This window comes from Dromaius novaehollandiae, chromosome 22 (genome assembly GCF_036370855.1).
Source record: "Dromaius novaehollandiae isolate bDroNov1 chromosome 22, bDroNov1.hap1, whole genome shotgun sequence".
In the NCBI taxonomy this organism is placed as follows: domain Eukaryota; kingdom Metazoa; phylum Chordata; class Aves; order Casuariiformes; family Dromaiidae; genus Dromaius; species Dromaius novaehollandiae.
This window is the reverse complement of record NC_088119.1, coordinates 1,302,003-1,438,420: the sequence shown is the minus strand read 5'-3', so window position 1 is coordinate 1,438,420 and position 136,418 is coordinate 1,302,003.

The window sequence follows — 136,418 nt, the reverse complement described above, 5'->3', positions numbered from 1 at the left end:
CCTCCTAGGCCAGTATCAGGCTCATTGTTGCTACCTGTGCTTCTGAGGTCACAGCAGCCTCAGTGCCTCATAGTATAGTGTCCAGCGTCCCCTGCTGGCTGTGCTTGTGAGGTCACAGCAGACTCAGTGCCTCATAGGTTAGTGTCCAGCGCCCCCTGCTGGCTGTGCTTGTGAGGTCACAGCAGCCTCAGTGCCTCTGAGGCCAGTATCAGGCTCATGGCTGCTGGCTGTGCTTGTGACGTCACAGCAGACTCAGTGCCTCCTCTGTCAGTGCCATGCTCATGGCTGCTGGCTGTGCTTCTGAGGTCACAGCAGCCTCAGTGCCTCTGAGGCCAGTGGCAGGCTCATGGCTGCTGGCTGTGATTGTGAGGTCACAGCAGACTCAGTGCTTCATAGTTTAGTGTGCAGCGCCCCCTGCTGGCTGTGCTTGTGAGGTCACAGCAGACTCTGTGCCTCAAAAGTTGGTGTCCAGCGCCCCCTGCTGGCTCTGCTTGTGAGGTCACAGCAGCCTCAGTGCCTCCGTGGATAGTGCCATGCTCATGGCTGCTGGCTGTGCTTGTGAGGTCACAGCAGCCTCAGTGCCTCATCACTTAGTGTCCAGCGTCCCCTGCTGTCTCTGCTTGTGAGGTCACAGCAGCCTCAGTGTCTCTCAGGCCAGTATCAGGCTCATGGCTGCTGGCTGTGCTTGTGACGTCACAGCAGACTCAGTGCCTCCTCTGCCAGTGCCATGCTCATGGCTGCTGGCTGTGCTTCTGAGGTCACAGCAGACTCAGTGCCTCCTAGGCCAGTGGCAGGCTCATGGCTGCTGGCTGTGATTGTGAGGTCACAGCAGCCTCAGTGCCTCATAGTTTAGTGTGCATCGTCCCCTGCTGGCTGTGATTGTGAGGTCACAGCAGCCTCAGTGCCTCAAAAGTTGGTGTCCAGCGCCCCCTGCTGGCTCTTTTTGTGAGGTCACAGCAGACTCAGTGCCTCTCAGGCCAGTGGTAGTCTCATGGATGCTGGCTGTGCTTGTGAGGTCTCAGCAGACTCAGTGCCTCATTGGTTAGTGTCCAGCGCCCCCTGCTGGCTCTGCTTGTGAGGTCACAGCAGACTCAGTGCCTCCCAGGCCAATATCAGGTTTCTGGCTGCTAGCTGTGCTTGTGAGGTCACAGCAGCCTGAATGCCTCCTAGGCCCGTGCCATGCTCATGGCTGCTGGCTGTGCTTCTGAGGTCACAGCAGCCTGAATGCCTCCTAGGCCCGTGCAGGCTCATGGCTGCTAGCTGTGATTGTGAGGTCACAGCAGTCTCAGTGCCTCATAGTTTAGTGTCCAGCATCCCCTGCTGGCTGTGCTTGTGAGGTCACAGCAGACTCAGTGCCTCATAGGTTAGTGTCCAGCGCCCCCTGGTGGCTCTGCTATTGAGGTCACAGCAGCCTCAGTGCCTCCCAGGCCAATATCAGGCTCCTGGCTGCTGGCTGTGCTTGTGACGTCACAGCAGCCTCAGTGCCTCCTCTGCCACTGCCATGCTCATGGCTGCTGGCTGTGCTTGTGAGGTCACAGCAGCCTGAATGCCTCCTAGACCAGTATCAGGCTCATGGCTGCTGGCTGCACTTCTGAGGTCACAGAAACCTTAATGCCTCCTAGGCCAGTGGCAGGCTCATTGTTGCTGGCTGTGCTTGTGAGGTCACAGCAGCCTCAGTGCCTCATCATTTAGTGTCCAGCGTCCCCTGCTGTCTCTGCTTGTGAGGTCCCAGCAGACTCAGTGCCTCATAGGTTAGTGTCCATCGCCCCCTGCTGGCTGTGCTTGTGAGGTCACAGCAGCCTCAGTGCCTCTGAGGCCAGTATCAGGCTCATGGCTGCTGGCTGTGCTTGTGACGTCACAGCAGCCTCAGTGCCTCCTCTGTCAGTGCCATGCTCATGGCTGCTGGCTGTGCTTCTGAGGTCACAGCAGCCTCAGTGCCTCCTCTGCCACTGCCATGCTCATGGCTGCTGGCTGTGATTGTCAGGTCACAGCAGCCTCAGTGCTTCATAGTTTAGTGTGCAGCGTCCCCTGCTGGCTGTGATTGTGAGGTCACAGCAGACTCAGTGCCTCCTCTGCCAGTATCAGGCTCCTGGCTGCTGCCTGTGCTTGTGACGTCACAGCAGCCTGAATGCCTACTAGGCCCGTGCCATGCTCATGGCTGCTGGCTGTGCTTCTGAGGTCACAGCAGCCTGAATCCCTCCTAGGCCAGTGGCAGGCTCATGGCTGCTGGCTGTGATTGTGAGGTCACAGCAGCCTCAGTGCCTCATAATTTAGTGTCCAGCGTCCCCTGCTGGCTGTCATTGTGAGGTCCCAGCAGCCTCAGTGCCTCATAGGTTAGTGTCCAGCGCCCCCTGCTGGCTGTGCTTGTGAGGTCACAGCAGCCTCAGTGTCTCACAGGCCAGTATCAGGCTCCTGGCTGCTGGCTGTGCTTGTGACGTCACAGCAGCCTGAATGCCTCCTAGGGCCATGGCAGTCTCATGGCTGCTGGCTGTGCGTGTGAGGTCACAGAAGCCTCAGTGCCTCCTCTGCCAGTGGCAGGCTCATGGCTGCTGGCTGTGCTTGTGACGTCACAGCAGACTCAGTGCCTCAAAAGTTAGTGTCCAGCGCCCCCTGCTGGCTGTTCTTTTGAGGTTACAGCAGCCTCAGTGCCTCTCAGGCCAGTATCATGCTCATGGCTGCTGGATGTGCTTGTGAGGTCACAGCAGCCTGAATGCCTCCTAGACCAGTGTCAGGGTGATCGCTGCTAGCTGTGCTTCTGAGGTCTCAGAAGCCTGAATGCCTCCTAGGCCAGTGGCAGGCTCATGGCTGCTGGCTGTGCTTGTGACGTCACAGCAGCCTCAGTGCCTCCTCTGCCAGTGCCATGCTCATGGCTGCTGGCTGTGATTGTGAGGTCACAGCAGCCTCAGTGCCTCATAGTTTAGTGTCCAGCGCCCCCTGCTGGCTCTGCTTGTGAGGTCACAGCAGCCTCAGTGCCTCACAGGCCAATATCAGGCTCCTGGCTGCTGGCTGTGCTTGTGACGTCACAGCAGCCTCAGTGCCTCCTCTGCCACTGCCATGTTCATGGCTGCTGGCTGTGCTTGTGAGGTCACAGCAGCCTGAATGCCTCCTAGACCAGTATCAGGCTAATGGCTGCTGGCTGCGCTTCTGAGGTCACAGAAACCTTAATGCCTCCTAGGCCAGTGGCAGGCTTATGGCTGCTGGCTGTGCTTGTGAGGTCACAGCAGACTCAGTGCCTCATAGGTTAGTGTCCAGCGCCCCCTGCTGGCTGTGCTCTTGAGGTCACAGCAGCCTCAGTGCCTCTGAGGCCAGTATCAGGCTCATGGCTGCTGGCTGTGCTTGTGACGTCACAGCAGCCTCAGTGCCTCCTCTGCCAGTGCCATGCTCATGGCTGCTGGCTGTGCTTCTGAGGTCACAGCAGACTCAGTGCCTCCTAGGCCAGTGGCAGGCTCATGGCTGCTGGCTGTGATTGTGAGGTCACAGCAGCCTCACTGCTTCATAGTGTAGTGTGCAGCGTCCCCTGCTGGCTGTGATTGTGAGGTCACAGCAGACTCAGGGCCTCAAAAGCTGGTGTCCAGCGCCCCCTGCTGGCTCTGCTTGTGAGGTCACAGCAGACTCAGTGCCTCCGTGAATAGTGCCATGCTCATGGCTCCTGGCTGTGCTTGTGAGGTCACAGCAGACTCAGCGCCTCATAGTATAGTGTCCAGCATCCCCTGCTGGCTGTGCTTGTGAGGTCACAGCAGACTCAGTGCCTCATAGGTTAGTGTCCAGCGCCCCCTGCTGGCTGTGCTTGTGAGGTCACAGCAGCCTCAGTGCCTCCCAGGCCAATATCAGGCTCCTGGCTGCTGGCTGTGCTTGTGACGTCACAGCAGCCTCAGTGCCTCTTCTGCCACTGCCATGCTCATGGCTGCTGGCTGTGCTTGTGAGGTCACAGCAGCCTGAATGCCTCCTAGACCAGTATCAGGCTCATGGCTGCTGGCTGCGCTTCTGAGGTCACAGAAACCTTAATGCCTCCTAGGCCAGTGGCAGGCTCATTGTTGCTGGCTGTGCTTGTGAGGTCACAGCAGCCTCAGTGCCTCATCGTTTAGTGTCCAGCGTCCCCTGCTGGCTCTGCTTGTGAGGTCCCAGCAGACTCAGTGCCTCATACGTTAGTGTCCATCGCCCCCTGCTGGCTGTGCTTGTGAGGTCACAGCAGCCTCAGTGCTTCTGAGGCCAGTATCAGGCTCCTGGCTCCTGGCTGTGCTTGTGACGTCACAGCAGCCTCAGTGCCTCCTCTGTCAGTGCCATGCTCATGGCTGCTGGCTGTGCTTCTGAGGTCACAGCAGACTCAGTGCCTCCTAGGCCAGTGGCAGGCTCATGGCTGCTGGCTGTGATTGTGAGGTCTCAGCAGACTCAGTGCTTCATAGTTTAGTGTGCATCGTCCGCTGCTGGCTGTGATTGTGACGTCACAGCAGCCTCAGTGCCTCCTCTGTCAGTGCCATGCTCATGGCTCCTGGCTGTGCTTGTGAGGTCACAGCAGCCTCAGTGCCTCTCAGGCCAGTGGTAGTCTCATGGCTGCTGGCTGTGCTTCTGAGGTCACAGCAGCCTGAATGACTCCTAGGCCCGTGCAGGCTCATGGCTGCTAGCTGGGATTGTAAGGTCACAGCAGTCTCTGTGCCTCATAGTTTAGTGTCCAGCGTCCCCTGCTGGCTGTGCTTGTGAGGTCACAGCAGACTCAGTTCCTCATAGGTAAGTGTGCAGCGCCCCCTGCTGGCTCTGCTTGTGAGGTCACAGCAGCCTCAGTGCCTCATCATTTAGTGTCCAGCGTCCCCTGCTGTCTCTGCTTGTGAGGTCCCAGCAGACTCAGTGCCTCATAGGTTAGTGTCCATCGCCCCCTGCTGGCTGTGCTTGTGAGGTCACAGCAGCCTCAGTGCCTCTGAGGCCAGTATCAGGCTCATGGCTGCTGGCTGTGCTTGTGACGTCACAGCAGCCTCAGTGCCTCCTCTGTCAGTGCCATGCTCATGGCTGCTGGCTGTGCTTCTGAGGTCACAGCAGCCTCAGTGCCTCCTCTGCCACTGCCATGCTCATGGCTGCTGGCTGTGATTGTCAGGTCACAGCAGCCTCAGTGCTTCATAGTTTAGTGTGCAGCGTCCCCTGCTGGCTGTGATTGTGAGGTCACAGCAGACTCAGTGCCTCCTCTGCCAGTATCAGGCTCCTGGCTGCTGCCTGTGCTTGTGACGTCACAGCAGCCTGAATGCCTACTAGGCCCGTGCCATGCTCATGGCTGCTGGCTGTGCTTCTGAGGTCACAGCAGCCTGAATCCCTCCTAGGCCAGTGGCAGGCTCATGGCTGCTGGCTGTGATTGTGAGGTCACAGCAGCCTCAGTGCCTCATAATTTAGTGTCCAGCGTCCCCTGCTGGCTGTCATTGTGAGGTCCCAGCAGCCTCAGTGCCTCATAGGTTAGTGTCCAGCGCCCCCTGCTGGCTGTGCTTGTGAGGTCACAGCAGCCTCAGTGTCTCACAGGCCAGTATCAGGCTCCTGGCTGCTGGCTGTGCTTGTGACGTCACAGCAGCCTGAATGCCTCCTAGGGCCATGGCAGTCTCATGGCTGCTGGCTGTGCGTGTGAGGTCACAGAAGCCTCAGTGCCTCCTCTGCCAGTGGCAGGCTCATGGCTGCTGGCTGTGCTTGTGACGTCACAGCAGACTCAGTGCCTCAAAAGTTAGTGTCCAGCGCCCCCTGCTGGCTGTTCTTTTGAGGTTACAGCAGCCTCAGTGCCTCTCAGGCCAGTATCATGCTCATGGCTGCTGGATGTGCTTGTGAGGTCACAGCAGCCTGAATGCCTCCTAGACCAGTGTCAGGGTGATCGCTGCTAGCTGTGCTTCTGAGGTCTCAGAAGCCTGAATGCCTCCTAGGCCAGTGGCAGGCTCATGGCTGCTGGCTGTGCTTGTGACGTCACAGCAGCCTCAGTGCCTCCTCTGCCAGTGCCATGCTCATGGCTGCTGGCTGTGATTGTGAGGTCACAGCAGCCTCAGTGCCTCATAGTTTAGTGTCCAGCGCCCCCTGCTGGCTCTGCTTGTGAGGTCACAGCAGCCTCAGTGCCTCACAGGCCAATATCAGGCTCCTGGCTGCTGGCTGTGCTTGTGACGTCACAGCAGCCTCAGTGCCTCCTCTGCCACTGCCATGCTCATGGCTGCTGGCTGTGCTTGTGAGGTCACAGCAGCCTGAATGCCTCCTAGACCAGTATCAGGCTCATGGCTGCTGGCTGCGCTTCTGAGGTCACAGAAACCTTAATGCCTCCTAGGCCAGTGGCAGGCTCATTGTTGCTGGCTGTGCTTGTGAGGTCACAGCAGCCTCAGTGCCTCATCATTTAGTGTCCAGCGTCCCCTGCTGTCTCTGCTTGTGAGGTCCCAGCAGACTCAGTGCCTCATAGGTTAGTGTCCATCGCCCCCTGCTGGCTGTGCTTGTGAGGTCACAGCAGCCTCAGTGCCTCTGAGGCCAGTATCAGGCTCATGGCTGCTGGCTGTGCTTGTGACGTCACAGCAGCCTCAGTGCCTCCTCTGTCAGTGCCATGCTCATGGCTGCTGGCTGTGCTTCTGAGGTCACAGCAGCCTCAGTGCCTCCTCTGCCACTGCCATGCTCATGGCTGCTGGCTGTGATTGTGAGGTCACAGCAGCCTCAGTGCTTCATAGTTTAGTGTGCAGCGTCCCCTGCTGGCTGTGATTGTGAGGTCTTAGCAGACTCAGTGTCTCCGTGGATAATGCCATGCTCATGGCTCATGGCTGTGCTTGTGAGGTCACAGCAGCCTCAGTGCCTCTCAGGCCAGTGGTGTTCTCATGGATGCTGGCTGTGCTTGTGAGGTCACAGCAGACTCAGTGCCTCAAAAGTTGGTGTCCAGCGCCCCCTGCTGGCTCTGCTTGTGCGGTCTTAGCAGACTCAGTGTCTCCGTGGATAATGCCATGCTCATGGCTCATGGCTGTGCTTGTGAGGTCACAGCAGCCTCAGTGCCTCTCAGGCCAGTGGTGTTCTCATGGATGCTGGCTGTGCTTGTGAGGTCACAGCAGACTCAGTGCCTCATTGGTTAGTGTCCAGCGCCCCCTGCTGGCTGTGCTTGTGAGGTCACAGCAGCCTCAGTGCCTCCTCTGCCAGTATCAGCCTCATGGCTGCTGCCTGTGCTTGTGACGTCACAGCAGCCTGAATGCCTCCTAGGCCCGTGCCATGCTCATGGCTGCTGGCTGTGCTTCTGAGGTCACAGCAGCCTGAATCCCTCCTAGGCCAGTGGCAGGCTCATGGCTGCTGGCTGTGATTGTGAGGTCACAGCAGCCTCAGTGCCTCATAGTTTAGTGTGCAGGGTCCCCTGCTGGCTGTCATTGTGAGGTCACAGCAGCCTCAGTGCCTCATAGGTTAGTGTCCAGCGCCCCCTGCTGGCTGTGCTTGTGAGGTCACAGCAGCCTCAGTCTCTCGCAGGCCAGTATCAGGCTCCTGGCTGCTGGCTGTGCTTGTGACGTCACAGCAGCCTGAATGCCTCCTAGGGCCATGGCAGTCTCATGGCTGCTGGCTGTGCGTGTGAGGTCACAGAAGCCTCAGTGCCTCCTCTGCCAGTGGCAGGCTCATGGCTGCTGTCTCTGCTTGTGAGGTCACAGCAGACTCAGTGCTTCATAGTTTAGTGTCCAGCGCCCCCTGCTGGCTGTGCTTGTGAGGTCACAGCAGCCTCAGTGCCTCTCAAGCCAGTATCATGCTCATGGCTGCTGGATGTGCTTCTGAGGTCACAGCAGCCTGAATGCCTCCTAGACCAGTGTCAGGGTCATGGCTGCTAGCTGTGCTTCTGAGGTCTCAGAAGCCTGAATGCCTCCTAGGCCAGTGGCAGGCTCATGGCTGCTGGCTGTGCTTGTGAGGTCACAGCAGCCTCAGTGCCTCCTCTGCCAGTGCCATGCTCATGGCTGCTGGCTGTGATTGTGAGGTCACAGCAGCCTCAGTGCCTCATAGTTTAGTGTCCAGCGCCCCCTGCTGGCTCTGCTTGTGAGGTCACAGCAGCCTCAGTGCCTCCCAGGCCAATATCAGGCTCCTGGCTGCTGGCTGTGCTTGTGACGTCACAGCAGCCTCAGTGCCTCCTCTGCCACTGCCATGCTCATGGCTGCTGGCTGTGCTTGTGAGGTCACAGCAGCCTGAATGCCTCCTAGACCAGTATCAGGCTCATGGCTGCTGGCTGCGCTTCTGAGGTCACAGAAGCCTGAATGCCTCCTAGGCCAGTGGCAGGCTTATGGCTGCTGGCTGTGATTGTGAGGTCACAGCAGACTCAGTGCCTCATAGGTTAGTGTCCAGCGCCCCCTGCTGGCTGTGCTTGTGAGGTCACAGCAGCCTCAGTGCCTCTGAGGCCAGTATCAGGGTCATGGCTGCTGGCTGTGCTTGTGACGTCACAGCAGCCTCAGTGCCTCTTCTGCCAGTGCCATGCTCATGGCTGCTGGCTGTGCTTCTGAGGTCACAGCAGACTCAGTGCCTCCTAGGCCAGTGGCAGGCTCATGGCTGCTGGCTGTGATTGTGAGGTCACAGCAGCCTCACTGCTTCATGGTTTAGTGTGCAGCGTCCCCTGCTGGCTGTGATTGTGAGGTCACAGCAGACTCAGGGCCTCAAAAGCTGGTGTCCAGCGCCCCCTGCTGGCTCTGCTTGTGAGGTCACAGCAGACTCAGTGCCTCCGTGAATAGTGCCATGCTCATGGCTCCTGGCTGTGCTTGTGAGGTCACAGCAGACTCAGTGCCTCATAGTTTAGTGTCCAGCATCCCCTGCTGGCTGTGCTTGTGAGGTCACAGCAGACTCAGTGCCTCATAGGTTAGTGTCCAGCGCCCCCTGCTGGCTCTGCTTGTGAGGTCACAGCAGCCTCAGTGCCTCCCAGGCCAATATCAGGCTCCTGGCTGCTGGCTGTGCTTGTGACGTCACAGCAGCCTCAGTGCCTCCTCTGCCACTGCCATGCTCATGGCTGCTGGCTGTGCTTGTGAGGTCACAGCAGCCTGAATGCCTCCTAGACCAGTATCAGGCTCATGGCTGCTGGCTGCGCTTCTGAGGTCACAGAAACCTTAGTGCCTCCTAGGCCAGTGGCAGGCTCATTGTTGCTGGCTGTGCTTGTGAGGTCACAGCAGACTCAGTGCCTCATAGGTTAGTGTCCATCGCCCCCTGCTGGCTGTGCTTGTGAGGTCACAGCAGCCTCAGTGCCTCTGAGGCCAGTATCAGGCTCATGGCTCCTGGCTGTGCGTGTGATGTCACAGCAGCCTCAGTGCCTCCTCTGTCAGTGCCATGCTCATGGCTGCTGGCTGTGCTTCTGAGGTCACAGCAGACTCAGTGCCTCCTAGGCCAGTGGCAGGCTCATGGCTGCTGGCTGTGCTTCTGAGGTCACAGCAGCCTCAGTGCCTCATAATTTAGTGTCCAGCGTCCCCTGCTGGCTGTGATTGTGACGTCACAGCAGCCTCAGTGCCTCCTCTGTCAGTGCCATGCTCATGGCTCCTGGCTGTGCTTGTGAGGTCACAGCAACCTCAGTGCCTCTCAGGCCAGTGGTAGTCTCATGGCTGCTGGCTGTGCTTGTGAGGTCACAGCAGCCTCAGTGCCTCCTAGGCCAATATCAGACTCATGGCTGCTGGCTGTGCTTCTGAGGTCACAGCAGCCTGAATGACTCCTAGGCCCGTGCAGGCTCATGGCTGCTAGCTGTGCTTGTGAGGTCACAGCAGTCTCTGTGCCTCATAGTTTAGTGTCCAGCGTTCCCTGCTGGCTGTGCTTGTGAGGTCACAGCAGACTCAGTGCCTCATAGGTAAGTGTGCAGCGCCCCCTGCTGGCTCTGCTTGTGAGGTCACAGCAGCCTCAGTGCCTCCCAGGCCAATATCAGGCTCCTGGCTGCTGGCTGTGCTTGTGATGTCACAGCAGACTCAGTGCCTCCTCTTCCACTGCCATGCTCATGGCTGCTGGCTGTGCTTGTGAGGTCACAGCAGCCTGAATGCCTCCTAGACCAGTATCAGGCTCATGGCTGCTGGCTGCGCTTCTGAGGTCACAGAAACCTTAATGCCTCCTAGGCCAGTGGCAGGCTTATGGCTGCTGGCTGTGCTTGTGAGGTCACAGCAGCCTCAGTGCCTCATCGTTTAGTGTCCAGCGCCCCCTGCTGGCTGTGCTTGTGAGGTCACAGCAGCCTCAGTGTCTCTCAGGCCAGTATCAGGCTCATGGCTGCTGGCTGTGCTTGTGACGTCACAGCAGCCTCAGTGCCTCCTCTGCCAGTGCCATGCTCATGGCTGCTGGCTGTGCTTCTGAGGTCACAGCAGACTCAGTGCCTCCTAGGCCAGTGGCAGGCTCATGGCTGCTGGCTGTGATTGTGAGGTCACAGCAGCCTCACTGCTTCATAGTTTAGTGTGCAGCGTCCCCTGCTGGCTGTGATTGTGAGGTCACAGCAGACTCAGGGCCTCAAAAGCTGGTGTCCAGCGCCCCCTGCTGGCTCTGCTTGTGAGGTCACAGCAGACTCAGTGCCTCCGTGAATAGTGCCATGCTCATGGCTCCTGGCTGTGCTTGTGAGGTCACAGCAGACTCAGTGCCTCATAGTTTAGTGTCCAGCATCCCCTGCTGGCTGTGCTTGTGAGGTCACAGCAGACTCAGTGCCTCATAGGTTAGTGTCCAGCGCCCCCTGCTGGCTCTGCTTGTGAGGTCACAGCAGCCTCAGTGCCTCCCAGGCCAATATCAGGCTCCTGGCTGCTGGCTGTGCTTGTGACGTCACAGCAGCCTCAGTGCCTCCTCTGCCACTGCCATGCTCATGGCTGCTGGCTGTGCTTGTGAGGTCACAGCAGCCTGAATGCCTCCTAGACCAGTATCAGGCTCATGGCTGCTGGCTGCGCTTCTGAGGTCACAGAAACCTTAGTGCCTCCTAGGCCAGTGGCAGGCTCATGGCTGCTGGCTGTGCTTGTGAGGTCACAGCAGCCTCAGTGCCTCATAGGTTAGTGTCCATCGCCCCCTGCTGGCTGTGCTTGTGAGGTCACAGCAGCCTCAGTGCCTGGAGGCCAGTATCAGGCTCATGGCTCCTGGCTGTGCTTGTGACGTCACAGCAGCCTCAGTGCCTCCTCTGTCAGTGCCATGCTCATGGCTGCTGGCTGTGCTTGTGAGGTCACAGCAGCCTCAGTGCCTCCTAGGCCAGTGGCAGGCTCATGGCTGCTGGCTGTGCTTCTGAGGTCACAGCAGCCTCAGTGCCTCATAATTTAGTGTCCAGCGTCCCCTGCTGGCTGTGATTGTGACGTCACAGCAGACTCAGTGCCTCCTCTGTCAGTGCCATGCTCATGGCTCCTGGCTGTGCTTGTGAGGTCACAGCAGCCTCAGTGCCTCTCAGGCCAGTGGTAGTCTCATGGCTGCTGGCTGTGCTTGTGACGTCACAGCAGCCTCAGTGCCTCCTCTGCCACTGCCATGCTCATGGCTGCTGGCTGTGCTTGTGAGGTCACAGCAGCCTGAATGCCTCCTAGACCAGTATCAGGCTCATGGCTGCTGGCTGCGCTTCTGAGGTCACAGAAGCCTGAATGCCTCCTAGGCCAGTGGCAGGCTTATGGCTGCTGGCTGTGCTTGTGAGGTCACAGCAGACTCAGTGCCTCATAGGTTAGTGTCCAGCGCCCCCTGCTGGCTGTGCTTGTGAGGTCACAGCAGCCTCAGTGCCTCTGAGGCCAGTATCAGGGTCATGGCTGCTGGCTGTGCTTGTGACGTCACAGCAGCCTCAGTGCCTCTTCTGCCAGTGCCATGCTCATGGCTGCTGGCTGTGCTTCTGAGGTCACAGCAGACTCAGTGCCTCCTAGGCCAGTGGCAGGCTCATGGCTGCTGGCTGTGATTGTGAGGTCACAGCAGCCTCACTGCTTCATAGTTTAGTGTGCAGCGTCCCCTGCTGGCTGTGATTGTGAGGTCACAGCAGACTCAGGGCCTCAAAAGCTGGTGTCCAGCGCCCCCTGCTGGCTCTGCTTGTGAGGTCACAGCAGACTCAGTGCCTCCGTGAATAGTGCCATGCTCATGGCTCCTGGCTGTGCTTGTGAGGTCACAGCAGACTCAGTGCCTCATAGTTTAGTGTCCAGCATCCCCTGCTGGCTGTGCTTGTGAGGTCACAGCAGACTCAGTGCCTCATAGGTTAGTGTCCAGCGCCCCCTGCTGGCTCTGCTTGTGAGGTCACAGCAGCCTCAGTGCCTCCTAGGCCAATATCAGACTCATGGCTGCTGGCTGTGCTTCTGAGGTCACAGCAGCCTGAATGACTCCTAGGCCCGTGCAGGCTCATGGCTGCTAGCTGTGATTGTGAGGTCACAGCAGTCTCTGTGCCTCATAGTTTAGTGTCCAGCGTTCCCTGCTGGCTGTGCTTGTGAGGTCACAGCAGACTCAGTGCCTCATAGGTAAGTGTGCAGCGCCCCCTGCTGGCTCTGCTTGTGAGGTCACAGCAGCCTCAGTGCCTCCCAGGCCAATATCAGGCTCCTGGCTGCTGGCTGTGCTTGTGATGTCACAGCAGACTCAGTGCCTCCTCTTCCACTGCCATGCTCATGGCTGCTGGCTGTGCTTGTGAGGTCACAGCAGCCTGAATGCCTCCTAGACCAGTATCAGGCTCATGGCTGCTGGCTGCGCTTCTGAGGTCACAGAAACCTTAATGCCTCCTAGGCCAGTGGCAGGCTTATGGCTGCTGGCTGTGCTTGTGAGGTCACAGCAGCCTCAGTGCCTCATCGTTTAGTGTCCAGCGCCCCCTGCTGGCTGTGCTTGTGAGGTCACAGCAGCCTCAGTGTCTCTCAGGCCAGTATCAGGCTCATGGCTGCTGGCTGTGCTTGTGACGTCACAGCAGCCTCAGTGCCTCCTCTGCCAGTGCCATGCTCATGGCTGCTGGCTGTGCTTCTGAGGTCACAGCAGACTCAGTGCCTCCTAGGCCAGTGGCAGGCTCATGGCTGCTGGCTGTGATTGTGAGGTCACAGCAGCCTCACTGCTTCATAGTTTAGTGTGCAGCGTCCCCTGCTGGCTGTGATTGTGAGGTCACAGCAGACTCAGGGCCTCAAAAGCTGGTGTCCAGCGCCCCCTGCTGGCTCTGCTTGTGAGGTCACAGCAGACTCAGTGCCTCCGTGAATAGTGCCATGCTCATGGCTCCTGGCTGTGCTTGTGAGGTCACAGCAGACTCAGTGCCTCATAGTTTAGTGTCCAGCATCCCCTGCTGGCTGTGCTTGTGAGGTCACAGCAGACTCAGTGCCTCATAGGTTAGTGTCCAGCGCCCCCTGCTGGCTCTGCTTGTGAGGTCACAGCAGCCTCAGTGCCTCCCAGGCCAATATCAGGCTCCTGGCTGCTGGCTGTGCTTGTGACGTCACAGCAGCCTCAGTGCCTCCTCTGCCACTGCCATGCTCATGGCTGCTGGCTGTGCTTGTGAGGTCACAGCAGCCTGAATGCCTCCTAGACCAGTATCAGGCTCATGGCTGCTGGCTGCGCTTCTGAGGTCACAGAAACCTTAGTGCCTCCTAGGCCAGTGGCAGGCTCATGGCTGCTGGCTGTGCTTGTGAGGTCACAGCAGCCTCAGTGCCTCATAGGTTAGTGTCCATCGCCCCCTGCTGGCTGTGCTTGTGAGGTCACAGCAGCCTCAGTGCCTGGAGGCCAGTATCAGGCTCATGGCTCCTGGCTGTGCTTGTGACGTCACAGCAGCCTCAGTGCCTCCTCTGTCAGTGCCATGCTCATGGCTGCTGGCTGTGCTTGTGAGGTCACAGCAGCCTCAGTGCCTCCTAGGCCAGTGGCAGGCTCATGGCTGCTGGCTGTGCTTCTGAGGTCACAGCAGCCTCAGTGCCTCATAATTTAGTGTCCAGCGTCCCCTGCTGGCTGTGATTGTGACGTCACAGCAGACTCAGTGCCTCCTCTGTCAGTGCCATGCTCATGGCTCCTGGCTGTGCTTGTGAGGTCACAGCAGCCTCAGTGCCTCTCAGGCCAGTGGTAGTCTCATGGCTGCTGGCTGTGCTTGTGAGGTCACAGCAGCCTCAGTGCCTCCTAGGCCAATATCAGACTCATGGCTGCTGGCTGTGCTTCTGAGGTCACAGCATCCTGAATGACTCCTAGGCCCGTGCAGGCTCATGGCTGCTAGCTGTGATTGTGAGGTCACAGCAGTCTCTGTGCCTCATAGTTTAGTGTCCAGCGCCCCCTGCTCGCTGTGCTTGTGAGGTCACAGCAGACTCAGTGCCTCATAGGTAAGTGTGCAGCGCCCCCTGCTGGCTCTGCTTGTGAGGTCACAGCAGCCTCAGTGCCTCCCAGGCCAATATCAGGCTCCTGGCTGCTGGCTGTGCTTGTGATGTCACAGCAGCCTCAGTGCCTCCTCTTCCACTGCCATGCTCATGGCTGCTGGCTGTGCTTGTGAGGTCACAGCAGCCTGAATGCCTCCTAGGCCAGTGGCAGGCTTATGGCTGCTGGCTGCGCTTCTGAGGTCACAGCAGCCTCAGTGCCTCATCGTTTAGTGTCCAGCGCCCCCTGCTGGCTGTGATTGTGAGGTCACAGCAGCCTCAGTGTCTCTCAGGCCAGTATCAGGCTCATGGCTGCTGGCTGTGCTTGTGACGTCACAGCAGCCTCAGTGCCTCCTCTGCCAGTGCCATGCTCATGGCTGCTGGCTGTGCTTCTGAGGTCACAGCAGACTCAGTGCCTCCTAGGCCAGTGGCAGGCTCATGGCTGCTGGCTGTGATTGTGAGGTCATAGCAGCCTCACTGCTTCATAGATTAGTGTGCAGCGTCCCCTGCTGGCTGTGATTGTGAGGTCACAGCAGACTCAGGGCCTCAAAAGCTGGTGTCCAGCGCCCCCTGCTGGCTCTGCTTGTGAGGTCACAGCAGACTCAGTGCCTCCGTGAATAGTGCCATGCTCATGGCTGCTGGCTGTGCTTGTGAGGTCACAGCAGCCTCAGTGCCTCATAGTTTAGTGTCCAGCGCCCCCTGCTGGCTCTGCTTGTGAGGTCACAGCAGCCTCAGTGCCTCCCAGGCCAATATCAGGCTCCTGGCTGCTGGCTGTGCTTGTGACGTCACAGCAGCCTCAGTGCCTCCTCTGCCACTGCCATGCTCATGGCTGCTGGCTGTGCTTGTGAGGTCACAGCAGCCTGAATGCCTCCTAGACCAGTATCAGGCTCATGGCTGCTGCCTGCGCTTCTGAGGTCACAGAAACCTTAATGCCTCCTAGGCCAGTGGCAGGCTTATGGCTGCTGGCTGTGATTGTGAGGTCACAGCAGACTCAGTGCCTCATAGGTTAGTGTCCAGCGCCCCCTGCTGGCTCTGCTTGTGAGGTCACAGCAGCCTCAGTGCCTCTGAGGCCAGTATCAGGCTCATGGCTGCTGGCTGTGCTTGTGACGTCACAGCAGCCTCAGTGCCTCCTCTGCCAGTGCCATGCTCATGGCTGCTGGCTGTGCTTCTGAGGTCACAGCAGACTCAGTGCCTCCTAGGCCAGTGGCAGGCTCATGGCTGCTGGCTGTGATTGTGAGGTCACAGCAGCCTCACTGCTTCATAGTTTAGTGTGCAGCGTCCCCTGCTGGCTGTGATTGTGAGGTCACAGCAGACTCAGGGCCTCAAAAGCTGGTGTCCAGCGCCCCCTGCTGGCTCTGCTTGTGAGGTCACAGCAGACTCAGTGCCTCCGTGAATAGTGCCATGCTCATGGCTCCTGGCTGTGCTTGTGAGGTCACAGCAGACTCAGTGCCTCATAGTTTAGTATCCAGCATCCCCTGCTGGCTGTGCTTGTGAGGTCACAGCAGACTCAGTGCCTCATAGGTTAGTGTCCAGCGCCCCCTGGTGGCTCTGCTATTGAGGTCACAGCAGCCTCAGTGCCTCCCAGGCCAATATCAGGCTCCTGGCTGCTGGCTGTGCTTGTGACGTCACAGCAGCCTCAGTGCCTCCTCTGCCACTGCCATGCTCATGGCTGCTGGCTGTGCTTGTGAGGTCACAGCAGCCTGAATGCCTCCTAGACCAGTATCAGGCTCATGGCTGCTGGCTGCGCTTCTGAGGTCACAGAAACCTTAGTGCCTCCTAGGCCAGTGGCAGGCTCATGGCTGCTGGCTGTGATTGTGAGGTCACAGCAGCCTCAGTGCCTCATAGGTTAGTGTCCATCGCCCCCTGCTGGCTGTGCTTGTGAGGTCACAGCAGCCTCAGTGCCTGGAGGCCAGTATCAGGCTCATGGCTCCTGGCTGTGCTTGTGATGTCACAGCAGCCTCAGTGCCTCCTCTGTCAGTGCCATGCTCATGGCTGCTGGCTGTGCTTCTGAGGTCACAGCAGACTCAGTGCCTCCTAGGCCAGTGGCAGGCTCATGGCTGCTGGCTGTGCTTCTGAGGTCACAGCAGCCTCAGTGCCTCATAATTTAGTGTCCAGCGTCCCCTGCTGGCTGTGATTGTGACGTCACAGCAGACTCAGTGCCTCCTCTGTCAGTGCCATGCTCATGGCTCCTGGCTGTGCTTGTGAGGTCACAGCAGCCTCAGTGCCTCTCAGGCCAGTGGTAGTCTCATGGCTGCTGGCTGTGCTTGTGAGGTCACAGCAGCCTCAGTGCCTCCTAGGCCAATATCAGACTCATGGCTGCTGGCTGTGCTTCTGAGGTCACAGCATCCTGAATGACTCCTAGGCCCGTGCAGGCTCATGGCTGCTAGCTGTGATTGTGAGGTCACAGCAGTCTCTGTGCCTCATAGTTTAGTGTCCAGCGCCACCTGCTCGCTGTGCTTGTGAGGTCACAGCAGACTCAGTGCCTCATAGGTTAGTGTCCATCGCCCCCTGCTGGCTGTGCTTGTGAGGTCACAGCAGCCTCAGTGCCTCTGAGGCCAGTATCAGGGTCATGGCTGCTGGCTGTGCTTGTGAGGTCACAGCAGCCTCAGTGCCTCCTCTGTCAGTGCCATGCTCATGGCTGCTGGCTGTGCTTCTGAGGTCACAGCAGCCTCAGTGCCTCCTCTGCCACTGCCATGCTCATGGCTGCTGGCTGTGATTGTGAGGTCACAGCAGCCTCAGTGCTTCATAGTTTAGTGTGCAGCGTCCCCTGCTGGCTGTGATTGTGAGGTCACAGCAGACTCAGTGCCTCAAAAGTTGGTGTCCAGCGCCCCCTGCTGGCTCTGCTTGTGCGGTCTTAGCAGACTCAGTGTCTCCGTGGATAATGCCATGCTCATGGCTCATGGCTGTGCTTGTGAGGTCACAGCAGCCTCAGTGCCTCTCAGGCCAGTGGTGGTCTCATGGATGCTGGCTGTGCTTGTGAGGTCACAGCAGACTCAGTGCCTCATTGGTTAGTGTCCAGCGCCCCCTGCTGGCTCTGCTTGTGAGGTCACAGCAGCCTCAGTGCCTCCTCTGCCAGTATCAGCCTCATGGCTGCTGCCTGTGCTTGTGACGTCACAGCAGCCTGAATGCCTCCTAGGCCAGTGCCATGCTCATGGCTGCTGGCTGTGCTTCTGAGGTCACAGCAGCCTGAATCCCTCCTAGGCCAGTGGCAGGCTCATGGCTGCTGGCTGTGATTGTGAGGTCACAGCAGCCTCAGTGCCTCATAGTTTAGTGTGCAGGGTCCCCTGCTGGCTGTCATTGTGAGGTCACAGCAGCCTCAGTGCCTCATAGGTTAGTGTCCAGCGCCCCCTGCTGGCTGTGCTTGTGAGGTCACAGCAGCCTCAGTCTCTCGCAGGCCAGTATCAGGCTCCTGGCTGCTGGCTGTGCTTGTGACGTCACAGCAGCCTGAATGCCTCCTAGGGCCATGGCAGTCTCATGGCTGCTGGCTGTGCGTGTGAGGTCACAGAAGCCTCAGTGCCTCCTCTGCCAGTGGCAGGCTCATGGCTGCTGGCTGTGCTTGTGAGGTCACAGCAGACTCAGTGCTTCATAGTTTAGTGTCCAGCGCCCCCTGCTGGCTGTGCTTGTGAGGTCACAGCAGCCTCAGTGCCTCTCAAGCCAGTATCATGCTCATGGCTGCTGGATGTGCTTCTGAGGTCACAGCAGCCTGAATGCCTCCTAGACCAGTGTCAGGGTCATGGCTGCTAGCTGTGCTTCTGAGGTCTCAGAAGCCTGAATGCCTCCTAGGCCAGTGGCAGGCTCATGGCTGCTGGCTGTGCTTGTGAGGTCACAGCAGCCTCAGTGCCTCCTCTGCCAGTGCCATGCTCATGGCTGCTGGCTGTGATTGTGAGGTCACAGCAGCCTCAGTGCCTCATAGTTTAGTGTCCAGCGCCCCCTGCTGGCTCTGCTTGTGAGGTCACAGCAGCCTCAGTGCCTCCCAGGCCAATATCAGGCTCCTGGCTGCTGGCTGTGCTTGTGACGTCACAGCAGCCTCAGTGCCTCCTCTGCCACTGCCATGCTCATGGCTGCTGGCTGTGCTTGTGAGGTCACAGCAGCCTGAATGCCTCCTAGACCAGTATCAGGCTCATGGCTGCTGCCTGCGCTTCTGAGGTCACAGAAGCCTGAATGCCTCCTAGGCCAGTGGCAGGCTTATGGCTGCTGGCTGTGCTTGTGAGGTCACAGCAGACTCAGTGCCTCATAGGTTAGTGTCCAGCGCCCCCTGCTGGCTGTGCTTGTGAGGTCACAGCAGCCTCAGTGCCTCTGAGGCCAGTATCAGGGTCATGGCTGCTGGCTGTGCTTGTGAGGTCACAGCAGCCTCAGTGCCTCTTCTGCCAGTGCCATGCTCATGGCTGCTGGCTGTGCTTCTGAGGTCACAGCAGACTCAGTGCCTCCTAGGCCAGTGGCAGGCTCATGGCTGCTGGCTGTGATTGTGAGGTCACAGCAGCCTCACTGCTTCATAGTTTAGTGTGCAGCGTCCCCTGCTGGCTGTGATTGTGAGGTCACAGCAGACTCAGGGCCTCAAAAGCTGGTGTCCAGCGCCCCCTGCTGGCTCTGCTTGTGAGGTCACAGCAGACTCAGTGCCTCCGTGAATAGTGCCATGCTCATGGCTCCTGGCTGTGCTTGTGAGGTCACAGCAGACTCAGTGCCTCATAGGTTAGTGTCCAGCGCCCCCTGGTGGCTCTGCTATTGAGGTCACAGCAGCCTCAGTGCCTCCCAGGCCAATATCAGGCTCCTGGCTGCTGGCTGTGCTTGTGACGTCACAGCAGCCTCAGTGCCTCCTCTGCCACTGCCATGCTCATGGCTGCTGGCTGTGCTTGTGAGGTCACAGCAGCCTGAATGCCTCCTAGACCAGTATCAGGCTCATGGCTGCTGGCTGCGCTTCTGAGGTCACAGAAACCTTAGTGCCTCCTAGGCCAGTGGCAGGCTCATGGCTGCTGGCTGTGATTGTGAGGTCACAGCAGCCTCAGTGCCTCATAGGTTAGTGTCCATCGCCCCCTGCTGGCTGTGCTTGTGAGGTCACAGCAGCCTCAGTGCCTGGAGGCCAGTATCAGGCTCATGGCTCCTGGCTGTGCTTGTGATGTCACAGCAGCCTCAGTGCCTCCTCTGTCAGTGCCATGCTCATGGCTGCTGGCTGTGCTTCTGAGGTCACAGCAGACTCAGTGCCTCCTAGGCCAGTGGCAGGCTCATGGCTGCTGGCTGTGCTTCTGAGGTCACAGCAGCCTCAGTGCCTCATAATTTAGTGTCCAGCGTCCCCTGCTGGCTGTGATTGTGACGTCACAGCAGACTCAGTGCCTCCTCTGTCAGTGCCATGCTCATGGCTCCTGGCTGTGCTTGTGAGGTCACAGCAGCCTCAGTGCCTCTCAGGCCAGTGGTAGTCTCATGGCTGCTGGCTGTGCTTGTGAGGTCACAGCAGCCTCAGTGCCTCCTAGGCCAATATCAGACTCATGGCTGCTGGCTGTGCTTCTGAGGTCACAGCATCCTGAATGACTCCTAGGCCCGTGCAGGCTCATGGCTGCTAGCTGTGATTGTGAGGTCACAGCAGTCTCTGTGCCTCATAGTTTAGTGTCCAGCGCCACCTGCTCGCTGTGCTTGTGAGGTCACAGCAGACTCAGTGCCTCATAGGTTAGTGTCCATCGCCCCCTGCTGGCTGTGCTTGTGAGGTCACAGCAGCCTCAGTGCCTCTGAGGCCAGTATCAGGGTCATGGCTGCTGGCTGTGCTTGTGACGTCACAGCAGCCTCAGTGCCTCCTCTGTCAGTGCCATGCTCATGGCTGCTGGCTGTGCTTCTGAGGTCACAGCAGCCTCAGTGCCTCCTCTGCCACTGCCATGCTCATGGCTGCTGGCTGTGATTGTGAGGTCACAGCAGCCTCAGTGCTTCATAGTTTAGTGTGCAGCGTCCCCTGCTGGCTGTGATTGTGAGGTCACAGCAGACTCAGTGCCTCAAAAGTTGGTGTCCAGCGCCCCCTGCTGGCTCTGCTTGTGCGGTCTTAGCAGACTCAGTGTCTCCGTGGATAATGCCATGCTCATGGCTCATGGCTGTGCTTGTGAGGTCACAGCAGCCTCAGTGCCTCTCAGGCCAGTGGTGGTCTCATGGATGCTGGCTGTGCTTGTGAGGTCACAGCAGACTCAGTGCCTCATTGGTTAGTGTCCAGCGCCCCCTGCTGGCTCTGCTTGTGAGGTCACAGCAGCCTCAGTGCCTCCTCTGCCAGTATCAGCCTCATGGCTGCTGCCTGTGCTTGTGACGTCACAGCAGCCTGAATGCCTCCTAGGCCAGTGCCATGCTCATGGCTGCTGGCTGTGCTTCTGAGGTCACAGCAGCCTGAATCCCTCCTAGGCCAGTGGCAGGCTCATGGCTGCTGGCTGTGATTGTGAGGTCACAGCAGCCTCAGTGCCTCATAGTTTAGTGTGCAGGGTCCCCTGCTGGCTGTCATTGTGAGGTCACAGCAGCCTCAGTGCCTCATAGGTTAGTGTCCAGCGCCCCCTGCTGGCTGTGCTTGTGAGGTCACAGCAGCCTCAGTCTCTCGCAGGCCAGTATCAGGCTCCTGGCTGCTGGCTGTGCTTGTGACGTCACAGCAGCCTGAATGCCTCCTAGGGCCATGGCAGTCTCATGGCTGCTGGCTGTGCGTGTGAGGTCACAGAAGCCTCAGTGCCTCCTCTGCCAGTGGCAGGCTCATGGCTGCTGGCTGTGCTTGTGAGGTCACAGCAGACTCAGTGCTTCATAGTTTAGTTTCCAGCGCCCCCTGCTGGCTGTGCTTGTGAGGTCACAGCAGCCTCAGTGCCTCTCAAGCCAGTATCATGCTCATGGCTGCTGGATGTGCTTCTGAGGTCACAGCAGCCTGAATGCCTCCTAGACCAGTGTCAGGGTCATGGCTGCTAGCTGTGCTTCTGAGGTCTCAGAAGCCTGAATGCCTCCTAGGCCAGTGGCAGGCTCATGGCTGCTGGCTGTGCTTGTGAGGTCACAGCAGCCTCAGTGCCTCCTCTGCCAGTGCCATGCTCATGGCTGCTGGCTGTGATTGTGAGGTCACAGCAGCCTCAGTGCCTCATAGTTTAGTGTCCAGCGCCCCCTGCTGGCTCTGCTTGTGAGGTCACAGCAGCCTCAGTGCCTCCCAGGCCAATATCAGGCTCCTGGCTGCTGGCTGTGCTTGTGACGTCACAGCAGCCTCAGTGCCTCCTCTGCCACTGCCATGCTCATGGCTGCTGGCTGTGCTTGTGAGGTCACAGCAGCCTGAATGCCTCCTAGACCAGTATCAGGCTCATGGCTGCTGCCTGCGCTTCTGAGGTCACAGAAGCCTGAATGCCTCCTAGGCCAGTGGCAGGCTTATGGCTGCTGGCTGTGCTTGTGAGGTCACAGCAGACTCAGTGCCTCATAGGTTAGTGTCCAGCGCCCCCTGCTGGCTGTGCTTGTGAGGTCACAGCAGCCTCAGTGCCTCTGAGGCCAGTATCAGGGTCATGGCTGCTGGCTGTGCTTGTGAGGTCACAGCAGCCTCAGTGCCTCTTCTGCCAGTGCCATGCTCATGGCTGCTGGCTGTGCTTCTGAGGTCACAGCAGACTCAGTGCCTCCTAGGCCAGTGGCAGGCTCATGGCTGCTGGCTGTGATTGTGAGGTCACAGCAGCCTCACTGCTTCATAGTTTAGTGTGCAGCGTCCCCTGCTGGCTGTGATTGTGAGGTCACAGCAGACTCAGGGCCTCAAAAGCTGGTGTCCAGCGCCCCCTGCTGGCTCTGCTTGTGAGGTCACAGCAGACTCAGTGCCTCCGTGAATAGTGCCATGCTCATGGCTCCTGGCTGTGCTTGTGAGGTCACAGCAGACTCAGTGCCTCATAGTTTAGTGTCCAGCATCCCCTGCTGGCTGTGCTTGTGAGGTCACAGCAGACTCAGTGCCTCATAGTTTAGTGTCCAGCGCCCCCTGCTGGCTCTGCTTGTGAGGTCACAGCAGCCTCAGTGCCTCCCAGGCCAATATCAGGCTCCTGGCTGCTGGCTGTGCTTGTGACGTCACAGCAGCCTCAGTGCCTCCTCTGCCACTGCCATGCTCATGGCTGCTGGCTGTGCTTGTGAGGTCACAGCAGCCTGAATGCCTCCTAGACCAGTATCAGGCTCATGGCTGCTGGCTGTGCTTGTGAGGTCACAGCAGCCTCAGTGCCTCATCGTTTAGTGTCCAGCGTCCCCTGCTGGCTCTGCTTGTGAGGTCACAGCAGACTCAGTGCCTCATAGGTTAGTGTCCATCGCCCCCTGCTGGCTGTGCTTGTGAGGTCACAGCAGCCTCAGTGCCTCTGAGGCCAGTATCAGGCTCATGGCTCCTGGCTGTGCGTGTGATGTCACAGCAGCCTCAGTGCCTCCTCTGTCAGTGCCATGCTCATGGCTGCTGGCTGTGCTTCTGAGGTCACAGCAGACTCAGTGCCTCCTAGGCCAGTGGCAGGCTCATGGCTGCTGGCTGTGCTTCTGAGGTCACAGCAGCCTCAGTGCCTCATAATTTAGTGTCCAGCGTCCCCTGCTGGCTGTGATTGTGACGTCACAGCAGCCTCAGTGCCTCCTCTGTCAGTGCCATGCTCATGGCTCCTGGCTGTGCTTGTGAGGTCACAGCAACCTCAGTGCCTCTCAGGCCAGTGGTAGTCTCATGGCTGCTGGCTGTGCTTGTGAGGTCACAGCAGCCTCAGTGCCTCCTAGGCCAATATCAGACTCATGGCTGCTGGCTGTGCTTGTGAGGTCACAGCAGCCTGAATGACTCCTAGGCCCGTGCAGGCTCATGGCTGCTGGCTGTGATTGTGAGGTCACAGCAGCCTCACTGCTTCATAGTTTAGTGTGCAGCGTCCCCTGCTGGCTGTGATTGTGAGGTCACAGCAGACTCAGGGCCTCAAAAGCTGGTGTCCAGCGCCCCCTGCTGGCTCTGCTTGTGAGGTCACAGCAGACTCAGTGCCTCCGTGAATAGTGCCATGCTCATGGCTCCTGGCTGTGCTTGTGAGGTCACAGCAGACTCAGTGCCTCATAGTTTAGTGTCCAGCATCCCCTGCTGGCTGTGCTTGTGAGGTCACAGCAGACTCAGTGCCTCATAGGTTAGTGTCCAGCGCCCCCTGCTGGCTCTGCTTGTGAGGTCACAGCAGCCTCAGTGCCTCCCAGGCCAATATCAGGCTCCTGGCTGCTGGCTGTGCTTGTGACGTCACAGCAGCCTCAGTGCCTCCTCTGCCACTGCCATGCTCATGGCTGCTGGCTGTGCTTGTGAGGTCACTGCAGCCTGAATGCCTCCTAGACCAGTATCAGGCTCATGGCTGCTGGCTGCGCTTCTGAGGTCACAGAAACCTTAGTGCCTCCTAGGCCAGTGGCAGGCTCATGGCTGCTGGCTGTGCTTGTGAGGTCACAGCAGCCTCAGTGCCTCATAGGTTAGTGTCCATCGCCCCCTGCTGGCTGTGCTTGTGAGGTCACAGCAGCCTCAGTGCCTGGAGGCCAGTATCAGGCTCATGGCTCCTGGCTGTGCTTGTGACGTCACAGCAGCCTCAGTGCCTCCTCTGTCAGTGCCATGCTCATGGCTGCTGGCTGTGCTTGTGAGGTCACAGCAGACTCAGTGCCTCCTAGGCCAGTGGCAGGCTCATGGCTGCTGGCTGTGCTTCTGAGGTCACAGCAGCCTCAGTGCCTCATAATTTAGTGTCCAGCGTCCCCTGCTGGCTGTGATTGTGACGTCACAGCAGACTCAGTGCCTCCTCTGTCAGTGCCATGCTCATGGCTCCTGGCTGTGCTTGTGAGGTCACAGCAGCCTCAGTGCCTCTCAGGCCAGTGGTAGTCTCATGGCTGCTGGCTGTGCTTGTGAGGTCACAGCAGCCTCAGTGCCTCCTAGGCCAATATCAGACTCATGGCTGCTGGCTGTGCTTCTGAGGTCACAGCAGCCTGAATGACTCCTAGGCCCGTGCAGGCTCATGGCTGCTAGCTGTGATTGTGAGGTCACAGCAGTCTCTGTGCCTCATAGTTTAGTGTCCAGCGCCCCCTGCTCGCTGTGCTTGTGAGGTCACAGCAGACTCAGTGCCTCATAGGTAAGTGTGCAGCGCCCCCTGCTGGCTCTGCTTGTGAGGTCACAGCAGCCTCAGTGCCTCCCAGGCCAATATCAGGCTCCTGGCTGCTGGCTGTGCTTGTGATGTCACAGCAGCCTCAGTGCCTCCTCTTCCACTGCCATGCTCATGGCTGCTGGCTGTGCTTGTGAGGTCACAGCAGCCTGAATGCCTCCTAGGCCAGTGGCAGGCTTATGGCTGCTGGCTGCGCTTCTGAGGTCACAGCAGCCTCAGTGCCTCATCGTTTAGTGTCCAGCGCCCCCTGCTGGCTGTGATTGTGAGGTCACAGCAGCCTCAGTGTCTCTCAGGCCAGTATCAGGCTCATGGCTGCTGGCTGTGCTTGTGACGTCACAGCAGCCTCAGTGCCTCCTCTGCCAGTGCCATGCTCATGGCTGCTGGCTGTGCTTCTGAGGTCACAGCAGACTCAGTGCCTCCTAGGCCAGTGGCAGGCTCATGGCTGCTGGCTGTGATTGTGAGGTCATAGCAGCCTCACTGCTTCATAGATTAGTGTGCAGCGTCCCCTGCTGGCTGTGATTGTGAGGTCACAGCAGACTCAGGGCCTCAAAAGCTGGTGTCCAGCGCCCCCTGCTGGCTCTGCTTGTGAGGTCACAGCAGACTCAGTGCCTCCGTGAATAGTGCCATGCTCATGGCTGCTGGCTGTGATTGTGAGGTCACAGCAGCCTCAGTGCCTCATAGTTTAGTGTCCAGCGCCCCCTGCTGGCTCTGCTTGTGAGGTCACAGCAGCCTCAGTGCCTCCCAGGCCAATATCAGGCTCCTGGCTGCTGGCTGTGCTTGTGACGTCACAGCAGCCTCAGTGCCTCCTCTGCCACTGCCATGCTCATGGCTGCTGGCTGTGCTTGTGAGGTCACAGCAGCCTGAATGCCTCCTAGACCAGTATCAGGCTCATGGCTGCTGCCTGCGCTTCTGAGGTCACAGAAACCTTAATGCCTCCTAGGCCAGTGGCAGGCTTATGGCTGCTGGCTGTGATTGTGAGGTCACAGCAGACTCAGTGCCTCATAGGTTAGTGTCCAGCGCCCCCTGCTGGCTCTGCTTGTGAGGTCACAGCAGCCTCAGTGCCTCTGAGGCCAGTATCAGGCTCATGGCTGCTGGCTGTGCTTGTGACGTCACAGCAGCCTCAGTGCCTCCTCTGCCAGTGCCATGCTCATGGCTGCTGGCTGTGCTTCTGAGGTCACAGCAGACTCAGTGCCTCCTAGGCCAGTGGCAGGCTCATGGCTGCTGGCTGTGATTGTGAGGTCACAGCAGCCTCACTGCTTCATAGTTTAGTGTGCAGCGTCCCCTGCTGGCTGTGATTGTGAGGTCACAGCAGACTCAGGGCCTCAAAAGCTGGTGTCCAGCGCCCCCTGCTGGCTCTGCTTGTGAGGTCACAGCAGACTCAGTGCCTCCGTGAATAGTGCCATGCTCATGGCTCCTGGCTGTGCTTGTGAGGTCACAGCAGACTCAGTGCCTCATAGTTTAGTATCCAGCATCCCCTGCTGGCTGTGCTTGTGAGGTCACAGCAGACTCAGTGCCTCATAGGTTAGTGTCCAGCGCCCCCTGGTGGCTCTGCTATTGAGGTCACAGCAGCCTCAGTGCCTCCCAGGCCAATATCAGGCTCCTGGCTGCTGGCTGTGCTTGTGACGTCACAGCAGCCTCAGTGCCTCCTCTGCCACTGCCATGCTCATGGCTGCTGGCTGTGCTTGTGAGGTCACAGCAGCCTGAATGCCTCCTAGACCAGTATCAGGCTCATGGCTGCTGGCTGCGCTTCTGAGGTCACAGAAACCTTAGTGCCTCCTAGGCCAGTGGCAGGCTCATGGCTGCTGGCTGTGATTGTGAGGTCACAGCAGCCTCAGTGCCTCATAGGTTAGTGTCCATCGCCCCCTGCTGGCTGTGCTTGTGAGGTCACAGCAGCCTCAGTGCCTGGAGGCCAGTATCAGGCTCATGGCTCCTGGCTGTGCTTGTGATGTTACAGCAGCCTCAGTGCCTCCTCTGTCAGTGCCATGCTCATGGCTGCTGGCTGTGCTTCTGAGGTCACAGCAGACTCAGTGCCTCCTAGGCCAGTGGCAGGCTCATGGCTGCTGGCTGTGCTTCTGAGGTCACAGCAGCCTCAGTGCCTCATAATTTAGTGTCCAGCGTCCCCTGCTGGCTGTGATTGTGACGTCACAGCAGACTCAGTGCCTCCTCTGTCAGTGCCATGCTCATGGCTCCTGGCTGTGCTTGTGAGGTCACAGCAGCCTCAGTGCCTCTCAGGCCAGTGGTAGTCTCATGGCTGCTGGCTGTGCTTGTGAGGTCACAGCAGCCTCAGTGCCTCCTAGGCCAATATCAGACTCATGGCTGCTGGCTGTGCTTCTGAGGTCACAGCATCCTGAATGACTCCTAGGCCCGTGCAGGCTCATGGCTGCTAGCTGTGATTGTGAGGTCACAGCAGTCTCTGTGCCTCATAGTTTAGTGTCCAGCGCCCCCTGCTCGCTGTGCTTGTGAGGTCACAGCAGACTCAGTGCCTCATAGGTTAGTGTCCATCGCCCCCTGCTGGCTGTGCTTGTGAGGTCACAGCAGCCTCAGTGCCTCTGAGGCCAGTATCAGGGTCATGGCTGCTGGCTGTGCTTGTGACGTCACAGCAGCCTCAGTGCCTCCTCTGTCAGTGCCATGCTCATGGCTGCTGGCTGTGCTTCTGAGGTCACAGCAGCCTCAGTGCCTCCTCTGCCACTGCCATGCTCATGGCTGCTGGCTGTGATTGTGAGGTCACAGCAGCCTCAGTGCTTCATAGTTTAGTGTGCAGCGTCCCCTGCTGGCTGTGATTGTGAGGTCACAGCAGACTCAGTGCCTCAAAAGTTGGTGTCCAGCGCCCCCTGCTGGCTCTGCTTGTGCGGTCTTAGCAGACTCAGTGTCTCCGTGGATAATGCCATGCTCATGGCTCATGGCTGTGCTTGTGAGGTCACAGCAGCCTCAGTGCCTCTCAGGCCAGTGGTGGTCTCATGGATGCTGGCTGTGCTTGTGAGGTCACAGCAGACTCAGTGCCTCATTGGTTAGTGTCCAGCGCCCCCTGCTGGCTGTGCTTGTGAGGTCACAGCAGCCTCAGTGCCTCCTCTGCCAGTATCAGCCTCATGGCTGCTGCCTGTGCTTGTGACGTCACAGCAGCCTGAATGCCTCCTAGGCCAGTGCCATGCTCATGGCTGCTGGCTGTGCTTCTGAGGTCACAGCAGCCTGAATCCCTCCTAGGCCAGTGGCAGGCTCATGGCTGCTGGCTGTGATTGTGAGGTCACAGCAGCCTCAGTGCCTCATAGTTTAGTGTGCAGGGTCCCCTGCTGGCTGTCATTGTGAGGTCACAGCAGCCTCAGTGCCTCATAGGTTAGTGTCCAGCGCCCCCTGCTGGCTGTGCTTGTGAGGTCACAGCAGCCTCAGTCTCTCGCAGGCCAGTATCAGGCTCCTGGCTGCTGGCTGTGCTTGTGACGTCACAGCAGCCTGAATGCCTCCTAGGGCCATGGCAGTCTCATGGCTGCTGGCTGTGCGTGTGAGGTCACAGAAGCCTCAGTGCCTCCTCTGCCAGTGGCAGGCTCATGGCTGCTGGCTGTGCTTGTGAGGTCACAGCAGACTCAGTGCTTCATAGTTTAGTGTCCAGCGCCCCCTGCTGGCTGTGCTTGTGAGGTCACAGCAGCCTCAGTGCCTCTCAAGCCAGTATCATGCTCATGGCTGCTGGATGTGCTTCTGAGGTCACAGCAGCCTGAATGCCTCCTAGACCAGTGTCAGGGTCATGGCTGCTAGCTGTGCTTCTGAGGTCTCAGAAGCCTGAATGCCTCCTAGGCCAGTGGCAGGCTCATGGCTGCTGGCTGTGCTTGTGAGGTCACAGCAGCCTCAGTGCCTCCTCTGCCAGTGCCATGCTCATGGCTGCTGGCTGTGATTGTGAGGTCACAGCAGCCTCAGTGCCTCATAGTTTAGTGTCCAGCGCCCCCTGCTGGCTCTGCTTGTGAGGTCACAGCAGCCTCAGTGCCTCCCAGGCCAATATCAGGCTCCTGGCTGCTGGCTGTGCTTGTGACGTCACAGCAGCCTCAGTGCCTCCTCTGCCACTGCCATGCTCATGGCTGCTGGCTGTGCTTGTGAGGTCACAGCAGCCTGAATGCCTCCTAGACCAGTATCAGGCTCATGGCTGCTGCCTGCGCTTCTGAGGTCACAGAAGCCTGAATGCCTCCTAGGCCAGTGGCAGGCTTATGGCTGCTGGCTGTGCTTGTGAGGTCACAGCAGACTCAGTGCCTCATAGGTTAGTGTCCAGTGCCCCCTGCTGGCTGTGCTTGTGAGGTCACAGCAGCCTCAGTGCCTCTGAGGCCAGTATCAGGGTCATGGCTGCTGGCTGTGCTTGTGACGTCACAGCAGCCTCAGTGCCTCTTCTGCCAGTGCCATGCTCATGGCTGCTGGCTGTGCTTCTGAGGTCACAGCAGACTCAGTGCCTCCTAGGCCAGTGGCAGGCTCATGGCTGCTGGCTGTGATTGTGAGGTCACAGCAGCCTCACTGCTTCATAGTTTAGTGTGCAGCGTCCCCTGCTGGCTGTGATTGTGAGGTCACAGCAGACTCAGGGCCTCAAAAGCTGGTGTCCAGCGCCCCCTGCTGGCTCTGCTTGTGAGGTCACAGCAGACTCAGTGCCTCCGTGAATAGTGCCATGCTCATGGCTCCTGGCTGTGCTTGTGAGGTCACAGCAGACTCAGTGCCTCATAGTTTAGTGTCCAGCATCCCCTGCTGGCTGTGCTTGTGAGGTCACAGCAGACTCAGTGCCTCATAGGTTAGTGTCCAGCGCCCCCTGCTGGCTCTGCTTGTGAGGTCACAGCAGCCTCAGTGCCTCCCAGGCCAATATCAGGCTCCTGGCTGCTGGCTGTGCTTGTGACGTCACAGCAGCCTCAGTGCCTCCTCTGCCACTGCCATGCTCATGGCTGCTGGCTGTGCTTGTGAGGTCACAGCAGCCTGAATGCCTCCTAGACCAGTATCAGGCTCATGGCTGCTGGCTGTGCTTGTGAGGTCACAGCAGCCTCAGTGCCTCATCGTTTAGTGTCCAGCGTCCCCTGCTGGCTCTGCTTGTGAGGTCACAGCAGACTCAGTGCCTCATAGGTTAGTGTCCATCGCCCCCTGCTGGCTGTGCTTGTGAGGTCACAGCAGCCTCAGTGCCTCTGAGGCCAGTATCAGGCTCATGGCTCCTGGCTGTGCGTGTGATGTCACAGCAGCCTCAGTGCCTCCTCTGTCAGTGCCATGCTCATGGCTGCTGGCTGTGCTTCTGAGGTCACAGCAGACTCAGTGCCTCCTAGGCCAGTGGCAGGCTCATGGCTGCTGGCTGTGCTTCTGAGGTCACAGCAGCCTCAGTGCCTCATAATTTAGTGTCCAGCGTCCCCTGCTGGCTGTGATTGTGACGTCACAGCAGCCTCAGTGCCTCCTCTGTCAGTGCCATGCTCATGGCTCCTGGCTGTGCTTGTGAGGTCACAGCAACCTCAGTGCCTCTCAGGCCAGTGGTAGTCTCATGGCTGCTGGCTGTGCTTGTGAGGTCACAGCAGCCTCAGTGCCTCCTAGGCCAATATCAGACTCATGGCTGCTGGCTGTGCTTGTGAGGTCACAGCAGCCTGAATGACTCCTAGGCCCGTGCAGGCTCATGGCTGCTAGCTGTGATTGTGAGGTCACAGCAGTCTCTGTGCCTCATAGTTTAGTGTCCAGCGTTCCCTGCTGGCTGTGCTTGTGAGGTCACAGCAGACTCAGTGCCTCAAAGGTAAGTGTGCAGCGCCCCCTGCTGGCTCTGCTTGTGAGGTCACAGCAGCCTCAGTGCCTCCCAGGCCAATATCAGGCTCCTGGCTGCTGGCTGTGCTTGTGATGTCACAGCAGACTCAGTGCCTCCTCTTCCACTGCCATGCTCATGGCTGCTGGCTGTGCTTGTGAGGTCACAGCAGCCTGAATGCCTCCTAGACCAGTATCAGGCTCATGGCTGCTGGCTGCGCTTCTGAGGTCACAGAAACCTTAATGCCTCCTAGGCCAGTGGCAGGCTTATGGCTGCTGGCTGTGCTTGTGAGGTCACAGCAGCCTCAGTGCCTCATCGTTTAGTGTCCAGCGCCCCCTGCTGGCTCTGCTTGTGAGGTCACAGCAGCCTCAGTGTCTCTCAGGCCAGTATCAGGCTCATGGCTGCTGGCTGTGCTTGTGACGTCACAGCACCCTCAGTGCCTCCTCTGCCAGTGCCATGCTCATGGCTGCTGGCTGTGCTTCTGAGGTCACAGCAGACTCAGTGCCTCCTAGGCCAGTGGCAGGCTCATGGCTGCTGGCTGTGATTGTGAGGTCACAGCAGCCTCACTGCTTCATAGTTTAGTGTCCAGCGTTCCCTGCTGGCTGTGATTGTGAGGTCACAGCAGACTCAGGGCCTCAAAAGCTGGTGTCCAGCGCCCCCTGCTGGCTCTGCTTGTGAGGTCACAGCAGACTCAGTGCCTCCGTGAATAGTGCCATGCTCATGGCTCCTGGCTGTGCTTGTGAGGTCACAGCAGACTCAGTGCCTCATAGTTTAGTGTCCAGCATCCCCTGCTGGCTGTGCTTGTGAGGTCACAGCAGACTCAGTGCCTCATAGGTTAGTGTCCAGCGCCCCCTGCTGGCTCTGCTTGTGAGGTCACAGCAGCCTCAGTGCCTCCCAGGCCAATATCAGGCTCCTGGCTGCTGGCTGTGCTTGTGACGTCACAGCAGCCTCAGTGCCTCCTCTGCCACTGCCATGCTCATGGCTGCTGGCTGTGCTTGTGAGGTCACAGCAGCCTGAATGCCTCCTAGACCAGTATCAGGCTCATGGCTGCTGGCTGCGCTTCTGAGGTCACAGAAACCTTAGTGCCTCCTAGGCCAGTGGCAGGCTCATGGCTGCTGGCTGTGATTGTGAGGTCACAGCAGCCTCAGTGCCTCATAGGTTAGTGTCCATCGCCCCCTGCTGGCTGTGCTTGTGAGGTCACAGCAGCCTCAGTGCCTGGAGGCCAGTATCAGGCTCATGGCTCCTGGCTGTGCTTGTGACGTCACAGCAGCCTCAGTGCCTCCTCTGTCAGTGCCATGCTCATGGCTGCTGGCTGTGCTTCTGAGGTCACAGCAGACTCAGTGCCTCCTAGGCCAGTGGCAGGCTCATGGCTGCTGGCTGTGCTTCTGAGGTCACAGCAGCCTCAGTGCCTCATAATTTAGTGTCCAGCGTCCCCTGCTGGCTGTGATTGTGACGTCACAGCAGACTCAGTGCCTCCTCTGTCAGTGCCATGCTCATGGCTCCTGGCTGTGCTTGTGAGGTCACAGCAGCCTCGGTGCCTCTCAGGCCAGTGGTAGTCTCATGGCTGCTGGCTGTGCTTGTGAGGTCACAGCAGCCTCAGTGCCTCCTAGGCCAATATCAGACTCATGGCTGCTGGCTGTGCTTCTGAGGTCACAGAATCCTGAATGACTCCTAGGCCCGTGCAGGCTCATGGCTGCTAGCTGTGATTGTGAGGTCACAGCAGTCTCTGTGCCTCATAGTTTAGTGTCCAGCGCCCCCTGCTCGCTGTGCTTGTGAGGTCACAGCAGACTCAGTGCCTCATAGGTAAGTGTGCAGCGCCCCCTGCTGGCTCTGCTTGTGAGGTCACAGCAGCCTCAGTGCCTCCCAGGCCAATATCAGGCTCCTGGCTGCTGGCTGTGCTTGTGATGTCACAGCAGCCTCAGTGCCTCCTCTTCCACTGCCATGCTCATGGCTGCTGGCTGTGCTTGTGAGGTCACAGCAGCCTGAATGCCTCCTAGGCCAGTGGCAGGCTTATGGCTGCTGGCTGCGCTTCTGAGGTCACAGCAGCCTCAGTGCCTCATCGTTTAGTGTCCAGCGCCCCCTGCTGGCTGTGATTGTGAGGTCACAGCAGCCTCAGTGTCTCTCAGGCCAGTATCAGGCTCATGGCTGCTGGCTGTGCTTGTGACGTCACAGCAGCCTCAGTGCCTCCTCTGCCAGTGCCATGCTCATGGCTGCTGGCTGTGCTTCTGAGGTCACAGCAGACTCAGTGCCTCCTAGGCCAGTGGCAGGCTCATGGCTGCTGGCTGTGATTGTGAGGTCATAGCAGCCTCACTGCTTCATAGTTTAGTGTGCAGCGTCCCCTGCTGGCTGTGATTGTGAGGTCACAGCAGACTCAGGGCCTCAAAAGCTGGTGTCCAGCGCCCCCTGCTGGCTCTGCTTGTGAGGTCACAGCAGACTCAGTGCCTCCGTGAATAGTGCCATGCTCATGGCTGCTGGCTGTGATTGTGAGGTCACAGCAGCCTCAGTGCCTCATAGTTTAGTGTCCAGCGCCCCCTGCTGGCTCTGCTTGTGAGGTCACAGCAGCCTCAGTGCCTCCCAGGCCAATATCAGGCTCCTGGCTGCTGGCTGTGCTTGTGACGTCACAGCAGCCTCAGTGCCTCCTCTTCCACTGCCATGCTCATGGCTGCTGGCTGTGCTTGTGAGGTCACAGCAGCCTGAATGCCTCCTAGACCAGTATCAGGCTCATGGCTGCTGCCTGCGCTTCTGAGGTCACAGAAACCTTAATGCCTCCTAGGCCAGTGGCAGGCTTATGGCTGCTGGCTGTGATTGTGAGGTCACAGCAGACTCAGTGCCTCATAGGTTAGTGTCCAGCGCCCCCTGCTGGCTCTGCTTGTGAGGTCACAGCAGCCTCAGTGCCTCTGAGGCCAGTATCAGGCTCATGGCTGCTGGCTGTGCTTGTGACGTCACAGCAGCCTCAGTGCCTCCTCTGCCAGTGCCATGCTCATGGCTGCTGGCTGTGCTTCTGAGGTCACAGCAGACTCAGTGCCTCCTAGGCCAGTGGCAGGCTCATGGCTGCTGGCTGTGATTGTGAGGTCACAGCAGCCTCACTGCTTCATAGTTTAGTGTGCAGCGTCCCCTGCTGGCTGTGATTGTGAGGTCACAGCAGACTCAGGGCCTCAAAAGCTGGTGTCCAGCGCCCCCTGCTGGCTCTGCTTGTGAGGTCACAGCAGACTCAGTGCCTCCGTGAATAGTGCCATGCTCATGGCTCCTGGCTGTGCTTGTGAGGTCAGAGCAGACTCAGTGCCTCATAGTTTAGTATCCAGCATCCCCTGCTGGCTGTGCTTGTGAGGTCACAGCAGACTCAGTGCCTCATAGGTTAGTGTCCAGCGCCCCCTGGTGGCTCTGCTATTGAGGTCACAGCAGCCTCAGTGCCTCCCAGGCCAATATCAGGCTCCTGGCTGCTGGCTGTGCTTGTGACGTCACAGCAGCCTCAGTGCCTCCTCTGCCACTGCCATGCTCATGGCTGCTGGCTGTGCTTGTGAGGTCACAGCAGCCTGAATGCCTCCTAGACCAGTATCAGGCTCATGGCTGCTGGCTGCGCTTCTGAGGTCACAGAAACCTTAGTGCCTCCTAGGCCAGTGGCAGGCTCATGGCTGCTGGCTGTGATTGTGAGGTCACAGCAGCCTCAGTGCCTCATAGGTTAGTGTCCATCGCCCCCTGCTGGCTGTGCTTGTGAGGTCACAGCAGCCTCAGTGCCTGGAGGCCAGTATCAGGCTCATGGCTCCTGGCTGTGCTTGTGATGTCACAGCAGCCTCAGTGCCTCCTCTGTCAGTGCCATGCTCATGGCTGCTGGCTGTGCTTCTGAGGTCACAGCAGACTCAGTGCCTCCTAGGCCAGTGGCAGGCTCATGGCTGCTGGCTGTGCTTCTGAGGTCACAGCAGCCTCAGTGCCTCATAATTTAGTGTCCAGCGTCCCCTGCTGGCTGTGATTGTGACGTCACAGCAGACTCAGTGCCTCCTCTGTCAGTGCCATGCTCATGGCTCCTGGCTGTGCTTGTGAGGTCACAGCAGCCTCAGTGCCTCTCAGGCCAGTGGTAGTCTCATGGCTGCTGGCTGTGCTTGTGAGGTCACAGCAGCCTCAGTGCCTCCTAGGCCAATATCAGACTCATGGCTGCTGGCTGTGCTTCTGAGGTCACAGCATCCTGAATGACTCCTAGGCCCGTGCAGGCTCATGGCTGCTAGCTGTGATTGTGAGGTCACAGCAGTCTCTGTGCCTCATAGTTTAGTGTCCAGCGCCCCCTGCTCGCTGTGCTTGTGAGGTCACAGCAGACTCAGTGCCTCATAGGTTAGTGTCCATCGCCCCCTGCTGGCTGTGCTTGTGAGGTCACAGCAGCCTCAGTGCCTCTGAGGCCAGTATCAGGGTCATGGCTGCTGGCTGTGCTTGTGACGTCACAGCAGCCTCAGTGCCTCCTCTGTCAGTGCCATGCTCATGGCTGCTGGCTGTGCTTCTGAGGTCACAGCAGCCTCAGTGCCTCCTCTGCCACTGCCATGCTCATGGCTGCTGGCTGTGATTGTGAGGTCACAGCAGCCTCAGTGCTTCATAGTTTAGTGTGCAGCGTCCCCTGCTGGCTGTGATTGTGAGGTCACAGCAGCCTCAGTGCCTCAAAAGTTGGTGTCCAGCGCCCCCTGCTGGCTCTGCTTGTGCGGTCTTAGCAGACTCAGTGTCTCCGTGGATAATGCCATGCTCATGGCTCATGGCTGTGCTTGTGAGGTCACAGCAGCCTCAGTGCCTCTCAGGCCAGTGGTGGTCTCATGGATGCTGGCTGTGCTTGTGAGGTCACAGCAGACTCAGTGCCTCATTGGTTAGTGTCCAGCGCCCCCTGCTGGCTGTGCTTGTGAGGTCACAGCAGCCTCAGTGCCTCCTCTGCCAGTATCAGCCTCATGGCTGCTGCCTGTGCTTGTGACGTCACAGCAGCCTGAATGCCTCCTAGGCCAGTGCCATGCTCATGGCTGCTGGCTGTGCTTCTGAGGTCACAGCAGCCTGAATCCCTCCTAGGCCAGTGGCAGGCTCATGGCTGCTGGCTGTGATTGTGAGGTCACAGCAGCCTCAGTGCCTCATAGTTTAGTGTGCAGGGTCCCCTGCTGGCTGTCATTGTGAGGTCACAGCAGCCTCAGTGCCTCATAGGTTAGTGTCCAGCGCCCCCTGCTGGCTGTGCTTGTGAGGTCACAGCAGCCTCAGTCTCTCGCAGGCCAGTATCAGGCTCCTGGCTGCTGGCTGTGCTTGTGACGTCACAGCAGCCTGAATGCCTCCTAGGGCCATGGCAGTCTCATGGCTGCTGGCTGTGCGTGTGAGGTCACAGAAGCCTCAGTGCCTCCTCTGCCAGTGGCAGGCTCATGGCTGCTGGCTGTGCTTGTGAGGTCACAGCAGACTCAGTGCTTCATAGTTTAGTGTCCAGCGCCCCCTGCTGGCTGTGCTTGTGAGGTCACAGCAGCCTCAGTGCCTCTCAAGCCAGTATCATGCTCATGGCTGCTGGATGTGCTTCTGAGGTCACAGCAGCCTGAATGCCTCCTAGACCAGTGTCAGGGTCATGGCTGCTAGCTGTGCTTCTGAGGTCTCAGAAGCCTGAATGCCTCCTAGGCCAGTGGCAGGCTCATGGCTGCTGGCTGTGCTTGTGAGGTCACAGCAGCCTCAGTGCCTCCTCTGCCAGTGCCATGCTCATGGCTGCTGGCTGTGATTGTGAGGTTACAGCAGCCTCAGTGCCTCATAGTTTAGTGTCCAGCGCCCCCTGCTGGCTCTGCTTGTGAGGTCACAGCAGCCTCAGTGCCTCCCAGGCCAATATCAGGCTCCTGGCTGCTGGCTGTGCTTGTGACGTCACAGCAGCCTCAGTGCCTCCTCTGCCACTGCCATGCTCATGGCTGCTGGCTGTGCTTGTGAGGTCACAGCAGCCTGAATGCCTCCTAGACCAGTATCAGGCTCATGGCTGCTGGCTGTGCTTGTGAGGTCACAGCAGCCTGAATGCCTCCTAGGCCAGTGGCAGGCTTATGGCTGCTGGCTGTGCTTGTGAGGTCACAGCAGACTCAGTGCCTCATAGGTTAGTGTCCAGTGCCCCCTGCTGGCTGTGCTTGTGAGGTCACAGCAGCCTCAGTGCCTCTGAGGCCAGTATCAGGGTCATGGCTGCTGGCTGTGCTTGTGACGTCACAGCAGCCTCAGTGCCTCTTCTGCCAGTGCCATGCTCATGGCTGCTGGCTGTGCTTCTGAGGTCACAGCAGACTCAGTGCCTCCTAGGCCAGTGGCAGGCTCATGGCTGCTGGCTGTGATTGTGAGGTCACAGCAGCCTCACTGCTTCATAGTTTAGTGTGCAGCGTCCCCTGCTGGCTGTGATTGTGAGGTCACAGCAGACTCAGGGCCTCAAAAGCTGGTGTCCAGCGCCCCCTGCTGGCTCTGCTTGTGAGGTCACAGCAGACTCAGTGCCTCCGTGAATAGTGCCATGCTCATGGCTCCTGGCTGTGCTTGTGAGGTCACAGCAGACTCAGTGCCTCATAGTTTAGTGTCCAGCATCCCCTGCTGGCTGTGCTTGTGAGGTCACAGCAGACTCAGTGCCTCATAGGTTAGTGTCCAGCGCCCCCTGCTGGCTCTGCTTGTGAGGTCACAGCAGCCTCAGTGCCTCCCAGGCCAATATCAGGCTCCTGGCTGCTGGCTGTGCTTGTGACGTCACAGCAGCCTCAGTGCCTCCTCTGCCACTGCCATGCTCATGGCTGCTGGCTGTGCTTGTGAGGTCACAGCAGCCTGAATGCCTCCTAGACCAGTATCAGGCTCATGGCTGCTGGCTGTGCTTGTGAGGTCACAGCAGCCTCAGTGCCTCATCGTTTAGTGTCCAGCGTCCCCTGCTGGCTCTGCTTGTGAGGTCACAGCAGACTCAGTGCCTCATAGGTTAGTGTCCATCGCCCCCTGCTGGCTGTGCTTGTGAGGTCACAGCAGCCTCAGTGCCTCTGAGGCCAGTATCAGGCTCATGGCTCCTGGCTGTGCGTGTGATGTCACAGCAGCCTCAGTGCCTCCTCTGTCAGTGCCATGCTCATGGCTGCTGGCTGTGCTTCTGAGGTCACAGCAGACTCAGTGCCTCCTAGGCCAGTGGCAGGCTCATGGCTGCTGGCTGTGCTTCTGAGGTCACAGCAGCCTCAGTGCCTCATAATTTAGTGTCCAGCGTCCCCTGCTGGCTGTGATTGTGACGTCACAGCAGCCTCAGTGCCTCCTCTGTCAGTGCCATGCTCATGGCTCCTGGCTGTGCTTGTGAGGTCACAGCAACCTCAGTGCCTCTCAGGCCAGTGGTAGTCTCATGGCTGCTGGCTGTGCTTGTGAGGTCACAGCAGCCTCAGTGCCTCCTAGGCCAATATCAGACTCATGGCTGCTGGCTGTGCTTGTGAGGTCACAGCAGCCTGAATGACTCCTAGGCCCGTGCAGGCTCATGGCTGCTAGCTGTGATTGTGAGGTCACAGCAGTCTCTGTGCCTCATAGTTTAGTGTCCAGCGTTCCCTGCTGGCTGTGCTTGTGAGGTCACAGCAGACTCAGTGCCTCAAAGGTAAGTGTGCAGCGCCCCCTGCTGGCTCTGCTTGTGAGGTCACAGCAGCCTCAGTGCCTCCCAGGCCAATATCAGGCTCCTGGCTGCTGGCTGTGCTTGTGATGTCACAGCAGACTCAGTGCCTCCTCTTCCACTGCCATGCTCATGGCTGCTGGCTGTGCTTGTGAGGTCACAGCAGCCTGAATGCCTCCTAGACCAGTATCAGGCTCATGGCTGCTGGCTGCGCTTCTGAGGTCACAGAAACCTTAATGCCTCCTAGGCCAGTGGCAGGCTTATGGCTGCTGGCTGTGCTTGTGAGGTCACAGCAGCCTCAGTGCCTCATAGGTTAGTGTCCAGCGCCCCCTGCTGGCTCTGCTTGTGAGGTCACAGCAGCCTCAGTGTCTCTCAGGCCAGTATCAGGCTCATGGCTGCTGGCTGTGCTTGTGACGTCACAGCACCCTCAGTGCCTCCTCTGCCAGTGCCATGCTCATGGCTGCTGGCTGTGCTTCTGAGGTCACAGCAGACTCAGTGCCTCCTAGGCCAGTGGCAGGCTCATGGCTGCTGGCTGTGATTGTGAGGTCACAGCAGCCTCACTGCTTCATAGTTTAGTGTCCAGCGTTCCCTGCTGGCTGTGATTGTGAGGTCACAGCAGACTCAGGGCCTCAAAAGCTGGTGTCCAGCGCCCCCTGCTGGCTCTGCTTGTGAGGTCACAGCAGACTCAGTGCCTCCGTGAATAGTGCCATGCTCATGGCTCCTGGCTGTGCTTGTGAGGTCACAGCAGACTCAGTGCCTCATAGTTTAGTGTCCAGCATCCCCTGCTGGCTGTGCTTGTGAGGTCACAGCAGACTCAGTGCCTCATAGGTTAGTGTCCAGCGCCCCCTGCTGGCTCTGCTTGTGAGGTCACAGCAGCCTCAGTGCCTCCCAGGCCAATATCAGGCTCCTGGCTGCTGGCTGTGCTTGTGACGTCACAGCAGCCTCAGTGCCTCCTCTGCCACTGCCATGCTCATGGCTGCTGGCTGTGCTTGTGAGGTCACAGCAGCCTGAATGCCTCCTAGACCAGTATCAGGCTCATGGCTGCTGGCTGCGCTTCTGAGGTCACAGAAACCTTAGTGCCTCCTAGGCCAGTGGCAGGCTCATGGCTGCTGGCTGTGATTGTGAGGTCACAGCAGCCTCAGTGCCTCATAGGTTAGTGTCCATCGCCCCCTGCTGGCTGTGCTTGTGAGGTCACAGCAGCCTCAGTGCCTGGAGGCCAGTATCAGGCTCATGGCTCCTGGCTGTGCTTGTGACGTCACAGCAGCCTCAGTGCCTCCTCTGTCAGTGCCATGCTCATGGCTGCTGGCTGTGCTTCTGAGGTCACAGCAGACTCAGTGCCTCCTAGGCCAGTGGCAGGCTCATGGCTGCTGGCTGTGCTTCTGAGGTCACAGCAGCCTCAGTGCCTCATAATTTAGTGTCCAGCGTCCCCTGCTGGCTGTGATTGTGACGTCACAGCAGACTCAGTGCCTCCTCTGTCAGTGCCATGCTCATGGCTCCTGGCTGTGCTTGTGAGGTCACAGCAGCCTCGGTGCCTCTCAGGCCAGTGGTAGTCTCATGGCTGCTGGCTGTGCTTGTGAGGTCACAGCAGCCTCAGTGCCTCCTAGGCCAATATCAGACTCATGGCTGCTGGCTGTGCTTCTGAGGTCACAGAATCCTGAATGACTCCTAGGCCCGTGCAGGCTCATGGCTGCTAGCTGTGATTGTGAGGTCACAGCAGTCTCTGTGCCTCATAGTTTAGTGTCCAGCGCCCCCTGCTCGCTGTGCTTGTGAGGTCACAGCAGACTCAGTGCCTCATAGGTAAGTGTGCAGCGCCCCCTGCTGGCTCTGCTTGTGAGGTCACAGCAGCCTCAGTGCCTCCCAGGCCAATATCAGGCTCCTGGCTGCTGGCTGTGCTTGTGATGTCACAGCAGCCTCAGTGCCTCCTCTTCCACTGCCATGCTCATGGCTGCTGGCTGTGCTTGTGAGGTCACAGCAGCCTGAATGCCTCCTAGGCCAGTGGCAGGCTTATGGCTGCTGGCTGCGCTTCTGAGGTCACAGCAGCCTCAGTGCCTCATCGTTTAGTGTCCAGCGCCCCCTGCTGGCTGTGATTGTGAGGTCACAGCAGCCTCAGTGTCTCTCAGGCCAGTATCAGGCTCATGGCTGCTGGCTGTGCTTGTGACGTCACAGCAGCCTCAGTGCCTCCTCTGCCAGTGCCATGCTCATGGCTGCTGGCTGTGCTTCTGAGGTCACAGCAGACTCAGTGCCTCCTAGGCCAGTGGCAGGCTCATGGCTGCTGGCTGTGATTGTGAGGTCATAGCAGCCTCACTGCTTCATAGTTTAGTGTGCAGCGTCCCCTGCTGGCTGTGATTGTGAGGTCACAGCAGACTCAGGGCCTCAAAAGCTGGTGTCCAGCGCCCCCTGCTGGCTCTGCTTGTGAGGTCACAGCAGACTCAGTGCCTCCGTGAATAGTGCCATGCTCATGGCTGCTGGCTGTGATTGTGAGGTCACAGCAGCCTCAGTGCCTCATAGTTTAGTGTCCAGCGCCCCCTGCTGGCTCTGCTTGTGAGGTCACAGCAGACTCAGTGCCTCCCAGGCCAATATCAGGCTCCTGGCTGCTGGCTGTGCTTGTGACGTCACAGCAGCCTCAGTGCCTCCTCTTCCACTGCCATGCTCATGGCTGCTGGCTGTGCTTGTGAGGTCACAGCAGCCTGAATGCCTCCTAGACCAGTATCAGGCTCATGGCTGCTGGCTGTGCTTGTGAGGTCACAGCAGCCTGAATGCCTCCTAGGCCAGTGGCAGGCTTATGGCTGCTGGCTGTGCTTGTGAGGTCACAGCAGACTCAGTGCCTCATAGGTTAGTGTCCAGTGCCCCCTGCTGGCTGTGCTTGTGAGGTCACAGCAGCCTCAGTGCCTCTGAGGCCAGTATCAGGGTCATGGCTGCTGGCTGTGCTTGTGACGTCACAGCAGCCTCAGTGCCTCTTCTGCCAGTGCCATGCTCATGGCTGCTGGCTGTGCTTCTGAGGTCACAGCAGACTCAGTGCCTCCTAGGCCAGTGGCAGGCTCATGGCTGCTGGCTGTGATTGTGAGGTCACAGCAGCCTCACTGCTTCATAGTTTAGTGTGCAGCGTCCCCTGCTGGCTGTGATTGTGAGGTCACAGCAGACTCAGGGCCTCAAAAGCTGGTGTCCAGCGCCCCCTGCTGGCTCTGCTTGTGAGGTCACAGCAGACTCAGTGCCTCCGTGAATAGTGCCATGCTCATGGCTCCTGGCTGTGCTTGTGAGGTCACAGCAGACTCAGTGCCTCATAGTTTAGTGTCCAGCATCCCCTGCTGGCTGTGCTTGTGAGGTCACAGCAGACTCAGTGCCTCATAGGTTAGTGTCCAGCGCCCCCTGCTGGCTCTGCTTGTGAGGTCACAGCAGCCTCAGTGCCTCCCAGGCCAATATCAGGCTCCTGGCTGCTGGCTGTGCTTGTGACGTCACAGCAGCCTCAGTGCCTCCTCTGCCACTGCCATGCTCATGGCTGCTGGCTGTGCTTGTGAGGTCACAGCAGCCTGAATGCCTCCTAGACCAGTATCAGGCTCATGGCTGCTGGCTGTGCTTGTGAGGTCACAGCAGCCTCAGTGCCTCATCGTTTAGTGTCCAGCGTCCCCTGCTGGCTCTGCTTGTGAGGTCACAGCAGACTCAGTGCCTCATAGGTTAGTGTCCATCGCCCCCTGCTGGCTGTGCTTGTGAGGTCACAGCAGCCTCAGTGCCTCTGAGGCCAGTATCAGGCTCATGGCTCCTGGCTGTGCGTGTGATGTCACAGCAGCCTCAGTGCCTCCTCTGTCAGTGCCATGCTCATGGCTGCTGGCTGTGCTTCTGAGGTCACAGCAGACTCAGTGCCTCCTAGGCCAGTGGCAGGCTCATGGCTGCTGGCTGTGCTTCTGAGGTCACAGCAGCCTCAGTGCCTCATAATTTAGTGTCCAGCGTCCCCTGCTGGCTGTGATTGTGACGTCACAGCAGCCTCAGTGCCTCCTCTGTCAGTGCCATGCTCATGGCTCCTGGCTGTGCTTGTGAGGTCACAGCAACCTCAGTGCCTCTCAGGCCAGTGGTAGTCTCATGGCTGCTGGCTGTGCTTGTGAGGTCACAGCAGCCTCAGTGCCTCCTAGGCCAATATCAGACTCATGGCTGCTGGCTGTGCTTGTGAGGTCACAGCAGCCTGAATGACTCCTAGGCCCGTGCAGGCTCATGGCTGCTAGCTGTGATTGTGAGGTCACAGCAGTCTCTGTGCCTCATAGTTTAGTGTCCAGCGTTCCCTGCTGGCTGTGCTTGTGAGGTCACAGCAGACTCAGTGCCTCAAAGGTAAGTGTGCAGCGCCCCCTGCTGGCTCTGCTTGTGAGGTCACAGCAGCCTCAGTGCCTCCCAGGCCAATATCAGGCTCCTGGCTGCTGGCTGTGCTTGTGATGTCACAGCAGACTCAGTGCCTCCTCTTCCACTGCCATGCTCATGGCTGCTGGCTGTGCTTGTGAGGTCACAGCAGCCTGAATGCCTCCTAGACCAGTATCAGGCTCATGGCTGCTGGCTGCGCTTCTGAGGTCACAGAAACCTTAATGCCTCCTAGGCCAGTGGCAGGCTTATGGCTGCTGGCTGTGCTTGTGAGGTCACAGCAGCCTCAGTGCCTCATAGGTTAGTGTCCAGCGCCCCCTGCTGGCTCTGCTTGTGAGGTCACAGCAGCCTCAGTGTCTCTCAGGCCAGTATCAGGCTCATGGCTGCTGGCTGTGCTTGTGACGTCACAGCACCCTCAGTGCCTCCTCTGCCAGTGCCATGCTCATGGCTGCTGGCTGTGCTTCTGAGGTCACAGCAGACTCAGTGCCTCCTAGGCCAGTGGCAGGCTCATGGCTGCTGGCTGTGATTGTGAGGTCACAGCAGCCTCACTGCTTCATAGTTTAGTGTCCAGCGTTCCCTGCTGGCTGTGATTGTGAGGTCACAGCAGACTCAGGGCCTCAAAAGCTGGTGTCCAGCGCCCCCTGCTGGCTCTGCTTGTGAGGTCACAGCAGACTCAGTGCCTCCGTGAATAGTGCCATGCTCATGGCTCCTGGCTGTGCTTGTGAGGTCACAGCAGACTCAGTGCCTCATAGTTTAGTGTCCAGCATCCCCTGCTGGCTGTGCTTGTGAGGTCACAGCAGACTCAGTGCCTCATAGGTTAGTGTCCAGCGCCCCCTGCTGGCTCTGCTTGTGAGGTCACAGCAGCCTCAGTGCCTCCCAGGCCAATATCAGGCTCCTGGCTGCTGGCTGTGCTTGTGACGTCACAGCAGCCTCAGTGCCTCCTCTGCCACTGCCATGCTCATGGCTGCTGGCTGTGCTTGTGAGGTCACAGCAGCCTGAATGCCTCCTAGACCAGTATCAGGCTCATGGCTGCTGGCTGCGCTTCTGAGGTCACAGAAACCTTAGTGCCTCCTAGGCCAGTGGCAGGCTCATGGCTGCTGGCTGTGATTGTGAGGTCACAGCAGCCTCAGTGCCTCATAGGTTAGTGTCCATCGCCCCCTGCTGGCTGTGCTTGTGAGGTCACAGCAGCCTCAGTGCCTGGAGGCCAGTATCAGGCTCATGGCTCCTGGCTGTGCTTGTGACGTCACAGCAGCCTCAGTGCCTCCTCTGTCAGTGCCATGCTCATGGCTGCTGGCTGTGCTTCTGAGGTCACAGCAGACTCAGTGCCTCCTAGGCCAGTGGCAGGCTCATGGCTGCTGGCTGTGCTTCTGAGGTCACAGCAGCCTCAGTGCCTCATAATTTAGTGTCCAGCGTCCCCTGCTGGCTGTGATTGTGACGTCACAGCAGACTCAGTGCCTCCTCTGTCAGTGCCATGCTCATGGCTCCTGGCTGTGCTTGTGAGGTCACAGCAGCCTCGGTGCCTCTCAGGCCAGTGGTAGTCTCATGGCTGCTGGCTGTGCTTGTGAGGTCACAGCAGCCTCAGTGCCTCCTAGGCCAATATCAGACTCATGGCTGCTGGCTGTGCTTCTGAGGTCACAGAATCCTGAATGACTCCTAGGCCCGTGCATGCTCATGGCTGCTAGCTGTGATTGTGAGGTCACAGCAGTCTCTGTGCCTCATAGTTTAGTGTCCAGCGCCCCCTGCTCGCTGTGCTTGTGAGGTCACAGCAGACTCAGTGCCTCATAGGTAAGTGTGCAGCGCCCCCTGCTGGCTCTGCTTGTGAGGTCACAGCAGCCTCAGTGCCTCCCAGGCCAATATCAGGCTCCTGGCTGCTGGCTGTGCTTGTGATGTCACAGCAGCCTCAGTGCCTCCTCTTCCACTGCCATGCTCATGGCTGCTGGCTGTGCTTGTGAGGTCACAGCAGCCTGAATGCCTCCTAGGCCAGTGGCAGGCTTATGGCTGCTGGCTGCGCTTCTGAGGTCACAGCAGCCTCAGTGCCTCATCGTTTAGTGTCCAGCGCCCCCTGCTGGCTGTGATTGTGAGGTCACAGCAGCCTCAGTGTCTCTCAGGCCAGTATCAGGCTCATGGCTGCTGGCTGTGCTTGTGACGTCACAGCAGCCTCAGTGCCTCCTCTGCCAGTGCCATGCTCATGGCTGCTGGCTGTGCTTCTGAGGTCACAGCAGACTCAGTGCCTCCTAGGCCAGTGGCAGGCTCATGGCTGCTGGCTGTGATTGTGAGGTCATAGCAGCCTCACTGCTTCATAGTTTAGTGTGCAGCGTCCCCTGCTGGCTGTGATTGTGAGGTCACAGCAGACTCAGGGCCTCAAAAGCTGGTGTCCAGCGCCCCCTGCTGGCTCTGCTTGTGAGGTCACAGCAGACTCAGTGCCTCCGTGAATAGTGCCATGCTCATGGCTGCTGGCTGTGATTGTGAGGTCACAGCAGCCTCAGTGCCTCATAGTTTAGTGTCCAGCGCCCCCTGCTGGCTCTGCTTGTGAGGTCACAGCAGACTCAGTGCCTCCCAGGCCAATATCAGGCTCCTGGCTGCTGGCTGTGCTTGTGACGTCACAGCAGCCTCAGTGCCTCCTCTTCCACTGCCATGCTCATGGCTGCTGGCTGTGCTTGTGAGGTCACAGCAGCCTGAATGCCTCCTAGACCAGTATCAGGCTCATGGCTGCTGCCTGCGCTTCTGAGGTCACAGAAACCTTAATGCCTCCTAGGCCAGTGGCAGGCTTATGGCTGCTGGCTGTGATTGTGAGGTCACAGCAGACTCAGTGCCTCATAGGTTAGTGTCCAGCGCCCCCTGCTGGCTCTGCTTGTGAGGTCACAGCAGCCTCAGTGCCTCTGAGGCCAGTATCAGGCTCATGGCTGCTGGCTGTGCTTGTGACGTCACAGCAGCCTCAGTGCCTCCTCTGCCAGTGCCATGCTCATGGCTGCTGGCTGTGCTTCTGAGGTCACAGCAGACTCAGTGCCTCCTAGGCCAGTGGCAGGCTCATGGCTGCTGGCTGTGATTGTGAGGTCACAGCAGCCTCACTGCTTCATAGTTTAGTGTGCAGCGTCCCCTGCTGGCTGTGATTGTGAGGTCACAGCAGACTCAGGGCCTCAAAAGCTGGTGTCCAGCGCCCCCTGCTGGCTCTGCTTGTGAGGTCACAGCAGACTCAGTGCCTCCGTGAATAGTGCCATGCTCATGGCTCCTGGCTGTGCTTGTGAGGTCAGAGCAGACTCAGTGCCTCATAGTTTAGTATCCAGCATCCCCTGCTGGCTGTGCTTGTGAGGTCACAGCAGACTCAGTGCCTCATAGGTTAGTGTCCAGCGCCCCCTGGTGGCTCTGCTATTGAGGTCACAGCAGCCTCAGTGCCTCCCAGGCCAATATCAGGCTCCTGGCTGCTGGCTGTGCTTGTGACGTCACAGCAGCCTCAGTGCCTCCTCTGCCACTGCCATGCTCATGGCTGCTGGCTGTGCTTGTGAGGTCACAGCAGCCTGAATGCCTCCTAGACCAGTATCAGGCTCATGGCTGCTGGCTGCGCTTCTGAGGTCACAGAAACCTTAGTGCCTCCTAGGCCAGTGGCAGGCTCATGGCTGCTGGCTGTGATTGTGAGGTCACAGCAGCCTCAGTGCCTCATAGGTTAGTGTCCATCGCCCCCTGCTGGCTGTGCTTGTGAGGTCACAGCAGCCTCAGTGCCTGGAGGCCAGTATCAGGCTCATGGCTCCTGGCTGTGCTTGTGATGTCACAGCAGCCTCAGTGCCTCCTCTGTCAGTGCCATGCTCATGGCTGCTGGCTGTGCTTCTGAGGTCACAGCAGACTCAGTGCCTCCTAGGCCAGTGGCAGGCTCATGGCTGCTGGCTGTGCTTCTGAGGTCACAGCAGCCTCAGTGCCTCATAATTTAGTGTGCAGCGTCCCCTGCTGGCTGTGATTGTGACGTCACAGCAGACTCAGTGCCTCCTCTGTCAGTGCCATGCTCATGGCTCCTGGCTGTGCTTGTGAGGTCACAGCAGCCTCAGTGCCTCTCAGGCCAGTGGTAGTCTCATGGCTGCTGGCTGTGCTTGTGAGGTCACAGCAGCCTCAGTGCCTCCTAGGCCAATATCAGACTCATGGCTGCTGGCTGTGCTTCTGAGGTCACAGCATCCTGAATGACTCCTAGGCCCGTGCAGGCTCATGGCTGCTAGCTGTGATTGTGAGGTCACAGCAGTCTCTGTGCCTCATAGTTTAGTGTCCAGCGCCCCCTGCTCGCTGTGCTTGTGAGGTCACAGCAGACTCAGTGCCTCATAGGTTAGTGTCCATCGCCCCCTGCTGGCTGTGCTTGTGAGGTCACAGCAGCCTCAGTGCCTCTGAGGCCAGTATCAGGGTCATGGCTGCTGGCTGTGCTTGTGACGTCACAGCAGCCTCAGTGCCTCCTCTGTCAGTGCCATGCTCATGGCTGCTGGCTGTGCTTCTGAGGTCACAGCAGCCTCAGTGCCTCCTCTGCCACTGCCATGCTCATGGCTGCTGGCTGTGATTGTGAGGTCACAGCAGCCTCAGTGCTTCATAGTTTAGTGTGCAGCGTCCCCTGCTGGCTGTGATTGTGAGGTCACAGCAGCCTCAGTGCCTCAAAAGTTGGTGTCCAGCGCCCCCTGCTGGCTCTGCTTGTGCGGTCTTAGCAGACTCAGTGTCTCCGTGGATAATGCCATGCTCATGGCTCATGGCTGTGCTTGTGAGGTCACAGCAGCCTCAGTGCCTCTCAGACCAGTGGTGGTCTCATGGATGCTGGCTGTGCTTGTGAGGTCACAGCAGACTCAGTGCCTCATTGGTTAGTGTCCAGCGCCCCCTGCTGGCTGTGCTTGTGAGGTCACAGCAGCCTCAGTGCCTCCTCTGCCAGTATCAGCCTCATGGCTGCTGCCTGTGCTTGTGACGTCACAGCAGCCTGAATGCCTCCTAGGCCAGTGCCATGCTCATGGCTGCTGGCTGTGCTTCTGAGGTCACAGCAGCCTGAATCCCTCCTAGGCCAGTGGCAGGCTCATGGCTGCTGGCTGTGATTGTGAGGTCACAGCAGCCTCAGTGCCTCATAGTTTAGTGTGCAGGGTCCCCTGCTGGCTGTCATTGTGAGGTCACAGCAGCCTCAGTGCCTCATAGGTTAGTGTCCAGCGCCCCCTGCTGGCTGTGCTTGTGAGGTCACAGCAGCCTCAGTCTCTCGCAGGCCAGTATCAGGCTCCTGGCTGCTGGCTGTGCTTGTGACGTCACAGCAGCCTGAATGCCTCCTAGGGCCATGGCAGTCTCATGGCTGCTGGCTGTGCGTGTGAGGTCACAGAAGCCTCAGTGCCTCCTCTGCCAGTGGCAGGCTCATGGCTGCTGGCTGTGCTTGTGAGGTCACAGCAGACTCAGTGCTTCATAGTTTAGTGTCCAGCGCCCCCTGCTGGCTGTGCTTGTGAGGTCACAGCAGCCTCAGTGCCTCTCAAGCCAGTATCATGCTCATGGCTGCTGGATGTGCTTCTGAGGTCACAGCAGCCTGAATGCCTCCTAGACCAGTGTCAGGGTCATGGCTGCTAGCTGTGCTTCTGAGGTCTCAGAAGCCTGAATGCCTCCTAGGCCAGTGGCAGGCTCATGGCTGCTGGCTGTGCTTGTGAGGTCACAGCAGCCTCAGTGCCTCCTCTGCCAGTGCCATGCTCATGGCTGCTGGCTGTGATTGTGAGGTCACAGCAGCCTCAGTGCCTCATAGTTTAGTGTCCAGCGCCCCCTGCTGGCTCTGCTTGTGAGGTCACAGCAGCCTCAGTGCCTCCCAGGCCAATATCAGGCTCCTGGCTGCTGGCTGTGCTTGTGACGTCACAGCAGCCTCAGTGCCTCCTCTGCCACTGCCATGCTCATGGCTGCTGGCTGTGCTTGTGAGGTCACAGCAGCCTGAATGCCTCCTAGACCAGTATCAGGCTCATGGCTGCTGCCTGCGCTTCTGAGGTCACAGAAGCCTGAATGCCTCCTAGGCCAGTGGCAGGCTTATGGCTGCTGGCTGTGCTTGTGAGGTCACAGCAGACTCAGTGCCTCATAGGTTAGTGTCCAGTGCCCCCTGCTGGCTGTGCTTGTGAGGTCACAGCAGCCTCAGTGCCTCTGAGGCCAGTATCAGGGTCATGGCTGCTGGCTGTGCTTGTGACGTCACAGCAGCCTCAGTGCCTCTTCTGCCAGTGCCATGCTCATGGCTGCTGGCTGTGCTTCTGAGGTCACAGCAGACTCAGTGCCTCCTAGGCCAGTGGCAGGCTCATGGCTGCTGGCTGTGATTGTGAGGTCACAGCAGCCTCACTGCTTCATAGTTTAGTGTGCAGCGTCCCCTGCTGGCTGTGATTGTGAGGTCACAGCAGACTCAGGGCCTCAAAAGCTGGTGTCCAGCGCCCCCTGCTGGCTCTGCTTGTGAGGTCACAGCAGACTCAGTGCCTCCGTGAATAGTGCCATGCTCATGGCTCCTGGCTGTGCTTGTGAGGTCACAGCAGACTCAGTGCCTCATAGTTTAGTGTCCAGCATCCCCTGCTGGCTGTGCTTGTGAGGTCACAGCAGACTCAGTGCCTCATAGGTTAGTGTCCAGCGCCCCCTGCTGGCTCTGCTTGTGAGGTCACAGCAGCCTCAGTGCCTCCCAGGCCAATATCAGGCTCCTGGCTGCTGGCTGTGCTTGTGACGTCACAGCAGCCTCAGTGCCTCCTCTGCCACTGCCATGCTCATGGCTGCTGGCTGTGCTTGTGAGGTCACAGCAGCCTGAATGCCTCCTAGACCAGTATCAGGCTCATGGCTGCTGGCTGTGCTTGTGAGGTCACAGCAGCCTCAGTGCCTCATCGTTTAGTGTCCAGCGTCCCCTGCTGGCTCTGCTTGTGAGGTCACAGCAGACTCAGTGCCTCATAGGTTAGTGTCCATCGCCCCCTGCTGGCTGTGCTTGTGAGGTCACAGCAGCCTCAGTGCCTCTGAGGCCAGTATCAGGCTCATGGCTCCTGGCTGTGCGTGTGATGTCACAGCAGCCTCAGTGCCTCCTCTGTCAGTGCCATGCTCATGGCTGCTGGCTGTGCTTCTGAGGTCACAGCAGACTCAGTGCCTCCTAGGCCAGTGGCAGGCTCATGGCTGCTGGCTGTGCTTCTGAGGTCACAGCAGCCTCAGTGCCTCATAATTTAGTGTCCAGCGTCCCCTGCTGGCTGTGATTGTGACGTCACAGCAGCCTCAGTGCCTCCTCTGTCAGTGCCATGCTCATGGCTCCTGGCTGTGCTTGTGAGGTCACAGCAACCTCAGTGCCTCTCAGGCCAGTGGTAGTCTCATGGCTGCTGGCTGTGCTTGTGAGGTCACAGCAGCCTCAGTGCCTCCTAGGCCAATATCAGACTCATGGCTGCTGGCTGTGCTTGTGAGGTCACAGCAGCCTGAATGACTCCTAGGCCCGTGCAGGCTCATGGCTGCTAGCTGTGATTGTGAGGTCACAGCAGTCTCTGTGCCTCATAGTTTAGTGTCCAGCGTTCCCTGCTGGCTGTGCTTGTGAGGTCACAGCAGACTCAGTGCCTCAAAGGTAAGTGTGCAGCGCCCCCTGCTGGCTCTGCTTGTGAGGTCACAGCAGCCTCAGTGCCTCCCAGGCCAATATCAGGCTCCTGGCTGCTGGCTGTGCTTGTGATGTCACAGCAGACTCAGTGCCTCCTCTTCCACTGCCATGCTCATGGCTGCTGGCTGTGCTTGTGAGGTCACAGCAGCCTGAATGCCTCCTAGACCAGTATCAGGCTCATGGCTGCTGGCTGCGCTTCTGAGGTCACAGAAACCTTAATGCCTCCTAGGCCAGTGGCAGGCTTATGGCTGCTGGCTGTGCTTGTGAGGTCACAGCAGCCTCAGTGCCTCATCGTTTAGTGTCCAGCGCCCCCTGCTGGCTCTGCTTGTGAGGTCACAGCAGCCTCAGTGTCTCTCAGGCCAGTATCAGGCTCATGGCTGCTGGCTGTGCTTGTGACGTCACAGCACCCTCAGTGCCTCCTCTGCCAGTGCCATGCTCATGGCTGCTGGCTGTGCTTCTGAGGTCACAGCAGACTCAGTGCCTCCTAGGCCAGTGGCAGGCTCATGGCTGCTGGCTGTGATTGTGAGGTCACAGCAGCCTCACTGCTTCATAGTTTAGTGTCCAGCGTTCCCTGCTGGCTGTGATTGTGAGGTCACAGCAGACTCAGGGCCTCAAAAGCTGGTGTCCAGCGCCCCCTGCTGGCTCTGCTTGTGAGGTCACAGCAGACTCAGTGCCTCCGTGAATAGTGCCATGCTCATGGCTCCTGGCTGTGCTTGTGAGGTCACAGCAGACTCAGTGCCTCATAGTTTAGTGTCCAGCATCCCCTGCTGGCTGTGCTTGTGAGGTCACAGCAGACTCAGTGCCTCATAGGTTAGTGTCCAGCGCCCCCTGCTGGCTCTGCTTGTGAGGTCACAGCAGCCTCAGTGCCTCCCAGGCCAATATCAGGCTCCTGGCTGCTGGCTGTGCTTGTGACGTCACAGCAGCCTCAGTGCCTCCTCTGCCACTGCCATGCTCATGGCTGCTGGCTGTGCTTGTGAGGTCACAGCAGCCTGAATGCCTCCTAGACCAGTATCAGGCTCATGGCTGCTGGCTGCGCTTCTGAGGTCACAGAAACCTTAGTGCCTCCTAGGCCAGTGGCAGGCTCATGGCTGCTGGCTGTGATTGTGAGGTCACAGCAGCCTCAGTGCCTCATAGGTTAGTGTCCATCGCCCCCTGCTGGCTGTGCTTGTGAGGTCACAGCAGCCTCAGTGCCTGGAGGCCAGTATCAGGCTCATGGCTCCTGGCTGTGCTTGTGACGTCACAGCAGCCTCAGTGCCTCCTCTGTCAGTGCCATGCTCATGGCTGCTGGCTGTGCTTCTGAGGTCACAGCAGACTCAGTGCCTCCTAGGCCAGTGGCAGGCTCATGGCTGCTGGCTGTGCTTCTGAGGTCACAGCAGCCTCAGTGCCTCATAATTTAGTGTCCAGCGTCCCCTGCTGGCTGTGATTGTGACGTCACAGCAGACTCAGTGCCTCCTCTGTCAGTGCCATGCTCATGGCTCCTGGCTGTGCTTGTGAGGTCACAGCAGCCTCGGTGCCTCTCAGGCCAGTGGTAGTCTCATGGCTGCTGGCTGTGCTTGTGAGGTCACAGCAGCCTCAGTGCCTCCTAGGCCAATATCAGACTCATGGCTGCTGGCTGTGCTTCTGAGGTCACAGAATCCTGAATGACTCCTAGGCCCGTGCAGGCTCATGGCTGCTAGCTGTGATTGTGAGGTCACAGCAGTCTCTGTGCCTCATAGTTTAGTGTCCAGCGCCCCCTGCTCGCTGTGCTTGTGAGGTCACAGCAGACTCAGTGCCTCATAGGTAAGTGTGCAGCGCCCCCTGCTGGCTCTGCTTGTGAGGTCACAGCAGCCTCAGTGCCTCCCAGGCCAATATCAGGCTCCTGGCTGCTGGCTGTGCTTGTGATGTCACAGCAGCCTCAGTGCCTCCTCTTCCACTGCCATGCTCATGGCTGCTGGCTGTGCTTGTGAGGTCACAGCAGCCTGAATGCCTCCTAGGCCAGTGGCAGGCTTATGGCTGCTGGCTGCGCTTCTGAGGTCACAGCAGCCTCAGTGCCTCATCGTTTAGTGTCCAGCGCCCCCTGCTGGCTGTGATTGTGAGGTCACAGCAGCCTCAGTGTCTCTCAGGCCAGTATCAGGCTCATGGCTGCTGGCTGTGCTTGTGACGTCACAGCAGCCTCAGTGCCTCCTCTGCCAGTGCCATGCTCATGGCTGCTGGCTGTGCTTCTGAGGTCACAGCAGACTCAGTGCCTCCTAGGCCAGTGGCAGGCTCATGGCTGCTGGCTGTGATTGTGAGGTCATAGCAGCCTCACTGCTTCATAGTTTAGTGTGCAGCGTCCCCTGCTGGCTGTGATTGTGAGGTCACAGCAGACTCAGGGCCTCAAAAGCTGGTGTCCAGCGCCCCCTGCTGGCTCTGCTTGTGAGGTCACAGCAGACTCAGTGCCTCCGTGAATAGTGCCATGCTCATGGCTGCTGGCTGTGATTGTGAGGTCACAGCAGCCTCAGTGCCTCATAGTTTAGTGTCCAGCGCCCCCTGCTGGCTCTGCTTGTGAGGTCACAGCAGCCTCAGTGCCTCCCAGGCCAATATCAGGCTCCTGGCTGCTGGCTGTGCTTGTGACGTCACAGCAGCCTCAGTGCCTCCTCTTCCACTGCCATGCTCATGGCTGCTGGCTGTGCTTGTGAGGTCACAGCAGCCTGAATGCCTCCTAGACCAGTATCAGGCTCATGGCTGCTGCCTGCGCTTCTGAGGTCACAGAAACCTTAATGCCTCCTAGGCCAGTGGCAGGCTTATGGCTGCTGGCTGTGATTGTGAGGTCACAGCAGACTCAGTGCCTCATAGGTTAGTGTCCAGCGCCCCCTGCTGGCTCTGCTTGTGAGGTCACAGCAGCCTCAGTGCCTCTGAGGCCAGTATCAGGCTCATGGCTGCTGGCTGTGCTTGTGACGTCACAGCAGCCTCAGTGCCTCCTCTGCCAGTGCCATGCTCATGGCTGCTGGCTGTGCTTCTGAGGTCACAGCAGACTCAGTGCCTCCTAGGCCAGTGGCAGGCTCATGGCTGCTGGCTGTGATTGTGAGGTCACAGCAGCCTCACTGCTTCATAGTTTAGTGTGCAGCGTCCCCTGCTGGCTGTGATTGTGAGGTCACAGCAGACTCAGGGCCTCAAAAGCTGGTGTCCAGCGCCCCCTGCTGGCTCTGCTTGTGAGGTCACAGCAGACTCAGTGCCTCCGTGAATAGTGCCATGCTCATGGCTCCTGGCTGTGCTTGTGAGGTCAGAGCAGACTCAGTGCCTCATAGTTTAGTATCCAGCATCCCCTGCTGGCTGTGCTTGTGAGGTCACAGCAGACTCAGTGCCTCATAGGTTAGTGTCCAGCGCCCCCTGGTGGCTCTGCTATTGAGGTCACAGCAGCCTCAGTGCCTCCCAGGCCAATATCAGGCTCCTGGCTGCTGGCTGTGCTTGTGACGTCACAGCAGCCTCAGTGCCTCCTCTGCCACTGCCATGCTCATGGCTGCTGGCTGTGCTTGTGAGGTCACAGCAGCCTGAATGCCTCCTAGACCAGTATCAGGCTCATGGCTGCTGGCTGCGCTTCTGAGGTCACAGAAACCTTAGTGCCTCCTAGGCCAGTGGCAGGCTCATGGCTGCTGGCTGTGATTGTGAGGTCACAGCAGCCTCAGTGCCTCATAGGTTAGTGTCCATCGCCCCCTGCTGGCTGTGCTTGTGAGGTCACAGCAGCCTCAGTGCCTGGAGGCCAGTATCAGGCTCATGGCTCCTGGCTGTGCTTGTGATGTCACAGCAGCCTCAGTGCCTCCTCTGTCAGTGCCATGCTCATGGCTGCTGGCTGTGCTTCTGAGGTCACAGCAGACTCAGTGCCTCCTAGGCCAGTGGCAGGCTCATGGCTGCTGGCTGTGCTTCTGAGGTCACAGCAGCCTCAGTGCCTCATAATTTAGTGTCCAGCGTCCCCTGCTGGCTGTGATTGTGACGTCACAGCAGACTCAGTGCCTCCTCTGTCAGTGCCATGCTCATGGCTCCTGGCTGTGCTTGTGAGGTCACAGCAGCCTCAGTGCCTCTCAGGCCAGTGGTAGTCTCATGGCTGCTGGCTGTGCTTGTGAGGTCACAGCAGCCTCAGTGCCTCCTAGGCCAATATCAGACTCATGGCTGCTGGCTGTGCTTCTGAGGTCACAGCATCCTGAATGACTCCTAGGCCCGTGCAGGCTCATGGCTGCTAGCTGTGATTGTGAGGTCACAGCAGTCTCTGTGCCTCATAGTTTAGTGTCCAGCGCCCCCTGCTCGCTGTGCTTGTGAGGTCACAGCAGACTCAGTGCCTCATAGGTAAGTGTGCAGCGCCCCCTGCTGGCTCTGCTTGTGAGGTCACAGCAGCCTCAGTGCCTCCCAGGCCAATATCAGGCTCCTGGCTGCTGGCTGTGCTTGTGATGTCACAGCAGCCTCAGTGCCTCCTCTTCCACTGCCATGCTCATGGCTGCTGGCTGTGCTTGTGAGGTCACAGCAGCCTGAATGCCTCCTAGGCCAGTGGCAGGCTTATGGCTGCTGGCTGCGCTTCTGAGGTCACAGCAGCCTCAGTGCCTCATCGTTTAGTGTCCAGCGCCCCCTGCTGGCTGTGATTGTGAGGTCACAGCAGCCTCAGTGTCTCTCAGGCCAGTATCAGGCTCATGGCTGCTGGCTGTGCTTGTGACGTCACAGCAGCCTCAGTGCCTCCTCTGCCAGTGCCATGCTCATGGCTGCTGGCTGTGCTTCTGAGGTCACAGCAGACTCAGTGCCTCCTAGGCCAGTGGCAGGCTCATGGCTGCTGGCTGTGATTGTGAGGTCATAGCAGCCTCACTGCTTCATAGTTTAGTGTGCAGCGTCCCCTGCTGGCTGTGATTGTGACGTCACAGCAGACTCAGGGCCTCAAGAGTTGGTGTCCAGCGCCCCCTGCTGGCTGTGCTTGTGAGGTCACAGCAGCCTCAGTGCCTCTCAGGCCAGTGGTAGTCTCATGGATGCTGGCTGTGCTTGTGAGGTCTCAGCAGACTCAGTGCCTCATTGGTTAGTGTCCAGCGCCCCCTGCTGGCTCTGCTTGTGAGGTCACAGCAGACTCAGTGCCTCCCAGGCCAATATCAGGTTTCTGGCTGCTAGCTGTGCTTCTGAGGTCACAGCAGCCTCAGTGCCTCATCATTTAGTGTCCATCGCCCCCTGCTGGCTGTGCTTGTGAGGTCACAGCAGCCTCAGTGCCTCTGAGGCCAGTATCAGGCTCATGGCTCCTGGCTGTGCTTGTGAGGTCACAGCAGCCTCAGTGCCTCCTCTGTCAGTGCCATGCTCATGGCTGCTGGCTGTGCTTCTGAGGTCACAGCAGACTCAGTGCCTCCTAGGCCAGTGGCAGGCTCATGGCTGCTGGCTGTGATTGTGAGGTCACAGCAGCCTCAGTGCTTCATAGTTTAGTGTGCAGCGTCCCCTGCTGGCTGTGCTTGTGACGTCACAGCAGCCTCAGTGCCTCCTCTGTCAGTGCCATGCTCATGGCTCATGGCTGTGCTTGTGAGGTCACAGCAGACTCAGTGCCTCTCAGGCCAGTGGTGGTCTCATGGATGCTGGCTGTGCTTGTGAGGTCACAGCAGACTCAGTGCCTCATTGGTTAGTGTCCAGCGCCCCCTGCTGGCTGTGCTTGTGAGGTCACAGCAGCCTCAGTGCCTCCTCTGCCAGTATCAGCCTCATGGCTGCTGCCTGTGCTTGTGACGTCACAGCAGCCTGAATGCCTCCTAGACCAGTATCAGGCTCATGGCTGCTGGCTGCGCTTCTGAGGTCACAGCAGCCTGAATCCCTCCTAGGCCAGTGGCAGGCTCATTGTTGCTGGCTGTGCTTGTGAGGTCACAGCAGCCTCAGTGCCTCATCGTTTAGTGTCCAGCGTCCCCTGCTGGCTCTGCTTGTGAGGTCACAGCAGACTCAGTGCCTCATAGGTTAGTGTCCATCGCCCCCTGCTGGCTGTGCTTGTGAGGTCACAGCAGCCTCAGTGCCTCTGAGGCCAGTATCAGGCTCATGGCTCCTGGCTGTGCTTGTGATGTCACAGCAGCCTCAGTGCCTCCTCTCTCAGTGCCATGCTCATGGCTGCTGGCTGTGCTTGTGATGTCACAGCAGACTCAGTGCCTCCTAGGCCAGTGGCAGGCTCATGGCTGCTGGCTGTGATTGTGAGGTCTCAGCAGACTCAGTGCTTCATAGTTTAGTGTGCAGCGTCCCCTGCTGGCTGTGATTGTGACGTCACAGAAGCCTCAGTGCCTCCTCTGTCAGTGCCATGCTCATGGCTCCTGGCTGTGCTTGTGAGGTCACAGCAGCCTCAGTGCCTCTCAGGCCAGTGGTAGTCTCATGGCTGCTGGCTGTGCTTCTGAGGTCACAGCAGCCTGAATGACTCCTAGGCCCGTGCAGGCTCATGGCTGCTAGCTGTGATTGTGAGGTCACAGCAGTCTCTGTGCCTCATAGTTTAGTGTCCAGCGTCCCCTGCTGGCTCTGCTTGTGAGGTCACAGCAGACTCAGTGCCTCATAGGTAAGTGTGCAGCGCCCCCTGCTGGCTCTGCTTGTGAGGTCACAGCAGCCTCAGTGCCTCCCAGGCCAATATCAGGCTCCTGGCTGCTGGCTGTGCTTGTGACGTCACAGCAGCCTCAGTGCCTCCTCTTCCACTGCCATGCTCATGGCTGCTGGCTCTGTTTGTGAGGTCACAGCAGCCTCAGTGCCTCTCAGGCCACTGGTAGTCTCATGGATGCTAGCTGTGCTTTTGAGGTCACAGCAGCCTGAATGCCTCCTAGGCCCGTGCCATGCTCATGGCTGCTGGCTGTGATTGTGAGGTCACAGCAGTCTCTGTGCCTCATAGTTTAGTGTCCAGCATCCCCTGCTGGCTGTGCTTGTGAGGTCACAGCAGACTCAGTGCCTCATAGGTTAGTGTCCAGCGCCCCCTGCTGGCTGTGCTTGTGAGGTCACAGCAGCCTCAGTGCCTCCCAGGCCAATATCAGGCTCCTGGCTGCTGGCTGTGCTTGTGACCTCACAGCAGCCTCAGTGCCTCCTCTGCCACTGCCATGCTCATGGCTGCTGGCTGTGCTTGTGAGGTCACAGCAGTCTGAATGCCTCCTAGACCAGTATCAGGCTCATGGCTGCTGGCTGCGCTTCTGAGGTCACAGAAACCTTAATGCCTCCTAGGCCAGTGGCAGGCTCATTGTTGCTGGCTGTGCTTGTGAGGTCACAGCAGCCTCAGTGCCTCATCATTTAGTGTCCAGCGTCCCCTGCTGTCTCTGCTTGTGAGGTCCCAGCAGACTCAGTGCCTCATAGGTTAGTGTCCATCGCCCCCTGCTGGCTGTGCTTGTGAGGTCACAGCAGCGTCAGTGCCTCTGAGGCCAGTATCAGGCTCATGGCTCCTGGCTGTGCTTGTGACGTCACAGCAGCCTCAGTGCCTCCTCTGTCAGTGCCATGCTCATGGCTGCTGGCTGTGCTTCTGAGGTCACAGCAGACTCAGTGCCTCCTAGGCCAGTGGCAGGCTCATGGCTGCTGGCTGTGATTGTGAGGTCACAGCAGCCTCAGTGCTTCATAGTTTAGTGTGCAGCGTCCCCTGCTGGCTGTGATTGTGAGGTCACAGCAGCCTCAGTGCCTCAAAAGTTGGTGTCCAGCGCCCCCTGCTGACTCTGCTTGTGCGGTCTTAGCAGACTCAGTGTCTCCGTGGATAATGCCATGCTCATGGCTGCTGGCTGTGCTTGTGAGGTCACAGCAGCCTGAATGCCTCCTAGACCAGTATCAGGCTCATGGCTGCTGGCTGTGCTTGTGAGGTCACAGCAGCCTCAGTGCCTCATCGTTTAGTGTCCAGCGTCCCCTGCTGGCTCTGCTTGTGAGGTCACAGCAGACTCAGTGCCTCATAGGTTAGTGTCCATCGCCCCCTGCTGGCTGTGCTTGTGAGGTCACAGCAGCCTCAGTGCCTCTGAGGCCAGTATCAGGCTCATGGCTCCTGGCTGTGCTTGTGATGTCACAGCAGCCTCAGTGCCTCCTCTCTCAGTGCCATGCTCATGGCTGCTGGCTGTGCTTGTGATGTCACAGCAGACTCAGTGCCTCCTAGGCCAGTGGCAGGCTCATGGCTGCTGGCTGTGATTGTGAGGTCTCAGCAGACTCAGTGCTTCATAGTTTAGTGTGCAGCGTCCCCTGCTGGCTGTGATTGTGACGTCACAGCAGCCTCAGTGCCTCCTCTGTCAGTGCCATGCTCATGGCTCCTGGCTGTGCTTGTGAGGTCACAGCAGCCTCAGTGCCTCTCAGGCCAGTGGTAGTCTCATGGCTGCTGGCTGTGCTTCTGAGGTCACAGCAGCCTGAATGACTCCTAGGCCCGTGCAGGCTCATGGCTGCTAGCTGTGATTGTGAGGTCACAGCAGTCTCTGTGCCTCATAGTTTAGTGTCCAGCGTCCCCTGCTGGCTGTGCTTGTGAGGTCACAGCAGACTCAGTGCCTCATAGGTAAGTGTGCAGCGCCCCCTGCTGGCTCTGCTTGTGAGGTCACAGCAGCCTCAGTGCCTCCCAGGCCAATATCAGGCTCCTGGCTGCTGGCTGTGCTTGTGACGTCACAGCAGCCTCAGTGCCTCCTCTTCCACTGCCATGCTCATGGCTGCTGGCTCTGTTTGTGAGGTCACAGCAGCCTCAGTGCCTCTCAGGCCACTGGTAGTCTCATGGATGCTAGCTGTGCTTTTGAGGTCACAGCAGCCTGAATGCCTCCTAGGCCCGTGCCATGCTCATGGCTGCTGGCTGTGATTGTGAGGTCACAGCAGTCTCTGTGCCTCATAGTTTAGTGTCCAGCATCCCCTGCTGGCTGTGCTTGTGAGGTCACAGCAGACTCAGTGCCTCATAGGTTAGTGTCCAGCGCCCCCTGCTGGCTGTGCTTGTGAGGTCACAGCAGCCTCAGTGCCTCCCAGGCCAATATCAGGCTCCTGGCTGCTGGCTGTGCTTGTGACCTCACAGCAGCCTCAGTGCCTCCTCTGCCACTGCCATGCTCATGGCTGCTGGCTGTGCTTGTGAGGTCACAGCAGCCTGAATGCCTCCTAGACCAGTATCAGGCTCATGGCTGCTGGCTGCGCTTCTGAGGTCACAGAAACCTTAATGCCTCCTAGGCCAGTGGCAGGCTCATTGTTGCTGGCTGTGCTTGTGAGGTCACAGCAGCCTCAGTGCCTCATCATTTAGTGTCCAGCGTCCCCTGCTGTCTCTGCTTGTGAGGTCCCAGCAGACTCAGTGCCTCATAGGTTAGTGTCCATCGCCCCCTGCTGGCTGTGCTTGTGAGGTCACAGCAGCGTCAGTGCCTCTGAGGCCAGTATCAGGCTCATGGCTCCTGGCTGTGCTTGTGACGTCACAGCAGCCTCAGTGCCTCCTCTGTCAGTGCCATGCTCATGGCTGCTGGCTGTGCTTCTGAGGTCACAGCAGACTCAGTGCCTCCTAGGCCAGTGGCAGGCTCATGGCTGCTGGCTGTGATTGTGAGGTCACAGCAGCCTCAGTGCTTCATAGTTTAGTGTGCAGCGTCCCCTGCTGGCTGTGATTGTGAGGTCACAGCAGCCTCAGTGCCTCAAAAGTTGGTGTCCAGCGCCCCCTGCTGGCTGTGATTGTGCGGTCTTAGCAGACTCAGTGTCTCCGTGGATAATGCCATGCTCATGGCTCATGGCTGTGCTTGTGAGGTCACAGCAGCCTCAGTGCCTCTCAGGCCAGTGGTGGTCTCATGGATGCTGGCTGTGCTTGTGAGGTCACAGCAGACTCAGTGCCTCATTGGTTAGTGTCCAGCGCCCCCTGCTGGCTGTGCTTGTGAGGTCACAGCAGCCTCAGTGCCTCCTCTGCCAGTATCAGCCTCATGGCTGCTGCCTGTGCTTCTGAGGTCACAGCAGCCTGAATGCCTCCTAGGCCAGTGGCAGGCTCATGGCTGCTGGCTGTGATTGTGAGGTCACAGCAGCCTCAGTGCCTCATAGTTTAGTGTGCAGGGTCCCCTGCTGGCTGTCATTGTGAGGTCACAGCAGCCTCAGTGCCTCATAGGTTAGTGTCCAGCGCCCCCTGCTGGCTGTGCTTGTGAGGTCACAGCAGCCTCAGTGTCTCACAGGCCAGTATCAGGCTCCTGGCTGCTGGCTGTGCTTGTGACGTCACAGCAGCCTGAATGCCTCCTAGGGCCATGGCAGTCTCATGGCTGCTGGCTGTGCGTGTGAGGTCACAGAAGCCTCAGTGCCTCCTCTGCCAGTGGCAGGCTCATGGCTGCTGGCTGTGCTTGTGAGGTCACAGCAGACTCAGTGCCTCAAAAGTTAGTGTCCAGCGCCCCCTGCTGGCTGTGCTTGTGAGGTCACAGCAGCCTCAGTGCCTCTCAGGCCAGTATCATGCTCATGGCTGCTGGATGTGCTTCTGAGGTCACAGCAGCCTGAATGCCTCCTAGACCAGTGTCAGGGTCATGGCTGCTAGCTGTGCTTCTGAGGTCTCAGAAGCCTGAATGCCTCCTAGGCCAGTGGCAGGCTCATGGCTGCTGGCTGTGCTTGTGAGGTCACAGCAGCCTCAGTGCCTCCTCTGCCAGTGCCATGCTCATGGCTGCTGGCTGTGATTGTGAGGTCACAGCAGCCTCAGTGCCTCATAGTTTAGTGTCCAGCGCCCCCTGCTGGCTCTGCTTGTGAGGTCACAGCAGCCTCAGTGCCTCCCAGGCCAATATCAGGCTCCTGGCTGCTGGCTGTGCTTGTGACGTCACAGCAGCCTCAGTGCCTCCTCTGCCACTGCCATGCTCATGGCTCCTGGCTGTGCTTGTGAGGTCACAGCAGCCTGAATGCCTCCTAGACCAGTATCAGGCTCATGGCTGCTGGCTGTGCTTGTGACGTCACAGAAACCTTAATGCCTCCTAGGCCAGTGGCAGGCTTATGGCTGCTGGCTGCGCTTCTGAGGTCACAGCAGACTCAGTGCCTCATAGGTTAGTGTCCAGCGCCCCCTGCTGGCTGTGCTTGTGAGGTCACAGCAGCCTCAGTGCCTCTGAGGCCAGTATCAGGCTCATGGCTGCTGGCTGTGCTTGTGACGTCACAGCAGCCTCAGTGCCTCCTCTGCCAGTGCCATGCTCATGGCTGCTGGCTGTGCTTCTGAGGTCACAGCAGACTCAGTGCCTCCTAGGCCAGTGGCAGGCTCATGGCTGCTGGCTGTGATTGTGAGGTCACAGCAGCCTCACTGCTTCATAGTTTAGTGTGCAGCGTCCCCTGCTGGCTGTGATTGTGAGGTCACAGCAGACTCAGGGCCTCAAAAGCTGGTGTCCAGCGCCCCCTGCTGGCTCTGCTTGTGAGGTCACAGCAGACTCAGTGCCTCATAGTTTAGTGTCCAGCATCCCCTGCTGGCTGTGCTTGTGAGGTCACAGCAGCCTCAGTGCCTCATAGGTTAGTGTCCAGCGCCCCCTGGTGGCTCTGCTTTTGAGGTCACAGCAGCCTCAGTGCCTCTGAGGTCAGTATCAGGCTCATGGCTGCTGGCTGTGCTTGTGACGTCACAGCAGCCTCAGTGCCTCCTCTGCCAGTGCCATGCTCATGGCTGCTGGCTGTGCTTCTGAGGTCACAGCAGCCTCAGTGCCTCTCAGGCCAGTGGCAGGCTCATGGCTGCTGGCTGTGATTGTGAGGTCACAGCAGCCTCAGTACTTCATAGTTTAGTGTGCAGCGTCCCCTGCTGGCTGTGATTGTGACGTCACAGCAGACTCAGGGCCTCAAAAGCTGGTGTCCAGCGCCCCCTGCTGGCTCTGCTTGTGAGGTCACAGCAGACTCAGTGCCTCCGTGAATAGTGCCATGCTCATGGCTCCTGGCTGTGCTTGTGAGGTCACAGCAGACTCAGTGCCTCTCAGGCCAGTGGTAGTCTCATGGCTGCTGGCTGTGCTTGTGAGGTCACAGCAGACTCAGTGCCTCACAGGCCAACATCAGGTTCCTGGCTGCTAGCTGTGCTTGTGAGGTCACAGCAGCCTGAATGACTCCTAGGCCCGTGCAGACTCATGGCGGCTAGCTGTGATTGTGAGGTCACAGCAGTCTCAGTGCCTCATAGTTTAGTGTCCAGCATCCCCTGCTGGCTGTGCTTGTGAGGTCACAGCAGACTCAGTGCCTCATAGGTTAGTGTCCAGCGCCCCCTGCTGGCTGTGCTTGTGAGGTCACAGCAGCCTCAGTGCCTCCCAGGCCACTGTCAGGCTCCTGGCTGCTGGCTGTGTTTGTGACGTCACAGCAGCCTCAGTGCCTCCTCTGCCACTGCCATGCTCATGGCTGCTGGCTGTGCTTGTGAGGTCACAGCAGCCTGAATGCCTCCTAGACCAGTATCAGGCTCATGGCTGCTGGCTGCGCTTCTGAGGTCACAGAATCCTTAGTGCCTCCTAGGCCAGTGGCAGGCTCATTGTTGCTGGCTGTGCTTGTGAGGTCACAGCAGCCTCAGTGCCTCATCGTTTAGTGTCCAGCGTCCCCTGCTGGCTCTGCTTGTGAGGTCACAGCAGACTCAGTGCCTCATAGGTTAGTGTCCATCGCCCCCTGCTGGCTGTGCTTGTGAGGTCACAGCAGCCTCAGTGCCTCTGAGGCCAGTATCAGGCTCATGGCTCCTGGCTGTGCTTGTGATGTCACAGCAGCCTCAGTGCCTCCTCTGTCAGTGCCATGCTCATGGCTGCTGGCTGTGCTTCTGAGGTCACAGCAGACTCAGTGCCTCCTAGGCCAGTGGCAGGCTCATGGCTGCTGGCTGTGATTGTCAGGTCACAGCAGCCTCAGTGCCTCATAATTTAGTGTCCAGCGTCCCCTGCTGGCTGTGATTGTGACGTCACAGCAGCCTCAGTGCCTCCTCTGTCAGTGCCATGCTCATGGCTCCTGGCTGTGCTTGTGAGGTCACAGCAGCCTCAGTGCCTCTCAGGCCAGTGGTAGTCTCATGGCTGCTGGCTGTGCTTGTGAGGTCACAGCAGCCTCAGTGCCTCCTAGGCCAATATCAGACTCATGGCTGCTGGCTGTGCTTCTGAGGTCACAGCAGCCTGAATGACTCCTAGGCCCGTGCAGGCTCATGGCTGCTAGCTGTGATTGTGAGGTCACAGCAGTCTCTGTGCCTCATAGTTTAGTGTCCAGCGTTCCCTGCTGGCTGTGCTTGTGAGGTCACAGCAGACTCAGTGCCTCATAGCTTAGTGTCCAGCGTCCCCTGCTGGCTGTGATTGTGAGGTCACAGCAGCCTCAGTGCCTCCCAGGCCAATATCAGGCTCCTGGCTGCTGGCTGTGCTTGTGAGGTCACAGCAGCCTCAGTGCCTCCTCTTCCACTGCCATGCTCATGGCTGCTGGCTGTGCTTGTGAGGTCACAGCAGCCTGAATGCCTCCTAGACCAGTATCAGGCTCATGGCTGCTGGCTGCGCTTCTGAGGTCACAGAAAGCTTAATGCCTCCTAGGCCAGTGGCAGGCTTATGGCTGCTGGCTGTGCTTGTGAGGTCACAGCAGCCTCAGTGCCTCCTAGTTTAGTGTCCAGCGCCCCCTGCTGGCTCTGCTTGTGAGGTCACAGCAGCCTCAGTGCCTCTGAGGCCAGTATCAGGCTCATGGCTGCTGGCTGTGCTTGTGACGTCACAGCAGCCTCAGTGCCTCCTCTGCCAGTGCCATGCTCATGGCTGCTGGCTGTGCTTCTGAGGTCACAGCAGACTCAGTGCCTCCTAGGCCAGTGGCAGGCTCATGGCTGCTGGCTGTGATTGTGAGGTCACAGCAGCCTCACTGCTTCATAGTTTAGTGTGCAGCGTCCCCTGCTGGCTGTGATTATGACGTCACAGCAGACTCAGGGCCTCAAAAGTTGGTGTCCAGCGCCCCCTGCTGGCTCTGTTTGTGAGGTCACAGCAGCCTCAGTGCCTCTCAGGCCAGTGGTAATCTCATGGATGCTGGCTGTGCTTGTGAGGTCTCAGCAGACTCAGTGCCTCATTGGTTAGTGTCCAGCGCCCCCTGCTGGCTCTGCTTGTGAGGTCACAGCAGCCTCAGTGCCTCCCAGGCCAATATCAGGCTCCTGGCTGCTGGCTGTGCTTTTGACGTCACAGCAGCCTCAGTGCCTCCTCTGCCACTACCATGCTCATGGCTGCTGGCTGTGCTTGTGAGGTCACAGCAGCCTGAATGCCTCCTAGACCAGTATCAGGCTCATGGCTGCTGGCTGCGCTTCTGAGGTCACAGAAACCTTAATGCCTCCTAGGCCAGTGGCAGGCTCATTGTGGCTGGCTGTGCTTGTGAGGTCACAGCAGCCTCAGTGCCTCATCATTTAGTGTCCAGCGTCCCCTGCTGTCTCTGCTTGTGAGGTCCCAGCAGACTCAGTGCCTCATAGGTTAGTGTCCATCGCCCACTGCTGGCTGTGCTTCTGAGGTCACAGCAGACTCAGTGCCTCCTAGGCCAGTGGCATGCTCATGGCTGCTGGCTGTGATTGTGAGGTCACAGCAGCATCAGTGCTTCATAGTTTAGTGTGCAGCGTCCCCTGCTGGCTGTGATTGTGAGGTCACAGCAGACTCAGTGCCTCAAAAGTTGGTGTCCAGCGCCCCCTGCTGGCTCTGCTTGTGCGGTCTTAGCAGACTCAGTGTCTCCGTGGATAATGCCATGCTCATGGCTCATGGCTGTGCTTGTGAGGTCACAGCAGCCTCAGTGCCTCTCAGGCCAGTGGTGGTCTCATGGATGCTGGCTGTGCTTGTGAGGTCACAGCAGACTCAGTGCCTCATTGGTTAGTGTCCAGAGTCCCCTGCTGGCTCTGCTTGTGAGGTCCCAGCAGACTCAGTGCCTCATAGGTTAGTGTCCATCGCCCCCTGCTGGCTGTGCTTGTGAGGTCACAGCAGCGTCAGTGCCTCTGAGGCCAGTATCAGGCTCATGGCTCCTGGCTGTGCTTGTGACGTCACAGCAGCCTCAGTGCCTCCTCTGTCAGTGCCATGCTCATGGCTGCTGGCTGTGCTTCTGAGGTCACAGCAGACTCAGTGCCTCCTAGGCCAGTGGCAGGCTCATGGCTGCTGGCTGTGATTGTGAGGTCACAGCAGCCTCAGTGCTTCATAGTTTAGTGTGCAGCGTCCCCTGCTGGCTGTGATTGTGAGGTCACAGCAGCCTCAGTGCCTCAAAAGTTGGTGTCCAGCGCCCCCTGCTGGCTCTGCTTGTGCGGTCTTAGCAGACTCAGTGTCTCCGTGGATAATGCCATGCTCATGGCTCATGGCTGTGCTTGTGAGGTCACAGCAGCCTCAGTGCCTCTCAGGCCAGTGGTGGTCTCATGGATGCTGGCTGTGCTTGTGAGGTCACAGCAGACTCAGTGCCTCATTGGTTAGTGTCCAGCGCCCCCTGCTGGCTGTGCTTGTGAGGTCACAGCAGCCTCAGTGCCTCCTCTGCCAGTATCAGCCTCATGGCTGCTGCCTGTGCTTCTGAGGTCACAGCAGCCTGAATGCCTCCTAGGCCAGTGGCAGGCTCATGGCTGCTGGCTGTGATTGTGAGGTCACAGCAGCCTCAGTGCCTCATAGTTTAGTGTGCAGGGTCCCCTGCTGGCTGTCATTGTGAGGTCACAGCAGCCTCAGTGCCTCATAGGTTAGTGTCCAGCGCCCCCTGCTGGCTGTGCTTGTGAGGTCACAGCAGCCTCAGTGTCTCACAGGCCAGTATCAGGCTCCTGGCTGCTGGCTGTGCTTGTGACGTCACAGCAGCCTGAATGCCTCCTAGGGCCATGGCAGTCTCATGGCTGCTGGCTGTGCGTGTGAGGTCACAGAAGCCTCAGTGCCTCCTCTGCCAGTGGCAGGCTCATGGCTGCTGGCTGTGCTTGTGAGGTCACAGCAGACTCAGTGCCTCAAAAGTTAGTGTCCAGCGCCCCCTGCTGGCTGTGCTTGTGAGGTCACAGCAGCCTCAGTGCCTCTCAGGCCAGTATCATGCTCATGGCTGCTGGATGTGCTTCTGAGGTCACAGCAGCCTGAATGCCTCCTAGACCAGTGTCAGGGTCATGGCTGCTAGCTGTGCTTCTGAGGTCTCAGAAGCCTGAATGCCTCCTAGGCCAGTGGCAGGCTCATGGCTGCTGGCTGTGCTTGTGAGGTCACAGCAGCCTCAGTGCCTCCTCTGCCAGTGCCATGCTCATGGCTGCTGGCTGTGATTGTGAGGTCACAGCAGCCTCAGTGCCTCATAGTTTAGTGTCCAGCGCCCCCTGCTGGCTCTGCTTGTGAGGTCACAGCAGCCTCAGTGCCTCCCAGGCCAATATCAGGCTCCTGGCTGCTGGCTGTGCTTGTGACGTCACAGCAGCCTCAGTGCCTCCTCTGCCACTGCCATGCTCATGGCTCCTGGCTGTGCTTGTGAGGTCACAGCAGCCTGAATGCCTCCTAGACCAGTATCAGGCTCATGGCTGCTGGCTGTGCTTGTGACGTCACAGAAACCTTAATGCCTCCTAGGCCAGTGGCAGGCTTATGGCTGCTGGCTGCGCTTCTGAGGTCACAGCAGACTCAGTGCCTCATAGGTTAGTGTCCAGCGCCCCCTGCTGGCTGTGCTTGTGAGGTCACAGCAGCCTCAGTGCCTCTGAGGCCAGTATCAGGCTCATGGCTGCTGGCTGTGCTTGTGACGTCACAGCAGCCTCAGTGCCTCCTCTGCCAGTGCCATGCTCATGGCTGCTGGCTGTGCTTCTGAGGTCACAGCAGACTCAGTGCCTCCTAGGCCAGTGGCAGGCTCATGGCTGCTGGCTGTGATTGTGAGGTCACAGCAGCCTCACTGCTTCATAGTTTAGTGTGCAGCGTCCCCTGCTGGCTGTGATTGTGAGGTCACAGCAGACTCAGGGCCTCAAAAGCTGGTGTCCAGCGCCCCCTGCTGGCTCTGCTTGTGAGGTCACAGCAGACTCAGTGCCTCATAGTTTAGTGTCCAGCATCCCCTGCTGGCTGTGCTTGTGAGGTCACAGCAGCCTCAGTGCCTCATAGGTTAGTGTCCAGCGCCCCCTGGTGGCTCTGCTTTTGAGGTCACAGCAGCCTCAGTGCCTCTGAGGTCAGTATCAGGCTCATGGCTGCTGGCTGTGCTTGTGACGTCACAGCAGCCTCAGTGCCTCCTCTGCCAGTGCCATGCTCATGGCTGCTGGCTGTGCTTCTGAGGTCACAGCAGCCTCAGTGCCTCTCAGGCCAGTGGCAGGCTCATGGCTGCTGGCTGTGATTGTGAGGTCACAGCAGCCTCAGTACTTCATAGTTTAGTGTGCAGCGTCCCCTGCTGGCTGTGATTGTGACGTCACAGCAGACTCAGGGCCTCAAAAGCTGGTGTCCAGCGCCCCCTGCTGGCTCTGCTTGTGAGGTCACAGCAGACTCAGTGCCTCCGTGAATAGTGCCATGCTCATGGCTCCTGGCTGTGCTTGTGAGGTCACAGCAGACTCAGTGCCTCTCAGGCCAGTGGTAGTCTCATGGCTGCTGGCTGTGCTTGTGAGGTCACAGCAGACTCAGTGCCTCACAGGCCAACATCAGGTTCCTGGCTGCTAGCTGTGCTTGTGAGGTCACAGCAGCCTGAATGACTCCTAGGCCCGTGCAGACTCATGGCGGCTAGCTGTGATTGTGAGGTCACAGCAGTCTCAGTGCCTCATAGTTTAGTGTCCAGCATCCCCTGCTGGCTGTGCTTGTGAGGTCACAGCAGACTCAGTGCCTCATAGGTTAGTGTCCAGCGCCCCCTGCTGGCTGTGCTTGTGAGGTCACAGCAGCCTCAGTGCCTCCCAGGCCACTGTCAGGCTCCTGGCTGCTGGCTGTGTTTGTGACGTCACAGCAGCCTCAGTGCCTCCTCTGCCACTGCCATGCTCATGGCTGCTGGCTGTGCTTGTGAGGTCACAGCAGCCTGAATGCCTCCTAGACCAGTATCAGGCTCATGGCTGCTGGCTGCGCTTCTGAGGTCACAGAATCCTTAGTGCCTCCTAGGCCAGTGGCAGGCTCATTGTTGCTGGCTGTGCTTGTGAGGTCACAGCAGCCTCAGTGCCTCATCGTTTAGTGTCCAGCGTCCCCTGCTGGCTCTGCTTGTGAGGTCACAGCAGACTCAGTGCCTCATAGGTTAGTGTCCATCGCCCCCTGCTGGCTGTGCTTGTGAGGTCACAGCAGCCTCAGTGCCTCTGAGGCCAGTATCAGGCTCATGGCTCCTGGCTGTGCTTGTGATGTCACAGCAGCCTCAGTGCCTCCTCTGTCAGTGCCATGCTCATGGCTGCTGGCTGTGCTTCTGAGGTCACAGCAGACTCAGTGCCTCCTAGGCCAGTGGCAGGCTCATGGCTGCTGGCTGTGATTGTCAGGTCACAGCAGCCTCAGTGCCTCATAATTTAGTGTGCAGCGTCCCCTGCTGGCTGTGATTGTGACGTCACAGCAGCCTCAGTGCCTCCTCTGTCAGTGCCATGCTCATGGCTCCTGGCTGTGCTTGTGAGGTCACAGCAGCCTCAGTGCCTCTCAGGCCAGTGGTAGTCTCATGGCTGCTGGCTGTGCTTGTGAGGTCACAGCAGCCTCAGTGCCTCCTAGGCCAATATCAGACTCATGGCTGCTGGCTGTGCTTCTGAGGTCACAGCAGCCTGAATGACTCCTAGGCCCGTGCAGGCTCATGGCTGCTAGCTGTGATTGTGAGGTCACAGCAGTCTCTGTGCCTCATAGTTTAGTGTCCAGCGTTCCCTGCTGGCTGTGCTTGTGAGGTCACAGCAGACTCAGTGCCTCATAGCTTAGTGTCCAGCGTCCCCTGCTGGCTGTGATTGTGAGGTCACAGCAGCCTCAGTGCCTCCCAGGCCAATATCAGGCTCCTGGCTGCTGGCTGTGCTTGTGAGGTCACAGCAGCCTCAGTGCCTCCTCTTCCACTGCCATGCTCATGGCTGCTGGCTGTGCTTGTGAGGTCACAGCAGCCTGAATGCCTCCTAGACCAGTATCAGGCTCATGGCTGCTGGCTGCGCTTCTGAGGTCACAGAAAGCTTAATGCCTCCTAGGCCAGTGGCAGGCTTATGGCTGCTGGCTGTGCTTGTGAGGTCACAGCAGCCTCAGTGCCTCCTAGTTTAGTGTCCAGCGCCCCCTGCTGGCTCTGCTTGTGAGGTCACAGCAGCCTCAGTGTCTCTCAGGCCAGTATCAGGCTCATGGCTGCTGGCTGTGCTTGTGACGTCACAGCAGCCTCAGTGCCTCCTCTGCCAGTGCCATGCTCATGGCTGCTGGCTGTGCTTCTGAGGTCACAGCAGACTCAGTGCCTCCTAGGCCAGTGGCAGGCTCATGGCTCTTGGCTGTGATTGTGAGGTCACAGCAGCCTCACTGCTTCATAGTTTAGTGTGCAGCGTCCCCTGCTGGCTGTGATTATGACGTCACAGCAGACTCAGGGCCTCAAAAGTTGGTGTCCGGCGCCCCCTGCTGGCTCTGTTTGTGAGGTCACAGCAGCCTCAGTGCCTCTCAGGCCAGTGGTAATCTCATGGATGCTGGCTGTGCTTGTGAGGTCTCAGCAGACTCAGTGCCTCATTGGTTAGTGTCCAGCGCCCCCTGCTGGCTCTGCTTGTGAGGTCACAGCAGCCTCAGTGCCTCCCAGGCCAATATCAGGCTCCTGGCTGCTGGCTGTGCTTTTGACGTCACAGCAGCCTCAGTGCCTCCTCTGCCACTACCATGCTCATGGCTGCTGGCTGTGCTTGTGAGGTCACAGCAGCCTGAATGCCTCCTAGACCAGTATCAGGCTCATGGCTGCTGGCTGCGCTTCTGAGGTCACAGAAACCTTAATGCCTCCTAGGCCAGTGGCAGGCTCATTGTGGCTGGCTGTGCTTGTGAGGTCACAGCAGCCTCAGTGCCTCATCATTTAGTGTCCAGCGTCCCCTGCTGTCTCTGCTTGTGAGGTCCCAGCAGACTCAGTGCCTCATAGGTTAGTGTCCATCGCCCACTGCTGGCTGTGCTTCTGAGGTCACAGCAGACTCAGTGCCTCCTAGGCCAGTGGCATGCTCATGGCTGCTGGCTGTGATTGTGAGGTCACAGCAGCATCAGTGCTTCATAGTTTAGTGTGCAGCGTCCCCTGCTGGCTGTGATTGTGAGGTCACAGCAGACTCAGTGCCTCAAAAGTTGGTGTCCAGCGCCCCCTGCTGGCTCTGCTTGTGCGGTCTTAGCAGACTCAGTGTCTCCGTGGATAATGCCATGCTCATGGCTCATGGCTGTGCTTGTGAGGTCACAGCAGCCTCAGTGCCTCTCAGGCCAGTGGTGGTCTCATGGATGCTGGCTGTGCTTGTGAGGTCACAGCAGACTCAGTGCCTCATTGGTTAGTGTCCAGAGTCCCCTGCTGGCTCTGCTTGTGAGGTCACAGCAGACTCAGTGCCTCAAAGGTTAGTATGCAGCGCCCCCTGCTGGCTGTGCTTGTGAGGTCACAGCAGCCTCAGTGCCTCACAGGCCGGTATCAGGCTCCTGCCTGCTGGCTGTGCTTGTGAGGTCACAGCAGCCTCAGTGCCTCCTCTGCCAGTATCAGCCTCATGGCTGCTGGCTGTGCTTGTGACGTCACAGCAGCCTGAATGCCTCCTAGGCCCGTGCCATGCTCATGGCTGCTGGCTGTGCTTCTGAGGTCACAGCAGCCTGATTCCCTCCTAGGCCAGTGGCATGCTCATGGCTGCTGGCTGTGATTGTGACGTCACAGCAGTCTCTGTGCCTCATAGTTTAGTGTGCAGGGTCCCCTGCTGGCTGTCATTGTGAGGTCACAGCAGCCTCAGTGCCTCATAGGTTAGTGTCCAGCGCCCCCTGCTGGCTGTGCTTGTGAGGTCACAGCAGCCTCAGTGTCTCACAGGCCAGTATCAGGCTCCTGGCTGCTGGCTGTGCTTGTGACGTCACAGCAGCCTGAATGCCTCCTAGGGCCATGGCAGTCTCATGGCTGCTGGCTGTGCGTGTGAAGTCACAGAAGCCTCAGTGCCTCCTCTGCCAGTGGCAGGCTCATGGCTGCTGTCTCTGCTTGTGAGGTCACAGCAGCCTCAGTGCCTCCTAGGTTAGTGTCCAGCGTCCCCTGCTGGCTGTGCTTGTGAGGTCACAGCAGCCTCAGTGCCTCTCAGGCCAGTATCATGCTCATGGCTGCTGGCTGTGCTTCTGAGGTCACAGCAGCCTGAATGCCTCCTAGACCAGTGTCAGGGTCATGGCTGCTAGCTGTGCTTCTGAGGTCTCAGAAGCCTGAATGCCTCCTAGGCCAGTGGCAGGCTCATGGCTGCTGGCTGTGCTTGTGAGGTCACAGCAGCCTCAGTGCCTCCTAGGCCAGTGCCATGCTCATGGCTGCTGGCTGTGATTGTGAGGTCACAGCAGACTCAGGGCCTCATAGTTTAGTGTCCAGCGCCCCCTGCTGGCCCTGGTTGTGAGGTCACAGCAGCCTCAGTGCCTCCCAGGCCAATATCAGGCTCCTGGCTGCTGGCTGTGCTTGTGACGTCACAGCAGCCTCAGTGCCTCCTCTGCCACTGCCATGCTCATGGTTGCTGGCTGTGCTTCTGAGGTCACAGCAGCCTGAATGCCTCCTAGACCAGTATCAGGCTCATGGCTGCTGGCTGCGCTTCTGAGGTCACAGAAGCCTGAATGCCTCCTAGGCCAGTGGCAGGCTTATGGCTGCTGGCTCTGCTTGTGAGGTCACAGCAGCCTCAGTGCCTCATTGGTTAGTGTCCAGCGCCCCCTGCTGGCTGTGCTTGTGAGGTCACAGCAGCCTCAGTGCCTCTGAGGCCAGTATCAGGCTCATGGCTCCTGGCTGTGCTTGTGACGTCACAGCAGCCTCAGTGCCTCCTCTGTCAGTGCCATGCTCATGGCTGCTGGCTGTGCTTGTGAGGTCACAGCAGCCTCAGTGCCTCCTAGGCCAGTGGCAGGCTCATGGCTGCTGGCTGTGATTGTGAGGTCACAGCAGCCTCAGTGCCTCATAGTTTAGTGTGCAGCGTCCCCTGCTGGCTGTGATTGTGACGTCACAGCAGCCTCAGTGCCTCCTCTGTCAGTGCCATGCTCATGGCTCCTGGCTGTGCTTGTGAGGTCACAGCAGCCTCAGTGCCTCTCAGGCCAGTGGTAGTCTCATGGATGCTGGCTGTGCTTGTGCGGTCACAGCAGCCTCAGTGCCTCTCAGGCCAGTGGTAGTCTCATGGATGCTGGCTGTGCTTGTGAGGTCAAAGCAGACTCAGTGCCTCCCAGGCCAATATCAGGTTCCTGGCTGCTAGCTGTGCTTGTGAGGTCACAGCAGCCTGAATGCCTCCTAGGCCTGTGCCATGCTCATGGCTGCTGGCTGTGCTTGTGAGGTCACAGCAGCCTGAATGCCTCCTAGGCCCATGGCAGGCTCATGGCTGCTGGCTGTGCTTGTGAGGTCACAGCAGCCTCAGTGCCTCTCAGGCCAGTGGTAGTCTCATGGATGCTGGCTGTGCTTGTGACGTCACAGCAGACTCAGTGCCTCCCAGGCCAATATCAGGTTTCTGGCTGCTAGCTGTGCTTGTGAGGTCACAGCAGCCTGAATGCCTACTAGGCCCGTGCCATGCTCATGGCTGCTGGCTGTGCTTCTGAGCTCACAGCAGCCTGAATGCCTCCTAGTCCACTGGCAGGCTCATGGCTGCTGGCTGTGCTTGTGAGCTCACAGCAGCCTCAGTGCCTCAAAAGTTAGTGTCCAGCGCCCCCTGCTGGCTGTGCTTGTGAGCTCACGCCAGCCTCAGTGCCTCACAGGCCAGTATCAGGCTCCTGGCTGCTGGCTGTTCTTGTGAGGTCACAGCAGCCGCAGTGCCTCCTCTGCCAGTGGCAGTCTCATGGCTGCTGGCTGTGCATGTAAGGTCACAGCAGACTCAGTGCCTCAAAAGTTAGTGTCCAGCGCCCCCTGCTGGCTGTGCTTGTGAGGTCACAACAGCCTCAGTGCCTCTCAGGCCAGTATCATGCTCATGGCTGCTGGATGTGCTTCTGAGGTCACAGCAGCCTCAGTGCCTCTGAGGCCAGTGGCAGGCTCATGGCTGCTAGCTGTGCTTCTGAGCTCTCAGAAGCCTGAATGCCTCCTAGGCCAGTGGCAGGCTCATGGCTGCTGGCTGTGATTGTGAAGTCACAGCAGCCTCAGTGCCTCCTCTGCCAGTGCCATGCTCATGGCTGCTAGCTGTGCTTGTGTGGTCACAGCAGCCTCAGTGCCTCTGAGGCCAGTGGCAGTCTCATGGCTGCTGGCTGTGCTTCTGAGGTCACAGCAGCCTCAGTGCCTCATAGGTTAGTGTCCATCGCCCCCTGCTGGCTGTGCTTGTGACGTCATAGCAGCCTCAGTGCCTCAAAAGTTAGGGTCCAGCGCCCCCTGCTGGCTGTGCTTGTGAGGTCACAGCAGACTCAGTGCCTCTCAGGCCAGTATCATGCTCATGGCTGCAGGCTGTGCTTCTGAGGTCACAGCAGCCTGAATGACTCCTAGACCAGTGTCAGGCTCATGGCTGCTGGCTGTGCTTCTGAGGTCACAGAAGCCTGAATGCCTCCTAGGCCAATGGCAGTCTCATGGCTGCTGGCTGTGCTTGTGAGGTCACAGCAGTCTCAGTGCCTCATAGTTTAGTGTCCAGCGTCCCCTGCTGGCTGTGCTTGTGAGGTCACAGCAGCCTCAGTGCCTCATAGGTCAGTGTCCAGCGCCCCCTGCTGGCTGTGCTTGTGAGGTCACAGCAGCCTCATTGCCTCTGAGGCCAATATCAGGCACATGGCTGCTGGCTGTGCTTGTGACGTCACAGCAGCCTGAGTGCCTCCTAGGGCCGTGGCAGTCTCAGGGCTGCTGGCTGTGCTTGTGAGGTCACAGCAGCCTCAGTGCCTCCTCTGTCAGTGGCAGTCTCATGGCTGCTGGCTGTGCTTGTGAGGTCACAGCAGCCTCAGTGCCTCCTAGACCAGTGTCAGGCTCATGGCTGCTGGCTGTGCTTCTGAGGTCACAGAAGCCTGAATGCCTGCTAGGCCAATGGCAGTCTCATGGCTGCTGGCTGTACTTGTGAGGTCACAGCAGCCTCAGTGCCTCATAGTTTAGCGTCCAGTGTCCCCTGCTGGCTCTGCTTGTGAGGTCACAGCAGCCTCAGTGCCTCCCAGGCCAATATCAGGCTCCTGGCTGCTGGCTGTGCTTGTGACGTCACAGCAGCCTGAGTGCCTCCCAGGCCCGTGCCGTGCTCATGGCTGCTGGCTGTGATTGTGAGGTCACAGCAGACTCAGTGCCTCAAAAGTTAGTGTGCAGCGCCCCCTGCTGGCTGTTCTTGTGAGGTCACAGCAGCCCCAGTGTCTCCTCTGCCAGTGTCAGGCTCATGGCTGCGCTTCTGAGGTCACAGCAGCCTCAGTGTCTCCGTGGTAGTGCCATGCTCATGGCTGCTGGCTGTGCTTGTGAGGTCACAGCAGCCTGAGTGCCTCTGAGGCCAGTGGCAGGCTCATGGCTGCTGGCTGTGCTTGTGAGGTCACAGCAGCCTCAGTGCCTCATCGTTTAGTGTCCAGCGCCCCCTGCTGGCTCTGCTTGTGAGGTCACAGCAGACTCAGTGCCTCATAGGTAAGTGTCCAGCGCCCCCTGCTGGCTGTGCTTGTGAGGTCACAGCAGCCTGAATGCCTCCTCTGCCAGTGTCAGGCTCATGGCTGCTGGCTGTGCTTCTGAGGTCACAGCAGCCTCAGTGTCTCCGTGGATAGGGCCATGCTCATGGCTGCTGGCTGTGCTTTTGAGGTCACAGCAACCTCAGTGCCTCTCAGGTCAGCATCAGGCTCCTGGCTGCTGGCTGAGCTTGTGACGTCACAGCAGACTCAGTGCCTCCTAGCCCTGTGGCAGGCTCATGGCTGCTGGCTGTACTTGTGAAGTCACAGCAGACTCAGTGCCTCATAATTTAGCGTCCAGCGTCCCCTGCTGGCTCTGCTTGTGAGGTCACAGCAGACTCAGTGCCTCATAGGTAAGTGTCCATCGCCCACTGCTGGCTGTGCTTGTGAGGTCACAGCAGACTCAGTGCCTCTCAGGCCAGTATCATGCTCATGGCTGCTGGATGTGCTTCTGAGGTCACAGCAGCCTGAATGCCTCCTAGACCAGTGTCAGGCTCCTGGCTCCTGGCTGTGCTTCTGAGGTCACAGAAGCCTGAATGCCTGCTAGGCCAGTGCCAGGCTCATGGCTGCTGCCTGTGCTTGTGAGGTCACAGCAGCCTCAGTGCCTCATAGGTTAGTGTCCAGCGCCCCCTGCTGGCTGTGATTGTGAGCTCACACCAGCCTCAGTGCCTCTGAGGCCAATATCAGGCACATGGCTCATGGCTGTGCTTGTGACGTCACAGCAGCCTGAGTGCCTCCTAGGGCCGTGGCAGTCTCATGGCTGCTGGCTGTGCGTGTGAGGTCACAGCAGCCTCAGTGCCTCCTCTGTCACTGGCAGTCTCATGGCTGCTGGCTGTGCTTGTGAGGTCACAGCAACCTCAGTGCCTCAAAATTTAGTGTCCATCGTCCCCTACTGGCTGAGCTTCTGAGGTCACAGCAGCCTGAATGCCTCCTAGACCAGTGGCAGGCTCCTGGCTGCTGGCTGTGCTTCTGAGGTAACAGCAGCCTCAGTGTCCTATAGGCCAGTGGCAGCCTCATGGCTGCTGGCTGTACTTGTGAGGTCACAGCCGCCTCAGTGCCTCATAGTTTTGCTTCCAGCGTCCCCTGCTGGCTATGCTTGTGAGGTCACAGCAGACTCAGTGCCTCATAGGTAAGTGTCCAGAGCCCCCTGCTGGCTGTGCTTGTGAGGTCACAGCAGCCTCAGTGCCTCCCAGGCCAATATCAGGCTCCTGGCTGCTGGCTGTGATTGTGACATCACAGCAGCCTGAGTGCCTCCTAGGCCCGTGGCAGGCTCATGGCTGCTGGCTGTGCTTGTGAGGTCACAGCAGCCTGAGTGCCTCCTAGGCCCGTGCCATGCTCATGCCTGCTGGCTGTGCTTCTGTGGTCACAGCAGCCTCAGTGCCTCCTAGGCCAGTGTCAGGCTCATTGCTGCTGGCTGTGCTTGTGAGGTCACAGCAGCCTCAGTGTCTCACAGGCCAGTATCAGGCTCCTGGCTGCTGGCTGTGCTTGTGACGTCACAGCAGCCTGAATGCATCCTAGGGCATGGCAGTCTCATGGCTGCTGGCTGTGCGTGTGAGGTCACAGAAGCCTCAGTGCCTCCTCTGCCAGTGGCAGGCTCATGGCTGCTGTCTCTGCTTGTGAGGTCACAGCAGCCTCAGTGCCTCCTCTGCCAGTGCCATGCTCATGGCTGCTGGCTGTGATTGTGAGGTCACAGCAGCCTCAGTGCCTCATCATTTAGTGTCCAGCGTCCCCTGCTGTCTCTGCTTGTGAGGTCCCAGCAGACTCAGTGCCTCATAGGTTAGTGTCCATCGCCCCCTGCTGGCTGTGCTTGTGAGGTCACAGCAGCGTCAGTGCCTCTGAGGCCAGTATCAGGCTCATGGCTCCTGGCTGTGCTTGTGACGTCACAGCAGCCTCAGTGCCTCCTCTGTCAGTGCCATGCTCATGGCTGCTGGCTGTGCTTCTTAGGTCACAGCAGACTCAGTGCCTCCTAGGCCAGTGGCAGGCTCATGGCTGCTGGCTGTGATTGTGAGGTCACAGCAGCCTCAGTGCTTCATAGTTTAGTGTGCAGCGTCCCCTGCTGGCTGTGATTGTGAGGTCACAGCAGCCTCAGTGCCTCAAAAGTTGGTGTCCAGCGCCCCCTGCTGGCTCTGCTTGTGCGGTCTTAGCAGACTCAGTGTCTCCGTGGATAATGCCATGCTCATGGCTCATGGCTGTGCTTGTGAGGTCACAGCAGCCTCAGTGCCTCTCAGGCCAGTGGTGGTCTCATGGATGCTGGCTGTGCTTGTGAGGTCACAGCAGACTCAGTGCCTCATTGGTTAGTGTCCAGCGCCCCCTGCTGGCTGTGCTTGTGAGGTCACAGCAGCCTCAGTGCCTCCTCTGCCAGTATCAGCCTCATGGCTGCTGCCTGTGCTTGTGACGTCACAGCAGCCTGAATGCCTCCTAGGCCCGTGTCATGCTCATGGCTGCTGGCTGTGCTTCTGAGGTCACAGCAGCCTGAATGCCTCCTAGGCCAGTGGCAGGCTCATGGCTGCTGGCTGTGATTGTGAGGTCACAGCAGCCTCAGTGCCTCATAGTTTAGTGTGCAGGGTCCCCTGCTGGCTGTCATTGTGAGGTCACAGCAGCCTCAGTGCCTCATAGGTTAGTGTCCAGCGCCCCCTGCTGGCTGTGCTTGTGAGGTCACAGCAGCCTCAGTGTCTCACAGGCCAGTATCAGGCTCCTGGCTGCTGGCTGTGCTTGTGACGTCACAGCAGCCTGAATGCCTCCTAGGGCCATGGCAGTCTCATGGCTGCTGGCTGTGCGTGTGAGGTCACAGAAGCCTCAGTGCCTCCTCTGCCAGTGGCAGGCTCATGGCTGCTGGCTGTGCTTGTGAGGTCACAGCAGACTCAGTGCCTCAAAAGTTAGTGTCCAGCGCCCCCTGCTGGCTGTGCTTGTGAGGTCACAGCAGCCTCAGTGCCTCTCAGGCCAGTATCATGCTCATGGCTGCTGGATGTGCTTCTGAGGTCACAGCAGCCTGAATGCCTCCTAGACCAGTGTCAGGGTCATGGCTGCTAGCTGTGCTTCTGAGGTCTCAGAAGCCTGAATGCCTCCTAGGCCAGTGGCAGGCTCATGGCTGCTGGCTGTGCTTGTGAGGTCACAGCAGCCTCAGTGCCTCCTCTGCCAGTGCCATGCTCATGGCTGCTGGCTGTGATTGTGAGGTCACAGCAGCCTCAGTGCCTCATAGTTTAGTGTCCAGCGCCCCCTGCTGGCTCTGCTTGTGAGGTCACAGCAGCCTCAGTGCCTCCCAGGCCAATATCAGGCTCCTGGCTGCTGGCTGTGCTTGTGACGTCACAGCAGCCTCAGTGCCTCCTCTGCCACTGCCATGCTCCTGGCTCCTGGCTGTGCTTGTGAGGTCACAGCAGCCTGAATGCCTCCTAGACCAGTATCAGGCTCATGGCTGCTGGCTGTGCTTGTGACGTCACAGAAACCTTAATGCCTCCTAGGCCAGTGGCAGGCTTATGGCTGCTGGCTGTGCTTGTGAGGTCACAGCAGACTCAGTGCCTCATAGGTTAGTGTCCAGCGCCCCCTGCTGGCTGTGCTTGTGAGGTCACAGCAGCCTCAGTGCCTCTGAGGCCAGTATCAGGCTCATGGCTGCTGGCTGTGCTTGTGACGTCACAGCAGCCTCAGTGCCTCCTCTGCCAGTGCCATGCTCATGGCTGCTGGCTGTGCTTCTGAGGTCACAGCAGACTCAGTGCCTCCTAGGCCAGTGGCAGGCTCATGGCTGCTGGCTGTGATTGTGAGGTCACAGCAGCCTCAGTACTTCATAGTTTAGTGTGCAGCGTCCCCTGCTGGCTGTGATTGTGACGTCACAGCAGACTCAGGGCCTCAAAAGCTGGTGTCCAGCGCCCCCTGCTGGCTCTGCTTGTGAGGTCACAGCAGACTCAGTGCCTCCGTGAATAGTGCCATGCTCATGGCTCCTGGCTGTGCTTGTGAGGTCACAGCAGCCTCAGTGCCTCTCAGGCCAGTGGTAGTCTCATGGCTGCTGGCTGTGCTTGTGAGGTCACAGCAGACTCAGTGCCTCCTAGGCCAACATCAGGTTCCTGGCTGCTAGCTGTGCTTGTGAGGTCACAGCAGCCTGAATGACTCCTAGGCCCGTGCAGACTCATGGCGGCTAGCTGTGATTGTGAGGTCACAGCAGTCTCAGTGCCTCATAGTTTAGTGTCCAGCATCCCCTGCTGGCTGTGCTTGTGAGGTCACAGCAGACTCAGTGCCTCATAGGTTAGTGTCCAGCGCCCCCTGCTGGCTGTGCTTGTGAGGTCACAGCAGCCTCAGTGCCTCCCAGGCCACTGTCAGGCTCCTGGCTGCTGGCTGTGTTTGTGACGTCACAGCAGCCTCAGTGCCTCCTCTGCCACTGCCATGCTCATGGCTGCTGGCTGTGCTTGTGAGGTCACAGCAGCCTGAATGCCTCCTAGACCAGTATCAGGCTCATGGCTGCTGGCTGCGCTTCTGAGGTCACAGAATCCTTAGTGCCTCCTAGGCCAGTGGCAGGCTCATTGTTGCTGGCTGTGCTTGTGAGGTCACAGCAGCCTCAGTGCCTCATCGTTTAGTGTCCAGCGTCCCCTGCTGGCTCTGCTTGTGAGGTCACAGCAGACTCAGTGCCTCATAGGTTAGTGTCCATCGCCCCCTGCTGGCTGTGCTTGTGAGGTCACAGCAGCCTCAGTGCCTCTGAGGCCAGTATCAGGCTCATGGCTCCTGGCTGTGCTTGTGATGTCACAGCAGCCTCAGTGCCTCCTCTGTCAGTGCCATGCTCATGGCTGCTGGCTGTGCTTCTGAGGTCACAGCAGACTCAGTGCCTCCTAGGCCAGTGGCAGGCTCATGGCTGCTGGCTGTGATTGTCAGGTCACAGCAGCCTCAGTGCCTCATAATTTAGTGTCCAGCGTCCCCTGCTGGCTGTGATTGTGACGTCACAGCAGCCTCAGTGCCTCCTCTGTCAGTGCCATGCTCATGGCTCCTGGCTGTGCTTGTGAGGTCACAGCAGCCTCAGTGCCTCTCAGGCCAGTGGTAGTCTCATGGCTGCTGGCTGTGCTTGTGAGGTCACAGCAGCCTCAGTGCCTCCTAGGCCAATATCAGACTCATGGCTGCTGGCTGTGCTTCTGAGGTCACAGCAGCCTGAATGACTCCTAGGCCCGTGCAGGCTCATGGCTGCTAGCTGTGATTGTGAGGTCACAGCAGTCTCTGTGCCTCATAGTTTAGTGTCCAGCGTTCCCTGCTGGCTGTGCTTGTGAGGTCACAGCAGACTCAGTGCCTCATAGCTTAGTGTCCAGCGTCCCCTGCTGGCTCTGCTTGTGAGGTCACAGCAGCCTCAGTGCCTCCCAGGCCAATATCAGGCTCCTGGCTGCTGGCTGTGCTTCTGAGGTCACAGCAGCCTCAGTGCCTCCTCTTCCACTGCCATGCTCATGGCTGCTGGCTGTGCTTGTGAGGTCACAGCAGCCTGAATGCCTCCTAGACCAGTATCAGGCTCATGGCTGCTGGCTGCGCTTCTGAGGTCACAGAAAGCTTAATGCCTCCTAGGCCAGTGGCAGGCTTATGGCTGCTGGCTGTGCTTGTGAGGTCACAGCAGCCTCAGTGCCTCCTAGTTTAGTGTCCAGCGCCCCCTGCTGGCTCTGCTTGTGAGGTCACAGCAGCCTCAGTGTCTCTCAGGCCAGTATCAGGCTCATGGCTGCTGGCTGTGCTTGTGACGTCACAGCAGCCTCAGTGCCTCCTCTGCCAGTGCCATGCTCATGGCTGCTGGCTGTGCTTCTGAGGTCACAGCAGACTCAGTGCCTCCTAGGCCAGTGGCAGGCTCATGGCTGCTGGCTGTGATTGTGAGGTCACAGCAGCCTCACTGCTTCATAGTTTAGTGTGCAGCGTCCCCTGCTGGCTGTGATTGTGACGTCACAGCAGACTCAGGGCCTCAAAAGTTGGTGTCCAGCGCCCCCTGCTGGCTCTGTTTGTGAGGTCACAGCAGCCTCAGTGCCTCTCAGGCCAGTGGTAATCTCATGGATGCTGGCTGTGCTTGTGAGGTGTCAGCAGACTCAGTGCCTCATTGGTTAGTGTCCAGCGCCCCCTGCTGGCTCTGCTTGTGAGGTCACAGCAGCCTCAGTGCCTCCCAGGCCAATATCAGGCTCCTGGCTGCTGGCTGTGCTTTTGACGTCACAGCAGCCTCAGTGCCTCCTCTGCCACTACCATGCTCATGGCTGCTGGCTGTGCTTGTGAGGTCACAGCAGCCTGAATGCCTCCTAGACCAGTATCAGGCTCATGGCTGCTGGCTGCGCTTCTGAGGTCACAGAAACCTTAATGCCTCCTAGGCCAGTGGCAGGCTCATTGTGGCTGGCTGTGCTTGTGAGGTCACAGCAGCCTCAGTGCCTCATCATTTAGTGTCCAGCGTCCCCTGCTGTCTCTGCTTGTGAGGTCCCAGCAGACTCAGTGCCTCATAGGTTAGTGTCCATCGCCCACTGCTGGCTGTGCTTCTGAGGTCACAGCAGACTCAGTGCCTCCTAGGCCAGTGGCAGGCTCATGGCTGCTGGCTGTGATTGTGAGGTCACAGCAGCATCAGTGCTTCATAGTTTAGTGTGCAGCGTCCCCTGCTGGCTGTGATTGTGAGGTCACAGCAGACTCAGTGCCTCAAAAGTTGGTGTCCAGCGCCCCCTGCTGGCTCTGCTTGTGCGGTCTTAGCAGACTCAGTGTCTCCGTGGATAATGCCATGCTCATGGCTCATGGCTGTGCTTGTGAGGTCACAGCAGCCTCAGTGCCTCTCAGGCCAGTGGTGGTCTCATGGATGCTGGCTGTGCTTGTGAGGTCACAGCAGACTCAGTGCCTCATTGGTTAGTGTCCAGAGTCCCCTGCTGGCTCTGCTTGTGAGGTCACAGCAGACTCAGTGCCTCAAAGGTTAGTATGCAGCGCCCCCTGCTGGCTGTTCTTGTGAGGTCACAGCAGCCTCAGTGCCTCACAGGCCAGTATCAGGCTCCTGCCTGCTGGCTGTGCTTGTGAGGTCACAGCAGCCTCAGTGCCTCCTCTGCCAGTATCAGCCTCATGGCTGCTGGCTGTGCTTGTGACGTCACAGCAGCCTGAATGCCTCCTAGGCCCGTGCCATGCTCATGGCTGCTGGCTGTGCTTCTGAGGTCACAGCAGCCTGATTCCCTCCTAGGCCAGTGGCATGCTCATGGCTGCTGGCTGTGATTGTGACGTCACAGCAGTCTCTGTGCCTCATAGTTTAGTGTGCAGGGTCCCCTGCTGGCTGTCATTGTGAGGTCACAGCAGCCTCAGTGCCTCATAGGTTAGTGTCCAGCGCCCCCTGCTGGCTGTGCTTGTGAGGTCACAGCAGCCTCAGTGTCTCACAGGCCAGTATCAGGCTCCTGGCTGCTGGCTGTGCTTGTGACGTCACAGCAGCCTGAATGCATCCTAGGGCCATGGCAGTCTCATGGCTGCTGGCTGTGCGTGTGAAGTCACAGAAGCCTCAGTGCCTCCTCTGCCAGTGGCAGGCTCATGGCTGCTGTCTCTGCTTGTGAGGTCACAGCAGCCTCAGTGCCTCCTAGGTTAGTGTCCAGCGTCCCCTGCTGGCTGTGCTTGTGAGGTCACAGCAGCCTCAGTGCCTCTCAGGCCAGTATCATGCTCATGGCTGCTGGCTGTGCTTCTGAGGTCACAGCAGCCTGAATGCCTCCTAGACCAGTGTCAGGGTCATGGCTGCTAGCTGTGCTTCTGAGGTCTCAGAAGCCTGAATGCCTCCTAGGCCAGTGGCAGGCTCATGGCTGCTGGCTGTGCTTGTGAGGTCACAGCAGCCTCAGTGCCTCCTAGGCCAGTGGCATGCTCATGGCTGCTGGCTGTGATTGTGAGGTCACAGCAGACTCAGGGCCTCATAGTTTAGTGTCCAGCGCCCCCTGCTGGCCCTGCTTGTGAGGTCACAGCAGCCTCAGTGCCTCCCAGGCCAATATCAGGCTCCTGGCTGCTGGCTGTGCTTGTGACGTCACAGCAGCCTCAGTGCGTCCTCTGCCACTGCCATGCTCATGGCTGCTGGCTGTGCTTCTGAGGTCACAGCAGCCTGAATGCCTCCTAGACCAGTATCAGGCTCATGGCTGCTGGCTGCGCTTCTGAGGTCACAGAAGCCTGAATGCCTCCTAGGCCAGTGGCAGGCTTATGGCTGCTGGCTCTGCTTGTGAGGTCACAGCAGCCTCAGTGCCTCATTGGTTAGTGTCCAGCGCCCCCTGCTGGCTGTGCTTGTGAGGTCACAGCAGCCTCAGTGCCTCTGAGGCCAGTATCAGGCTCATGGCTCCTGGCTGTGCTTGTGACGTCACAGCAGCCTCAGTGCCTCCTCTGTCAGTGCCATGCTCATGGCTGCTGGCTGTGCTTCTGAGGTCACAGCAGACTCAGTGCCTCCTAGGCCAGTGGCAGGCTCATGGCTGCTGGCTGTGATTGTGAGGTCACAGCAGCCTCAGTGCCTCATAGTTTAGTGTGCAGCGTCCCCTGCTGGCTGTGATTGTGACGTCACAGCAGCCTCAGTGCCTCCTCTGTCAGTGCCATGCTCATGGCTCCTGGCTGTGCTTGTGAGGTCACAGCAGCCTCAGTGCCTCTCAGGCCAGTGGTAGTCTCATGGATGCTGGCTGTGCTTGTGCGGTCACAGCAGCCTCAGTGCCTCTCAGGCCAGTGGTAGTCTCATGGATGCTGGCTGTGCTTGTGAGGTCAAAGCAGACTCAGTGCCTCCCAGGCCAATATCAGGTTCCTGGCTGCTAGCTGTGCTTGTGAGGTCACAGCAGCCTGAATGCCTCCTAGGCCTGTGCCATGCTCATGGCTGCTGGCTGTGCTTGTGAGGTCACAGCAGCCTGAATGCCTCCTAGGCCCGTGGCAGGCTCATGGCTGCTGGCTGTGCTTGTGAGGTCACAGCAGCCTCAGTGCCTCTCAGGCCAGTGGTAGTCTCATGGATGCTGGCTGTGCTTGTGACGTCACAGCAGACTCAGTGCCTCCCAGGCCAATATCAGGTTTCTGGCTGCTAGCTGTGCTTGTGAGGTCACAGCAGCCTGAATGCCTACTAGGCCCGTGCCATGCTCATGGCTGCTGGCTGTGCTTCTGAGCTCACAGCAGCCTGAATGCCTCCTAGTCCACTGGCAGGCTCATGGCTGCTGGCTGTGCTTGTGAGCTCACAGCAGCCTCAGTGCCTCAAAAGTTAGTGTCCAGCGCCCCCTGCTGGCTGTGCTTGTGAGCTCACGCCAGCCTCAGTGCCTCACAGGCCAGTATCAGGCTCCTGGCTGCTGGCTGTGCTTGTGAGGTCACAGCAGCCGCAGTGCCTCCTCTGCCAGTGGCAGTCTCATGGCTGCTGGCTGTGCATGTAAGGTCACAGCAGACTCAGTGCCTCAAAAGTTAGTGTCCAGCGCCCCCTGCTGGCTGTGCTTGTGAGGTCACAACAGCCTCAGTGCCTCTCAGGCCAGTATCATGCTCATGGCTGCTGGATGTGCTTCTGAGGTCACAGCAGCCTCAGTGCCTCTGAGGCCAGTGGCAGGCTCATGGCTGCTAGCTGTGCTTCTGAGGTCTCAGAAGCCTGAATGCCTCCTAGGCCAGTGGCAGGCTCATGGCTGCTGGCTGTGATTGTGAAGTCACAGCAGCCTCAGTGCCTCCTCTGCCAGTGCCATGCTCATGGCTGCTAGCTGTGCTTGTGTGGTCACAGCAGCCTCAGTGCCTCTGAGGCCAGTGGCAGTCTCATGGCTGCTGGCTGTGCTTCTGAGGTCACAGCAGCCTCAGTGCCTCATAGGTTAGTGTCCATCGCCCCCTGCTGGCTGTGCTTGTGACGTCATAGCAGCCTCAGTGCCTCAAAAGTTAGGGTCCAGCGCCCCCTGCTGGCTGTGCTTGTGAGGTCACAGCAGACTCAGTGCCTCTCAGGCCAGTATCATGCTCATGGCTGCAGGCTGTGCTTCTGAGGTCACAGCAGCCTGAATGACTCCTAGACCAGTGTCAGGCTCATGGCTGCTGGCTGTGCTTCTGAGGTCACAGAAGCCTGAATGCCTCCTAGGCCAATGGCAGTCTCATGGCTGCTGGCTGTGCTTGTGAGGTCACAGCAGTCTCAGTGCCTCATAGTTTAGTGTCCAGCGTCCCCTGCTGGCTGTGCTTGTGAGGTCACAGCAGCCTCAGTGCCTCATAGGTCAGTGTCCAGCGCCCCCTGCTGGCTGTGCTTGTGAGGTCACAGCAGCCTCATTGCCTCTGAGGCCAATATCAGGCACATGGCTGCTGGCTGTGCTTGTGACGTCACAGCAGACTCAGTGCCTCCTAGGGCCGTGGCAGTCTCATGGCTGCTGGCTGTGCTTGTGAGGTCACAGCAGCCTCAGTGCCTCCTCTGTCAGTGGCAGTCTCATGGCTGCTGGCTGTGCTTGTGAGGTCACAGCAGCCTCAGTGCCTCCTAGACCAGTGTCAGGCTCATGGCTGCTGGCTGTGCTTCTGAGGTCACAGAAGCCTGAATGCCTGCTAGGCCAATGGCAGTCTCATGGCTGCTGGCTGTACTTGTGAGGTCACAGCAGCCTCAGTGCCTCATAGTTTAGCGTCCAGTGTCCCCTGCTGGCTCTGCTTGTGAGGTCACAGCAGCCTCAGTGCCTCCCAGGCCAATATCAGGCTCCTGGCTGCTGGCTGTGCTTGTGACGTCACAGCAGCCTGAGTGCCTCCCAGGCCCGTGCCGTGCTCATGGCTGCTGGCTGTGATTGTGAGGTCACAGCAGACTCAGTGCCTCAAAAGTTAGTGTGCAGCGCCCCCTGCTGGCTGTGCTTGTGAGGTCACAGCAGCCCCAGTGTCTCCTCTGCCAGTGTCAGGCTCATGGCTGCGCTTCTGAGGTCACAGCAGCCTCAGTGTCTCCGTGGTAGTGCCATGCTCATGGCTGCTGGCTGTGCTTGTGAGGTCACAGCAGCCTGAGTGCCTCTGAGGCCAGTGGCAGGCTCATGGCTGCTGGCTGTGCTTGTGAGGTCACAGCAGCCTCAGTGCCTCATCGTTTAGTGTCCAGCGCCCCCTGCTGGCTCTGCTTGTGAGGTCACAGCAGACTCAGTGCCTCATAGGTAAGTGTCCAGCGCCCCCTGCTGGCTGTGCTTGTGAGGTCACAGCAGCCTGAATGCCTCCTCTGCCAGTGTCAGGCTCATGGCTGCTGGCTGTGCTTCTGAGGTCACAGCAGCCTCAGTGTCTCCGTGGATAGGGCCATGCTCATGGCTGCTGGCTGTGCTTTTGAGGTCACAGCAACCTCAGTGCCTCTCAGGTCAGCATCAGGCTCCTGGCTGCTGGCTGAGCTTGTGACGTCACAGCAGACTCAGTGCCTCCTAGCCCTGTGGCAGGCTCATGGCTGCTGGCTGTACTTGTGAAGTCACAGCAGACTCAGTGCCTCATAATTTAGCGTCCAGCGTCCCCTGCTGGCTCTGCTTGTGAGGTCACAGCAGACTCAGTGCCTCATAGGTAAGTGTCCATCGCCCACTGCTGGCTGTGCTTGTGAGGTCACAGCAGACTCAGTGCCTCTCAGGCCAGTATCATGCTCATGGCTGCTGGATGTGCTTCTGAGGTCACAGCAGCCTGAATGCCTCCTAGACCAGTGTCAGGCTCCTGGCTCCTGGCTGTGCTTCTGAGGTCACAGAAGCCTGAATGCCTGGTAGGCCAGTGCCAGGCTCATGGCTGCTGCCTGTGCTTGTGAGGTCACAGCAGCCTCAGTGCCTCATAGGTTAGTGTCCAGCGCCCCCTGCTGGCTGTGATTGTGAGCTCACACCAGCCTCAGTGCCTCTGAGGCCAATATCAGGCACATGGCTGCTGGCTGTGCTTGTGACGTCACAGCAGCCTGAGTGCCTCCTAGGGCCGTGGCAGTCTCATGGCTGCTGGCTGTGCGTGTGAGGTCACAGCAGCCTCAGTGCCTCCTCTGTCACTGGCAGTCTCATGGCTGCTGGCTGTGCTTGTGAGGTCACAGCAACCTCAGTGCCTCAAAATTTAGTGTCCATCGTCCCCTACTGGCTGAGCTTCTGAGGTCACAGCAGCCTGAATGCCTCCTAGACCAGTGGCAGGCTCCTGGCTGCTGGCTGTGCTTCTGAGGTAACAGCAGCCTCAGTGTCCTATAGGCCAGTGGCAGCCTCATGGCTGCTGGCTGTACTTGTGAGGTCACAGCCGCCTCAGTGCCTCATAGTTTAGCTTCCAGCGTCCCCTGCTGGCTATGCTTGTGAGGTCACAGCAGACTCAGTGCCTCATAGGTAAGTGTCCAGCGCCCCCTGCTGGCTGTGCTTGTGAGGTCACAGCAGCCTCAGTGCCTCCCAGGCCAATATCAGGCTCCTGGCTGCTGGCTGTGATTGTGACATCACAGCAGCCTGAGTGCCTCCTAGGCCCGTGGCAGGCTCATGGCTGCTGGCTGTGCTTGTGAGGTCACAGCAGCCTGAGTGCCTCCTAGGCCCGTGCCATGCTCATGCCTGCTGGCTGTGCTTCTGTGGTCACAGCAGCCTCAGTGCCTCCTAGGCCAGTGTCAGGCTCATTGCTGCTGGCTGTGCTTGTGAGGTCACAGCAGCCTCAGTGTCTCACAGGCCAGTATCAGGCTCCTGGCTGCTGGCTGTGCTTGTGACGTCACAGCAGCCTGAATGCATCCTAGGGCATGGCAGTCTCATGGCTGCTGGCTGTGCGTGTGAGGTCACAGAAGCCTCAGTGCCTCCTCTGCCAGTGGCAGGCTCATGGCTGCTGTCTCTGCTTGTGAGGTCACAGCAGCCTCAGTGCCTCCTCTGCCAGTGCCATGCTCATGGCTGCTGGCTGTGATTGTGAGGTCACAGCAGACTCAGGGCCTCATAGGTTAGTGTCCAGCGCCCCCTGCTGGCTCTGCTTGTGAGGTCACAGCAGCCTCAGTGCCTCTCAGGCCAGTATCATGCTCATGGCTGCTGGATGTGCTTCTGAGGTCACAGCAGCCTGAATGCCTCCTAGACCAGTGTCAGGGTCATGGCTGCTAGCTGTGCTTCTGAGGTCTCAGAAGCCTGAATGCCTCCTAGGCCAGTGGCAGGCTCATGGCTGCTGGCTGTGCTTGTGAGGTCACAGCAGCCTCAGTGCCTCCTCTGCCAGTGCCATGCTCATGGCTGCTGGCTGTGATTGTGAGGTCACAGCAGACTCAGGGCCTCATAGGTTAGTGTCCAGCGCCCCCTGCTGGCTCTGCTTGTGAGGTCACAGCAGCCTCAGTGCCTCCCAGGCCAATATCAGGCTCCTGGCTGCTGGCTGTGCTTGTGACGTCACAGCAGCCTCAGTGTCTCCGTGGTAGTGCCATGCTCATGGCTGCTGGCTGTGCTTGTGAGGTCACAGCAGCCTGAATGCCTCCTAGACCAGTATCAGGCTCATGGCTGCTGGCTGCGCTTCTGAGGTCACAGAAGCCTGAATGCCTCCTAGGCCAGTGGCAGGCTTATGGCTGCTGGCTCTGCTTGTGAGGTCACAGCAGACTCAGTGCCTCATCGTTTAGTGTCCAGCGCCCCCTGCTGGCTGTGCTTGTGAGGTCACAGCAGCCTGAATGCCTCCTAGGCCAGTATGAGGCTCATGGCTGCTGGCTGTGCTTGTGACGTCACAGCAGCCTCAGTGCCTCCTCTGCCAGTGCCATGCTCATGGCTGCTGGCTGTGCTTCTGAGGTCACAGCAGACTCAGTGCCTCCTAGGCCAGTGGCAGGCTCATGGCTGCTGGCTGTGATTGTGAGGTCACAGCAGCCTCAGTGCCTCATAGTTTAGTGTGCAGCGTCCCCTGCTGGCTGTGATTGTGACGTCACAGCAGCCTCAGTGCCTCCTCTGTCAGTGCCATGCTCATGGCTCCTGGCTGTGCTTGTGAGGTCACAGCAGCCTCAGTGCCTCTCAGGCCAGTGGTAGTCTCATGGATGCTGGCTGTGCTTGTGCGGTCACAGCAGCCTCAGTGCCTCTCAGGCCAGTGGTAGTCTCATGGATGCTGGCTGTGCTTGTGAGGTCAAAGCAGACTCAGTGCCTCCCAGGCCAATATCAGGTTCCTGGCTGCTAGCTGTGCTTGTGAGGTCACAGCAGCCTGAATGCCTCCTAGGCCTGTGCCATGCTCATGGCTGCTGGCTGTGCTTGTGAGGTCACAGCAGCCTGAATGCCTCCTAGGCCCGTGGCAGGCTCATGGCTGCTGGCTGTGCTTGTGAGGTCACAGCAGCCTCAGTGCCTCTCAGGCCAGTGGTAGTCTCATGGATGCTGGCTGTGCTTGTGACGTCACAGCAGACTCAGTGCCTCCCAGGCCAATATCAGGTTTCTGGCTGCTAGCTGTGCTTGTGAGGTCACAGCAGCCTGAATGCCTACTAGGCCCGTGCCATGCTCATGGCTGCTGGCTGTGCTTCTGAGCTCACAGCAGCCTGAATGCCTCCTAGTCCACTGGCAGGCTCATGGCTGCTGGCTGTGCTTGTGAGCTCACAGCAGCCTCAGTGCCTCAAAAGTTAGTGTCCAGCGCCCCCTGCTGGCTGTGCTTGTGAGCTCACGCCAGCCTCAGTGCCTCACAGGCCAGTATCAGGCTCCTGGCTGCTGGCTGTGCTTGTGAGGTCACAGCAGCCGCAGTGCCTCCTCTGCCAGTGGCAGTCTCATGGCTGCTGGCTGTGCATGTAAGGTCACAGCAGACTCAGTGCCTCAAAAGTTAGTGTCCAGCGCCCCCTGCTGGCTGTGCTTGTGAGGTCACAACAGCCTCAGTGCCTCTCAGGCCAGTATCATGCTCATGGCTGCTGGATGTGCTTCTGAGGTCACAGCAGCCTCAGTGCCTCTGAGGCCAGTGGCAGGCTCATGGCTGCTAGCTGTGCTTCTGAGGTCTCAGAAGCCTGAATGCCTCCTAGGCCAGTGGCAGGCTCATGGCTGCTGGCTGTGATTGTGAAGTCACAGCAGCCTCAGTGCCTCCTCTGCCAGTGCCATGCTCATGGCTGCTAGCTGTGCTTGTGTGGTCACAGCAGCCTCAGTGCCTCTGAGGCCAGTGGCAGTCTCATGGCTGCTGGCTGTGCTTCTGAGGTCACAGCAGCCTCAGTGCCTCATAGGTTAGTGTCCATCGCCCCCTGCTGGCTGTGCTTGTGACGTCATAGCAGCCTCAGTGCCTCAAAAGTTAGGGTCCAGCGCCCCCTGCTGGCTGTGCTTGTGAGGTCACAGCAGACTCAGTGCCTCTCAGGCCAGTATCATGCTCATGGCTGCAGGCTGTGCTTCTGAGGTCACAGCAGCCTGAATGACTCCTAGACCAGTGTCAGGCTCATGGCTGCTGGCTGTGCTTCTGAGGTCACAGAAGCCTGAATGCCTCCTAGGCCAATGGCAGTCTCATGGCTGCTGGCTGTGCTTGTGAGGTCACAGCAGTCTCAGTGCCTCATAGTTTAGTGTCCAGCGTCCCCTGCTGGCTGTGCTTGTGAGGTCACAGCAGCCTCAGTGCCTCATAGGTCAGTGTCCAGCGCCCCCTGCTGGCTGTGCTTGTGAGGTCACAGCAGCCTCATTGCCTCTGAGGCCAATATCAGGCACATGGCTGCTGGCTGTGCTTGTGACGTCACAGCAGACTCAGTGCCTCCTAGGGCCGTGGCAGTCTCATGGCTGCTGGCTGTGCTTGTGAGGTCACAGCAGCCTCAGTGCCTCCTCTGTCAGTGGCAGTCTCATGGCTGCTGGCTGTGCTTGTGAGGTCACAGCAGCCTCAGTGCCTCCTAGACCAGTGTCAGGCTCATGGCTGCTGGCTGTGCTTCTGAGGTCACAGAAGCCTGAATGCCTGCTAGGCCAATGGCAGTCTCATGGCTGCTGGCTGTACTTGTGAGGTCACAGCAGCCTCAGTGCCTCATAGTTTAGCGTCCAGTGTCCCCTGCTGGCTCTGCTTGTGAGGTCACAGCAGCCTCAGTGCCTCCCAGGCCAATATCAGGCTCCTGGCTGCTGGCTGTGCTTGTGACGTCACAGCAGCCTGAGTGCCTCCCAGGCCCGTGCCGTGCTCATGGCTGCTGGCTGTGATTGTGAGGTCACAGCAGACTCAGTGCCTCAAAAGTTAGTGTGCAGCGCCCCCTGCTGGCTGTGCTTGTGAGGTCACAGCAGCCCCAGTGTCTCCTCTGCCAGTGTCAGGCTCATGGCTGCGCTTCTGAGGTCACAGCAGCCTCAGTGTCTCCGTGGTAGTGCCATGCTCATGGCTGCTGGCTGTGCTTGTGAGGTCACAGCAGCCTGAGTGCCTCTGAGGCCAGTGGCAGGCTCATGGCTGCTGGCTGTGCTTGTGAGGTCACAGCAGCCTCAGTGCCTCATCGTTTAGTGTCCAGCGCCCCCTGCTGGCTCTGCTTGTGAGGTCACAGCAGACTCAGTGCCTCATAGGTAAGTGTCCAGCGCCCCCTGCTGGCTGTGCTTGTGAGGTCACAGCAGCCTGAATGCCTCCTCTGCCAGTGTCAGGCTCATGGCTGCTGGCTGTGCTTCTGAGGTCACAGCAGCCTCAGTGTCTCCGTGGATAGGGCCATGCTCATGGCTGCTGGCTGTGCTTTTGAGGTCACAGCAACCTCAGTGCCTCTCAGGTCAGCATCAGGCTCCTGGCTGCTGGCTGAGCTTGTGACGTCACAGCAGACTCAGTGCCTCCTAGCCCTGTGGCAGGCTCATGGCTGCTGGCTGTACTTGTGAAGTCACAGCAGACTCAGTGCCTCATAATTTAGCGTCCAGCGTCCCCTGCTGGCTCTGCTTGTGAGGTCACAGCAGACTCAGTGCCTCATAGGTAAGTGTCCATCGCCCACTGCTGGCTGTGCTTGTGAGGTCACAGCAGACTCAGTGCCTCTCAGGCCAGTATCATGCTCATGGCTGCTGGATGTGCTTCTGAGGTCACAGCAGCCTGAATGCCTCCTAGACCAGTGTCAGGCTCCTGGCTCCTGGCTGTGCTTCTGAGGTCACAGAAGCCTGAATGCCTGCTAGGCCAGTGCCAGGCTCATGGCTGCTGCCTGTGCTTGTGAGGTCACAGCAGCCTCAGTGCCTCATAGGTTAGTGTCCAGCGCCCCCTGCTGGCTGTGATTGTGAGCTCACACCAGCCTCAGTGCCTCTGAGGCCAATATCAGGCACATGGCTCATGGCTGTGCTTGTGACGTCACAGCAGCCTGAGTGCCTCCTAGGGCCGTGGCAGTCTCATGGCTGCTGGCTGTGCGTGTGAGGTCACAGCAGCCTCAGTGCCTCCTCTGTCACTGGCAGTCTCATGGCTGCTGGCTGTGCTTGTGAGGTCACAGCAACCTCAGTGCCTCAAAATTTAGTGTCCATCGTCCCCTACTGGCTGAGCTTCTGAGGTCACAGCAGCCTGAATGCCTCCTAGACCAGTGGCAGGCTCCTGGCTGCTGGCTGTGCTTCTGAGGTAACAGCAGCCTCAGTGTCCTATAGGCCAGTGGCAGCCTCATGGCTGCTGGCTGTACTTGTGAGGTCACAGCCGCCTCAGTGCCTCATAGTTTAGCTTCCAGCGTCCCCTGCTGGCTATGCTTGTGAGGTCACAGCAGACTCAGTGCCTCATAGGTAAGTGTCCAGCGCCCCCTGCTGGCTGTGCTTGTGAGGTCACAGCAGCCTCAGTGCCTCCCAGGCCAATATCAGGCTCCTGGCTGCTGGCTGTGCTTGTGAGGTCACAGCAGCCTGAGTGCCTCCTAGGCCCGTGCCATGCTCATGCCTGCTGGCTGTGCTTCTGTGGTCACAGCAGCCTCAGTGCCTCCTAGGCCAGTGTCAGGCTCATTGCTGCTGGCTGTGCTTGTGAGGTCACAGCAGCCTCAGTGTCTCACAGGCCAGTATCAGGCTCCTGGCTGCTGGCTGTGCTTGTGACGTCACAGCAGCCTGAATGCATCCTAGGGCATGGCAGTCTCATGGCTGCTGGCTGTGCGTGTGAGGTCACAGAAGCCTCAGTGCCTCCTCTGCCAGTGGCAGGCTCATGGCTGCTGTCTCTGCTTGTGAGGTCACAGCAGCCTCAGTGCCTCCTCTGCCAGTGCCATGCTCATGGCTGCTGGCTGTGATTGTGAGGTCACAGCAGACTCAGGGCCTCATAGGTTAGTGTCCAGCGCCCCCTGCTGGCTCTGCTTGTGAGGTCACAGCAGCCTCAGTGCCTCTCAGGCCAGTATCATGCTCATGGCTGCTGGATGTGCTTCTGAGGTCACAGCAGCCTGAATGCCTCCTAGGCCAGTGGCAGGCTCATGGCTGCTGGCTGTGCTTGTGAGGTCACAGCAGCCTCAGTGCCTCCTCTGCCAGTGCCATGCTCATGGCTGCTGGCTGTGATTGTGAGGTCACAGCAGACTCAGGGCCTCATAGGTTAGTGTCCAGCGCCCCCTGCTGGCTCTGCTTGTGAGGTCACAGCAGCCTCAGTGCCTCCCAGGCCAATATCAGGCTCCTGGCTGCTGGCTGTGCTTGTGACGTCACAGCAGCCTCAGTGCCTCCTCTGCCACTGCCATGCTCATGGCTGCTGGCTGTGCTTGTGAGGTCACAGCAGCCTGAATGCCTCCTAGACCAGTATCAGGCTCATGGCTGCTGGCTGCGCTTCTGAGGTCACAGAAGCCTGAATGCCTCCTAGGCCAGTGGCAGGCTTATGGCTGCTGGCTCTGCTTGTGAGGTCACAGCAGACTCAGTGCCTCATCGTTTAGTGTCCAGCGCCCCCTGCTGGCTGTGCTTGTGAGGTCACAGCAGCCTGAATGCCTCCTAGGCCAGTATGAGGCTCATGGCTGCTGGCTGTGCTTGTGACGTCACAGCAGCCTCAGTGCCTCCTCTGCCAGTGCCATGCTCATGGCTGCTGGCTGTGCTTCTGAGGTCACAGCAGACTCAGTGCCTCCTAGGCCAGTGGCAGGCTCATGGCTGCTGGCTGTGATTGTGAGGTCACAGCAGCCTCAGTGCTTCATAGTTTAGTGTGCAGCGTCCCCTGCTGGCTGTGATTGTGACGTCACAGCAGACTCAGGGCCTCAAAAGCTGGTGTCCAGCGCCCCCTGCTGGCTCTGCTTGTGAGGTCACAGCAGACTCAGTGCCTCCGTGAATAGTGCCATGCTCATGGCTCCTGGCTATGCTTGTGAGGTCACAGCAGCCTCAGTGCCTCTCAGGCCAGTGGTAGTCTCATGGCTGCTGGCTGTGCTTGTGAGGTCACAGCAGACTCAGTGCCTCACAGGCCAACATCAGGTTCCTGGCTGCTAGCTGTGCTTGTGAGGTCACAGCAGCCTGAATGACTCCTAGGCCCGTGCAGACTCATGGCGGCTAGCTGTGCTTGTGAGGTCACAGCAGTCTCAGTGCCTCATAGTTTAGTGTCCAGCATCCCCTGCTGGCTGTGCTTGTGAGGTCACAGCAGACTCAGTGCCTCATAGGTTAGTGTCCAGCGCCCCCTGCTGGCTGTGCTTGTGAGGTCACAGCAGCCTCAGTGCCTCCCAGGCCAATATCAGGCTCCTGGCTGCTGGCTGTGTTTGTGACGTCACAGCAGCCTCAGTGCCTCCTCTGCCACTGCCATGCTCATGGCTGCTGGCTGTGCTTGTGAGGTCACAGCAGCCTGAATGCCTCCTAGACCAGTATCAGGCTCATGGCTGCTGGCTGCGCTTCTGAAGTCACAGAAACCTTAATGCCTCCTAGGCCAGTGGCAGGCTCATTGTTGCTGGCTGTGCTTGTGAGGTCACAGCAGCCTCAGTGCCTCATCGTTTAGCGTCCAGCGTCCCCTGCTGGCTCTGCTTGTGAGGTCACAGCAGACTCAGTGCCTCATAGGTTAGTGTCCATCGCCCCCTGCTGGCTGTGCTTCTGACGTCACAGCAGCCTCAGTGCCTCCTCTGTCAGTGCCATGCTCATGGCTGCTGGCTGTGCTTCTGAGGTCACAGCAGACTCAGTGCCTCCTAGGCCAGTGGCAGGCTCATGGCTGCTGGCTGTGATTGTGAGGTCACAGCAGCCTCAGTGCCTCATAGTTTAGTGTGCAGCGCCCCCTGCTGGCTGTGATTGTGACGTCACAGCAGCCTCAGTGCCTCCTCTGTCAGTGCCATGCTCATGGCTCCTGGCTGTGCTTGTGAGGTCACAGCAGCCTCAGTGCCTCTCAGGCCAGTGGTAGTCTCATGGATGCTGGCTGTGCTTGTGAGGTCACAGAAGCCTCAGTGCCTCCTCTGCCAGTGGCAGGCTAATGGCTGCTGGCTGTGCTTGTGAGGTCACAGCAGCCTCAGTGCCTCAAAAGTTAGTGTCCATCGTCCCCTACTGGCTGTGCTTGTGAGGTCACAGCAGCCCCAGTGTCTCCTCTGCCAGTATCAGGCTCATGGCTGCTGGCTGTGCTTCTGAGGTCACAGCAGCCTCAGTGTCTCCGTGGATAGTGCCATGCTCATGGCTGCTGGCTGTGCTTGTGAGGTTACAACAGCCTCAGTGCCTCAAAAGTTAGTGTCCAGCCCCCCCTGCTAGCTGTGCTTGTGAGGTCACAGCAGCCTCAGTGCCATCTACACCAGTGGCAGGCTCATGGCTGCTGGCTGTGATTGTGAGGTCACACCAGCCGCAGTGCCTAACAGGCCAGTATCAGGCTCCTGGCTGCTGGCTGTGCTTGTGACGTCACAGCAGCCTCAGTGCCTCCTCTGCCAGTGCCAGGCTCATGGCTGCTGGCTGTGCTTGTGAGGTCACAGCAGCCTCAGTGCCTCCTCTGCCAGTGGCAGTCTCATGGCTGCTGGCTGTGCTTGTGAGGTCACAGCAGCCTCAGTGCCTCAAAAGTTAGTGTGCAACGCCCCCTGCTGGCTCTGCTAGTGAGGTCACAGCAGACTCACTGCCTCTCAGGCCAGTATCATGCTCATGGCTGCTGCCTGTGCTTCTGAGGTCACAGCAGCCTCAGTGCCTCCTATACCAGTGTCAGGCTCATGGCTACTGGCTGTGCTTCTGAGGTCACAGAAGCCTGAATGCCTGCTAGGCCAGTGCCAGGCTCATGGCTGCTGGCTGTGCTTGTGAGGTCACAGCAGCCTCAGTGCCTCATAGTTTAGTGTCCAGCGTCCCCTGCTGTCTCTGCTTGTGAGGTCACAGCAGCCTCAGTGCCTCATAGGTTACTGTGCAGCGCCCCCTGCTGGCTCTGCTTGTGAGGTCACAGCAGCCTCAGTGCCTCACAGGCCAATATCAGGCTCATGGCTGCTGGCTGTGCTTGTGAGGTCACAGCAGCCTCAGTGCCTCCTCTGCCACTGCCATGCTCATGGCTGCTGGCTGTGCTTGTGAGGTCACAGCAGCCTCAGTGCCTCCTAGGCCAGTATCAGGCTCATGGCTCCTGGCTGTGCTTCTGAGGTCACAGAAGCCTGAATGCCTCCTAGGCCAGTGGCAGGCTCATGGCTGCTGGCTGTGCTTGTGAGGTCACAGCAGACTCAGTGCCTCCTAGTTTAGTGTCCAGCGTCCCCTGCTGGCTCTGCTTGTGAGGTCACAGCAGACTCAGTGCCTCATAGGTTAGTGTCCAGCGCCCCCTGCTGGCTGTGCTTGTGAGGTCACAGCAGCCTCAGTGCCTCTGAGGCCAGTATCAGGCTCATGGCTGCTGGCTGTGCTTGTGACGTCACAGCAGCCTCAGTGCCTCCTCTGCCAGTGCCATGCTCATGGCTGCTGGCTGTGCTTCTGAGGTCACAGCCGCCTCACTGCCTCCTAGGCTAGTGGCAGGCTCATGGCTGCTGGCTGTGATTGTGAGGTCACAGCAGCCTCAGTTCTTCATAGTTTAGTGTGCAGGGTCCCCTGCTGGCTGTCATTGTGAGGTCACAGCAGACTCTGTGGCTCAAAAGCTGGTGTCCAGCGCCCCCTGCTGGCTCTGCTTGTGAGGTCACAGCAGACTCAGTGCCTCCGTGGATAGTGCCATGCTCATGGCTGCTGGCTCTGCTTGTGCGGTCACAGCAGCCTCAGTGCCTCTCAGGCCAGTGGTAGTCTCATGGATGCTGGCTGTGCTTGTGAGGTCAAAGCAGACTCAGTGCCTCCCAGGCCAATATCAGGCTCCTGGCTGCTAGCTGTGCTTGTGAGGTCACAGCAGCCTGAATGCCTCCTAGGCCTGTGCCATGCTCATGGCTGCTGGCTGTGCTTGTGAGGTCACAGCAGCCTGAATGCCTCCTAGGCCCGTGGCAGGCTCATGGCTGCTGGCTGTGCTTGTGAGGTCACAGCAGCCTCAGTGCCTCTCAGGCCAGTGGTAGTCTCATGGATGCTGGCTGTGCTTGTGACGTCACAGCAGACTCAGTGCCTCCCAGGCCAATATGAGGTTTCTGGCTGCTAGCTGTGCTTGTGAGGTCACAGCAGCCTGAATGCCTACTAGGCCCGTGCCATGCTCATGGCTGCTGGCTGTGCTTCTGAGCTCACAGCAGCCTGAATGCCTCCTAGTCCACTGGCAGGCTCATGGCTGCTGGCTGTGCTTGTGAGCTCACAGCAGCCTCAGTGCCTCAAAAGTTAGTGTCCAGCGCCCCCTGCTGGCTGTGCTTGTGAGCTCACGCCAGCCTCAGTGCCTCACAGGCCAGTATCAGGCTCCTGGCTGCTGGCTGTGCTTGTGAGGTCACAGCAGCCGCAGTGCCTCCTCTGCCAGTGGCCGTCTCATGGCTGCTGGCTGTGCATGTAAGGTCACAGCAGACTCAGTGCCTCAAAAGTTAGTGTCCAGCGCCCCCTGCTGGCTGTGCTTGTGAGGTCACAACAGCCTCAGTGCCTCTCAGGCCAGTATCATGCTCATGGCTGCTGGATGTGCTTCTGAGGTCACAGCAGCCTCAGTGCCTCTGAGGCCAGTGGCAGGCTCATGGCTGCTAGCTGTGCTTCTGAGGTCTCAGAAGCCTGAATGCCTCCTAGGCCAGTGGCAGGCTCATGGCTGCTGGCTGTGATTGTGAAGTCACAGCAGCCTCAGTGCCTCCTCTGCCAGTGCCATGCTCATGGCTGCTAGCTGTGCTTGTGTGGTCACAGCAGCCTCAGTGCCTCTGAGGCCAGTGGCAGTCTCATGGCTGCTGGCTGTGCTTCTGAGGTCACAGCAGCCTCAGTGCCTCATAGGTTAGTATCCATCGCCCCCTGCTGGCTGTGTTTGTGACGTCATAGCAGCCTCAGTGCCTCAAAAGTTAGGGTCCAGCGCCCCCTGCTGGCTGTGCTTGTGAGGTCACAGCAGACTCAGTGCCTCTCAGGCCAGTATCATGCTCATGGCTGCAGGCTGTGCTTCTGAGGTCACAGCAGCCTGAATGACTCCTAGACCAGTGTCAGGCTCATGGCTGCTGGCTGTGCTTCTGAGGTCACAGAAGCCTGAATGCCTCCTAGGCCAATGGCAGTCTCATGGCTGCTGGCTGTGCTTGTGAGGTCACAGCAGCCTCAGTGCCTCATAGTTTAGTGTCCAGCGTCCCCTGCTGGCTGTGCTTGTGAGGTCACAGCAGCCTCAGTGCCTCATAGTTTAGTGTCCAGCGCCCCCTGCTGGCTGTGCTTGTGAGGTCACAGCAGCCTCATTGCCTCTGAGGCCAATATCAGGCACATGGCTGCTGGCTGTGCTTGTGACGTCACAGCAGCCTGAGTGCCTCCTAGGGCCGTGGCAGTCTCATGGCTGCTGGCTGTGCTTGTGAGGTCACAGCAGCCTCAGTGCCTCCTCTGTCAGTGGCAGTCTCATGGCTGCTGGCTGTGCTTGTGAGGTCACAGCAGCCTCAGTGCCTCCTAGACCAGTGTCAGGCTCATGGCTGCTGGCTGTGCTTCTGAGGTCACAGAAGCCTGAATGCCTGCTAGGCCAGTGCCAGGCTCATGGCTGCTGGCTGTGCTTGTGAGGTCACAGCAGCCTCAGTGCCTCATAGTTTAGTGTCCAGCGTCCCCTGCTGTCTCTGCTTGTGAGGTCACAGCAGCCTCAGTGCCTCATAGGTTACTGTGCAGCGCCCCCTGCTGGCTGTGCTTGTGAGGTCACAGCAGCCTCAGTGCCTCTGAGGCCAATATCAGGCTCATGGCTGCTGGATGTGCTTCTGAGGTCACAGCAGCCTGAATGCCTCCTAGACCAGTGTCAGGGTCATGGCTGCTAGCTGTGCTTCTGAGGTCTCAGAAGCCTGAATGCCTCCTAGGCCAGTGGCAGGCTCATGGCTGCTGGCTGTGCTTGTGAGGTCACAGCAGCCTCAGTGCCTCCTCTGCCAGTGCCATGCTCATGGCTGCTGGCTGTGATTGTGAGGTCACAGCAGCCTCAGTGCCTCATAGTTTAGTGTCCAGCGCCCCCTGCTGGCTCTGCTTGTGAGGTCACAGCAGCCTCAGTGCCTCCCAGGCCAATATCAGGCTCCTGGCTGCTGGCTGTGCTTGTGACGTCACAGCAGCCTCAGTGCCTCCTCTGCCACTGCCATGCTCCTGGCTCCTGGCTGTGCTTGTGAGGTCACAGCAGCCTGAATGCCTCCTAGACCAGTATCAGGCTCATGGCTGCTGGCTGTGCTTGTGACGTCACAGAAACCTTAATGCCTCCTAGGCCAGTGGCAGGCTTATGGCTGCTGGCTGTGCTTGTGAGGTCACAGCAGACTCAGTGCCTCATAGGTTAGTGTCCAGCGCCCCCTGCTGGCTGTGATTGTGACGTCACAGCAGCCTCAGTGCCTCTGAGGCCAGTATCAGGCTCATGGCTGCTGGCTGTGCTTGTGACGTCACAGCAGCCTCAGTGCCTCCTCTGCCAGTGCCATGCTCATGGCTGCTGGCTGTGCTTCTGAGGTCACAGCAGACTCAGTGCCTCCTAGGCCAGTGGCAGGCTCATGGCTGCTGGCTGTGATTGTGAGGTCACAGCAGCCTCAGTACTTCATAGTTTAGTGTGCAGCGTCCCCTGCTGGCTGTGATTGTGACGTCACAGCAGACTCAGGGCCTCAAAAGCTGGTGTCCAGCGCCCCCTGCTGGCTCTGCTTGTGAGGTCACAGCAGACTCAGTGCCTCCGTGAATAGTGCCATGCTCATGGCTCCTGGCTGTGCTTGTGAGGTCACAGCAGCCTCAGTGCCTCTCAGGCCAGTGGTAGTCTCATGGCTGCTGGCTGTGCTTGTGAGGTCACAGCAGACTCAGTGCCTCCTAGGCCAACATCAGGTTCCTGGCTGCTAGCTGTGCTTGTGAGGTCACAGCAGCCTGAATGACTCCTAGGCCCGTGCAGACTCATGGCGGCTAGCTGTGCTTGTGAGGTCACAGCAGTCTCAGTGCCTCATAGTTTAGTGTCCAGCATCCCCTGCTGGCTGTGCGTGTGAGGTCACAGCAGACTCAGTGCCTCATAGGTTAGTGTCCAGCGCCCCCTGCTGGCTGTGCTTGTGAGGTCACAGCAGCCTCAGTGCCTCCCAGGCCACTGTCAGGCTCCTGGCTGCTGGCTGTGTTTGTGACGTCACAGCAGCCTCAGTGCCTCCTCTGCCACTGCCATGCTCATGGCTGCTGGCTGTGCTTGTGAGGTCACAGCAGCCTGAATGCCTCCTAGACCAGTATCAGGCTCATGGCTGCTGGCTGCGCTTCTGAGGTCACAGAATCCTTAGTGCCTCCTAGGCCAGTGGCAGGCTCATTGTTGCTGGCTGTGCTTGTGAGGTCACAGCAGCCTCAGTGCCTCATCGTTTAGTGTCCAGCGTCCCCTGCTGGCTCTGCTTGTGAGGTCACAGCAGACTCAGTGCCTCATAGGTTAGTGTCCATCGCCCCCTGCTGGCTGTGCTTGTGAGGTCACAGCAGCCTCAGTGCCTCTGAGGCCAGTATCAGGCTCATGGCTCCTGGCTGTGCTTGTGATGTCACAGCAGCCTCAGTGCCTCCTCTGTCAGTGCCATGCTCATGGCTGCTGGCTGTGCTTCTGAGGTCACAGCAGACTCAGTGCCTCCTAGGCCAGTGGCAGGCTCATGGCTGCTGGCTGTGATTGTCAGGTCACAGCAGCCTCAGTGCCTCATAATTTAGTGTCCAGCGTCCCCTGCTGGCTGTGATTGTGACGTCACAGCAGCCTCAGTGCCTCCTCTGTCAGTGCCATGCTCATGGCTCCTGGCTGTGCTTGTGAGGTCACAGCAGCCTCAGTGCCTCTCAGGCCAGTGGTAGTCTCATGGCTGCTGGCTGTGCTTGTGAGGTCACAGCAGCCTCAGTGCCTCCTAGGCCAATATCAGACTCATGGCTGCTGGCTGTGCTTCTGAGGTCACAGCAGCCTGAATGACTCCTAGGCCCGTGCAGGCTCATGGCTGCTAGCTGTGATTGTGAGGTCACAGCAGTCTCTGTGCCTCATAGTTTAGTGTCCAGCGTTCCCTGCTGGCTGTGCTTGTGAGGTCACAGCAGACTCAGTGCCTCATAGCTTAGTGTCCAGCGTCCCCTGCTGGCTCTGCTTGTGAGGTCACAGCAGCCTCAGTGCCTCCCAGGCCAATATCAGGCTCCTGGCTGCTGGCTGTGCTTGTGAGGTCACAGCAGCCTCAGTGCCTCCTCTTCCACTGCCATGCTCATGGCTGCTGGCTGTGCTTGTGAGGTCACAGCAGCCTGAATGCCTCCTAGACCAGTATCAGGCTCATGGCTGCTGGCTGCGCTTCTGAGGTCACAGAAAGCTTAATGCCTCCTAGGCCAGTGGCAGGCTTATGGCTGCTGGCTGTGCTTGTGAGGTCACAGCAGCCTCAGTGCCTCCTAGTTTAGTGTCCAGCGCCCCCTGCTGGCTCTGCTTGTGAGGTCACAGCAGCCTCAGTGTCTCTCAGGCCAGTATCAGGCTCATGGCTGCTGGCTGTGCTTGTGACGTCACAGCAGCCTCAGTGCCTCCTCTGCCAGTGCCATGCTCATGGCTGCTGGCTGTGCTTCTGAGGTCACAGCAGACTCAGTGCCTCCTAGGCCAGTGGCAGGCTCATGGCTGCTGGCTGTGATTGTGAGGTCACAGCAGCCTCACTGCTTCATAGTTTAGTGTGCAGCGTCCCCTGCTGGCTGTGATTGTGACGTCACAGCAGACTCAGTGCCTCAAAAGTTGGTGTCCAGCGCCCCCTGCTGGCTCTGTTTGTGAGGTCACAGCAGCCTCAGTGCTTCTCAGGCCAGTGGTAATCTCCTGGATGCTGGCTGTGCTTGTGAGGTCTCAGCAGACTCAGTGCCTCATTGGTTAGTGTCCAGCGCCCCCTGCTGGCTCTGCTTGTGAGGTCACAGCAGCCTCAGTGCCTCCCAGGCCAATATCAGGCTCCTGGCTGCTGGCTGTGCTTTTGACGTCACAGCAGCCTCAGTGCCTCCTCTGCCACTACCATGCTCATGGCTGCTGGCTGTGCTTGTGAGGTCACAGCAGCCTGAATGCCTCCTAGACCAGTATCAGGCTCATGGCTGCTGGCTGCGCTTCTGAGGTCACAGAAACCTTAATGCCTCCTAGGCCAGTGGCAGGCTCATTGTGGCTGGCTGTGCTTGTGAGGTCACAGCAGCCTCAGTGCCTCATCATTTAGTGTCCAGCGTCCCCTGCTGTCTCTGCTTGTGAGGTCCCAGCAGACTCAGTGCCTCATAGGTTAGTGTCCATCGCCCACTGCTGGCTGTGCTTCTGAGGTCACAGCAGACTCAGTGCCTCCTAGGCCAGTGGCAGGCTCATGGCTGCTGGCTGTGATTGTGAGGTCACAGCAGCATCAGTGCTTCATAGTTTAGTGTGCAGCGTCCCCTGCTGGCTGTGATTGTGAGGTCACAGCAGACTCAGTGCCTCAAAAGTTGGTGTCCAGCGCCCCCTGCTGGCTCTGCTTGTGCGGTCTTAGCAGACTCAGTGTCTCCGTGGATAATGCCATGCTCATGGCTCATGGCTGTGCTTGTGAGGTCACAGCAGCCTCAGTGCCTCTCAGGGCAGTGGTGGTCTCATGGATGCTGGCTGTGCTTGTGAGGTCACAGCAGACTCAGTGCCTCATTGGTTAGTGTCCAGAGTCCCCTGCTGGCTCTGCTTGTGAGGTCACAGCAGACTCAGTGCCTCAAAGGTTAGTATGCAGCGCCCCCTGCTGGCTGTTCTTGTGAGGTCACAGCAGCCTCAGTGCCTCACAGGCCAGTATCAGGCTCCTGCCTGCTGGCTGTGCTTGTGAGGTCACAGCAGCCTCAGTGCCTCCTCTGCCAGTATCAGCCTCATGGCTGCTGGCTGTGCTTGTGACGTCACAGCAGCCTGAATGCCTCCTAGGCCCGTGCCATGCTCATGGCTGCTGGCTGTGCTTCTGAGGTCACAGCAGCCTGATTCCCTCCTAGGCCAGTGGCATGCTCATGGCTGCTGGCTGTGATTGTGACGTCACAGCAGTCTCTGTGCCTCATAGTTTAGTGTGCAGGGTCCCCTGCTGGCTGTCATTGTGAGGTCACAGCAGCCTCAGTGCCTCATAGGTTAGTGTCCAGCGCCCCCTGCTGGCTGTGCTTGTGAGGTCACAGCAGCCTCAGTGTCTCACAGGCCAGTATCAGGCTCCTGGCTGCTGGCTGTGCTTGTGACGTCACAGCAGCCTGAATGCATCCTAGGGCCATGGCAGTCTCATGGCTGCTGGCTGTGCGTGTGAAGTCACAGAAGCCTCAGTGCCTCCTCTGCCAGTGGCAGGCTCATGGCTGCTGTCTCTGCTTGTGAGGTCACAGCAGCCTCAGTGCCTCCTAGGTTAGTGTCCAGCGTCCCCTGCTGGCTGTGCTTGTGAGGTCACAGCAGCCTCAGTGCCTCTCAGGCCAGTATCATGCTCATGGCTGCTGGATGTGCTTCTGAGGTCACAGCAGCCTGAATGCCTCCTAGACCAGTGTCAGGGTCATGGCTGCTAGCTGTGCTTCTGAGGTCTCAGAAGCCTGAATGCCTCCTAGGCCAGTGGCAGGCTCATGGCTGCTGGCTGTGCTTGTGAGGTCACAGCAGCCTCAGTGCCTCCTAGGCCAGTGCCATGCTCATGGCTGCTGGCTGTGATTGTGAGGTCACAGCAGACTCAGGGCCTCATAGTTTAGTGTCCAGCGCCCCCTGCTGGCCCTGCTTGTGAGGTCACAGCAGCCTCAGTGCCTCCCAGGCCAATATCAGGCTCCTGGCTGCTGGCTGTGCTTGTGACGTCACAGCAGCCTCAGTGCCTCCTCTGCCACTGCCATGCTCATGGCTGCTGGCTGTGCTTCTGAGGTCACAGCAGCTTGAATGCCTCCTAGACCAGTATCAGGCTCATGGCTGCTGGCTGCGCTTCTGAGGTCACAGAAGCCTGAATGCCTCCTAGGCCAGTGGCAGGCTTATGGCTGCTGGCTCTGCTTGTGAGGTCACAGCAGCCTCAGTGCCTCATTGGTTAGTGTCCAGCGCCCCCTGCTGGCTGTGCTTGTGAGGTCACAGCAGCCTCAGTGCCTCTGAGGCCAGTATCAGGCTCATGGCTCCTGGCTGTGCTTGTGACGTCACAGCAGCCTCAGTGCCTCCTCTGTCAGTGCCATGCTCATGGCTGCTGGCTGTGCTTCTGAGGTCACAGCAGACTCAGTGCCTCCTAGGCCAGTGGCAGGCTCATGGCTGCTGGCTGTGATTGTGAGGTCACAGCAGCCTCAGTGCTTCATAGTTTAGTGTGCAGCGTCCCCTGCTGGCTGTGATTGTGACGTCACAGCAGCCTCAGTGCCTCCTCTGTCAGTGCCATGCTCATGGCTCCTGGCTGTGCTTGTGAGGTCACAGCAGCCTCAGTGCCTCTCAGGCCAGTGGTAGTCTCATGGATGCTGGCTGTGCTTGTGCGGTCACAGCAGCCTCAGTGCCTCTCAGGCCAGTGGTAGTCTCATGGATGCTGGCTGTGCTTGTGAGGTCAAAGCAGACTCAGTGCCTCCCAGGCCAATATCAGGTTCCTGGCTGCTAGCTGTGCTTGTGAGGTCACAGCAGCCTGAATGCCTCCTAGGCCTGTGCCATGCTCATGGCTGCTGGCTGTGCTTGTGAGGTCACAGCAGCCTGAATGCCTCCTAGGCCCGTGGCAGGCTCATGGCTGCTGGCTGTGCTTGTGAGGTCACAGCAGCCTCAGTGCCTCTCAGGCCAGTGGTAGTCTCATGGATGCTGGCTGTGCTTGTGACGTCACAGCAGACTCAGTGCCTCCCAGGCCAATATCAGGTTTCTGGCTGCTAGCTGTGCTTGTGAGGTCACAGCAGCCTGAATGCCTACTAGGCCCGTGCCATGCTCATGGCTGCTGGCTGTGCTTCTGAGCTCACAGCAGCCTGAATGCCTCCTAGTCCACTGGCAGGCTCATGGCTGCTGGCTGTGCTTGTGAGCTCACAGCAGCCTCAGTGCCTCAAAAGTTAGTGTCCAGCGCCCCCTGCTGGCTGTGCTTGTGAGCTCACGCCAGCCTCAGTGCCTCACAGGCCAGTATCAGGCTCCTGGCTGCTGGCTGTGCTTGTGAGGTCACAGCAGCCGCAGTGCCTCCTCTGCCAGTGGCAGTCTCATGGCTGCTGGCTGTGCATGTAAGGTCACAGCAGACTCAGTGCCTCAAAAGTTAGTGTCCAGCGCCCCCTGCTGGCTGTGCTTGTGAGGTCACAACAGCCTCAGTGCCTCTCAGGCCAGTATCATGCTCATGGCTGCTGGATGTGCTTCTGAGGTCACAGCAGCCTCAGTGCCTCTGAGGCCAGTGGCAGGCTCATGGCTGCTAGCTGTGCTTCTGAGGTCTCAGAAGCCTGAATGCCTCCTAGGCCAGTGGCAGGCTCATGGCTGCTGGCTGTGATTGTGAAGTCACAGCAGCCTCAGTGCCTCCTCTGCCAGTGCCATGCTCATGGCTGCTAGCTGTGCTTGTGTGGTCACAGCAGCCTCAGTGCCTCTGAGGCCAGTGGCAGTCTCATGGCTGCTGGCTGTGCTTCTGAGGTCACAGCAGCCTCAGTGCCTCATAGGTTAGTGTCCATCGCCCCCTGCTGGCTGTGCTTGTGACGTCATAGCAGCCTCAGTGCCTCAAAAGTTAGGGTCCAGCGCCCCCTGCTGGCTGTGCTTGTGAGGTCACAGCAGACTCAGTGCCTCTCAGGCCAGTATCATGCTCATGGCTGCAGGCTGTGCTTCTGAGGTCACAGCAGCCTGAATGACTCCTAGACCAGTGTCAGGCTCATGGCTGCTGGCTGTGCTTCTGAGGTCACAGAAGCCTGAATGCCTCCTAGGCCAATGGCAGTCTCATGGCTGCTGGCTGTGCTTGTGAGGTCACAGCAGTCTCAGTGCCTCATAGTTTAGTGTCCAGCGTCCCCTGCTGGCTGTGCTTGTGAGGTCACAGCAGCCTCAGTGCCTCATAGGTCAGTGTCCAGCGCCCCCTGCTGGCTGTGCTTGTGAGGTCACAGCAGCCTCATTGCCTCTGAGGCCAATATCAGGCACATGGCTGCTGGCTGTGCTTGTGACGTCACAGCAGACTCAGTGCCTCCTAGGGCCGTGGCAGTCTCATGGCTGCTGGCTGTGCTTGTGAGGTCACAGCAGCCTCAGTGCCTCCTCTGTCAGTGGCAGTCTCATGGCTGCTGGCTGTGCTTGTGAGGTCACAGCAGCCTCAGTGCCTCCTAGACCAGTGTCAGGCTCATGGCTGCTGGCTGTGCTTCTGAGGTCACAGAAGCCTGAATGCCTGCTAGGCCAATGGCAGTCTCATGGCTGCTGGCTGTACTTGTGAGGTCACAGCAGCCTCAGTGCCTCATAGTTTAGCGTCCAGTGTCCCCTGCTGGCTCTGCTTGTGAGGTCACAGCAGCCTCAGTGCCTCCCAGGCCAATATCAGGCTCCTGGCTGCTGGCTGTGCTTGTGACGTCACAGCAGCCTGAGTGCCTCCCAGGCCCGTGCCGTGCTCATGGCTGCTGGCTGTGATTGTGAGGTCACAGCAGACTCAGTGCCTCAAAAGTTAGTGTGCAGCGCCCCCTGCTGGCTGTGCTTGTGAGGTCACAGCAGCCCCAGTGTCTCCTCTGCCAGTGTCAGGCTCATGGCTGCGCTTCTGAGGTCACAGCAGCCTCAGTGTCTCCGTGGTAGTGCCATGCTCATGGCTGCTGGCTGTGCTTGTGAGGTCACAGCAGCCTGAGTGCCTCTGAGGCCAGTGGCAGGCTCATGGCTGCTGGCTGTGCTTGTGAGGTCACAGCAGCCTGAGTGCCTCTGAGGCCAGTGGCAGGCTCATGGCTGCTGGCTGTGCTTGTGAGGTCACAGCAGCCTCAGTGCCTCATCGTTTAGTGTCCAGCGCCCCCTGCTGGCTCTGCTTGTGAGGTCACAGCAGACTCAGTGCCTCATAGGTAAGTGTCCAGCGCCCCCTGCTGGCTGTGCTTGTGAGGTCACAGCAGCCTGAATGCCTCCTCTGCCAGTGTCAGGCTCATGGCTGCTGGCTGTGCTTCTGAGGTCACAGCAGCCTCAGTGTCTCCGTGGATAGGGCCATGCTCATGGCTGCTGGCTGTGCTTTTGAGGTCACAGCAACCTCAGTGCCTCTCAGGTCAGCATCAGGCTCCTGGCTGCTGGCTGAGCTTGTGACGTCACAGCAGACTCAGTGCCTCCTAGCCCTGTGGCAGGCTCATGGCTGCTGGCTGTACTTGTGAAGTCACAGCAGACTCAGTGCCTCATAATTTAGCGTCCAGCGTCCCCTGCTGGCTCTGCTTGTGAGGTCACAGCAGACTCAGTGCCTCATAGGTAAGTGTCCATCGCCCACTGCTGGCTGTGCTTGTGAGGTCACAGCAGACTCAGTGCCTCTCAGGCCAGTATCATGCTCATGGCTGCTGGATGTGCTTCTGAGGTCACAGCAGCCTGAATGCCTCCTAGACCAGTGTCAGGCTCCTGGCTCCTGGCTGTGCTTCTGAGGTCACAGAAGCCTGAATGCCTGCTAGGCCAGTGCCAGGCTCATGGCTGCTGCCTGTGCTTGTGAGGTCACAGCAGCCTCAGTGCCTCATAGGTTAGTGTCCAGCGCCCCCTGCTGGCTGTGATTGTGAGCTCACACCAGCCTCAGTGCCTCTGAGGCCAATATCAGGCACATGGCTCATGGCTGTGCTTGTGACGTCACAGCAGCCTGAGTGCCTCCTAGGGCCGTGGCAGTCTCATGGCTGCTGGCTGTGCGTGTGAGGTCACAGCAGCCTCAGTGCCTCCTCTGTCACTGGCAGTCTCATGGCTGCTGGCTGTGCTTGTGAGGTCACAGCAACCTCAGTGCCTCAAAATTTAGTGTCCATCGTCCCCTACTGGCTGAGCTTCTGAGGTCACAGCAGCCTGAATGCCTCCTAGACCAGTGGCAGGCTCCTGGCTGCTGGCTGTGCTTCTGAGGTAACAGCAGCCTCAGTGTCCTATAGGCCAGTGGCAGCCTCATGGCTGCTGGCTGTACTTGTGAGGTCACAGCCGCCTCAGTGCCTCATAGTTTAGCTTCCAGCGTCCCCTGCTGGCTATGCTTGTGAGGTCACAGCAGACTCAGTGCCTCATAGGTAAGTGTCCAGCGCCCCCTGCTGGCTGTGCTTGTGAGGTCACAGCAGCCTCAGTGCCTCCCAGGCCAATATCAGGCTCCTGGCTGCTGGCTGTGATTGTGACATCACAGCAGCCTGAGTGCCTCCTAGGCCCGTGGCAGGCTCATGGCTGCTGGCTGTGCTTGTGAGGTCACAGCAGCCTGAGTGCCTCCTAGGCCCGTGCCATGCTCATGCCTGCTGGCTGTGCTTCTGTGGTCACAGCAGCCTCAGTGCCTCCTAGGCCAGTGTCAGGCTCATTGCTGCTGGCTGTGCTTGTGAGGTCACAGCAGCCTCAGTGTCTCACAGGCCAGTATCAGGCTCCTGGCTGCTGGCTGTGCTTGTGACGTCACAGCAGCCTGAATGCATCCTAGGGCATGGCAGTCTCATGGCTGCTGGCTGTGCGTGTGAGGTCACAGAAGCCTCAGTGCCTCCTCTGCCAGTGGCAGGCTCATGGCTGCTGTCTCTGCTTGTGAGGTCACAGCAGCCTCAGTGCCTCCTCTGCCAGTGCCATGCTCATGGCTGCTGGCTGTGCTTGTGAGGTCACAGCAGCCTGAATGCCTCCTAGGCCCGTGGCAGGCTCATGGCTGCTGGCTGTGCTTGTGAGGTCACAGCAGCCTCAGTGCCTCTCAGGCCAGTGGTAGTCTCATGGATGCTGGCTGTGCTTGTGACGTCACAGCAGACTCAGTGCCTCCCAGGCCAATATCAGGTTTCTGGCTGCTAGCTGTGCTTGTGAGGTCACAGCAGCCTGAATGCCTACTAGGCCCGTGCCATGCTCATGGCTGCTGGCTGTGCTTCTGAGCTCACAGCAGCCTGAATGCCTCCTAGTCCACTGGCAGGCTCATGGCTGCTGGCTGTGCTTGTGAGCTCACAGCAGCCTCAGTGCCTCAAAAGTTAGTGTCCAGCGCCCCCTGCTGGCTGTGCTTGTGAGCTCACGCCAGCCTCAGTGCCTCACAGGCCAGTATCAGGCTCCTGGCTGCTGGCTGTGCTTGTGAGGTCACAGCAGCCGCAGTGCCTCCTCTGCCAGTGGCAGTCTCATGGCTGCTGGCTGTGCATGTAAGGTCACAGCAGACTCAGTGCCTCAAAAGTTAGTGTCCAGCGCCCCCTGCTGGCTGTGCTTGTGAGGTCACAACAGCCTCAGTGCCTCTCAGGCCAGTATCATGCTCATGGCTGCTGGATGTGCTTCTGAGGTCACAGCAGCCTCAGTGCCTCTGAGGCCAGTGGCAGGCTCATGGCTGCTAGCTGTGCTTCTGAGGTCTCAGAAGCCTGAATGCCTCCTAGGCCAGTGGCAGGCTCATGGCTGCTGGCTGTGATTGTGAAGTCACAGCAGACTCAGTGCCTCCTCTGCCAGTGCCATGCTCATGGCTGCTAGCTGTGCTTGTGTGGTCACAGCAGCCTCAGTGCCTCTGAGGCCAGTGGCAGTCTCATGGCTGCTGGCTGTGCTTCTGAGGTCACAGCAGCCTCAGTGCCTCATAGGTTAGTGTCCATCGCCCCCTGCTGGCTGTGCTTGTGACGTCATAGCAGCCTCAGTGCCTCAAAAGTTAGGGTCCAGCGCCCCCTGCTGGCTGTGCTTGTGAGGTCACAGCAGACTCAGTGCCTCTCAGGCCAGTATCATGCTCATGGCTGCAGGCTGTGCTTCTGAGGTCACAGCAGCCTGAATGACTCCTAGACCAGTGTCAGGCTCATGGCTGCTGGCTGTGCTTCTGAGGTCACAGAAGCCTGAATGCCTCCTAGGCCAATGGCAGTCTCATGGCTGCTGGCTGTGCTTGTGAGGTCACAGCAGTCTCAGTGCCTCATAGTTTAGTGTCCAGCGTCCCCTGCTGGCTGTGCTTGTGAGGTCACAGCAGCCTCAGTGCCTCATAGGTCAGTGTCCAGCGCCCCCTGCTGGCTGTGCTTGTGAGGTCACAGCAGCCTCATTGCCTCTGAGGCCAATATCAGGCACATGGCTGCTGGCTGTGCTTGTGACGTCACAGCAGACTCAGTGCCTCCTAGGGCCGTGGCAGTCTCATGGCTGCTGGCTGTGCTTGTGAGGTCACAGCAGCCTCAGTGCCTCCTCTGTCAGTGGCAGTCTCATGGCTGCTGGCTGTGCTTGTGAGGTCACAGCAGCCTCAGTGCCTCCTAGACCAGTGTCAGGCTCATGGCTGCTGGCTGTGCTTCTGAGGTCACAGAAGCCTGAATGCCTGCTAGGCCAATGGCAGTCTCATGGCTGCTGGCTGTACTTGTGAGGTCACAGCAGCCTCAGTGCCTCATAGTTTAGCGTCCAGTGTCCCCTGCTGGCTCTGCTTGTGAGGTCACAGCAGCCTCAGTGCCTCCCAGGCCAATATCAGGCTCCTGGCTGCTGGCTGTGCTTGTGACGTCACAGCAGCCTGAGTGCCTCCCAGGCCCGTGCCGTGCTCATGGCTGCTGGCTGTGATTGTGAGGTCACAGCAGACTCAGTGCCTCAAAAGTTAGTGTGCAGCGCCCCCTGCTGGCTGTGCTTGTGAGGTCACAGCAGCCCCAGTGTCTCCTCTGCCAGTGTCAGGCTCATGGCTGCGCTTCTGAGGTCACAGCAGCCTCAGTGTCTCCGTGGTAGTGCCATGCTCATGGCTGCTGGCTGTGCTTGTGAGGTCACAGCAGCCTGAGTGCCTCTGAGGCCAGTGGCAGGCTCATGGCTGCTGGCTGTGCTTGTGAGGTCACAGCAGCCTCAGTGCCTCATCGTTTAGTGTCCAGCGCCCCCTGCTGGCTCTGCTTGTGAGGTCACAGCAGACTCAGTGCCTCATAGGTAAGTGTCCAGCGCCCCCTGCTGGCTGTGCTTGTGAGGTCACAGCAGCCTGAATGCCTCCTCTGCCAGTGTCAGGCTCATGGCTGCTGGCTGTGCTTCTGAGGTCACAGCAGCCTCAGTGTCTCCGTGGATAGGGCCATGCTCATGGCTGCTGGCTGTGCTTTTGAGGTCACAGCAACCTCAGTGCCTCTCAGGTCAGCATCAGGCTCCTGGCTGCTGGCTGAGCTTGTGACGTCACAGCAGACTCAGTGCCTCCTAGCCCTGTGGCAGGCTCATGGCTGCTGGCTGTACTTGTGAAGTCACAGCAGACTCAGTGCCTCATAATTTAGCGTCCAGCGTCCCCTGCTGGCTCTGCTTGTGAGGTCACAGCAGACTCAGTGCCTCATAGGTAAGTGTCCATCGCCCACTGCTGGCTGTGCTTGTGAGGTCACAGCAGACTCAGTGCCTCTCAGGCCAGTATCATGCTCATGGCTGCTGGATGTGCTTCTGAGGTCACAGCAGCCTGAATGCCTCCTAGACCAGTGTCAGGCTCCTGGCTCCTGGCTGTGCTTCTGAGGTCACAGAAGCCTGAATGCCTGCTAGGCCAGTGCCAGGCTCATGGCTGCTGCCTGTGCTTGTGAGGTCACAGCAGCCTCAGTGCCTCATAGGTTAGTGTCCAGCGCCCCCTGCTGGCTGTGATTGTGAGCTCACACCAGCCTCAGTGCCTCTGAGGCCAATATCAGGCACATGGCTCATGGCTGTGCTTGTGACGTCACAGCAGCCTGAGTGCCTCCTAGGGCCGTGGCAGTCTCATGGCTGCTGGCTGTGCGTGTGAGGTCACAGCAGCCTCAGTGCCTCCTCTGTCACTGGCAGTCTCATGGCTGCTGGCTGTGCTTGTGAGGTCACAGCAACCTCAGTGCCTCAAAATTTAGTGTCCATCGTCCCCTACTGGCTGAGCTTCTGAGGTCACAGCAGCCTGAATGCCTCCTAGACCAGTGGCAGGCTCCTGGCTGCTGGCTGTGCTTCTGAGGTAACAGCAGCCTCAGTGTCCTATAGGCCAGTGGCAGCCTCATGGCTGCTGGCTGTACTTGTGAGGTCACAGCCGCCTCAGTGCCTCATAGTTTAGCTTCCAGCGTCCCCTGCTGGCTATGCTTGTGAGGTCACAGCAGACTCAGTGCCTCATAGGTAAGTGTCCAGCGCCCCCTGCTGGCTGTGCTTGTGAGGTCACAGCAGCCTCAGTGCCTCCCAGGCCAATATCAGGCTCCTGGCTGCTGGCTGTGATTGTGACATCACAGCAGCCTGAGTGCCTCCTAGGCCCGTGGCAGGCTCATGGCTGCTGGCTGTGCTTGTGAGGTCACAGCAGCCTGAGTGCCTCCTAGGCCCGTGCCATGCTCATGCCTGCTGGCTGTGCTTCTGTGGTCACAGCAGCCTCAGTGCCTCCTAGGCCAGTGTCAGGCTCATTGCTGCTGGCTGTGCTTGTGAGGTCACAGCAGCCTCAGTGTCTCACAGGCCAGTATCAGGCTCCTGGCTGCTGGCTGTGCTTGTGACGTCACAGCAGCCTGAATGCATCCTAGGGCATGGCAGTCTCATGGCTGCTGGCTGTGCGTGTGAGGTCACAGAAGCCTCAGTGCCTCCTCTGCCAGTGGCAGGCTCATGGCTGCTGTCTCTGCTTGTGAGGTCACAGCAGCCTCAGTGCCTCCTCTGCCAGTGCCATGCTCATGGCTGCTGGCTGTGATTGTGAGGTCACAGCAGACTCAGGGCCTCATAGGTTAGTGTCCAGCGCCCCCTGCTGGCTCTGCTTGTGAGGTCACAGCAGCCTCAGTGCCTCTCAGGCCAGTATCATGCTCATGGCTGCTGGATGTGCTTGTGAGCTCACAGCAGCCTGAATGCCTCCTAGACCAGTGTCAGGGTCATGGCTGCTAGCTGTGCTTCTGAGGTCTCAGAAGCCTGAATGCCTCCTAGGCCAGTGGCAGGCTCATGGCTGCTGGCTGTGCTTGTGAGGTCACAGCAGCCTCAGTGCCTCCTCTGCCAGTGCCATGCTCATGGCTGCTGGCTGTGATTGTGAGGTCACAGCAGACTCAGGGCCTCATAGGTTAGTGTCCAGCGCCCCCTGCTGGCTCTGCTTGTGAGGTCACAGCAGCCTCAGTGCCTCCCAGGCCAATATCAGGCTCCTGGCTGCTGGCTGTGCTTGTGACGTCACAGCAGCCTCAGTGCCTCCTCTGCCACTGCCATGCTCATGGCTGCTGGCTGTGCTTGTGAGGTCACAGCAGCCTGAATGCCTCCTAGACCAGTATCAGGCTCATGGCTGCTGGCTGCGCTTCTGAGGTCACAGAAGCCTGAATGCCTCCTAGGCCAGTGGCAGGCTTATGGCTGCTGGCTCTGCTTGTGAGGTCACAGCAGACTCAGTGCCTCATCGTTTAGTGTCCAGCGCCCCCTGCTGGCTGTGCTTGTGAGGTCACAGCAGCCTGAATGCCTCCTAGGCCAGTATGAGGCTCATGGCTGCTGGCTGTGCTTGTGACGTCACAGCAGCCTCAGTGCCTCCTCTGCCAGTGCCATGCTCATGGCTGCTGGCTGTGCTTCTGAGGTCACAGCAGACTCAGTGCCTCCTAGGCCAGTGGCAGGCTCATGGCTGCTGGCTGTGATTGTGAGGTCACAGCAGCCTCAGTGCTTCATAGTTTAGTGTGCAGCGTCCCCTGCTGGCTGTGATTGTGACGTCACAGCAGACTCAGGGCCTCAAAAGCTGGTGTCCAGCGCCCCCTGCTGGCTCTGCTTGTGAGGTCACAGCAGACTCAGTGCCTCCGTGAATAGTGCCATGCTCATGGCTCCTGGCTATGCTTGTGAGGTCACAGCAGCCTCAGTGCCTCTCAGGCCAGTGGTAGTCTCATGGCTGCTGGCTGTGCTTGTGAGGTCACAGCAGACTCAGTGCCTCACAGGCCAACATCAGGTTCCTGGCTGCTAGCTGTGCTTGTGAGGTCACAGCAGCCTGAATGACTCCTAGGCCCGTGCAGACTCATGGCGGCTAGCTGTGCTTGTGAGGTCACAGCAGTCTCAGTGCCTCATAGTTTAGTGTCCAGCATCCCCTGCTGGCTGTGCTTGTGAGGTCACAGCAGACTCAGTGCCTCATAGGTTAGTGTCCAGCGCCCCCTGCTGGCTGTGCTTGTGAGGTCACAGCAGCCTCAGTGCCTCTGAGGCCAATATCAGGCTCCTGGCTGCTGGCTGTGTTTGTGACGTCACAGCAGCCTCAGTGCCTCCTCTGCCACTGCCATGCTCATGGCTGCTGGCTGTGCTTGTGAGGTCACAGCAGCCTGAATGCCTCCTAGACCAGTATCAGGCTCATGGCTGCTGGCTGCGCTTCTGAAGTCACAGAAACCTTAATGCCTCCTAGGCCAGTGGCAGGCTCATTGTTGCTGGCTGTGCTTGTGAGGTCACAGCAGCCTCAGTGCCTCATCGTTTAGCGTCCAGCGTCCCCTGCTGGCTCTGCTTGTGAGGTCACAGCAGACTCAGTGCCTCATAGGTTAGTGTCCATCGCCCCCTGCTGGCTGTGCTTCTGACGTCACAGCAGCCTCAGTGCCTCCTCTGTCAGTGCCATGCTCATGGCTGCTGGCTGTGCTTCTGAGGTCACAGCAGACTCAGTGCCTCCTAGGCCAGTGGCAGGCTCATGGCTGCTGGCTGTGATTGTGAGGTCACAGCAGCCTCAGTGCCTCATAGTTTAGTGTGCAGCGCCCCCTGCTGGCTGTGATTGTGACGTCACAGCAGCCTCAGTGCCTCCTCTGTCAGTGCCATGCTCATGGCTCCTGGCTGTGCTTGTGAGGTCACAGCAGCCTCAGTGCCTCTCAGGCCAGTGGTAGTCTCATGGATGCTGGCTGTGCTTGTGAGGTCACAGAAGCCTCAGTGCCTCCTCTGCCAGTGGCAGGCTAATGGCTGCTGGCTGTGCTTGTGAGGTCACAGCAGCCTCAGTGCCTCAAAAGTTAGTGTCCATCGTCCCCTACTGGCTGTGCTTGTGAGGTCACAGCAGCCCCAGTGTCTCCTCTGCCAGTATCAGGCTCATGGCTGCTGGCTGTGCTTCTGAGGTCACAGCAGCCTCAGTGTCTCCGTGGATAGTGCCATGCTCATGGCTGCTGGCTGTGCTTGTGAGGTTACAACAGCCTCAGTGCCTCAAAAGTTAGTGTCCAGCCCCCCCTGCTAGCTGTGCTTGTGAGGTCACAGCAGCCTCAGTGCCATCTACACCAGTGGCAGGCTCATGGCTGCTGGCTGTGATTGTGAGGTCACACCAGCCGCAGTGCCTCACAGGCCAGTATCAGGCTCCTGGCTGCTGGCTGTGCTTGTGACGTCACAGCAGCCTCAGTGCCTCCTCTGCCAGTGCCAGGCTCATGGCTGCTGGCTGTGCTTGTGAGGTCACAGCAGCCTCAGTGCCTCCTCTGCCAGTGGCAGTCTCATGGCTGCTGGCTGTGCTTGTGAGGTCACAGCAGCCTCAGTGCCTCAAAAGTTAGTGTGCAACGCCCCCTGCTGGCTCTGCTAGTGAGGTCACAGCAGACTCACTGCCTCTCAGGCCAGTATCATGCTCATGGCTGCTGCCTGTGCTTCTGAGGTCACAGCAGCCTCAGTGCCTCCTATACCAGTGTCAGGCTCATGGCTACTGGCTGTGCTTCTGAGGTCACAGAAGCCTGAATGCCTGCTAGGCCAGTGCCAGGCTCATGGCTGCTGGCTGTGCTTGGGAGGTCACAGCAGCCTCAGTGCCTCATAGTTTAGTGTCCAGCGTCCCCTGCTGTCTCTGCTTGTGAGGTCACAGCAGCCTCAGTGCCTCATAGGTTACTGTGCAGCGCCCCCTGCTGGCTGTGCTTGTGAGGTCACAGCAGCCTCAGTGCCTCACAGGCCAATATCAGGCTCATGGCTGCTGGCTGTGCTTGTGAGGTCACAGCAGCCTCAGTGCCTCCTCTGCCACTGCCATGCTCATGGCTGCTGGCTGTGCTTGTGAGGTCACAGCAGCCTCAGTGCCTCCTAGGCCAGTATCAGGCTCATGGCTCCTGGCTGTGCTTCTGAGGTCACAGAAGCCTGAATGCCTCCTAGGCCAGTGGCAGGCTCATGGCTGCTGGCTGTGCTTGTGAGGTCACAGCAGACTCAGTGCCTCCTAGTTTAGTGTCCAGCGTCCCCTGCTGGCTCTGCTTGTGAGGTCACAGCAGACTCAGTGCCTCATAGGTTAGTGTCCAGCGCCCCCTGCTGGCTGTGCTTGTGAGGTCACAGCAGCCTCAGTGCCTCTGAGGCCAGTATCAGGCTCATGGCTGCTGGCTGTGCTTGTGACGTCACAGCAGCCTCAGTGCCTCCTCTGCCAGTGCCATGCTCATGGCTGCTGGCTGTGCTTCTGAGGTCACAGCCGCCTCACTGCCTCCTAGGCTAGTGGCAGGCTCATGGCTGCTGGCTGTGATTGTGAGGTCACAGCAGCCTCAGTTCTTCATAGTTTAGTGTGCAGGGTCCCCTGCTGGCTGTCATTGTGAGGTCACAGCAGACTCTGTGGCTCAAAAGCTGGTGTCCAGCGCCCCCTGCTGGCTCTGCTTGTGAGGTCACAGCAGACTCAGTGCCTCCGTGGATAGTGCCATGCTCATGGCTGCTGGCTCTGCTTGTGCGGTCACAGCAGCCTCAGTGCCTCTCAGGCCAGTGGTAGTCTCATGGATGCTGGCTGTGCTTGTGAGGTCAAAGCAGACTCAGTGCCTCCCAGGCCAATATCAGGCTCCTGGCTGCTAGCTGTGCTTGTGAGGTCACAGCAGCCTGAATGCCTCCTAGGCCTGTGCCATGCTCATGGCTGCTGGCTGTGCTTGTGAGGTCACAGCAGCCTGAATGCCTCCTAGGCCCGTGGCAGGCTCATGGCTGCTGGCTGTGCTTGTGAGGTCACAGCAGCCTCAGTGCCTCTCAGGCCAGTGGTAGTCTCATGGATGCTGGCTGTGCTTGTGACGTCACAGCAGACTCAGTGCCTCCCAGGCCAATATGAGGTTTCTGGCTGCTAGCTGTGCTTGTGAGGTCACAGCAGCCTGAATGCCTACTAGGCCCGTGCCATGCTCATGGCTGCTGGCTGTGCTTCTGAGCTCACAGCAGCCTGAATGCCTCCTAGTCCACTGGCAGGCTCATGGCTGCTGGCTGTGCTTGTGAGCTCACAGCAGCCTCAGTGCCTCAAAAGTTAGTGTCCAGCGCCCCCTGCTGGCTGTGCTTGTGAGCTCACGCCAGCCTCAGTGCCTCACAGGCCAGTATCAGGCTCCTGGCTGCTGGCTGTGCTTGTGAGGTCACAGCAGCCGCAGTGCCTCCTCTGCCAGTGGCCGTCTCATGGCTGCTGGCTGTGCATGTAAGGTCACAGCAGACTCAGTGCCTCAAAAGTTAGTGTCCAGCGCCCCCTGCTGGCTGTGCTTGTGAGGTCACAACAGCCTCAGTGCCTCTCAGGCCAGTATCATGCTCATGGCTGCTGGATGTGCTTCTGAGGTCACAGCAGCCTCAGTGCCTCTCAGGCCAGTGGCAGGCTCATGGCTGCTAGCTGTGCTTCTGAGGTCTCAGAAGCCTGAATGCCTCCTAGGCCAGTGGCAGGCTCATGGCTGCTGGCTGTGATTGTGAAGTCACAGCAGCCTCAGTGCCTCCTCTGCCAGTGCCATGCTCATGGCTGCTAGCTGTGCTTGTGTGGTCACAGCAGCCTCAGTGCCTCTGAGGCCAGTGGCAGTCTCATGGCTGCTGGCTGTGCTTCTGAGGTCACAGCAGCCTCAGTGCCTCATAGGTTAGTGTCCATCGCCCCCTGCTGGCTGTGTTTGTGACGTCATAGCAGCCTCAGTGCCTCAAAAGTTAGGGTCCAGCGCCCCCTGCTGGCTGTGCTTGTGAGGTCACAGCAGACTCAGTGCCTCTCAGGCCAGTATCATGCTCATGGCTGCAGGCTGTGCTTCTGAGGTCACAGCAGCCTGAATGACTCCTAGACCAGTGTCAGGCTCATGGCTGCTGGCTGTGCTTCTGAGGTCACAGAAGCCTGAATGCCTCCTAGGCCAATGGCAGTCTCATGGCTGCTGGCTGTGCTTGTGAGGTCACAGCAGCCTCAGTGCCTCATAGTTTAGTGTCCAGCGTCCCCTGCTGGCTGTGCTTGTGAGGTCACAGCAGCCTCAGTGCCTCATAGGTCAGTGTCCAGCGCCCCCTGCTGGCTGTGCTTGTGAGGTCACAGCAGCCTCATTGCCTCTGAGGCCAATATCAGGCACATGGCTGCTGGCTGTGCTTGTGACGTCACAGCAGCCTGAGTGCCTCCTAGGGCCGTGGCAGTCTCCTGGCTGCTGGCTGTGCTTGTGAGGTCACAGCAGCCTCAGTGCCTCCTCTGTCAGTGGCAGTCTCATGGCTGCTGGCTGTGCTTGTGAGGTCACAGCAGCCTCAGTGCCTCCTAGACCAGTGTCAGGCTCATGGCTGCTGGCTGTGCTTCTGAGGTCACAGAAGCCTGAATGCCTGCTAGGCCAGTGCCAGGCTCATGGCTGCTGGCTGTGCTTGTGAGGTCACAGCAGCCTCAGTGCCTCATAGTTTAGTGTCCAGCGTCCCCTGCTGTCTCTGCTTGTGAGGTCACAGCAGCCTCAGTGCCTCATAGGTTACTGTGCAGCGCCCCCTGCTGGCTGTGCTTGTGAGGTCACAGCAGCCTCAGTGCCTCTGAGGCCAATATCAGGCTCATGGCTGCTGGCTGTGCTTCTGAGGTCACAGCAGCCTCAGTGCCTCCTCTGCCACTGCCATGCTCATGGCTGCTGGCTGTGCTTGTGAGGTCACAGCAGCCTCAGTGCCTCCTAGGCCAGTATCAGGCTCATGGCTGCTGGCTGTGCGTCTGAGGTCACAGAAGCCTGAATGCCTCCTAGGCCAGTGGCAGGCTCATGGCTGCTGGCTGTGCTTGTGAGGTCACAGCAGACTCAGTGCCTCCTAGTTTAGTGTCCAGCGTCCCCTGCTGGCTCTGCTTGTGAGGTCACAGCAGACTCAGTGCCTCATAGGTTAGTGTCCAGCGCCCCCTGCTGGCTGTGCTTGTGAGGTCACAGCAGCCTCAGTGTCTCTGAGGCCAGTATCAGGCTCATGGCTGCTGGCTGTGCTTGTGACGTCACAGCAGCCTCAGTGCCTCCTCTGTCAGTGCCATGCTCATGGCTGCTGGCTGTGCTTCTGAGGTCACAGCCGCCTCACTGCCTCCTAGGCTAGTGGCAGGCTCATGGCTGCTGGCTGTGATTGTGAGGTCACAGCAGCCTCAGTGCTTCATAGTTTAGTGTGCAGGGTCCCCTGCTGGCTGTCATTGTGAGGTCACAGCAGACTCTGTGGCTCAAAAGCTGGTGTCCAGCGCCCCCTGCTGGCTCTGCTTGTGAGGTCACAGCAGACTCAGTGCCTCCGTGGATAGTGCCATGCTCATGGCTGCTGGCTCTGCTTGTGCGGTCACAGCAGCCTCAGTGCCTCTCAGGCCAGTGGTAGTCTCATGGATGCTGGCTGTGCTTGTGAGGTCAAAGCAGACTCAGTGCCTCCCAGGCCAATATCAGGTTCCTGGCTGCTAGCTGTGCTTGTGAGGTCACAGCAGCCTGAATGCCTCCTAGGCCTGTGCCATGCTCATGGCTGCTGGCTGTGCTTGTGAGGTCACAGCAGCCTGAATGCCTCCTAGGCCCGTGGCAGGCTCAGGGCTGCTGGCTGTGCTTGTGAGGTCACAGCAGCCTCAGTGCCTCTCAGGCCAGTGGTAGTCTCATGGCTGCTGGCTGTGCTTGTGACGTCACAGCAGACTCAGTGCCTCCCAGGCCAATATCAGGTTTCTGGCTGCTAGCTGTGCTTGTGAGGTCACAGCAGCCTGAATGCCTACTAGGCCCGTGCCATGCTCATGGCTGCTGGCTGTGCTTCTGAGCTCACAGCAGCCTGAATGCCTCCTAGTCCACTGGCAGGCTCATGGCTGCTGGCTGTGCTTGTGAGCTCACAGCAGCCTCAGTGCCTCAAAAGTTAGTGTCCAGCGCCCCCTGCTGGCTGTGCTTGTGAGCTCACGCCAGCCTCAGTGCCTCACAGGCCAGTATCAGGCTCCTGGCTGCTGGCTGTGCTTGTGAGGTCACAGCAGCCTCAGTGCCTCCTCTGCCAGTGGCAGTCTCATGGCTGCTGGCTGTGCATGTAAGGTCACAGCAGACTCAGTGCCTCAAAAGTTAGTGTCCAGCGCCCCCTGCTGGCTGTTCTTGTGAGGTCACAACAGCCTCAGTGCCTTTCAGGCCAGTATCATGCTCATGGCTGCTGGATGTGTTTCTGAGGTCACAGCAGCCTCAGTGCCTCTGAGGCCAGTGGCAGGCTCATGGCTGCTAGCTGTGCTTCTGAGGTCTCAGAAGCCTGAATGCCTCCTAGGCCAGTGGCAGGCTCATGGCTGCTGGCTGTGATTGTGAAGTCACAGCAGACTCAGTGCCTCATAGGTAAGTGTCCAGCCCCCCCTGCTAGCTGTGCTTGTGTGGTCACAGCAGCCTCAGTGCCATCTACACCAGTGGCAGGCTCATGGCTGCTGGCTGTTATTGTGAGGTAACACCAGCCGCAGTGCCTCACAGGCCAGGATCAGGCTCATGGCTGCTGGCTGTGCTTGTGACGTCACAGCAGCCTCAGTGCTCTGAGGCCAGTGGCAGTCTCATGGCTGCTGGCTGTGCTTCTGAGGTCACAGCAGCCTCAGTGCCTCATAGGTTAGTGTCCATCGCCCCCTGCTGGCTGTGTTTGTGACGTCATAGCAGCCTCAGTGCCTCAAAAGTTAGGGTCCAGCGCCCCCTGCTGGCTGTGCTTGTGAGGTCACAGCAGCCTCAGTGCCTCATAGGTCAGTGTCCAGCGCCCCCTGCTGGCTGTGCTTGTGAGGTCACAGCAGCCTCATTGCCTCTGAGGCCAATATCAGGCACATGGCTGCTGGCTGTGCTTGTGACGTCACAGCAGCCTGAGTGCCTCCTAGGGCCGTGGCAGTCTCATGGCTGCTGGCTGTGCTTGTGAGGTCACAGCAGCCTCAGTGCCTCCTCTGTCAGTGGCAGTCTCATGGCTGCTGGCTGTGCTTGTGAGGTCACAGCAGCCTCAGTGCCTCCTAGACCAGTGTCAGGCTCATGGCTGCTGGCTGTGCTTCTGAGGTCACAGAAGCCTGAATGCCTGCTAGGCCAATGGCAGTCTCATGGCTGCTGGCTGTACTTGTGAGGTCACAGCAGCCTCAGTGCCTCATAGTTTAGCGTCCAGTGTCCCCTGCTGGCTCTGCTTGTGAGGTCACAGCAGCCTGAGTGCCTCCCAGGCCAATATCAGGCGCCTGGCTGCTGGCTGTGCTTGTGACGTCACAGCAGCCTGAGTGCCTCCTAGGCCCGTGCCGTGCTCATGGCTGCTGGCTGTGATTGTGAGGTCACAGCAGACTCAGTGCCTCAAAAGTTAATGTGCAGCGCCCCCTGCTGGCTGTGCTTGTGAGGTCACAGCAGCCCCAGTGTCTCCTCTGCCAGTGTCAGGCTCATGGCTGTGCTTCTGAGGTCACAGCAGCCTCAGTGTCTCCGTGGTAGTGCCATGCTCATGGCTGCTGGCTGTGCTTGTGAGGTCACAGCAGCCTCAGTGCCTCTGAGTCCAGTGGCAGTCTCATGGCTGCTGGCTGTGCTTGTGAGGTCACAGAAGCCTGAATGCCTCCTAGCCCTGTGGCAGGATCATGGCTGCTGGCTGTGCTTGTGAGGTCACAGCAGACTCAGTGCCTCAAAAGTTAGTGTCCATCGCCACCTGTTGGCTGTGCTTGTGACGTCACAGCAGCCTCAGTGCCTCTGAGGCCAGTGCCAGGCTCATGGCTGCTGGCTGTGCTTGTGAGGTCACAGCAGCCTGAGTGCCTCTGAGGCCAGTGGCAGGCTCCTGGCTGCTGGCTGTGCTTGTGAGGTCACAGCAGCCTCAGTGCCTCATCGTTTAGTGTCCAGCGCCCCCTGCTGGCTCTGCTTGTGAGGTCACAGCAGACTCAGTGCCTCATAGGTAAGTGTCCAGCGCCCCCTGCTGGCTGTGCTTGTGAGGTCACAGCAGCCTGAATGCCTCCTCTGCCAGTGTCAGGCTCATGGCTGCTGGCTGTGCTTCTGAGGTCACAGCAGCCTCAGTGTCTCCGTGGATAGGGCCATGCTCATGGCTGCTGGCTGTGCTTTTGAGGTCACAGCAACCTCAGTGCCTCTCAGGTCAGCATCAGGCTCCTGGCTGCTGGCTGAGCTTGTGACGTCACAGCAGACTCAGTGCCTCGTAGCCCTGTGGCAGGCTCATGGCTGCTGGCTGTACTTGTGAGCTCACAGCAGACTCAGTGCCTCATAATTTAGCGTCCAGCGTCCCCTGCTGGCTCTGCTTGTGAGGTCACAGCAGACTCAGTGCCTCATAGGTAAGTGTCCATCGCCCACTGCTGGCTGTGCTTGTGAGGTCACAGCAGACTCAGTGCCTCTCAGGCCAGTATCATGCTCATGGCTGCTGGATGTGCTTCTGAGGTCACAGCAGCCTGAATGCCTCCTAGACCAGTGTCAGGCTCCTGGCTCCTGGCTGTGCTTCTGAGGTCACAGAAGCCTGAATGCCTGCTAGGCCAGTGCCAGGCTCATGGCTGCTGCCTGTGCTTCTGAGGTCACAGCAGACTCAGTGCCTCATAGGTTAGTGTCCAGCGCCCCCTGCTGGCTGTGATTGTGAGCTCACACCAGCCTCAGTGCCTCTGAGGCCAATATCAGGCACATGGCTCATGGCTGTGCTTGTGACGTCACAGCAGCCTGAGTGCCTCCTAGGGCCGTGGCAGTCTCATGGCTGCTGGCTGTGCGTGTGAGGTCACAGAAGCCTCAGTGCCTCCTCTGTCACTGGCAGTCTCATGGCTGCTGGCTGTGCTTGTGAGGTTACAGCAACCTCAGTGCCTCAAAATTTAGTGTCCATCGTCCCCTACTGGCTGAGCTTCTGAGGTCACAGCAGCCTGAATGCCTCCTAGACCAGTGGCAGGCTCCTGGCTGCTGGCTGTGCTTCTGAGGTAACAGCAGCCTCAGTGTCCTATAGGCCAGTGGCAGCCTCATGGCTGCTGGCTGTACTTGTGAGGTCACAGCCGCCTCAGTGCCTCATAGTTTAGCTTCCAGCGTCCCCTGCTGGCTATGCTTGTGAGGTCACAGCAGACTCAGTGCCTCATAGGTAAGTGTCCATCGCCCACTGCTGGCTGTGCTTGTGAGGTCACAGCAGCCTCAGTGCCTCCCAGGCCAATATCAGGCTCCTGGCTGCTGGCTGTGATTGTGACATCACAGCAGCCTGAGTGCCTCCTAGGCCCGTGCCATGCTCATGCCTGCTGGCTGTGCTTCTGTGGTCACAGCAGCCTCAGTGCCTCCTAGGCCAGTGTCAGGCTCATGGCTGCTGGCTGTGCTTGTGAGGTTACAGAAGCCTCAGTGCCGCCTCTGCCAGTGGCAGGCTCATGGCTGCTGGCTGTGATTGTGAGGTCACAGCAGACTCAGTGCCTCAAAAGTTAGTGTGCAGCGCCCCCTGCTGGCTGTGCTTGTGAGGTCACAGCAGCCCCAGTGTCTCCTCTGCCAGTGTCAGGCTCATGGCTGCTGGCTGTGCTTCTGAGGTCGCAGCAGCCTCAGTGCCTCTGAGTCCAGTGGCAGTCTCATGGCTGCTGGCTGTGCTTGTGAGGTCACAGCAGCCTGAATGCCTCGTAGCCCTGTGGCAGGCTCATGGCTGCTGGCTATGATTGTGAGGTCACAGCAGACTCAGTGCCTCATAGGTAAGTGTCCAGCCCCCCCTGCTAGCTGTGCTTGTGTGGTCACAGCAGCCTCCGTGCCATCTACACCAGTGGCAGGCTCATGGCTGCTGGCTGTGATTGTGAGGTCACACCAGCCGCAGTGCCTCACAGGCCAGTATCAGGCTCATGGCTGCTGCCTGTGCTTGTGACGTCACAGCAGCCTCAGTGCCTCCTCTGCCAGTGCCAGGCTCATGGCTGCTGGCTGTGATTGTGAGGTCACAGCAGCCTGAGTGTCTCCTCTGCCAGTGGCAGTCTCATGGCTGCTGGCTGTGCTTGTGAGGTCACAGCAGCCTCAGTGCCTCAAAAGTTAGTGTGTAGCGCCCTCTGTTGGCTATGCTTGTGAGGTCACAGCAGACTCAGTGCCTCATAGGCCAGTATCATGCTCATGGCTGCTGGCTGTGGTTCTGAGGTCACAGCAGCCTGAATGCCTCCTAGACCAGTGTCAGGCTCATGGCTGCTGGCTGTGCTTGTGAGGTCACAGAAGCCTGAATGCCTGCTAGGCCAGTGCCAGGCTCATGGCTGCTGGATGTGTTTCTGAGGTCACAGCAGCCTCAGTGCCTCTGAGGCCAGTGGCAGGCTCATGGCTGCTAGCTGTGCTTCTGAGGTCTCAGAAGCCTGAATGCCTCCTAGGCCAGTGGCAGGCTCATGGCTGCTGGCTGTGATTGTGAAGTCACAGCAGACTCAGTGCCTCATAGGTAAGTGTCCAGCCCCCCCTGCTAGCTGTGCTTGTGTGGTCACAGCAGCCTCAGTGCCATCTACACCAGTGGCAGGCTCATGGCTGCTGGCTGTTATTGTGAGGTCACACCAGCCGCAGTGCCTCACAGGCCAGGATCAGGCTCATGGCTGCTGCCTGTGTTTGTGACGTCACAGCAGCCTCAGTGCTCTGAGGCCAGTGGCAGTCTCATGGCTGCTGGCTGTGCTTCTGAGGTCACAGCAGCCTCAGTGCCTCATAGGTTAGTGTCCATCGCCCCCTGCTGGCTGTGTTTGTGACGTCATAGCAGCCTCAGTGCCTCAAAAGTTAGGGTCCAGCGCCCCCTGCTGGCTGTGCTTGTGAGGTCACAGCAGCCTCAGTGCCTCATAGGTCAGTGTCCAGCGCCCCCTGCTGGCTGTGCTTGTGAGGTCACAGCAGCCTCATTGCCTCTGAGGCCAATATCAGGCACATGGCTGCTGGCTGTGCTTGTGACGTCACAGCAGCCTGAGTGCCTCCTAGGGCCGTGGCAGTCTCATGGCTGCTGGCTGTGCTTGTAAGGTCACAGCAGCCTCAGTGCCTCCTCTGTCAGTGGCAGTCTCATGGCTGCTGGCTGTGCTTGTGAGATCACAGCAGCCTCAGTGCCTCCTAGACCAGTGTCAGGCTCATGGCTGCTGGCTGTGCTTCTGAGGTCACAGAAGCCTGAATGCCTGCTAGGCCAATGGCAGTCTCATGGCTGCTGGCTGTACTTGTGAGGTCACAGCAGCCTCAGTGCCTCATAGTTTAGCGTCCAGTGTCCCCTGCTGGCTCTGCTTGTGAGGTCACAGCAGCCTGAGTGCCTCCCAGGCCAATATCAGGCTCCTGGCTGCTGGCTGTGCTTGTGACGTCACAGCAGCCTGAGTGCCTCCTAGGCCCGTGCCGTGCTCATGGCTGCTGGCTGTGATTGTGAGGTCACAGCAGACTCAGTGCCTCAAAAGTTAATGTGCAGCGCCCCCTGCTGGCTGTGCTTGTGAGGTCACAGCAGCCCCAGTGTCTCCTCTGCCAGTGTCAGGCTCATGGCTGTGCTTCTGAGGTCACAGCAGCCTCAGTGTCTCCGTGGTAGTGCCATGCTCATGGCTGCTGGCTGTGCTTGTGAGGTCACAGCAGCCTCAGTGCCTCTGAGTCCAGTGGCAGTCTCATGGCTGCTGGCTGTGCTTGTGAGGTCACAGAAGCCTGAATGCCTCCTAGCCCTGTGGCAGGCTCATGGCTGCTGGCTGTGCTTGTGAGGTCACAGCAGACTCAGTGCCTCAAAAGTTAGTGTCCATCGCCACCTGTTGGCTGTGCTTGTGACGTCACAGCAGCCTCAGTGCCTCTGAGGCCAGTGCCAGGCTCATGGCTGCTGGCTGTGCTTGTGAGGTCACAGCAGCCTGAGTGCCTCTGAGGCCAGTGGCAGGCTCATGGCTGCTGGCTGTGCTTGTGAGGTCACAGCAGCCTCAGTGCCTCATCGTTTAGTGTCCAGCGCCCCCTGCTGGCTCTGCTTGTGAGGTCACAGCAGACTCAGTGCCTCATAGGTAAGTGTCCAGCGCCCCCTGCTGGCTGTGCTTGTGAGGTCACAGCAGCCTGAATGCCTCCTCTGCCAGTGTCAGGCTCATGGCTGCTGGCTGTGCTTCTGAGGTCACAGCAGCCTCAGTGTCTCCGTGGATAGGGCCATGCTCATGGCTGCTGGCTGTGCTTTTGAGGTCACAGCAACCTCAGTGCCTCTCAGGTCAGCATCAGGCTCCTGGCTGCTGGCTGAGCTTGTGACGTCACAGCAGACTCAGTGCCTCGTAGCCCTGTGGCAGGCTCATGGCTGCTGGCTGTACTTGTGAGCTCACAGCAGACTCAGTGCCTCATAATTTAGCGTCCAGCGTCCCCTGCTGGCTGTGCTTGTGAGGTCACAGCAGACTCAGTGCCTCATAGGTAAGTGTCCATCGCCCACTGCTGGCTGTGCTTGTGAGGTCACAGCAGACTCAGTGCCTCTCAGGCCAGTATCATGCTCATGGCTGCTGGATGTGCTTCTGAGGTCACAGCAGCCTGAATGCCTCCTAGACCAGTGTCAGGCTCCTGGCTCCTGGCTGTGCTTCTGAGGTCACAGAAGCCTGAATGCCTGCTAGGCCAGTGCCAGGCTCATGGCTGCTGCCTGTGCTTCTGAGGTCACAGCAGACTCAGTGCCTCATAGGTTAGTGTCCAGCGCCCCCTGCTGGCTGTGATTGTGAGCTCACACCAGCCTCAGTGCCTCTGAGGCCAATATCAGGCACATGGCTCATGGCTGTGCTTGTGACGTCACAGCAGCCTGAGTGCCTCCTAGGGCCGTGGCAGTCTCATGGCTGCTGGCTGTGCGTGTGAGGTCACAGAAGCCTCAGTGCCTCCTCTGTCACTGGCAGTCTCATGGCTGCTGGCTGTGCTTGTGAGGTTACAGCAACCTCAGTGCCTCAAAATTTAGTGTCCATCGTCCCCTACTGGCTGAGCTTCTGAGGTCACAGCAGCCTGAATGCCTCCTAGACCAGTGGCAGGCTCCTGGCTGCTGGCTGTGCTTCTGAGGTAACAGCAGCCTCAGTGTCCTATAGGCCAGTGGCAGCCTCATGGCTGCTGGCTGTACTTGTGAGGTCACAGCCGCCTCAGTGCCTCATAGTTTAGCTTCCAGCGTCCCCTGCTGGCTATGCTTGTGAGGTCACAGCAGACTCAGTGCCTCATAGGTAAGTGTCCATCGCCCACTGCTGGCTGTGCTTGTGAGGTCACAGCAGCCTCAGTGCCTCCCAGGCCAATATCAGGCTCCTGGCTGCTGGCTGTGATTGTGACATCACAGCAGCCTGAGTGCCTCCTAGGCCCGTGCCATGCTCATGGCTGCTGGCTGTGCTTCTGTGGTCACAGCAGCCTCAGTGCCTCCTAGGCCAGTGTCAGGCTCATGGCTGCTGGCTGTGCTTGTGAGGTTACAGAAGCCTCAGTGCCGCCTCTGCCAGTGGCAGGCTCATGGCTGCTGGCTGTGATTGTGAGGTCACAGCAGACTCAGTGCCTCAAAAGTTAGTGTGCAGCGCCCCCTGCTGGCTGTGCTTGTGAGGTCACAGCAGCCCCAGTGTCTCCTCTACCAGTGTCAGGCTCATGGCTGCTGGCTGTGCTTCTGAGGTCGCAGCAGCCTCAGTGCCTCTGAGTCCAGTGGCAGTCTCATGGCTGCTGGCTGTGCTTGTGAGGTCACAGCAGCCTGAATGCCTCGTAGCCCTGTGGCAGGCTCATGGCTGCTGGCTATGATTGTGAGGTCACAGCAGACTCAGTGCCTCATAGGTAAGTGTCCAGCCCCCCCTGCTAGCTGTGCTTGTGTGGTCACAGCAGCCTCCGTGCCATCTACACCAGTGGCAGGCTCATGGCTGCTGGCTGTGATTGTGAGGTCACACCAGCCGCAGTGCCTCACAGGCCAGTATCAGGCTCATGGCTGCTGCCTGTGCTTGTGACGTCACAGCAGCCTCAGTGCCTCCTCTGCCAGTGCCAGGCTCATGGCTGCTGGCTGTGATTGTGAGGTCACAGCAGCCTGAGTGTCTCCTCTGCCAGTGGCAGTCTCATGGCTGCTGGCTGTGCTTGTGAGGTCACAGCAGCCTCAGTGCCTCAAAAGTTAGTGTGTAGCGCCCTCTGTTGGCTATGCTTGTGAGGTCACAGCAGACTCAGTGCCTCATAGGCCAGTATCATGCTCATGGCTGCTGGCTGTGCTTCTGAGGTCACAGCAGCCTGAATGCCTCCTAGACCAGTGTCAGGCTCATGGCTGCTGGCTGTGCTTGTGAGGTCACAGAAGCCTGAATGCCTGCTAGGCCAGTGCCAGGCTCATGGCTGCTGGCTGTGCTTGTGAGGTCACAGCAGCCTCAGTGCCTCTGAGACCAGTGGAAGTCTCATGGCTGCTGGCTGTGCTTGTGAGGTCACAGCAGCCTCAGTGCCTCATAGTTTACTGTCCAGCGTTCCCTGCCGTCTCTGCTTGTGAGGTCACAGCAGCCTCAGTGCCTCATAGGTTAGTGTCCAGCGCCCCCTGCTGGCTGTGCTTGTGAGGTCACAGCAGCCTCAGTGCCTCTGAGGCCAATATCAGGCTCATGGCTGCTGGCTGTGCTTGTGAGGTCACAGCAGCCTCAGTGCCTCCTCTGCCAGTGGCAGTCTCATGGCTGCTGGCTGTGATTGTGAGGTCACAGCAGACTCAGTGCCTCATAGTTTAGCGTCCAGCGTCCCCTGCTGGCTGTGCTTTTGAGGTCACAGCAACCTCAGTGCCTCTCAGGTCAGCATCAGGCTCCTGGCTGCTGGTTGTGCTTCTGAGGTCACAGCAGCCTCAGTACCCTATAGGCCACTGGCAGGCTCATGGCTGCTGGCTGTACTTGTGAGGTCACAGCAGCCTGAATGCCTGCTAGGCCAGTGCCAGGCTCATGGCTGCTGGCTATGATTGTGAGCTCACAGCAGCCTCAGTGCCTCATAGTTTAGTGTCCAGTGTCCCCTGCTGGCTCTGCTTGTGAGGTCACAGCAGACTCAGTGCCTCAAAAGTTAGTGTCCATCTCCCCCTGCTGGCTGTGCTTGTGATGTCACAGCAGCCTCAGTGCCTCTGAGGCCAGCGCCAGGCTCATGGCTGCTGGCTGTGCTTGTGAGGTCACAGCAGCCTCAGTGCCTCTGAGGCCAGTGGCAGGCTCATGGCTGCTGGCTGTGCTTGTGAGGTCACAGCAGACTCAGTGCCTCATCGTTTAGTGTCCAGCGTCCCCTGCTGGCTCTGCTTGTGAGGTCACAGCAGACTCAGTGCCTCATAGGTAAGTGTCCAGCGCCCCCTGCTGGCTGTGATTGTGAGGTCACACCAGTCTCAGTGCCTCTGAGGCCAATATCAGGCACATGGCTGCTGGCTGTGATTGTGAGGTCACACCAGCCGCAGTGCCTCCTAGGGCCGTGGCAGGCTCATGGCTGCTGGCTGTGCTTGTGAGGTCAAAGCAGCCTCAGTGCCTCCTAGGCCAGTGGCAGGCTCATAGCTGCTGGTTGTGCTTGTGAGGTCACAGCAGCCTCAGTGCCTCCTCTGCCAGAATCAGGCTCATGGCTGCTGGCTGTGCTTCTGAGATCACAGAAGCCTGAATGCCTCCTACGCCAGTGGCAGGCTCATGGCTGCTGGCTGGGATTGTGAGGTCACAGCAGCCTCAGTGCCCCATAGCTTAGTGTCCAGCATCCCCTGCTGGCCCTGCTTGTGAGGTCACCGCAGACTCAGTGCCTCAAAAGTTAGTGTGCAGCGCCCCCTACTGGCTGTGCTTGTGAGGTCACAGCAGCCTCAGTGCCTCTGAGGCCAGTATCAGGCTCATGGCTGCTGGCTGTGCTTGTGAGGTCACAGCAGCCTGAATGCCTCCTAGACCAGTGTCAGGCTCATGGCTGCTGGCTGTGCTTGTGAGGTCACAGCAGCCTGAATGCCTCGTAGCCCTATGGCAGGCTCATGGCTGCTGGCTGTGCTTGTGACGTCACAGCAGCCTCAGTGCCTCATAGACTAGTGTCCAGCGTCCCCTGCTGGCTCTGCTAGTGAGGTCACAGCAAACTCAGTGCCTCATAGGTAAGTGTCCAGCGCCCCCTACTGGCTGTGCTTGTGAGGTCACAGCAGCCTCAGTGCCTCATCGCTTAGCGTCCAGCGTCCCCTGCTGGCTGTGCTTGTGAGGTCACAGCAGACTCCGTGCCTCATAGCTAAATGTCCAGCGCCCCCTGCTGGCTGTGATTGTGAGGTCACAGCAGCCTCAGTGCCTCCCAGGCCAATATCAGGCTCCTGGCTACTGGCTGTGCTTGTGACATCACAGCAGCCTCAGTGCCTCCTCTGCCAGTGGCAGTCTCATGGCTGCTGGCTGTGCTTGTGAGGTCACAGCAGCCTCAGTGCCTCCTCTGCCAGTGGTAGTCTCATGGCTGCTGGCTGTGCTTCTGAGGTCACAGCAGACTCAGTGCCTCAAAAGTTAGTGTCCAGCGTCCCCTGCTGGCTGTGCTTGTGACGTCACAGCAGCCTGACTGCCTCCTCTGCCAGTGGCAGGCTGATGGCTGCTGGCTGTGCTTATGACGTCACAGCAGCCTCAGTACCTCTGAGGCCAGTGGCAGTCTCATGGCTGCTGGTTGTGCTTGTGAGGTCACAGCAGCCTGAATGGCTCCTAGCCCAGTGGCAGGCTCATGGCTGCTGGCTGTGATTGTGAGGTCACAGCAGCCTCAGTGCCTCATCGTTTAGTGTCCAGCGTCACCTGCTGGCTCTACTTGTGAGGTCACAGCAGACTCAGTGCCTCATAGGTAAGTGTCCAGCGCTCCTGCTGGCTGTGCTTGTGAGGTCACAGCAGCCTCAGTGCCTCCCAGGCCAATATCAGGCTCCTGGCTGCTGGCTGTGCTTGTGACAACACAGCAGCCTGAGTGCCTCCTAGGCCCGTGGCAGGCTCATGGCTGCTGGCTGTGCTTGTGAGGTCACAGCAGCCTCAGTGCCTCCTCTGCCAGTGGCAGTCTCATGGCTGCTGGCTGTGCTTGTGAGGTCACAGCAGCCGCAGTGCCTCTCAGGCTAGTGGCAGTCTCATGGCTGCTGGCTGTGCTTGTGAGGTCACAGCAGCCTGGAAGCCTCCTAGCCCTGTGGCAGGCTCATGGCTGCTGGCTATGATTGTGAGGTCACAGCAGACTCAGTGCCTCAAAAGTTAGTGTACATCGCCCCCTGCTGGCTGTGCTTGTGAGGTCACACCAGCCTCACTGCCTCCTCTGCCAGTATCATGCTCATGGCTACTGGCTGTGCTTGTGAGGTCACAGCAGCCTGAATGACTCCTAGCCCAGTGGCAGGCTCATGGCTGCTGGCTATGATTGTGAGCTCACAGCAGCCTCAGTGCCTCATAGTTTAGTGTCCAGCGTCCCCTGCTGGCTCTGTTTGCAAGCTCACAGCAGACTAAGTGCCTTATAGATTAGTGTGCAGCGCCCCCTGCTGGCTGTGCTTGTGCGGTCACAGCAGCCTCAGTGCCTCCTAGGCCAGTATCAGGCTCATGGCTGCTGGCTGTGCTTCTGAGGTCACAGCAGCCTGAATGCCTCCTAGACCAGTGTCAGATTCATGGCTGCTGGCTGTGCTTGTGAGGTCACACAAGCCTGAATGCCTCCGAGGCCAGTGGCAGGCTCATGGCTGCTGGCTGTGCTTGTGACATCACAGCAGCCTCAGTGCCTCATAGTTTAGTGTCCAGCGTCCCCTGCTGGCTCTGCTTGTGAGGTCACAGCAGACTCAGTGCCTCATAGGTAAGTGTCCAGCGCCCCCTGCTGGCTGTGCTTGTGAGGTCACAGCAGCCTGAATGCATCCTAGGGCCATGGCAGTCTCATGGCTGCTGGCTGTGCGTGTGAGGTCACAGAAGCCTCAGTGCCTCCTCTGCCAGTGGCAGGCTCATGGCTGCTGTCTCTGCTTGTGAGGTCACAGCAGACTCAGTGCCTCAAAAGTTAGTGTCCAGCGCCCCCTGCTGGCTGTGCTTGTGAGGTCACAGCAGCCTCAGTGCCTCTCAGGCCAGTATCATGCTCATGGCTGCTGGATGTGCTTCTGAGGTCACAGCAGCCTAAATGCCTCCTAGACCAGTGTCAGGGTCATGGCTGCTAGCTGTGCTTCTGAGGTCTCAGAAGCCTGAATGCCTCCTAGGGCAGTGGCAGGCTCATGGCTGCTGGCTGTGCTTGTGAGGTCACAGCAGCCTCAGTGCCTCCTCTGCCAGTGCCATGCTCATGGCTGCTGGCTGTGATTGTGAGGTCACAGCAGACTCAGGGCCTCATAGGTTAGTGTCCAGCGCCCCCTGCTGGCTCTGCTTGTGAGGTCACAGCAGCCTCAGTGCCTCCCAGGCCAATATCAGGCTCCTGGCTGCTGGCTGTGCTTGTGACGTCACAGCAGCCTCAGTGCCTCCTCTGCCACTGCCATGCTCATGGCTGCTGGCTGTGCTTGTGAGGTCACAGCAGCCTGAATGCCTCCTAGACCAGTATCAGGCTCATGGCTGCTGGCTGCGCTTCTGAGGTCACAGAAGCCTGAATGCCTCCTAGGCCAGTGTCAGGCTTATGGCTGCTGGCTCTGCTTGTGAGGTCACAGCAGACTCAGTGCCTCATCGTTTAGTGTCCAGCGCCCCCTGCTGGCTGTGCTTGTGAGGTCACAGCAGCCTCAGTGGCTCTCAGGCCAGTATCAGGCTCATGGCTGCTGGCTGTGCTTGTGACGTCACAGCAGCCTCAGTGCCTCCTCTGCCAGTGCCATGCTCATGGCTGCTGGCTGTGCTTCTGAGGTCACAGCAGACTCAGTGCCTCCTAGGCCAGTGGCAGGCTCATGGCTGCTGGCTGTGATTGTGAGGTCACAGCAGCCTCAGTGCTTCATAGTTTAGTGTGCAGCGTCCCCTGCTGGCTGTGATTGTGACGTCACAGCAGACTCAGGGCCTCAAAAGCTGGTGTCCAGCGCCCCCTGCTGGCTCTGCTTGTGAGGTCACAGCAGACTCAGTGCCTCCGTGAATAGTGCCATGCTCATGGCTCCTGGCTATGCTTGTGAGGTCACAGCAGCCTCAGTGCCTCTCAGGCCAGTGGTAGTCTCATGGCTGCTGGCTGTGCTTGTGAGGTCACAGCAGACTCAGTGCCTCACAGGCCAACATCAGGTTCCTGGCTGCTAGCTGTGCTTGTGAGGTCACAGCAGCCTGAATGACTCCTAGGCCCGTGCAGACTCATGGCGGCTAGCTGTGCTTGTGAGGTCACAGCAGTCTCAGTGCCTCATAGTTTAGTGTCCAGCATCCCCTGCTGGCTGTGCTTGTGAGGTCACAGCAGACTCAGTGCCTCATAGGTTAGTGTCCAGCGCCCCCTGCTGGCTGTGCTTGTGAGGTCACAGCAGCCTCAGTGCCTCCCAGGCCAATATCAGGCTCCTGGCTGCTGGCTGTGTTTGTGACGTCACAGCAGCCTCAGTGCCTCCTCTGCCACTGCCATGCTCATGGCTGCTGGCTGTGCTTGTGAGGTCACAGCAGCCTGAATGCCTCCTAGACCAGTATCAGGCTCATGGCTGCTGGCTGCGCTTCTGAAGTCACAGAAACCTTAATGCCTCCTAGGCCAGTGGCAGGCTCATTGTTGCTGGCTGTGCTTGTGAGGTCACAGCAGCCTCAGTGCCTCATCGTTTAGCGTCCAGCGTCCCCTGCTGGCTCTGCTTGTGAGGTCACAGCAGCCTCAGTGCCTCATAGGTTAGTGTCCAGCGCCCCCTGCTGGCTGTGCTTGTGACGTCACAGCAGCCTCAGTGCCTATCAGGCCAGTATCATGCTCATGGCTGCTGGATGTGCTTCTGAGGTCACAGCAGCCTCAGTGCCTCTGAGGCCAGTGGCAGGCTCATGGCTGCTAGCTGTGCTTCTGAGGTCTCAGAAGCCTGAATGCCTCCTAGGCCAGTGGCAGGCTCATGGCTGCTGGCTGTGATTGTGAAGTCACAGCAGCCTCAATGCCTCCTCTGCCAGTGCCATGCTCATGGCTGCTAGCTGTGCTTGTGTGGTCACAGCAGCCTCAGTGCCTCTGAGGCCAGTGGCAGTCTCATGGCTGCTGGCTGTGCTTCTGAGGTCACAGCAGCCTCAGTGCCTCATAGGTTAGTATCCATCGCCCCCTGCTGGCTGTGTTTGTGACGTCATAGCAGCCTCAGTGCCTCAAAAGTTAGGGTCCAGCGCCCCCTGCTGGCTGTGCTTGTGAGGTCACAGCAGACTCAGTGCCTCTCAGGCCAGTATCATGCTCATGGCTGCAGGCTGTGCTTCTGAGGTCACAGCAGCCTGAATGACTCCTAGACCAGTGTCAGGCTCATGGCTGCTGGCTGTGCTTCTGAGGTCACAGAAGCCTGAATGCCTCCTAGGCCAATGGCAGTCTCATGGCTGCTGGCTGTGCTTGTGAGGTCACAGCAGCCTCAGTGCCTCATAGTTTAGTGTCCAGCGTCCCCTGCTGGCTGTGCTTGTGAGGTCACAGCAGCCTCAGTGCCTCATAGGTCAGTGTCCAGCGCCCCCTGCTGGCTGTGCTTGTGAGGTCACAGCAGCCTCATTGCCTCTGAGGCCAATATCAGGCACATGGCTGCTGGCTGTGCTTGTGACGTCACAGCAGCCTGAGTGCCTCCTAGGGCCGTGGCAGTCTCCTGGCTGCTGGCTGTGCTTGTGAGGTCACAGCAGCCTCAGTGCCTCCTCTGTCAGTGGCAGTCTCATGGCTGCTGGCTGTGCTTGTGAGGTCACAGCAGCCTCAGTGCCTCCTAGGCCAGTATCAGGCTCATGGCTCCTGGCTGTGCGTCTGAGGTCACAGAAGCCTGAATGCCTCCTAGGCCAGTGCCATGCTCATGGCTGCTGGCTGTGCTTGTGAGGTCACAGCAGACTCAGTGCCTCATCGTTTAGTGTCCAGCGTCCCCTGCTGGCTCTGCTTGTGAGGTCACAGCAGACTCAGTGCCTCATAGGTTAGTGTCCAGCGCCCCCTGCTGGCTCTGCTTGTGAGGTCACAGCAGCCTCAGTGTCTCTGAGGCCAGTATCAGGCTCATGGCTGCTGGCTGTGCTTGTGACGTCACAGCAGCCTCAGTGCCTCCTCTGCCAGTGCCATGCTCATGGCTGCTGGCTGTGCTTCTGAGGTCACAGCCGCCTCACTGCCTCCTAGGCTAGTGGCAGGCTCATGGCTGCTGGCTGTGATTGTGAGGTCACAGCAGCCTCAGTGCTTCATAGTTTAGTGTGCAGGGTCCCCTGCTGGCTGTCATTGTGAGGTAACAGCAGACTCTGTGGCTCAAAAGTTGGTGTCCAGCGTCCCCTGCTGGCTCTGCTTGTGAGGTCACAGCAGACTCAGTGCCTCCGTGGATAGTGCCATGCTCATGGCTGCTGGCTCTGCTTGTGCGGTCACAGCTGCCTCAGTGCCTCTCAGGCCAGTGGTAGTCTCATGGATGCTGGCTGTGCTTGTGAGGTCAAAGCAGACTCAGTGCCTCCCAGGCCAATATCAGCTTCCTGGCTGCTAGCTGTGCTTGTGAGGTCACAGCAGCCTGAATGCCTCCTAGGCCTGTGCCATGCTCATGGCTGCTGGCTGTGCTTGTGAGGTCACAGCAGCCTGAATGCCTCCTAGGCCCGTGGCAGGCTCATGGCTGCTGGCTGTGCTTGTGAGGTCACAGCAGCCTCAGTGCCTCTCAGGCCAGTGGTAGTCTCATGGATGCTGGCTGTGCTTGTGACGTCACAGCAGACTCAGTGCCTCCCAGGCCAATATCAGGTTTCTGGCTGCTAGCTGTGCTTGTGAGGTCACAGCAGCCTGAATGCCTACTAGGCCCGTGCCATGCTCATGGCTGCTGGCTGTGCTTCTGAGCTCACAGCAGCCTGAATGCCTCCTAGTCCACTGGCAGGCTCATGGCTGCTGGCTGTGCTTGTGAGCTCACAGCAGCCTCAGTGCCTCAAAAGTTAGTGTCCAGCGCCCCCTGCTGGCTGTGCTTGTGAGCTCACGCCAGCCTCAGTGCCTCACAGGCCAGTATCAGGCTCCTGGCTGCTGGCTGTGCTTGTGAGGTCACAGCAGCCTCAGTGCCTCCTCTGCCAGTGGCAGTCTCATGGCTGCTGGCTGTGCATGTAAGGTCACAGCAGACTCAGTGCCTCAAAAGTTAGTGTCCAGCGCCCCCTGCTGGCTGTGCTTGTGAGGTCACAACAGCCTCAGTGCCTTTCAGGCCAGTATCATGCTCATGGCTGCTGGATGTGTTTCTGAGGTCACAGCAGCCTCAGTGCCTCTGAGGCCAGTGGCAGGCTCATGGCTGCTAGCTGTGCTTCTGAGGTCTCAGAAGCCTGAATGCCTCCTAGGCCAGTGGCAGGCTCATGGCTGCTGGCTGTGATTGTGAAGTCACAGCAGACTCAGTGCCTCATAGGTAAGTGTCCAGCCCCCCCTGCTAGCTGTGCTTGTGTGGTCACAGCAGCCTCAGTGCCATCTACACCAGTGGCAGGCTCATGGCTGCTGGCTGTTATTGTGAGGTCACACCAGCCGCAGTGCCTCACAGGCCAGGATCAGGCTCATGGCTGCTGCCTGTGCTTGTGACGTCACAGCAGCCTCAGTGCTCTGAGGCCAGTGGCAGTCTCATGGCTGCTGGCTGTGCTTCTGAGGTCACAGCAGCCTCAGTGCCTCATAGGTTAGTGTCCATCGCCCCCTGCTGGCTGTGCTTGGGACGTCATAGCAGCCTCAGTGCCTCAAAAGTTAGGGTCCAGCGCCCCCTGCTGGCTCTGCTTGTGAGGTCACAGCAGCCTCAGTGCCTCATAGGTCAGTGTCCAGCGCCCCCTGCTGGCTGTGCTTGTGAGGTCACAGCAGCCTCATTGCCTCTGAGGCCAATATCAGGCACATGGCTGCTGGCTGTGCTTGTGACGTCAGAGCAGCCTGAGTGCCTCCTAGGGCCGTGGCAGTCTCATGGCTGCTGGCTGTGCTTGTGAGGTCACAGCAGCCTCAGTGCCTCCTCTGCCAGTGGCAGTCTCATGGCTGCTGGCTGTGCTTGTGAGGTCACAGCAGCCTCAGTGCCTCCTAGACCAGTGTCAGGCTCATGGCTGCTGGCTGTGCTTCTGAGGTCACAGAAGCCTGAATGCCTGCTAGGCCAATGGCAGTCTCATGGCTGCTGGCTGTACTTGTGAGGTCACAGCATCCTCAGTGCCTCATAGTTTAGCGTCCAGTGTCCCCTGCTGGCTCTGCTTGTGAGGTCACAGCAGCCTGAGTGCCTCCCAGGCCAATATCAGGCTCCTGGCTGCTGGCTGTGCTTGTGACGTCACAGCAGCCTGAGTGCCTCCTAGGCCCGTGCCGTGCTCATGGCTGCTGGCTGTGATTGTGAGGTCACAGCAGACTCAGTGCCTCAAAAGTTAGTGTGCAGCGCCCCCTGCTGGCTGTGCTTGTGAGGTCAGAGCAGCCCCAGTGTCTCCTCTGCCAGTGTCAGGCTCATGGCTGTGCTTCTGAGGTCACAGCAGCCTCAGTGTCTCCGTGGTAGTGCCATGCTCATGGCTGCTGGCTGTGCTTGTGAGGTCACAGCAGCCTCAGTGCCTCTGAGTCCAGTGGCAGTCTCATGGCTGCTGGCTGTGCTTGTGAGGTCACAGAAGCCTGAGTGCCTCCTAGCCCTGTGGCAGGCTCATGGCTGCTGGCTGTGCTTGTGAGGTCACAGCAGACTCAGTGCCTCAAAAGTTAGTGTCCATCGCCACCTGTTGGCTGTGCTTGTGACGTCACAGCAGCCTCAGTGCCTCTGAGGCCAGTGCCAGGCTCATGGCTGCTGGCTGTGCTTGTGAGGTCACAGCAGCCTCAGTGCCTCCTTGGCCAGTGGCAGGCTCATGGCTGCTGGCTGTGCTTGTGAGGTCACAGCAGCCTCAGTGCCTCATCGTTTAGTGTCCAGCGCCCCCTGCTGGCTCTGCTTGTGAGGTCACA